The sequence below is a fragment of the Ammospiza caudacuta genome, chromosome 15 (genome assembly GCF_027887145.1).
Source record: "Ammospiza caudacuta isolate bAmmCau1 chromosome 15, bAmmCau1.pri, whole genome shotgun sequence".
Taxonomy (NCBI): domain Eukaryota; kingdom Metazoa; phylum Chordata; class Aves; order Passeriformes; family Passerellidae; genus Ammospiza; species Ammospiza caudacuta.
In genome coordinates this window covers 10,854,518-10,977,461 of record NC_080607.1, presented here as the reverse complement: position 1 = coordinate 10,977,461, position 122,944 = coordinate 10,854,518, and the positions used below count along the sequence as shown (strand labels likewise).

At 49.2% G+C, this 122,944-nt stretch overlaps 4 protein-coding genes across 4 annotated transcripts; 3 read left to right on the top strand and 1 right to left on the bottom strand.

Moving 5' to 3' along the window:
- Positions 1-19,919: 19,919 nt before the first annotated feature.
- Positions 19,920-24,726, top strand: CCN5 (cellular communication network factor 5). The gene is made up of 5 exons (XM_058814938.1): positions 19,920-19,979; positions 22,341-22,557; positions 23,175-23,429; positions 23,993-24,186; positions 24,660-24,726. The coding sequence occupies exons 1-5, from the start codon at positions 19,920-19,922 to the stop codon at positions 24,681-24,683; spliced, it is 750 nt and encodes a 249-aa protein (XP_058670921.1). The 3' UTR covers positions 24,684-24,726.
- Positions 24,727-29,712: 4,986 nt separating this feature from the next.
- Positions 29,713-31,887, top strand: LOC131564451 (P2Y purinoceptor 1-like). Its single transcript, XM_058814899.1, has one exon. The coding sequence runs from the start codon at positions 29,713-29,715 to the stop codon at positions 30,763-30,765; it is 1,053 nt and encodes a 350-aa protein (XP_058670882.1). The 3' UTR covers positions 30,766-31,887.
- An 11,420-nt stretch (positions 31,888-43,307) lies between these two features.
- KCNK15 (potassium two pore domain channel subfamily K member 15) lies at positions 43,308-48,599 on the top strand. Its single transcript, XM_058814900.1, has 2 exons — positions 43,308-43,590; positions 46,863-48,599. Exons 1-2 carry the CDS (start codon positions 43,308-43,310, stop codon positions 47,774-47,776), a joined length of 1,197 nt encoding a protein of 398 aa, XP_058670883.1. The 3' UTR covers positions 47,777-48,599.
- A 2,382-nt stretch (positions 48,600-50,981) lies between these two features.
- On the bottom strand, positions 50,982-106,612 carry RIMS4 (regulating synaptic membrane exocytosis 4). The gene is made up of 6 exons (XM_058814844.1): positions 106,472-106,612; positions 74,960-75,101; positions 61,617-61,729; positions 60,891-60,992; positions 60,500-60,639; positions 50,982-58,634 (listed from the first exon to the last, which is right to left on the bottom strand). The coding sequence occupies exons 1-6, from the start codon at positions 106,566-106,568 to the stop codon at positions 58,416-58,418; spliced, it is 813 nt and encodes a 270-aa protein (XP_058670827.1). The 5' UTR covers positions 106,569-106,612; the 3' UTR covers positions 50,982-58,415.
- Positions 106,613-122,944: the final 16,332 nt, after the last annotated feature.

Sequence of the window (122,944 nt, the reverse complement as noted above, 5' to 3'; positions counted from 1 at the left end):
GCAGCTCCTGCAAACTCACACTTAGCTTTCCACTTCTTATTTTCAGTGACCTGGCCATGTTTTATGCTGCTCCTCTGCCTCCTGCTTTCCTCTCCCGTGGGTGATGCACATGGCAGCCCACATCTTTGTGAAGACAGTGAGGCAAAAAGCCACAGAATCACAGAATGGTTGGGAGCTGTGGAGATCATTTAGTCCAGCCTCCCTGCTAATACAATTTCACCTAGAGTAGGTTACACAGGGCCGTGTCCAGGTTGACTTTAAGTATCTCCAGAAAAAGAGGCTTTCAGAGTAGCCCTGCCTGCTCCTCTCTGTGTGGATTCTCTGATTCTGGGAAGAGCAGAGTCCACTCACTCCAGACCCAGTATCCCCATCTAGCTAAAGGCAAATTTGCCAAATGGAACCTTCCCTGGATGGAGCCTTGGGGAACATCCCTGTGGCCCATGTGCAGCCCTGGGTGAGATGAGATCTAAGATTCCCAGGAGGCACTGAGCAGGCAGCTGGTATTTCCAAAATCACTGCAGAGACAAGCACCACAGTTCAGTTCTTCATGACAGGAGTTCACCTGCCCAGGTGAGGCCATGCCCAGACCACAGGCTGGGCCTGCAGGGAGCCTTGGGGACAAAAATCCCTATATTAATGAAAAATACTATTGTTATTTGCTCTGGTGCGTAAGCAGAGAAAGCACTTGGGGCTGTGGTTGTGAACACTACCACAAATGGTTGCAAAATAAAGTTTCCTCATCTCCCTCCCCAGCTGTTTTTACTCCAGATGGACACTGTTTGTGGAAGCTGGCAGCAGGGGATTAGCTGCACAGAGCTCTGCTTGTGGGGATGGGCAAGGCTGGGTGCTCCTCCAGCCCTGGGCTGCCACAGGGGGCTGCAAGCTCCTGCTGGCACTGCTCAGTGAGTGCAGGACATGCCACAAGGAAATGTCACCAGCCTCCCTTGTCACTCCTCCCCAGCTTTGCCATGAGAGCAGTGATGGAATTTCTGCCCCAAAGCCAAGTAGGCATTGAGAAAACAGTGGTTTTTCAGCTCAAATCCCAAGGTTATTTGGGTATGTGCACTGCAGTGGAGCCTGTGGGAATAGCCCAGGGCTTGGCTGATGTGGAAGGTCCATCACCATGTTCTCTTTTATTAAATACAACCTTTCAGGGATGCCCTGACTGCCTTCATGCTGCACAGACAAAGCACATTAGTCACAGCTAACAGGCAAAAATATTCTTTACAAAATAGTGACTGGCAGGGGAAAGTAATCATTGGCTGCTGCCAAGTGTGGGGCCAGCAGCACTGAGGCTCCCAGGAGGCCAAGGGGTGGAGCAGCACTGACCAGGCTTATGGAAAACAAGCAGGAATAAACAGCAGATATATATTAAATATTTTAAATATGAAATCTATTTAATAACATACATTAAATATATAAAAATATATAGAATATATTTATTATCTAATATATTAAATATTTTATTAATATTATATTAAATATTTTTAAATCATTTCAAGCTCCCAAAGCTTTTAAAGTGCTGAATTTGGAAAACACACTCCTCCCATCTCTGGATGTTTGGGGCACAAACAAAATGGTCCAGGCAGGGTACAAATTAGCCACTGGGTGTGAAACTGCCTCTGGGCAAGGAGAGCTCTGGCTCCCATGGACCATTTCACCTGGATATCATGGGGTTTTTTATCAGCCACCTGAAAAACATCTATTTTGCCTAAATAATGACTCACAGCTATTTGACGTCTGACTTCTGGTTCAAAGCAATTACAACAATAAATAAATACAATAAATGGCAATTTATTGTATTTCATGACAACGATAAATAAACAATGGTGGAAATAGACAGTGCTTTACAAGGATCTTTTGTGGGCACAGCCCTGCTCAATGTGCCATGTACATGAGGACATAGGTCAATTAGAGCATTTATTTGAGATTAGAGGAAATTACAAGGTAAAAAAAATAGCCTGTGGGTAATTTTCTGCTGGGAGGAGAGTTGATAGCAAAGGTCAGAAAAAGGCAAATGGAGCTGAACTGGCCAGGGAATAGGAATGGTGCAGTAAGGGGTTTTTGATGGGGTTTTTTCCTGCTTAGCAAATACACGTGTGCTGCAGACTCAGCTCTTTCCAGGAGTGTCAGCACAGTGCATTCATGGGACACAAGTGTGCTGCAGAGCCTTAGAAACACAGCTTGGGCTGATTTCAATTGACCTGACCCTGATCCACTTTATCCATCTTTACCTCTGGCTTAACCAGGTGGCTGCAGTAGCTGCTGGGCTGTTGGCATTAAATCTGTGTTTCCCTAGGAGAGCACCACATCTCTCTGCAACCACAATCCTCAAATCTGTCTTTTAATGGTGAATTCCCACTTTGGAAACCAGAGAGACACAAGGTTTGTCTGGACAAGCACAAGGATGCTCTGGGGCCATCCTGGAGGAAGGCAACTGCTCCTCTGCACATGTGTCTGATCCCTGAGGTTAACTGTTTATCTTTTGCATTTTTAGGGAAAATTCCAGGCAGCAAAGTAGAGTAAAACTGATCTTGGAAGTTATTCCAGTGCTTATTTCCCAGGAGCTATATTTAAACCAGTTCCCTTTCTCTTGCCCCCAGAAGTTAATACCAGCTGTGTGTCAGGGCTGCTGACACCTGCAAACTGCTTTCCAAAAATAATAAGAAGTATGTTTATGCTGGGCCTAGATCTTAAAAAAGGCACTTTTCTATTTTGGTTTGGGGTTTTTTGTTAGTTTGTTGAGGTTTTTTTTATTTTAGGTTTGTTTTCTTTTTATTTTTCTTACCAGATACCAGTATCTCACTGCAGCCCATTCTAAGGGGTAAATGGAAGAAAATGTGTTTAGATTCATTAATTCTATCAGTATAAATGCCAGTGTCATGTATAAATATGACATAATGCTGTATTAGTCAACTTTGCCAGACAAGAAGACATTCTCAGCCCAAACATCCATTGCTTCTGCAAAATTTTTGGTTTTGAAACAAAGCCTTATCTCAGCAATTCCCATCTAATTTCTGCAGCTTCCCTGCAGGGCAGGGAGAAGCTCTGCCCCAGGGTGAGCCATCGCTGGGGTCACTGGTGGGAACTCAGCTGTGTCCCCTTTGGCTCCTGCTGGGGATCATGGGACTCTGTGCTCAGTGGGAAGGGCAAAAGCCCCGCTGAGGATCCACCCTGCTGCCCAAAGGGACTTCATTTCCCCTCTGCTCTCAAAGAAGCTGCAAGCAGACACAGCAGTGGCCTCCAAAAGCAGAAGCAGATCCTGCTCTACCCCCTGGTCTCAAGCAGACTTTCTCCCATCAGCAGGGAGAGGGTGCTGGCTTTTCCTAAGGGTATTGCAACTGCAGGGCCAAGGGTGTCAGAGAAAACAGAGAGGGCCAGCAAGCAGCTCCTCAGAGGGCTGGTGACTCCTCAGAGGCACCACTGGGCAGACCCCTCTGTGGGGCTCCTGTCTGGCACTGCTCACAAGGAAACCACAACCCTCACAGCCCTAAAACAACACCAACCTGGAAACAGAACCTCCGCAGCAGAAACCCCCTGAGACACACCCCAGGGAACAGAGGGTTAAACAGGTTGCATTTTCCCATCTTGGGGCGTTTTTGAGCAGCACAGAAATTCACATCCAGCTGATGACGTGCCCAGCATGGGCACAGCCCAGGATGCAGCCACTGGCAGAGCCACGTGGGCTGAGGCAGCCTGCTGCCCTGATCCCCTAACCAGATTAGCGCTGTAACACACAGGGGCAATTTGCACCCAGCATCGTGTGTTTCAACCTATTCTGAGCATCTCCTGGACAAAAATGCTACCTGAAATGAGCTAGGAGGGAGTTGGACTTCTCCAGATCCCACTGGACAAGAATGAACCCCCCAGGGGCTGGTATATGGCACAGCTTTGAAAGGGAGAAAGCAGAGAGAAGGCAGAGAAACACAGTCAGTGCTTTGGGCTGTGGGAAAGAGCAGTGGTCTGTGTTTCAGATTTGGAAATGCCTCCAAGGCCCACCCTGGAAGCTGTGGGATGTTTAAGGATAAAGGCAGCCCCACTCACACAGCAATTTGGGTCCCAGGTGAGAGGAGCACACAGTCCCTGCAGTGCAGAGCAGCCTCTCCTCAGCAGGGGCACCACCCTGCCCTCTGCTCCACCCGCTCTGTCAGCCTTTGTCACTGCTCAAATCCAGTGCTCAGCTCCCAGAACAAGGCCATTATCATCACAAATGGAAGCAGGGTTCGCCTGGCCAGACAGCTCAGCTCCTCCTGGGCTCTGGCTGCCCTTGGATTTCTCTTGTGGGTAAAGACAAGGAGCAATCTCAACCCTGTGGGTAAAGATAAGGAGCCAACTCCACCCTGTGGGTAGAGACAAGGAGCCAACTCCACCCTAGGGCAAGATGTGGCCCCATTCCTCTTGTGCCAGTGCTGTCAAGAGGAGCTGAGAGAAAGCTGAGCCAGCCACAGCAGCTGAGACAAAAACCTCACCAGGATGTGATCTCTGCCAAGGCCAGACCAACATCCTTTTATGCCAAGACCAAGGAGATAAGGGGGTGGGTGGGTACCAGGCTGCCCTGGCCAAGTGCACCCACCACCTTCACCAAAATGGATGATGCCTCAGGTTCTGGGAAAGGCTTTGCTGCTGGGAATTGCTAAACCTGCTGCTGCTTGCAGGTTCAATGCAGCAGGTTTTGAATGTTTGGAACCACCTTATTTACAGTGGGATGGTTCCCCCTCCTGCCTGGGTCAGTGCCCAGAGATCCCACCATGCAGGACAGGGGACCCTTGTGGTGCCTGCACACCGTGGGACTCCAGCCCAGGTGCACAGCAGTCCCTCCCTGTGCTGAGCCCAGATTTCACAAAGAGCTGCCCAGAGACAAGAGTAGCACGTGAGCCAGGCATGTTCCAGCATATCCCAGTGGGTTCCCTCACCACGCTGGGCAGGTCTCAGGGCAGCTCAGTCTGATTTCCAGCCATTAGGACGTGGGGACACATTCCTCTTTTGTGTTCCTTAAAAGAATAAACACATCCTGATCACAGCTGGGTGTAGCAGAGCTGTGACTCAGCAATGCAGCCCTGTTTGCTGAGATTACTGCCCTCCTTGGAAACACCACACACCAACAGAGACAAGGTTTGCACCCAGATTCACCCCAGTCTGGCACAACAAGCTCCTCCTAAAGGTTTTTAGCACCATCTCAAAAGGTTCAGCTCACCTGCAGATCAAAACCTCCATAGGAACAGCACTGCTGTGTCCAAGCTGTGGTTGGAACATGACCCCAGTGCCCCATTGTCACATTCCTGCCCTCTTCCACAGAGCTGGAAGAGCCCTTCTGGGCCTGGCCCTGAGCACCCTGAGCCCACAGCACAGCCTGGACCTGTTGGGGAGGGGTGAGGGAGGCGTTCCCGGACACATTCCCCCCTCCACCCCTTCCTGCAGCACTTCTCTCCAGGGAATTGCACCGGGAGCAGGATGCCCTGCTCCAGCAAAGGGTCACTGAGCAGGGCAGTACAGATGCAGCTCCCAGGCTGAGCACAAGCCCAGCTGTGGCCAGGGAACACATGGCTCTATTCAAGTCCACTTTTTGAATGAGGACCAAAAGACACACACGGGCTGACACCTCTGATTTTATCTCTGCAGAGCAGGCCCAGGGGAGCCAAGGCTTTTGCACTTTTTCACGTATGCAAAGCTCCACAGCCCCAAACCCACAGTGCCCCTGAGCTCTTCCCCCCATTATCCAGAGCTGAATGAGGAGCAGGTCTCCATCCTCACAGGCAACTCACAGCTACATCCAGAGAAGGAGCTCGATCAGATGTCACACCATGTTCCATGGCCTAGAAGTCACAGAGTCACTGGGCAGTGACAGAGATCCCAAAGAAACCTCTGGCCAGGGTGCTGTCTGCACACCCAGCAGCTGTGACCAGCAGGACAAGCTGCTCTGTCCCCAGAAGAGACTCTGATTCCAGGGTTTAACAGCACATGTCACACTGTGGAGGGCTGAGCTGCTCCCCAGCCCTCAGGGTAAGCAGGTAATTAGATTATCAGCACACGGCCAGAGGCTGCCACTGGGCCACTGAAGGACAGAGAGGAGCTGAGGACAGCGTTTCTCAGGACTGTGCTGCCACAGGTCAGCACCATCCCCACTGGAATGGCACAAAGAAAAAACCAGGGAAAAGGCTTCTGCCAAATCTGACCTTCTTAGAGATGGTTCGGATGGGATGGAGCACCAGGAAACAGAAATTATCTGCATAATATTGCCCCCCTCAGACTCTTTCTAATATCACAGCCTCAGCCCAGGCTGCTGCCACAGCACAAAACCTCAAATCTCCCCAGCTAAAAGCACAGCACATCCCCTGCCCAGGGGAGTTTGGGAGCTTCCAGGTGAACCAAAGGCCACTCCTCACCTCCCCACAGGGTGCCCAGAGAACGCCTTCTGGAGCCTGGTCTGTTGGGTTGTGGATTCCCACATACCCCAGGGACCCACAGCAGCAGCTTTGTGCTTCCTCATGGATTCCTCAGCTCTCAGCCCTTCATCCCACACTCATTTTGGGTGGGACAAGGGGGAGAGGGCTGGGAGCAGGGCTGGTCAGCTGCTGCCAGGATGCAGGAGATACAGCTCACATGGGGAGGTGCTCTCTGTGGAGCCCCTCAGAGCTGGGGAAAGGAGGGCATTTCATCCACTCAAACCCCCAGCACACCAGGGACTTAATGCTGGGTAATTCCATGGATACAGGCTGTGCCCAAGCCATCCTGCTCAGGCTGGAACACAGCAGTGCCAGAGCTGAAGGGGGGCCCTGATCTTCTCAGCAGCACTCACACACTAGGGCTAAAGAGTCCATCATTGCCCCAGAGCTTCATCTCCAGATCTTCTTTTCAGGCCAGATCTTCATGGCTGTGCCCAAACCCAGATGTTGGGCCAGAAAAAGGAGCAGCAGTGAACCAGAGGTGGCAGCCAGGTCCAACCAAGAACACAGATAATGAGGCAGCATCACAGTGATGGGGCAGGTCCTAGGCCAAGCCAGAAGTCAGTCTGGCCCTCAGGGCTAAGATCAGGTCCAGGAGCACCAGCAGGTCCAGAGCAGGGTGCAGGGATGACACTGAACCAGGAAAACAGTCAGCAGGTGGAAGTCAGCACAAAAGGACCCATGGCCGGGCACCACTGGGCTGTACTGGAGCCCAGCATTGCCCCAGCACAGCCAGCAAGAGTCTGAAGCTTTCTTTAAGCTGAGCTTAAATACATCTCCTGGGTCCATGGGCATGGAGCAGGTGAGGCTACAAGGCCCATGAGTGTTTTCAGAGCTCTGACATTTGCATGTCATATCCTGCAAAGCAAAGCTGGGGGGATTGCCCTGACTCTTCTATCACCCTGACCCTGTAGAGCCCTCAAACCTGGCAGACAGCAGGGTTTGGTCCTGGCATGGATCCATCCCTGCGACTGCTGCACCCTGCCTGTAGATGGCTTTGGTACAGGAGCTGTTCTCCTGCCCAGATTTAGGATATGAAGAGCAGAAATGTAACTTAAATTGTCTTCCCTGATCCCAACTCAAAGATGCCATCCCAGGGATGTCCAGATCACTCATCCTGAAATGCTAGTGAGGGTCTGGCTGATCCCAAACTGAGCACTCGCATGAGTTGCTGACTCCTCAGACAGGACTTCTGAGCAGCACCAGAAACATCAACAGCAGGAGCTACTGCAGGTGGAGAAAGGCAGGTGAAGGGGAGAAGAAGCAGACAGAGAAAGGGAATAACCAGGTATTCCCACATTTCTGCCCGTGCTGGCTCCTGGCAGGACTGGTACTGCTGGGTGTACTGGAGCTCTGTCATCGTAAAGGTGGCTGCAAGCCCCAGGGCCAACTGGCCACAGCCTCTGCTTCAGCAAAAAATGCTTGAAGAGCATCCAGTCTTCACTGTTTTGAGCTGGAATTTTCATGAGCATGAGATGTTTTAATTAATCTAATCTAGGGCCCTGACTCAATCAATATTTTATAGATTCCCCTGGAGCTCTTGTTTTGTTCAGTTCTTGGCTTCAATGACAGGAGAATTGAAATCAGATTACTTGGAATAAAACAGCTTCAACTTTTAGGCCGCTGACTCTGGTGAGGTTGGCTTTGTTTCCAACCAGGTGTGATGCAAAAGCGCCCAGGAAGAGTTCTTCCCCCAGTGGCAGCAGAAAGGATTTGCTTAAAAGCAAGGGGTGAATAGTGAACCCAGGAGCGGTTCTGGCCCCGAATGCCCGCGGGCACGGGGAGCCCAGCACATCCCGGCGGCCACGAGAGGGAGGCAGAGCCCGTGCGCTGCGGGGATCCGGACCAAGGAATTGGTAATAAGGGATCAGGGGTAAGGAACTGGGTATAAGGGACCCAGAATAAAATGGGGCTGTGGGACCGGCAATAAGGGATTTGGCATAAGGGATAGAGGGTAAGACATTGGGGATAAAGGATCAGGGATAAGGGATCAGGGGTAAGGGATTGGGATAAGGGACCCAGAATAAGATATTGGGGATAAGGGATCGGGAATAAGGGATCGGGGGCAAAGGACTGGGACTGCAGAATCGGGGCTGAGATACCAGGGATAAGGGACTGGGGCTATGGGACCAGAGATAAGGGACTGGGGCTCAGGAACCAGGGATAAGGGATTGGGGCTGCAGGATTGGGGCAATGGAGCTGTGGGGCCACCACAGGCAGACCACAGGTTCAGAGTCTGCCCTCCGCCCTGGGAACCCTCAGTTTGTCTGCTCGGCCTGGCCAGGTGAAGAAGCCAAGCACCTGGGCACACAGGTTATGGCTAAACCCTTCCCAAGGGCTGTTTTTTCCTCCTCCTCGGATGCCAAGGCTTTGTGTCATTCCCAGCTCACACCGAAGACATGGGGGGTGAATGGGACATCTTGCAGGACCAGAGGAACACCTGGGCAATCCCTGTGGTAGAGATCCCATCTGTAAATCCAGGGCAGTCACCCCACTGTGCATTACAGAGGGACTGCTAGACAGATGCATTAAGCAGGGCAGGAGCTCATGGGGTGGGCTCTCAGTTCCCAGAGTCCACCCTGGGTCAATGGTTCTGGCTCAGCCCCAGTTAACACCATGACAGATTGCACCAGGTGGGATCAGAATCCCAGTTCTACCACAGGTTTAGTGCTCAAGTGGGCCCCAAAAGCAGTCAGGAAACACCAATGAAGCCCATCATTGTCACACCCTGTGAATGAATGGTCCCTTTGGATGCTGCTGACAAACCTGAACACTCGCTGCCAGCAGAGACTGGGCACTGACAGCTTCAGACATGCCTGGTTGGGGAGAGGCAGCTCAAAAACTGCAAAATGTGGGAACTACCAGGGCCCAGAAATATGCCAGGGCGAGGAAAGCAGCTAGTGGAGGGGAGGGAAACATGGGGAAGCTTCTGGTTGTTTTTAAAATCCAATCATGCCAGGTTCAAGCATAGATTTGACAGTGATGTACAAGAGAACTGGCTCCTTAACACTGAAGTGGCCCAGAGAGTGACCCACAATAGCCCAGTGACATTTTAAACACCTGATTTCCAGCTAACAAAAACAACCTGAGGTCAACCCTGTAAGCTGCCACGTTGTGAACAAAACATTCCTTGCAAAAGTCAGCCTTTGGAGGGGTGTTGCACAAGGGGTGGCATCTGGACACAGTGGAGCCAGTCCTCTGGCACTGTCAGCGTGCTCATGTGGCCAGGACAGCGCCAGCAGCACTCTGAGCCAGGGCTTGGCTGCCTCATGCATTTCCAAGACAGACCAAAAGTCCCAGGCTGCCCACCCTCCCCATTCACCAGCTCAAGAAAGAAACTGGGGATGGCAGAGGAATGTAAACCAGGCCAGAGGACTCATTCATCCTCCCACTCCGGCTCAGTGCATTCCAGGCAGCCTCAGCGCAGCGTTCTGTGTGCTGCAATCCAGCCCTGCACACGCCTGCCTCTCATCCTCTGCCAGCCCTGACTCTCCAGAGCCACCTCGAGCTGAGGCTGTAATAAATCAGGCAGCAGCTTCCATCCAAGACACGCATTCCCCGGGTTGCTGTGCTGAAAAATGAGTGCTGAGCTTTTCATGTGAACACCTGCAGCCACCAGGCAGCCGTGCTGACCTGGGCTGTGGTGTGGCCTCCCAAATCAAAGGCACCTTGCTGTTCAGACACTGTGAAACTACAGCCAGTTTGCTGTGCTCAGGACTGGGATTTGGCTCCCACACCTGATCCTGCAGCTTCTGGGAATCCTGGACTGGCTCAAAGCTGGGTTTGAATCCATCCACCTCTGAATTCAGTGATGACCATTGCTCTGTAATGAGCTGGTGAGAGATTGGCTGTTGTCACCTTATTGCAGGGGTTCCATACTGCTGTCTCCTTATCACAAAAGTTTCATACCTCCTTGGTGTTCCTCATGGGCAACTCCTCCAAGAACTGACTCTTTCTCCTTCACAAAGCAGCCACTGACCCCAGCTCCCTTCTCACCCAGCCACCCCACTCTTCTATAGCACTCTTCTTCTCATTGGCCTGTTAAAGTCAGCCCTGCTCCTAATCTTTGATAATTGGCCCAGCTGCAACTCCTTAGGGGTGAGATTATTTTCTACACTATCTTTATTTTCTTATCTTCTATCCCCCTACAGTTGGCAGCAAAATCCTCCCAATGGAAGGAGGCTGAGACCTGGGAATAGGTACACACTGGAGGGATGTGCCACAGGCATCTGGAGAAATATCTCCAGCAGAAGAGATGGGAGCAGGGAGATTTTGCCCAGGGCTTCTGTGGGGGCACCCTGGCAGATCCAGCCTGGGGTAGGAGCTCTGTCAGCCATGGAGGAAGAGCAGCAGTGCTGCTCAGAGCCCACTGATCCACCTGGGAAAGGCAGGAGAGTGAGCAGAGCCAGGACACAGGTGCAGCAGTGGCCACACTCCAGTGACAGTGGCCAGGTCTGGGTCAGTGCTGGTCCCACTGCAGCTGGGCAGAGCCTGCAGGGCCAGGGGCTGGAGGTGGGGAGTGCACAGCCTGAGGCTCCCCCAGCTCCACAGAGGAGCATGGCCCCAAATGGGGAAGCTGGAGCCAAGGCCAAGCTCATCTGGCTCTGCTTTGCACACTGCTGAGATCTTTCTTGGGTTTATTTTCATGCAGATTCCCAGAATGCAGAGACAGGCAGGAAAGTGAGAGCTGAAAGCAAACAGGAAAAAGGCAGGTTCTCTTCATTTCTATTTTTAGCACTGCGAGCAACATTAGTGTCATTATATTTAGGAAAAAAAAATATTCAGAGCATTTCCTGCCTCCCCTTTCAATACCTTCAGCTATTTCCTTGCAGATGTTTCCAGGGACCAGGGTTCAGAGGCAGGAGGAGCAAGGTTGGGCTCTCACTCTGCAGACAAGTCCTGGGAGATGAAATTTGGCTCAAGGCGGGTGCCTGTGGTCCTGTGGACAATCAGGAGCTGTCCACGTCCAAGCAGAAGCTGTGTGACAATGCAGGACCCTTGAGTCCAGGTCCAAGCAGAAGCTGTGTGACAATGCAGGACCCTTGAGTCCAGGTCCAAGCAGAAGCTGTGTGACAATGCAGGACCTTCGAGCTGCCTCTCTGTGGGTTGTAGGGTGGGGTTACAGGGGGAGGCTGCAGCAGCCAAGGCTGGAGGCACAGCTCTGCTTCACTGCAGGACCCTGGGCTGAGCAGAGCATCCTGACCAAGCTGCTGGAGAAGGGACTGCTCTGCAGAAGAGGCTGTACCACGGGTCTGAGGTGAACTGTGGCAGCAGCAAAGTGAGATCTCAGAGCTGGGGCTGCACACAGAGTGTGGCTGGTGTCCCCTGGAGCCAGAGCCTGTGGCTGCATCTCTCTTCACAGAGAAAAGCAAGGCACAATTTCCCAAGGAGATTTTCTGGGAATTGCAGCGAGGAACCTCAGAGAAAGAAAAAACAGTTCTTATCTCAATTGCTGCTCCTCTTGTGCACAAGTGGAATTCATTGTGGAAGATTCTTTACCTGAAGGGAATTGGTAATTGGATTCCATTTTGTTTTCTTGACCAATCTCTGCAAGCTGTGTCCTGTCAGTCAGGAGACAGTTATGAGATTTGAGTTGAGTTCTTGTGCAGTTTCAGTTTAGATGTAGTGTAATATAATATAGAATAATAGAGTATAATAAAGTCATTGATTAGCCTTCTGATATCAATGGAGTCAGATGCATAATTTCTCCCAGATTTGGGGTCACCTTGCTTTTCCAATAAGAACCCCTGCACTTGTCCCTTGTCCAGGCTGGCTTGGCCTCTCCTGCACAGCTCAGAGGATGTGCCTTTGCTGTGACGGCCCTGGGCCCATTGCCTCACACTCAAGGACTGCAGCTTGCCAAGTGGTCGTGTTTGATCCTCCCAGGGATGCTCCAGAGCAGGATTTCTGGGTGGCAGGCCAGCAGGATGCAGGGGTGGCAGACCACAGCTCAGCAGGACCATGGAATGTGAGAAAAACCGGGATTTGACTGCAGTCAGCTTCTGGCAGGGGAGCGAGAGGGCAGCCAAATGCTGGGGAAAGGGCTCTCCTAACCCCAGCCACAATGCTACGTGTGGTTTGCAGCAAAATCACAGACCAGCATTTCTCCATGTGACCTAGGGAGCTCTCTGCCCCAGGAAGAACATGGAGATAATGTTGGAAAAGTATCATAGACAGCATACACAGCAGTAAAATCACCTCAAAACATTCTCTGCAGCTGGGCCAGCAGGGAGGGCAGAGGAGCAGCCTGGCTGCCCCACACACACACTGCTCCCCACACTCCAATTGCTGCCTGCTGACAGCAGTTCCAGGCCACATTGTCCTTCCTGGAGCTTGGTTCATGAGAGGAGCTGCCTTGTAGGATGCTCCCCTGGGGCTCTGGCTGACCCCAGACTGGCTGGGAGCAGCTCCTGAGACAAGCCCAGCCATAGCCAGGCTGCCATCTCCAGCCTAGGATGACCAGGTGCAGACAGCCACAGAAAACAAACACTCCCTTTCTCTGTTTCTCTCCCCAAAACTCTGCAGCAGGTGGAAACCCACCCCAAAGGTTCTTGATTTGAAACTACAGGAGGAATGCCTTGCAATTCCCCATCCAGCCCAGCCCGTCTTCCTGGGGAACAGCAGGACAAAAATGGGATTGTAACAGCCATTCTTCCCTTTCCTGAGAAACCCCCAATCCATGGGAGACCCCCATGCCCCAGAACACCTTTTCCCCAGCCTCAGCTGCTTTCACAGGGGGATATTCCCACCACCTTCATATGGCCACAGGCATCATTCATGGACACCTGCTGCAGGGCATCTTTGAATCACAGCATGGCTTCAGATGAAAGGGATCTTAAAGACCATCCAGTTCCCAATCACCTGCCATGCCAGGGACATCTTTCACCTGACAAAGTTTCTCAAAGCCCCATCTGACCTGGCCTTGGTCTCCAGGGATGTCCCAGGTTCCTCCTCCTGATGTTCTGCTGTGGTGCAGCTCTCTCAGGCACAGCCCTGAGCAGGAAGCCCCTCTCCAGTGCAGATTGACTCATCTGGCACAGCTCAGGCTCAGGCAGGAGGTCTGAGGACACTGTGCTCTCCAGCTGTGTCCCCATGGTCCTGCAGCTCTCCTCAGTGCCCACACAGAGCCCCTGGCTGGGCTGTGCTGGGTGCCAGCCCCCCAGACCCTCTCCACACTCTGGGGGCACCATAAGCCTCTAAAAAACCAATCTGGGCTGTTGCTTTGTGGTCAGAGCACAGAAGAAGGCCAGCCAAGCAGGCTGGCTGCTTTTATTTGGGCTCAGGGCCTGGATGGGGCAGTCCCCGACCTGTTCCTTGGGAGGCATTCTCATTTGGGGGGATTCCCATTTGGGGGCCACCAGTTTGCAATCAACAGATCACTGCTCTCCCACAGCACCAGGTCACCCAGCCCAGCAGGCAGGGAGAGAGCACCCAGAGCCAAACACCTTTTACAAATCACTCTGCATAGTTCACATTCTCGGCCGGTTTATGAGCATTTTAGCTCCTCATATTGATCAGGGCTGGAGCCGAAGTAATTACATTAATCAGAAATCATTTTCCATGATTTTGAGTCATCTTTGAGCTGGTGCCCAGCTGCTCTGCTCTCCCTCCTGCTCCCTGGTACATTCTTTCCAGGCGACATCGCTGCTTCCACAGCCGTGCTGAGACCCTGAGGTTTGTTTGTCTCAGATGGATCCCACACACACCCTGAAGGTTTCAGTCGTGTCTTTGTTGATTTGGCTGGGGAAGAAGACAAGAGGAGGTGGTTTATGTGAAGTTCATGCTTGGGAAATGTCTCCAGATGTCTCTGGCATCAGGAGGGGTGTAGGGAAGGGCTGGGGGCCTGGGATTCCTTGGCACATGGAGGCATCACTTGCTTCAGCTTTTCCAGTCTTGCTCAGAAGATGGAGAGCAAGCCCAGCCATTGCTTTGTTCCCCAAGGTGGAATTTGGAAGTGGGACTCACCTGCAAACCCTTTGGCATGAGCAGGTCCCCCTGCCATCTGGCTTGGGTGCTGACAGTCATTTGGGGTTTCCAGGTGCTGACAGTCATTTGGGGTTTCCATGTGCTGGGTGTGAAGGGTGAGCTGGCAGCTCATCATTCCCCCCAGCCCAGCTTCCCAATGTGCCCAAGGGCTGTGCTGAAAGCTCCTGCAGGAGCCAGGCTCCTCCAGTCATCAGGGACACTGAGGGATGCCCTCTTCCCTGCCTTTGGGAAGGTCCCAGCCACAGCCAGGGGTTGCAGAGCATCCCCTTGAGATGTGCCAGCTGAAGAGGGCTGTCTTTGGCCCAGGTCTCTGTCCCTTCCCCAGCACAGCCCTGGCCCAGCACCCTGAGCTGCTCCTGCTGCTGGCCAGCCAAGAGCAGCCCTGGGAATGTGAAGGGCTGTGACATTTGGGGACACACACAGCCTGTGTCACCCAAAGCTCCTCCAGCACCACACACCTCAGGCACAACACCACTGCCCCATGTGTGCAGCACTTGCACCCTCAAAGCCTTCCCAGAGGCACAGAAAGCAGGGAAGGAACACAGCCATCCCCAAACCTTTTCTAAAGCAGGGCTGGGAGGGAGCACAGCCATCCCAAACCGTCCTAGAGCAGGGCTGGGAGGGAGCACAGTCATCCCCATCCTAAAGCAGGGCTGGGAGGGAGCACAGCTATCCCAAACCATCCTAGAGCAGGGCTGGCACAATTTCAAGGTGAGTTTGGAGACACCCACCAGCATCACTGCCTGCACATCAGTGGGTGCCTCCATTTGCAGCCCCTTTGGGACATGGCAGCTGTGTGAGAACATGAAGGACCCTGGAGTAAGACAGGAACTGAAGGAAAACAATGTCTATTTTAGCCCTAAACCACGAGAAAAAATAGAGATGGCCAAAAAGGATGAGCAATTTGATCAGGAAACATGAGCGAGCCATCCAGCTCCATGGAAAATACAAAGGGTCTGTCAGTAACCACACAAGGTCAGATCTGGGGATTATATCTTGTCCGAAAGATAAAACTTCTAGTGATATTTTTAAACAACATTTATGTTTGATGATGTTTGATACTCAATAAAAAAAATTAACTCCCAGAGGATCACAATATTGAATATGTGATGATTTCTGACACTGTTTTCCAGATAACAATGGAAAACCTCATCTGGCTGAAGTTTCCAAGCTTTGTTTTACAAAAGTCTTATTCTTTGAGTTATCTGAATGTTTAACTTAGTGGGACAATTATGAATTGCTCTTGTCTGGACTGCAGGAAAAAAAATCTCCCACAAGTTTTGCCCAAGGTTTGATCTTTCTCTGTTGTCCCTTCACAACAGCTGATGCAAGGCTGTGCTGTGCTAATGAGAAGACCCTCAGCCTGAAGGATGAGCTCTCACTATAATTTTGGCTAAGCCAAGCCTTTTCCTGGTTGTGACAGTCCATTTGCTCCTCATGTAATCCCTCAGCTCCTTCCTCTTGGCACTGTCAGACTCTGAGAGCAGAACCAGCCCCAAGCCCCATTTATCAGCGCTTCTTTTTACCTAAAAACCTCTGGGGAATGGTGAAGGATGCAGTGCTGCCAGCACCAGGCAGGGTTCCTGTGTCTCCTTTGGCAGGGGCCATGCCCTGCTGGCCTTGCCACCGTGGCTGGGAGCTGGGAGGGCTCAGCTGGTCCCAGATGCAGCCAAGGCTCCTGGTGCCGCTGCCTGACCATCAGAACCTGGACAGCAGCCCTGAATTCTTTTCTCACAAGTCACTTGGCCAGGCCCCAGCTGGTAAATACTTTCAGTCCCTGCATCCCAGCCCAGGGTGGGAGCAGTGACCTCAAGGTAAAAGAGTGCCTGGCCCATCCCTGGTCCCTCAGGGTGGCCAGTCCTCTCAGCCTGGCTCTGCTCAACAGCTCAGGTGTGAGAACCAGAGGGAATAAAAATGCCCAGACAGGGGTGGAAATAACCATCAGCACCTCTCTCTGCTCTTGCTGTTTGAAACTGGAGCCAGATTCATTCTTGGTAGGAAACAATTCTCCCATCTTGCCAAAAAGCAGAGATATTTCAAAATTTCCCAAAGCCATGGTGTTTTCCAGAAGTCTCATGAAAAACATGAGCAGCAGCCACGCCAAAGTGTCCAACAGCCAAAGGAGACCTGAGGCATCTCCATTTCAGCTCAGGGCTCTTGGTTTTTCCAAGCTGGATGTCTGTCCACCCTCCATGGGCAGCCCTGCTCCTCTGCAGAGGGAATTTGGGTGCCCAGGAGCAAAGGGAATGTTCTCCTCACCAAGCCATGGGGCTGGGCAGGAGCAAAGGGAATGTTCTCCTCACCAAGCCATGGGGCTGGGCTCACTCACATGTTCACATCCAGGACCCAGAACAGCCTCACAGAGAGACAGCCTGCCAGAGATGGACATCCAGACCCTGCTCTGACCTCCCCAGCTCTAGGGAGGGTGCTTAATACATGATGTAGAGTGAAGAAGAGGAGTCTCCAGCAAAGGAAAGGCATGAAGGGAGAATATGCTCAATATCCACCCCAGATGGATGCAATTTCAGCTGAGCAGGGTGTGCAAATGAAGCTTTTCTGTGTTATTCACGATGGCACGTTAGGAGAGCAAACACATGAAGAACTCAGCTCTCTAAAATGTAAATTCACTGGGGCAGTTCCTTCATTTCTATAGAAACAGCAAAGCTTGCCAGTGGCTAACTCAAAGGAGATGTATTCAGATCCCTGTATCAACTATTTTCTTGCACAAGTGACCACAAAAAAAAGAAAAAAAATTATAACCTCCCAAAAAAACCTGACAATAATACCATGGAAACTGTGGAGTGAGACATATGGACTTAATTACTAGCTCTGAAATCACACGTATGGTACAGAACACTCACAGGTTATGTGCTCCAGAGGGGAAGGGCTATAACAGCATTTATAAAATGAACTGCTAATGTGCTGTTCTGCTGCAGCTTTGCACATCAGAACAGTTGCAGGGGCTGGATTGCTGTGCCAGGCTCTGCCTGCAGTGACCTGGGTGGGGATGTGGGACCCAGAGCTGGGAGAAGGGAAGCCAAAGCCCAAGTCACCCATGGAGAATCCTCTCTGGGAAGGCAGATCATGGGAGAATTTGTGGGTACAACTCCAGCCAGCTCCACTGGGCACCTCCAAAACCCAGCCAGGTCCCAGAGAGGATTGCCACTGCCATCAGAAGTGTGGGCAGCTTGCCAGGCGTGGGATGCTGGGTTTGGCCCCATCTGACTGCTTGACTTGGGGGTGTTGGCTTGGCTCAGGCTTGACTGGGTCTCTCTGTCACTGCCTGAGCTCTCACAGCTTCCTGGTGATGTCAAACCTGTGGGGGGAAGCAAGGTCCCCTCTTGTTCAGAGCTGAGCAAAGAGTAGAGAGAGGAGCTGACCCTGTAGCCAGGACACATCAGGGGACAGGGGTCCCATGTCCAGCTGGCTCCCCTGGGCAGCCCTGAGCCTCAGCCTCCCCCAGGGGTGCCCTGCTGCCCCCTGAGACCTCACACAGGGGTCTGTCAGCTGCTCCAAGGGTGCCTCATTGTGGAAATGAGAGGTTTTTATTTCTGTTACCAGCACTGATTTCTACCTGGGAAATGAACTCATGGCCACTAATCAAGAATCCCTAATAAACCCAAGGCTGGAATAATTAAAGGTGGCAGGGCCGGATCAGTACTTTGGCTTTCCCAAGACACTCCCAGGATGTTTGGCTGAGCTGTGGGAGGGCACCAGCTGTGGGGCAGAAAGTGGAACATGAGAGGTGCCTGCAGCCCCAGGTATCAAACCCTTGGGCTGTGAGCACCTGTCAGTGGGTCTGAACCACCCCCTGCCAGTGAGTTCAGAGCAATGTGCCCTCCTCATTCCTCCCCTGCCACAGGCAGGGCTCCAGAGCAGCTCCCTGACCTCCAGGCATGGCCTGGGTGATGCACAGAGCTGGGGCTCCACCATGCAGAGCAGGGGCTCTGGCCCTTGCATAGTGACAGCAGCCTTTGGAAAGTGTCCTGGTGCTCCCACAAGCTGCCATGACCTCGTTGACAGCCTGGCTGCAGCTAATGAAGCACAGCCACAGCAGAGATTTGGGGTGGTGAGAGCTCACCCTGCCCTGCTCCTGCCGGGCTGTGCCCACCCTGCTCCATGCCCTGCCCTCCAGGCTCTAGAAAATATGGAGCTGAGGCCAGGATTGCTGCTCAGGTGACTGAGAACCTGATTCACAAAAGCAAAACAGAGGGAGAAAAGGCCAGAGGGAGAGATGGAGCATCACCCTTGGCTGTGTGGTGTTGGTGTTCTACTTGTAGCAGCCAGCAGCTCCTGTGTGTTGGCCATCACAGACCTGATATCCAGCAGCAGTTCTCATCACTCTGAGCACAGCCACCAGGATCATCCCCTGGCCAGCACAGGAGCAGCAGTCCTGGCCCCAGAACTCATCCTGCAGGAGCCAGGGAGAGCTGCAGGACATCCTGCATCCTTTGAGCTCTGGGCTCACAAGTTGTCCTCTCATATCTTGTGATAAGGTTTGGGAATGGGAATATGGGGAAGTGGCTCTGTCTAGTGTAGGTCTTGAGGTGCTAAGGTTTGTCTTTCCTAAGAGCCAGCCTCACATCCTCAGTCACAGGGGACAAGAGAAAAGCTTGCACGGGGCAGAATGAGAAAGCATTGGGAGGCAATGGTTGGACACCTGCTTTTCCTCCCCAAACTTGGATTTCTAATTCTCACAATTGATTAATATTATCATAATACTTCAGGGGCTGAATTTGCATTTAAAAGGTTTGAAATCAGCAGGGTCTGACTGCAGCATTCTCTGCATCAAGACAATGTAACACAGTGTGCATCCAACCATCCCACCCCACCCCACAGCCTCCCCAGGTGGCCACAGTCCCTCTCAGGGTGGGGATGATGTGGCAGCACCACCACATCAAATCCATTTCCAGCTCCTTTGGGCGACCCCTCTTCCACAGCCTGCCATGCATTAAATACAGGGGTGGACGTCCTGTTGTTGCCTGGTCACAGCACTGTCCCACAGCAGCAGCAGGGACAGCCCTGCCAACCCCTTCAAATCCCAGGGGGAAGGTGCCAGCTCTGCCTGGCCCGACTTTGATCAGCAGGACAGGGCATGAAGCTTCCCTGCCAGGCTAGGGGAAAGGAGCTGGATCACCCCAGCAGCCTGGTTCCCCAACCTGCTCTCCAGGGACAGCACAGCATCCCTTCCCTTCACTTCTCGTCCCTGTGGACAGCATATTCTCACCTTGAGAAGACTGGAAATGGCAGCTGGAATGTGGGCTGGAAATAAAAAATAAAAAAAAATAAAAAAAAAAAAAAAAGAAAGGAAAAAAAGAAAATCTTGAGGCCTGTCCAAACCTACTCATGTTTATATTGGAGCCTGTGAGTGACATCAGAGCAGGGAGAGTATAAACACCAGCAGGACCTACTCTGGGCTTTAAAAACCTGCGAACACTGCCTCCAAACTGCCTGGGGGGTGATGTGCTGAAGTGGCACGGGGAGAGCAGCATGAGCCTCCAGCTGGAGAAGCAGCTCCTGTTCCTCTCCCTGCTCTGCATCCTCTCCAAGGTAAGGCACTCGGGGCACCGGGGCAGCTTCAGCCGAGGAGCCCCCGGAGAGGGCTGCAGGAGGGATGGGGTGTCACCACCCCTGAGCCCGGCAGCCGGGCTGTGCTGATGCAGGGGGCAGAGCTGTGCTCGGAGAGGAGTTTGGGATGAAGCAGCGGGGTCGGAGCGTTCCTGGGCCCGAGGCTCGCCGTGAATGCCCGGAGCGCACAGGAATGCCGGCAATGCGCTGCGCGCCCCTGCCGCTCTCCGCGCTCGGTCCCCGGCAGGCAGCGAGCAGCAGCGGGGCGGCAGCGGCTCCTCCAGGCTCCTCCGGGCTCCTCCGGGCTCCTGCAGGCTCCTCCATCCCCGCCCAGGCTCCCGAGGCAGGGGCCAAGCCACGAGCACCAGCCCTGGCATTACTCAGCTCTCCCCACTTCTCGGAATGCTCACGCCAAGCCAGTGCCTCCAATGGGATTGGGGTTGTTGTAGAGGTTTTATTAATTTTATTTTTTTTTTTCTCTTGGACTCCGTGTGAAAGTATTTGCCTGTGCAGAGAACAGGAATGTTGAAAAATGTCGGGCATCTCAGCTCCAATTTCTAATTGCTGCCTGAATCCCCAGGCAGGGATGTTGTGGCCATGTCATGCCTATTTGACTCTTTTCCCAGAGTTCAGATCTCTGACAGAAGCCACATTGTCATCTAAAGACAAGTAAATTACAAGGAGCAGGGAGAAATGGATTTATGGCTTGGCTAATCTTTCTAAAACATTGATTTGTAATAACAACCTCCTGAAAGATGAAAAATGCCCTTGGCAAGCTGTAACAGAGCAGTGATTCCTGCCCCAGGTGCTCACAAGTGCCTGGAGAATCACCAAGGGCCATCGTGCTGCCAGCCCAAACCTGGCCACCACAGCCAGTCCCTCAGTCCCTGCCACATTAATAATGCTGCTCACTGGCAGAACTAGGACAAGACCCAGATTACCCCATCCCAATCCATATTTTAACTCCAGTTATTGGCACTGACACTCCTACAGGCCCAGGAAAAGCATCTGAACTGCTGCAAATGGGGAACAGATAGAGCAGCAGGAGCCACCCTGTCTGTCTGACTCATCATGTCAGACCCGGTGCCCCTGGGAGAAACTGAAAGAAAAAGAAAAGTGGTATCTAAAACCTACATGGTCTGGCTGAGCCCATTGATCTCCTGGCAGACTCAGCAGTCACAGCAGTACCTAGACCAGGGCAGGGATGAATGTTTTGGCTGCAGGTTTGCTGTGCTGGCCCTGCATCCAGCAGTATGTGCATGGTGCTGAGCAGCAGGGCTGCCAGGGGGCTCTCAGCACTGTCAGGCCAGCACTGGTGAAGAATTCACTCCCAAACTGCAGATTCACTAGCAGAGGATTCACTAGCAGAGGATTCACTCCCAAACTGCAGAGCCAGCTCTTGTGGCTTCAGGCTCTATGTGCAATAGCTCTGTCACATGTGACATGATGGGAGCCCAAGAGCTGCCTAAAAGAGCTGGTGGGGCCAGGGTGGTTGTGCAAGCAGGATGAGCCAAGGGTATAAAATCCACCTGCCCAGGTGAACTCCTGTGGGCACCTCCCTGGCAGACAATTGGCTGAGCAGGCAGAGGACTGCAGTGCACAGCCCTGCCAAAGGGATTACTCAGTCCAGGCACAAGGGAAAACAGCTCCCAGTCCTTGAAACGTGCCTATCTCTGGGCTCCTTGCCCAGTGGGCCAGGCTAGGTGAGGATACTGCAGCCAGGGACAAGCAGAGGATGCAGCTGGCCCAGTGAGGATTGCAGTGAGCTCTGCCTGGCTTCAGATCCCCACTGCTGGTGCAATGTCCTGGTTTTGGCATGAATGAGAGCTCTTGAGACTGTAAGGAATGAGGTGCTGTGCACTCCCCACGTGAATTCAGGTGCAAAGCCACCTCTCCTGGGCTGGCCACAGCCTGCTGCCTTGGGGGCAGGCATGGGGGTGGGATGCTTTACCTCCCTCCCTTCCTCTCTCCCACAGGGCTGTTTGGGGCTGCTGACCTCACTAAATAACCACCACTGCCTGGGTTGTTCACCTTGTAACTCCATTCTCCTGTGTGTTCAGAGCAGTGGCACACTAAAGACCCCATCTTTCAGAGTGCTGAGCCTCTGAGCATCCTTGATTCTCCATGGTTTTCCATAGGTGCCCTTCAAAGGGGACAGTAGCTTTGTAGCTTTCCAGGATGCTTTGAGATATTCCCATAGATTTGGGGCCTCCCTTCACCAAAAATATGTCCCCATGGCTAAGACAAACTTACCTGGCTGTCCCAGTGACAAAAGTTACCTGGCTGTCCCAGTGACAAAGCAGCTGCTAGCCAAAACCACCCGTATGGATTTTGCCCCCACAGGTTTGTGCCCAGCTGTGCCGGCGGCCCTGCTACTGTCCCTGGGTGCCACCGCGCTGTCCCCGCGGCTCCCCGCTGGTCCTGGATGGCTGTGGCTGCTGCAAGGTCTGTGCCCGGCGCCTGGGAGAGCCCTGCGACTTCCTGCACGTCTGTGACCAGAGCCAGGGCCTCGTCTGTGACTACAGCTCAGCACCTGCGGGGACAGCAGGCACCTGCAACTGTGAGCACAGGGTGTCCCCTTTCCCCGGGGGTACCCCCAGAATCCAGCCCAGCACAGACCCCCGCTCCAGCCATGGCCTCACATGGCTACAGACATCCCTCAGCACCACCAGGGGAGGGGGTGAGGCTGGGAGAGCAGCTTTCCTGAGGATGGTGCATGCAGCTTGGCCGTGGGGCTGTGCCCCATCTCCTGCCAGCTCTTGTGCTGCTTTCTGGCTGAGAATTCAGGGTGGTTTCAGTGACAATGGACAGTGGGTTCCAGGGATGCCAAGGCTGGAGCCTGGGGGTCCTGCAGAGGAATCTCAGAGAAACTTTTCCCAGCCTGGAAATTCTGTAGGCAGGGTCAGAGCCAAAGGGCAGGGGGGTTCTCACAGCTTGTGAGCTGAAGCTTTGAAAAAACAGAGAGATGAAAAGCCAGGGAAGGGGAGGGGACTGAGTGATGAACATGCTGCTGCACACCCATGTCTGCCCTGCACACCACTTGATCAATTCTTTGATCCCCCCACCTCAATCCCTTTGTCCAGCCCCACAGTTACCCCCAGCACTGCCCCTGCCATCCCCATCTCTCTGTCCCTCTGTCCCTCTGTCCCTCACGGGCTCCCCTGCTGACTCTTGCAGTTGAGGACGATGAGGAGGGCTGCGAGGTGAATGGCCGGCTCTACCGAGACGGGGAGGTTTTCCAGCCCAGCTGCAAGATCCAGTGCCACTGCCTGGACGGGGGCTTCACCTGCATCCCGCTGTGCCAGGAGGACGTGCGGCTGCCAAGCCCCGACTGCCCCTTCCCCCGGCGCGTGGAGATCCCAGGGAAATGCTGCCCCGAGTGGGTCTGCGAAGGTGCCTGGGAGCAGCCCCTGCCCCGCGATGCCAGGGCAGGTGAGATGCAGGGCAGCACCAAGGAGGGGATGTGTGACGGTGTTCACAGGGGTTTTTGGTTGAGGGAAGAGATGAGGGTCTGACTCCATGTTTCAGAAGGCTTGGTTTATTATTTTATGATATATATTACATTAAAACTATACTAAAAGAATACAAGAAAAGATTTCATCAGAAGGCTAGCTAAGAATAGAATAGCAAAGAATGATAACATTCTGTCTCGGACTCTCTGCCCGAGCCAGCTGGACTGTGATTGGCCATTAATTACAAACAACCAACATGGACCAATCACAGATGCACCTGTTGCATTCCACAGCAGCAGATAACCATTGTTTACATTTTGTTCCTGAGGCCTCTCAGCTTCTCAGGAGGAAAAATCCTAAGGAAATGATTTCTCATAAAAGATGTCTGCGACAGGGATGCCCACGCGAATCTCTGGGGATGGCTCCTTCACCCCAGGCTGTGAAATGCCAGCAGGGGACACCTCCCAGGTCTCTTTACCTGCAGCACCACAGCGTGCACATCACCTGCCTCCAACCCCCTTTCTCCCGTGTCGTGTCTTGCAGCCCCCGGGGCGGTGTCCCCGCTGCTGCGGTACCCCTGCCCGCCGTGGGGCACGGAGTGGAGCCCCTGCTCGGCCACCTGCGGGCTGGGCTTTGCCAGCCGCGTGTCCAACCAGAACCGCCTGTGCCGCCTGGAGACCCAGCGGCGCCTCTGCTCGGCCGGGCCCTGCCCGGCCCTGCCCGCAGCGCTGCCCGCGGTGAGTGGGGCTGGGGGGCTGCTCCTCCGGGGGGCACACGGGTGATGACAAAGGGAAGGCCAGCAATTCTTACCTGTGGGCCCCCATCAGCCCTCCTCAGCCACGAGCTGAGCGTGTCTCAGGACACATAAGCCATCTCCTGAGACAGCCCATGGAGGTGCTGACCAGAATGTTGGGGTCTCTGGATGTTTGAATCCAGGAGCTCTGTGGATGTCACGCGGGTGAGCTCTGCCCCTACGGCCAGAGATGGATTTGCAGCTCCTGCCTGGCTCCCTGGGCACACACGGGAGGTGCTTCTGCCACCCTTCATTAGCCTGGCACAACCCCAGTGTGGACACAGTGCTACTCTGCCTTTCTGGTGTGCAGGTGGCACTTTCTGCCCAATTCTTTCCCCCTGCACTGCCATGCTACATGCAGGGTACTCACCACCAGCCCTCCCCATGTCCCCACTGATCTCCATTCTGCCTTTCCAGAGGGCAAGAGGAGGTCGTTTGTAGCTGTGCCCACCCTGGATTCACCCTGAAGGCAACGCCTCATCCTGCAAAGAGTCAGGCGCAAACCCATGGCACTGTGATTATGGTGAAGATGGAGGGTGTTTCCACTGGGAAAACAGAGAAGAAATGATGGACTTTGGCTGCAAAGGAGGCTGGAAACAGAGAACAAGATCCCTGTGTCACCCATCACCTGCCTCCTCTGCACACCCCGCTGCCCCAGGCAGGGGTACTGGGCAGCATTCCGAGTTCCTTAGGCTGAATGAAATGGGAAATGGGGAAATCCTGTTCCAAGCATAAACCACCCAAGAAACCAGGAATTGGTCTTTTCCTGGAGCAGTGAGGCTTCTGAAGAGGTGGGCTGCTTCTCTGCCACATCACACAGCTCTGCTTTGCAGGGACTTCGGGAGAGACCATCTCCAGCACCTGGAAGCCAAAATCCCTGCAGGGAACCCTCACGCCCTGGCCCCCCAGGGAGGGAGCAGGTCATCGAGCTCCCTGTGACTCCACAAGTCACTGCCACACCAGGCTGAGCTGCTCAGCCACGCAGGAGCTCAGCCAGCCCACGGTACCCACCCTGCCTTCTCGGGCACGGGCAGGGTCCCGCTGATGGCAGCTCTAACTCACCTTCCCCTCATCCCTCCAGAATAAACACGAGCCTTCCCGCTCTGCCTGGCCTCCTCCTCTGGTGGTTTGGCAGGGCTTCGGCAAGCCAGGAGCTCAGACAGCAGCAGACAGACCCGCCTGCCATCCAAGCACATTCCCCGCGAGCCGGGGCCAAGGGAGAAGCAGGGAAAAGGGAAAACAAATCGCAAAGATGAGTCGGGGCCGTCTCCCGACGGGCTGGAGCTGCTCCAGCCATGCAGGAGTCGGCGCAGGAGAGCTGCTCGGCTGCTCTGGCTGTACTTTGTCCCAGGGAAAAGTGCTTCTGGGTGATGGAAAGTGAAACCCAAATGCCCTCTAACGCCTCGCACAGATGTGCGGAGGGAACGCGCAGCTGGAAGGAGCCGCGGTTTGGGTGAGGCGTCCAGGTGAGAGATGGACTTCTTAGATGGGTATTTCTGGAACTAAAAATAAAGATGTGCTCGTCCAGGAGTGGAGCTTGCGTGTGCAGGGCGAGCCCAGCCCTGCTGCTCAGGGCCAGCTCAGTGGGCGCAGGAAAGTCCTGGCACAGGGTGGGGCAGCTTGGAGGCACCTCAGTTCAGGCTGCTTAGAGTAAGAGAAGGAAAAAGAAAACAATGTGAATCAAAGCACTGAACACAATATTACAATTTATTACATCCTGGGTTAAATCCTTCACTCTAACCCAGCCATAAGCTCTGCTGATGGCACAGCACTGGCCATAGCAGTGCCCAGGTCTCCAGTGCTGGGATGTGCAGGAGGGCAGGGCAGGGCATGGCACTGCTGCTGTGTCTGCAGCCACAGGAACAGCCTCTTAGCTCCCAAAAATCAACGCCCAAACTCCCCTGTAGCTCATCCCTCCTACTGCCAGGCCCACACTTCCTCCATTCCTCTGGGCTGGGATTTCCCCAGCGTGGTGCAGCACCATCCCCAGCTCACTGTGCTCCTGAGCAGGGCAGGTCTGGGGCTGAAGGGACCAGAGCCTGAATGGCAGGGGGAGCTCCTCTCTCCAGCCCAAGGAAAAGCCTCCCCTGCAGCAGCAGAAATGCAGCAGGCCCAAGGCAGCTCATTCATTCCCTCAGGCTCTGCAAGAACTGAAAAGAAAATGAAAGTAAAGGATGTGGCTCAGCCACCTCATGGGGGTAAAAAAAAAAAAAAAAAAAGAGAAAGAAAAAAAGAAACCTCACTGCTCTTGCAGTAATATATTGCCTACAAAGAGAATTATTTACTGCAATCATCTGGTGCTCAGCCTGAATACAAATCATTAATTCTGTTTGATGTGGGGCACATGGTGAACCTCCACAAGGCAGCAAATTGCAGAACAAACAGCTTGGGTTGGCTTTTTCAGTTCTCTGGTGGCAATGCCAAACAAGTGGTGACCCAAAGCTCATGTAGACTTCAAACCTACCACAATCCTCGACTGACATGGAAAAACACATTGTGGGTACTGAAAATCCTGGTCCTAAGCCAGTTCTTGTTCAAGCATGTTGGGACTCGGCCACCAAGGCTGGGTGAGCTGCCGGGGCTGTCACACACTCCCAGATCCTGCCTAGCCACCTCTGGATGATGGTAAAAATCAGAAGGTCACTTTTTAGGCAGCAACCTGCAATTCTCATCTCAAACACAAATGACTCAACACACCTCTGCTATAATTATCTTTTTTTTTTTTTCCCTGCAGAATGTCTCTCTGATTCACTAAGCATCTAAATAATGAATTAATGATTCCAAATAAATCAGAGTTATTTTTCCCTATGAATACAGGGAAATCGGCTCTTGCAGTTTGATTGCTAGTCTCTCAATATTTCTCTCTAAAGCCCTGCTACCCTGGAAACGTGGTTATTTGAGGCTCTGACGCAGGGTCCTGGCTTTGCCTGCTCATGTGGGGCAACAGAGGAATATTCCACCCCATCCACAAGTGATGTGTAAGGATAAAAATCCCCAAACTGAAAGAAAATTCACTCCTATCCTCAAGGCACATCTGCACACAGCCTGGGATGCGCCAACCACACTCGTGAGCCAGTGATGAGCAGCAGAGCACAGCTCATTTCTGTGCAAGCACACGCAGCAGCTGAAGGAAAACTGTCCCGCTGGATGAGTAAACAACATGCATCAGAATTGCTGTTCCAAGCCATTCTCATTATTGATGATTTTAAATGCAGAGAATTGGGTGAGAGAGGGCTGGATGAGCCCCTTGTTATAGGTGAAACATTTTCAGAAACTGAGCACAGGAATGCGGTGCTCAACTGAAAAAAAAGAATCAAGTAGATCAAATGTTTTTTTTTATTTTTCCTGGAAACACATGATTCAGGTTTTGTGTTTGCAGGAGCTGTCTTGGCCCTGTGTTCTCATCCTGACATCAGCACTGCTGCTGCTTGCCAGAGCCAGGAGCCAGAGGGGAGCATCCTCATGCAGGATGTTTGGGCAGAGCTGGCAGTAGCACCTGGACTGTGAGTGACACCATGGGTCAAATGAACACCTAAAACACACAGGAGGCAGGCACAAGGGAAAAGCTCTGTGATTGTGCCTCCAAAGGGTCCAGGGAACAGGAGATGTGGAGGGCATGGGGCTCTCCCCATGGACAGAGATCCCCATGCCCTGCCCTGCTCCTCTCTTCCCACAGCAGGAGGCACCAACTCCAAGCTTTCATTCTTGGGACAGGGAAATTGCTCTCATTGCTGAGAGCAGCTCATAACCCTTCCCATGATCACAGAAGCCCTCCCAGCCAGCTGCTGTCTCTGCCTCAGTTTCCCTAAAGGTTGATGCTCTGGGGAAGTTCCTGTTCTTCTCGTCTTGCTGCCCTTCCACAGCTCCATAAAGTTGCTCTGCAAGTGCCACCCCGAGCCCAGGCTGCAGGAGCAGCTGAAGCACACAAAGACAAAGAGGGCAGGAGCAGGGCAGGAGCAGGGCAGGACGGGGTCACTTCCCTGAGGGGTGCAGCCCCAAGGACCCCCCTGATGCTGTCACTCCAGCGGCACACACCCACCAGAGCATCTGCAAACCGCAGCAAAGCCGTATGTTCACCACAAGGAAACAGTTCCACACTTCACCTTCTCGGCGGCACACCCATAACGGTGAGATTTTACTGCACCGGCAGGAAATAACACACGTTTCCCACCGCTTATCTGCTCCGGCAAGCGCTTTCTGAAGTCAACAAACACACTGGTACCCTCAACACTCAGCTAACCCCCATCCCTTCTGCCTCTTGGGCCTGCCCACCGTGTCCCCGAGCGTGGTCCAGAGGAGATGCTCGGCCGCTCCCGGGGAGGGATGGACGCGGGTCGGGATGGCTGGGCTGGACTCAGCCTCCCTCCTCCTCCTCCTCCTCCTCCCCACTGGCCGGTGAGATACCAGCCTCCTCCCGCCCCTGCCCGGATTCAATTCCCGGAAAGCAAGCGGACGCGGTCTCTCCAGAGCCTAGCCCTTCACCTCAAGCCGTTTCCCCAAGGTCGAAATGGCTTTTCAGGGTAAACCTCTCATTGCTTCCCCGTCAGCTTCCGCGCCTGCAGATCCGAGTGACTTCTGGCCCCGTTTATGCTGCAGCAGCGGCTCAGCAATGCGATAGGGGCTGCCCTTCCTCGGGGTCTGCTTTGGGGTCGCTGCTTTTAGTCCTTGGTCCAGTTTCGCATTATCTGGGTGTCTCCTGTGACGGGAAAGGAAGGGCACAGCCCGTCTCACGTCCTCCCTGCACAGGTCTGGACGGCTCGAAGGAGGAACGGGGAAAGAGTTCTTGTGCTTGGGGAGGAGATGGAAGTAGGCAGCAGGAGCAGCTGTAGGGAGGGGGCAGCTCCTGAGCAGGGCTCACTCTGCCTGTGCTGGGGCAGCCAGCCCGGTGCATCTCTGTCTGTGCTGGGGCAGCCAGCCCGGTGCATCTCTGCCTGCTGGCACTGCCCGCGGCACCGGCGATGGCAGCAGGAGCCCCATGGAACACTTCCAGTGCCCTCCCGCTATTTGTGAGCCTCACAGCCAGGAGACAGGCTGTCAGGAATGGCAGGCTCATGGGGTGCAAGCTTCCATCCCCCGGTGTGGATAACTGGGAGGTTTCTCCTGACCGCGAGTGGGACAGAACAGGAACAGGCTGAAAGCTTTGGCTCTCCTCCTCAGGCATCCCTGTGCCTCCTCCCTTCCTCCTGCTCCCTGCAGGCACCCCGAACCAAGCCGGGGGTGACCCCGGCTCGGAGCGGGCTGGGGGAGGCGCCGGGGGAGTGGCGGAAGCCGCTCGGCCGAGGCTGCTCTCGGCACATCCTCCCCGTGTCCCGGGGAAAGTCCAGCGCCCTGAAGCCCCGGGCCGGGCTCAGCCGGAGCGGAGAGGCGAGGGGAGCCGCAGCCTGTGCCGGAGGACACGGAGCTGCCGCGGCACCGGTGCCCCCGAGCTCTGCCACCCTCTGCCACCCAGGCACGGCTGGCGCAGCCCCCGATGGCCGCGGACGCTCTCTCCACGTGGCCCGGCAATGGCACTCGGGCTCTTTGCCCCGTGGATTCCGCCTTCGCCCAGCGCTTCCTGCCCGCCGTGTACCTGACCGTGATCCCCCTGGGGCTGCTGGGCAACGGGCTGGGGCTGTGGCACCTGTGCACGGGGCCCCGGGAGGGTGCCCGCCAGCCCCTGAGCCTGCTGGTGGGCAACCTGGGGCTGGCCGACCTGCTCTATGTCAGCACCCTGCCCTTCCTCGTCAGCTACTACCGCCAAGGCAGAGTGTGGATCTTCGGGCAGCCCTGGTGCCGCATCACCCGCAGCCTCTTCCACGTCAACCTGTACGCCAGCATCGGCTTCCTCAGCTGCATCAGCATCCACCGCTACCTGGGCATCGTGCACCCGCTGAAGGTGCGAGGCAGGTGCCGGGGTGCCGCCTCCTCCGTGTGGCTCAGCGTGGCGGTGTGGCTCTGGGTCATCGCACAGATAGCTCCCGACCTCGCCTTCAGCAAGGCGGACGGCAACAGGACGGTGTGCCACGACACGACAGGACAGGAGCACCTGCACGTTTACTTGCCCTACACCTTTGCTGTCACCGTGACGGGCTTTGTCATCCCGTTCCTCATCATCATCGGCTGCTACTGCCACGTGGTGTTCGTGCTCTGCAGGAATGACAGCGTGGACGCCAGCCTCAGGAGGAGAAGCATCGGGCTGGTGATTCTCGTCATGGTTCTCTTTTCCATCTGCTTCCTCCCCTACCACATCTTCAGAAACCTCAACTTGTTTTTTCGCTGGCGGCCACCAGGGTCCTGCACACAGGCTTCAAAGGATGTCTATGTTTCCTACCAGGTGACTCGGGGCCTGGCCAGCCTCAACAGTGCCCTCAACCCCCTGCTCTATGTGATCACCAGCAAAGACTGGAGGTCACGAATGAGAAGCATCAGCCAAAGTGCCAGACAGTGTCTGAGGCCACCCTTCCGGAGCAAAACCTCTGGCCAGGCAGCTGAGGAGAAAAGGAACGACATTCTTTGTAAGGGGGAGGCTTCTAACAAGCTCTGAGGTACCTGACACCCCCCTGCTTCTGCCACATCAGCTTGTGCTTGGCGCCTCCCTGGGGGCAGCCCCCACCTGCTTTGCAGAGATGGTGACAGCAGCATCATGGGCTCTGTGCACACAAGGGATAGGCAGGACTGCCAGCATCTGAGAGAAAACTGGGACCAGATTTCAGAAGCAAAACTACTCAACCCGACTATTTTGGCTATGGAAAGAGATGATCACATTTGCTCCAGTCCACAGCATTTCCCTCCAGCCTCTGCTGCAGCAGGCTGAGCTGGTTAACATTCCCTTGCTTTCCAGCTCCTGTGTGACTGAGGGATGGAGGGAGTGACACCTTGTCCCTCCACTGCATCCTCCCTCCTCTACTGTACATGGGTTTGAGACAGCATTCCCTCTTGCACCTAAGGAGAGGTCCTGCATTGCAGAACAGCTGAGAGGGCAAATTTTTGCAGTGGAGGAAGAGCTTTGGAAATGGAAATATTCATTTAAAAATCGGGTTTTAAGTACATTACCAAGCTGTGCCAGTTCCTGGGTGATTGAGCTGTTTCAGGATCTGTGGGATCCTCTACTGCCCACCTCCTTCGCAGAAGAAAAAGACATTTTTGGCATCACTTCCTCTCTTTTGGAAGAGCACATAGCAGAACTAACAAATGGGCATTTTAAAGTTTTTGGAGGCTATTGGTCGGGGTTTTATTTTGGAAGGTGAATGACTGCAGTAGCCTGAACTACTGCTTTCAGCAGGAAAATGCCAAGAGAGTTTGCAAATCTTCAGGTGGGTGCTTGCATCTTGCATCCAGCCTTGAGAGGGCATTAGATATGACTTGTAAAAATTAGATGTGCAAATAAAAAGAGAAGCAGCCCTGGCATGAAGGCTTGTGAAGGCAGGATGTGATGGTGAGATTTATCATCACCAGGGGTGACAGATCTCTTCTGTTAAGGTTAACAGAGGCTCCCAAGCAGTATTTTCATTTTTATCTTGGTGTTACCCACTATGACCAGCTCAAACACTTCAATTCAATAATGTGATTTGCAGCAGCAGCAGCAGCTTTTGGAGGCCAGCTGAAGGAAGTGGACTGTGAGTTAAAATGAGCCCTTTCTGGGAAAGCACTGGCCCAGGGACGGATGTTGTGCTCTTTTCCTGACATTTATCTCTGTCAGCTGCTCCTACACAGACCCACCTTAGCTGGGCACAGGAGGGAGCACAGCTGGCTTTCAGTGCAGTTAATATGTCTGCAGTGCAAATAAACACCTCATGCTTTCACTTGTGAGTTGTCTGCCTTCTTTTAAAGCTTTATGGGAGCCTGGGAGCCAGCTGGCCTGCAGGCTGGAGCAGGGGCCTGCCTGCTCAGGGAGTGGTGATGATCTTCCCAGTGCTCTGCAGACAGAAAACTGCTGGGAGGCTGCAGGCAGCCAGTGGGGAGTGATCTGTGACAGGCACACACTGAGGAGTCAGCTCAGCACCACTCAGGGTGCTGAAATGTCTAGCTCCCACCTCATCCAGAGGAAAACCAAAAATAAAGCATAAATGCACCAATGAGATCTTCTCTCTCTCTGTAGGAGGAAGATTGAGACATTAGGATCAGACCTGGTCCCTGCTCCTTGCACACATGCTTCAGATCTGGGCTTCTCCAGAGCTCTGAACTCTTCTCCTTTCCTCAAAAAACACCCACGCCTCTGAAAGCTGTCCAGCTCTTCCATCTTCACACATGGATCCTGTCTAAGATGCTACAGCTCCCCTCTCAAAACCTCCCAGGGCTCTTTATCCCTGGAACCAGAGGGTGGGATTGTGCCTGGAGCAACCAGGGCAGCACCCAGCCTGTCCCAGGTGCCACCTGTGGCATGGGAAGAACTTTTGGGACTGGGTAAACAGGCAGGGAAGGCAGAGAGCAATCATAATTGTTCTTCCCCTTTTCCCAACACTCTGCCAGACATTGGCAGGGCCACCCACAAGCATTTGCTGCTGGCAGGAAGGGGCCAGTGTCACTGGAGAAGCTGTGCCATGGTTACCTCCTGAATCATCACCCCTTTTGGGCTCCTGCCTTATGACCAGCGGAACATTCCCCTTTCCCTCCCTTGGCTATCTGTTGCCAGACTCTGAAGATGTCTAAAAGCAAGTGAGAGGAATCCCACCTGTGGTATCTCTTCTTCCCACAGCCTCTCTGCTGCAGCAGCATGGAGCAATGGTCTTGTCTGCAAAATCAAGCTGAAAGCAGATTTTTAACTCCTTTATCAAGATTAGACCCAACCAATAAATCAAACATGGTGGGAATTCTCCTCCTGACACTAATGGGATCAGGATCAAGCCTGGAAATTTGGCAGCATTTCTTGCTTCATTAAATAAACCGCTCTTGGTTGAGGATATGTTGCAAACGCAGTCAAGGTTTGTTATGTTACTGAAAACTTTTGAGCTGACAGCCCAGGGAAGCCAGTCAGGCAGAAATATCAGGCACACATACAGATGCACAGATGTACAACCACTTTTTTCCTCCAAAATGCAGAACTGGTTTGTTTTTTTGGCATGCAAAACACTCTACAAGAAGGAAATATTGCTATCAGCAACATCTAAATGCATAGAACTCAACTCTGATTAATTCTTTATTTCATTTTGCACAGATTAGATAAAATCAGGCTCTGACTCAGTTCAGGGGTGTTGATATGGCCAGTGGAGCCCTGATTGCTGAACAAGTGTGGGTTGGCTGCCCTGTGCTGAGGATGTGGGCTCGTGCCTTTGTGTCAGAGACTTCACAGCCCGGGAGAGGGGAGCTGCTGCACACAGGGCTGGGGGTGCTGGGGACATCACAGTGGCACTGGGGAGGTGCACAGGTCCCTGTTGGACAAACAGGCCATGGCCATAACATGAGAACCCTCAGCCCAGAGCATGTGTGAAGCTGGAGGAGAAGCAGCCAGAGCAGGAGGCTCCCACAGGATTTGGGTCCCCATTGCTCCAGGCACCCAGCAGTAGGACTTTGGTGGAGCATCTTTTACAGTGTGGTGGGAGGCTGCAGTGTGCACAGAAAAAGGGGATGAGTCACTCAGGTCACTGATGAAAGGTCACAACACCCTCAGACTCTGTGAGAGCCATTTATTTCTTCATTGCTGAAGTACCTTTGGCTGCAGTGACAACAGACCTGACAGGTTATCTTATTTACCAAGGGTATCGATCAGACTGGGAAGGAATAGTAGATGCAATTATCCAGGTGAGCTCGGAAAAATAGTAAATATATCTGCCACTGGGGTGCTGTTGGTGAATATTTTAATAAAAGAGAAAAAGCTGAGTCTTTGTCTACACTACACGGAGTGCTCTGGCATCCGAGGGACCAACAGCTTGTGCAGAAGAGAGCAAATCACAGAAATAGAACAACACTTAGCGTGCCTGCGTGAAGCCATCAGTCCAGTGCCCCTCCTGCGGTGCCTGCAGTTATAAATAGGTGATGATGCCGCGCTGCGCGGACCGGGGCGGCGGGAGGGCAGGAGCGCTCGGCGGCTCCGGCCCCGCTCGCATTTGTATGTGCGCTGCACAGCGACTGCGGTGCACCCTGCGGGCACCGAGCTGTCCTCGAGGACTCGCCCAGCCCACGTTTAAAAGAGTTGTGGCATTTTTTTTACGCCGTTCCTTTAAATATCCCCCGCAGCAAGAGCTCCTTGCCCCGGATCGCTGCTCGAGGCAGGCGCCAGCACAGGAGCGGGGCAGCGAGAAAGCCCCGGGAGATGCTCGGTGCACCACGACTTGCGCTGCCTCCTCAGCACCCTGGGAGGAAGCTATCATTTGAATTTTGCCCAACACCTCCGTTCTGTCATGAGCAGGAGACGCTCAGATCCGATCTGGCTCCCTGAAGAGCCCTTCGTGCCAACGCACAGCCCAGCCAGCGTGAAATTCTTCTGCTTGTTTGGGCTTATGGGCAAAAAGTTTACCCTAAGGAGCATCAGAGAGCTCCCAGGCTTTCCAAAGGCACCACAGCTCCTCCTTGGAGAGGCTGCTTCCGTGCTGTGCTCAGGACATCCAAGGACAGGAGACAGATTAACCCTGTCCTGGCTGCTTTGCTCAGATGTGGAGGTGCAGGGGTGCACATCTGTGCCCAGCAAAGGTGGGGAGAGCCACCCACCACAGCTCCCAGGCTGCTCCTACCAGCACAGCCCACCTTGCAGAACCTCTGTGTGTCCAGTGCAGGCAGTGGGGGACAGTCCCATGGCAATGGGGGGCTGCTGGCACGGAGGAGAGCTCAGGGGCAGTTCACTGGTGGGGGTGCCAAGAGCCAGGAATTCTCACTGAATGAAGTATTACTTGGTTGGGAGGCACAAACCTCTCTTTGAAAGGGTGTAGTGCTGGCCACACAGTGCCATGCTGAGAGCCCAGAGGAAATGGGGTGCAGTTCCTTTGGGATGCAGCTCCTCCATGAGCCTGGGGCAATCCAAGACCCCAGCATGAGATGCTGCAGCTTCCTCAGGGCTGTTGGAGGAAAGAATCTTTCTGTGTGCAAAGCTGAAACAACAGATCCATCCCTGGAGCCACTATCCCACTGCACTGAGCTGGGATGTGGGAAAAGCTCTGGCAGGGTGCCCCAGGGCAGACACCAGCAACACAAGGGCCACAGTGAGGGAGAGAGTCTTCATGAGCTGAAACTTTATTTTCCTTTCCAGTGGGGCTTGTAGAAGCAGAGAGTGGCTCATGGACAAAGCAGCAGATTCAGCTGGGAGAACAGGACACATCCTCTCCCAAAGGCATAGCACAGGGATGAGTGCTGGACTTGCAGCCTCTCCTGCCAATCCCAGCCTGGGGAAGGTTCTCCTTGCCTCCATAAAGGGGGCTGCTCACACGTGGTTCTCAAGCCAGAGACCCCCAAATGGCCATCCCTGAGCCTGTGTGGAGATCCCAAGGGATACCCAGAGCATCACCTCCTGTCATTGCCTCAGCTCCTGCCTCAAGAGACACACAAAGCACCTAGAAGTCAGTTAAATGTTTCAGATCACAGAAAGCTTCTGGTTTATTTCTCCATTTACCTCAGGTGGTTTGTCTGCCTCCAAAAAGCCTATTGTTAATTTAATTCCCTCTGACACATTCATGGCAAATCTGGTGTCCCAGTGCCTGGAACAGCTGTGACTCCTGTGCCATGGTTTGCTGTGTCCCAGGGACACCACACAGCCCCTGAGCATGGCTGGAAAAGGAAGGGCCAAGGCTGGAGCAGGGGACAAGCAGCTGGGCCAAGCAAACACGGTGATGTTTTTGCATTTGCAATGTAGAGAGGATCTGTCTCATCTCCCCAATTAGTCCTTCCAGAGAAAAGCCTGGAGAGAAACAGCTGGAAACTCTTTGTATATAAACAAGACTTAGTAAAATCTGCAGTTTTAAGGTGGAGGAAGAAATACATCCCTAAAACGGTGCTTACACTGCAAGAGAAAACAAGATATTTCATTTTGTTCTGTTCATTCCCCACTGGGAACCTGCTGTGCTGTCAGGTATGGGCAGCAGGAGCACTTTCACAGGGCATTTACAGCTCCCTTGGCTGGGAAATCGCTTGTGGCCCCAAACCCAGAGCTGTTCTGGCCACTGGAGTGTGGGACCAGCCACGGAGCATCGCTAGCAGGGGAAGAAAAATGAATCTGGGAGGAATCAAACCCTGCATTGAAATAAGCCGGTGCCTGGCTGGGAAGCTCAATCAGCCTCTCAGCACCGGTTCTTCAGAGAAAAACAGGAAAGGACATCTTGAGTTTTACTAATAAATGCACTTTTCTCCGGTTGAAGTCGTGGGGCAGCGGGTTATTTTTAGCATCGAAAGGAGCCATTTGCTGTAAACTGTCTGCCCGGGAAGCGGAGCCCGGGGGGCCGCAGACGGGACTGCGGCAGCGCCCTGGCCCCTCACGGCCCCGGCCCCACACGGCCCCACACGGCCCCACATGGCCCCGCACGGCCCCACATGGCCCCACATGGCCCCACACGGCCCCGCACGGCCCCGGCTCCGAACGGCCCCGCACAGCCTCGCATGGCCCCGGCCGGCCCCTGCCCCGCACGGCCCCACATGGCCCCACACGGCCCCGGCCGGCCCGGAGCGGGGCTCAGCACCCCGGTTACCCACACACTGAGGCAGAATGGAAATTTTCCAGAGTAGAAATCCATTTTGATTTAGGTGAAATGTACATCTTTAAGTCTCTAGCTTGCTGTTTAGTCTGAGTGCCTGTTCTCACCAAGGGCCTGTGCTTGGACAGGCTGCTTCAGCCAAAAGACAAGAGATAAGGGGGGTCAGACAAAGCAGAGCAACCTGATAAAGAAGAATTAGAAGCAAGTGTCACGCGAAATCAGTGAAATAAATATGTATGAACCTATTGTGAAATTGAATGCATATGTATTTGAGAGGGAGATAAAAAGGGATCTAGAGTTCCCAGAGGTACGCATGTCATTTTAAGGGAACAATTCCCACATGCGTCCAGTACTGTAATAAACATACCGGCTTTACAACTTTCACAAAAGTTGTAAAATTTTGTTTCCCTCCTCAAATCACCACCTCTGACCCTGCCTGAGGCACATCCAGGCAGGCACAGGGGCTGCCTCCTGCCCCACCAGCCCCGGTGGGGAAGGACAGTGCTATGGGGTGGGGAGGGCCCGCTGAGCACACCCAGCATGCAGGCAGAGACCCCTGCACTGAGGGCACCCAGCATGGCAGAGCCCATCTCTTGTGGAAGATGAAACAGGAAAACCTTATAAATATGATTGTCTGGCAAAAGATTTTGAGAATATAGAAACTATAAGCGAGATTGAAATGAAAGCAAGCTTTGAGATACCTGAGTTACTGAACAACGGGAAAACAACCCCTTACGCTCTTACCCTCTTACTCTCTTACCGTCTCATCCTCTCTCCCCCTCTCTTCTCTCGGGCCTGCTCTGAGCTGTGTCTGGCAGCTCCCAGCAGGGCCCTGCCCCCAGGCCCTTTGCAATAAACCCCAGGTTCCAGACCTGGCTACAGAGATCTCTTATCTCTGTCTGTCCCCACCGTGCTACCCCCCAAGCTCCTACACTCATCCCTCCCCCTGGGGTGTCCCACAGGATCCCTGCAGCTGTCCAGGACCTTTCCAATCCCTGCAGAGCCGTGCTACCATGCCTCCTAGGACAGGGGCAAAGCTGTCAGCGGGGGAACCCTCCCTCACATATTTGTAATTCCTTCCCAGAGCCTTTGTCCCCCCCAGGCCTGACCTTGCTGGCAGTGCCCCCAGGCTGTGATGCAGGGCAGTCATTTATAGCACCGTGATGCTGCTGGGAGCAGAGGCATGCCTGGGCTCCAGCCCTGCTCTCCCTGGGGCCATGCTCCTACACTGAGGCTGTGCTGGGGGCCACGGCAGCTCAGTTCCAGACTCACCTCACCCAGAAGCAGGACCCTTCTCCAGACACACTCCCAAAGCCTCTCTCCTTCATCCCAGGGATCCAGGGTCTCCTAGCAGTGACTGATCCACTCTGGCACCAGCAGCAGCACCACAGACTCTCCCAGCCCCAAAACCCAATCCTGACTGGCCAACAGCTTTGATTTAACAGGCTCTCAGCAAATATTTCCACAGATTTTTATGTAGAGGCATTATGATTTTATCTTATTATTTTATAATTAAAGCCAAGATCCTCAAACAAAATAAATGAACTGAACTAAAGCGTCCAAGATCAAGAAGTTGCTAAAGCAGAGCAGCACCTTTCCCGTTTGGTTGTGGTCCAGGCACTTTATGGCAGGTACTTTGTGCCTGGCTGATGTTCAACTGACAGCTTTCCAAGCATATAAAAAGCCTATTAGGCTGAAAATAGAGTTTGTGACCATCAACTCTCAAGAGTGCTGTCAGCATTTCCAGCCCAGGTCTGCTTTGTGTACAAGCACTGGCAGATCAGGCTGCTGGGGGGAGCAGGGTGGGAGGATGGGGCTGTGTGTCCCCTCACAGAACCCATTTTGGGTAGGAAAGGTAGTTGGGAAAGGCTTTCTAATGAGTTCTGGGCTATTAGGAGGTGGCATGATGAGCTTTAGCCTGGCTGGTACTGGGTAAAGTGGTTGAAGACAGTCACAGGTGGAACTGTGTCCAGGTGCTCTGGGGTTGGAAACCTGGAAGTCGCCTCCATGGGAGAGCACGTGGAGGCAATCTGCATTTACAACCAGTTTACATCCAATGTTTCATTGGTTCCCTTGCTGAGCTTCCACATCACAATGCAGAGCAAAGTGCCTGCAGCCATCCAAGCTCCAAAGAGCCCAGGAAGGAGGCAGCAGGAATTCTCAGAGCCCTGGGAAAGCTGTGAGCTTCCTGAGCCTGCAGTAACTCTGAGCGTGGCCAAAGGACAGCTCCAAGGCAGCTCTAGCATGCAGGAGGATGTTTTACAGGATGATTTGTGGAGCAATGGGACAGAAGCAAACTGTCCATCCAGCCTGGAGCAGTCAGGGGTGCTGTGTCTGCAGAGGAAGGCATTGCCATGGCCCTGCATGCAGACAGGAGGGATCTCTCCCTGTGCCCAGCTCATGGTGCTGCCTGGCTGGGGGCAGCCCAGCAGAGCCTGGAGTCTGCTGTGGCTTAAGGACATCACCTGGGCACCTGCAGCTGGTTGTTATCCATACCCTGACACCTAATACTTTTTGGAAATTAACTAATCTATTGCTTTAGAAATACCCTGTGGCTTTGCCGGGCTATCTATAATCGAAGTGTAAGTGGCATTAAAGCTAGAATAGCTGATGCTTTTACTAAAGCAAACAAAAACATCAATTTGGTGTTTAAAAATAACCAAAAGAAGCAGAGTACATCAGGATGCTCCCCAAGCCCTCAGAGAGCTGGAGCACCTTGCAGGTGAAACCAGGGAAGGGGCTGACACCTGGTGGGGTTTGGGATTGACTCAAGCAGACCCACATAACTGGTTCCCTGTTTAGTGCTTTTCATCTGAGACTGCTAAGCAGCTTTGTTTATTTCAATCCATTAGAACTAGAAAAGCTTTTTAATAAACACCCTGCCAGCCTGGAATTAGTAGATGTGGGCCAATTAGACACATTAATTAGGCACTGGTTTAAACACAGATGAGGTTTGACTTTGTTTACCAGCCTCAGAGGAAGCAGCTTCTCAAAGTTCACCTCCAAAGGATTGGGGAAAAGGCACATTCCCTCCCTGTCACAAGCACCTCCCCACACAAACACAGCACTTGGACTTAGGCTTTATTTTCAGAGCTCCTGCTTTTTCTTTGCCTCCCCATGCAATAAAAATGAGACATTTAATCTCATAATGCAACTTCTCACTGAAAATCAATGATAAAGTACATTATCTTGCCTGCCCTGAGCCCACGGCTCCAGCTTGACCTTCCTCAAGCAGAGTGAAGTCCAGGGAAACACAAAGGATGAACTTATGGTTTCCCAGCAGGAAAGTGTGAAACTTTCCTGTGTGTCAGGAGAACAGGACAGGATGGCTCCTCAACAGCCATCTGACACAGTTTGGTGTCACCCATCCCTGTGATCACTGCAGGCAGGAGAAAGCAGTGTGTGAGCAGTGAGAGGCAGAGCAGGCTGTATCCAGCCTGAATTTTGAAGCCTCCAGTCCCACTCCAAATACAGCCCTGGCTTGTTACTGGGGGATTCTCATTAGCAGATGGATCCTGCTACTCTTTTTCCCGTTGAGCAGCATTTATTCTACACCTCTGACCTTCAAAAGGTCAAAGCAAGCTCCAAAAGGAGAAATCAGTGACATCCCAATCTCTGTAATTCCCAGGGCAGCAGGGAAAGGCCATGCTGAGGGAAGTTCCAAGACACTGCAAGGTAAAGATTTCTTCTGGGATCAGGAGAAGACCTTGAATCTAGTCAAGGTCAGCCCACCACAAACCACAGAGAGGACAGGGCTGGCAGAAGGGAGCACTGAGAGCTGCTCATACTGTGTCAGCAGAGATGCTCCTCCTGTCCCCAGTATCCCCAGCCCCACAGAGGGGCAAATGCCACCCACAGACCCCTCCCTGTGTAGGCAGCACCTTGGGAAAGCCATGCTGTACCATCTCTGCCCAAGCACTGCTGGCTCTCATCACAAACACAGGTCTGGAAACAAACTGTGCAGGATTTAGTTGATGATCAGCTGAGATTGATGCTGCTCCTAAAGAGACTGGGCAAGCACCTTGTGCCTGTCACCCACTGGTGGAGAGCATCTCCCAGGGTTTTCCTGGCTGTAACCTACAATGGCATGTTGGCCCAACATCTGCACAGAGCAGCTGCCTTTCAATAACAGGCTACAGCATCAAATACCACCCAGGGACCCCAGAATTTCATCTGCAAGGCACTGCAGGCCCCAGAACCCGTCCTAAAATATGTGTGACAGGCACCCAGAGATGCAGTCATCATAAGATCTCCTTCCTCTGCAACAGAAGCTCAGTCAGCAGCTCTGGCTCCTGTCTCCAAGGTGGGAAGTCATTGCTGACCAGTGGAAAAAATTACCAGTACCAGGTGAAGTGCATCTTCATGAGCAGGAGGCCCACACATGCCTGGGGCTGGAGGTTTGACAGCATCCCAGGCCCTGTTAGGAGGGCTGAGAACACAAAGCAGACACATTCCTCCAGCAGAGGCTCTGCCCCATGATTTAGGAGCCTGCAAGCTCTGAGATGTTGAGCAGCACCCGACAGCTTTGCTGCTCCTGATGGATGCTGGAGTCTATTTTTTCTCCAATAACAACTTTCACTAATGGTGCTGGCACAGAGGCTCAGCAAGGAGGAGGGAAATGGCAAGTGGCCAGGGTGAAAAAGAGTTCACAATTACGGTAGGAAAGGCCACTGTGTCCCTTTGCTGGCCATGGCAATGCTGAGGACAGGGATGGACGGGGCTCTAGGAGAGCACGGAGTCACCCCCTCCTTCAGGAGAGCACCCATTGCACCCAGAGCATTTTCAGCAGACACCCAGACATCTGTTTACCTTATTTTTAAACTCCTCAAGTGACAGGGTGCCACAATCTCCCCCACCAGTCTGTTCCAGTGTTTCACTGTCTTCATGGTTAAAAGTTTTTCTTATGTCCAGTTCAAACCTTGATTGGTACAACTAAATAGCAAAGCATCTTCTCCTCTCCAGAGAGAGAAGCAAGATGGATGAAGAGGGATGTAAGCCTTGTTGTTTTTTTCACTTGTGGGTTTTATTCCCAGCCAAAAGAAGAAGAGTTTATTTTCCTGAAAGAGATACTATCGCCTGCAACTCAACACAACTCAGAAGTATCTTTCTATTTTTAAAAGTGAAGTATAGGAGTTACATAAAAGCTATGGTAACCAGGAATGAGAAACACGGTCTTCAATTTGTGGGCTCTGCCTCGTACCACAGCTAACTTCCCTGCTCCTTGGGGCTGACCTGAGCTGTCCACAGCACATCAGTGCAGAGAGGCTGAGCTCACTGCCCCCCACACAGCACGGGGTGGACAGGCCCCACATCCCCTGTGCCTGTAGCCTCTCACCAATGTGCCAAAGAAAGCAGCAGAAACACTGAATCTGTTTTTCTTCCTTTCTGCCCTCTTAATACAGCACTGGACACAGGAGGCCAGACTCTGCTCTGGTAACCAGCTGGGAAAAGGATGACACAGATAAAGCAGACAGATAACACAGACAAATAACACAGATAACACAGATAGATAACTCAGGTAACACAGATAGCTAACACAGATAACATAGATAACACAGATAGATAACATGCATAACACAGCTAACACAGTTAACACAGATAGATAACACAGATAGCACAGATAGATAATACAGATAACACAGATAGCACAGACAGATAACACAGATAGATTGCACAGGTAACACAAATGGATTACACAGGTAACACGTCAGTGTTTCTCAGCACCATGGGTGTGAAGCAGCCCAGAGCTGGGCAGAGCAGCAGGAACCAGGCCTGGCCATGCAGGGGTGATACCACAGGGATGATAGCACAGGAATGATAGCACAGGGATGACACCACAGGGTACTTGGCAACAGCCACACAGCCCCAACGCCCTTGCTTTCGGGAGGGCAAGCCGAGAGGGTGTAGGCACAAGAAACTCCTCCAGCCTGGGAGCATCTAGGGGCAGCTTCGGGGACGGGGATGTTACTGCTGTCACTGGCACGAGAATGAACCGTGGCCTCACTAGGACTCACCTGCAACCAGGCTCTGCCCGGGGCTGCCAGGCTGGGAGGGCTCGGGGCACACCAGAGCCAGCCTAGGTGTGCATGCGAACTGGAGCCCGCAGGAGCCGATGCGCGGGGCAGGCAGGAGCCAGTGCCGGGGCCGGGGAAGTCGGTGCCCGGGGCAGGCGGAGCCGGTGCCCGGGGCAGGCAGGAGCCGGGGCAGGCGGAGCCGGTGCCCGGGGCAGGCAGGAGGCGCTGCGCGGTGCCCGGGTTCGGTGCGCGGTGCGGGTCGAGCCGTGCGCGCTCGGTGCGCGGGGGGCGGTGCGCGGTGCGGGGCTGCGCGGGCAGTGCGCGGTGCCCGGGCTCGGTGCGCGCTCGGTGCGCGGGGGGCGGTGCGCGGTGCGGGGCTGCGCGGGGGGCGGGCGGGGGGCGGCAGCGGCAGTGGGGCCATGCGGAGCCCGGGCTGAGCGCGGCGGCCGCCCCTCGCCATGAAGCGGCAGAACCTGCGCACGGCCGCGCTCATCCTCTGCATCTTCTCCTACCTGCTGGTGGGCGCCGCGGTCTTCGATGCGCTGGAGTCGGAGGCGGAGAGCGGCCGCAAGCGGCTGCTGGAGCAGAAGCGCGGGGAGCTGCGGAGGAAGTACCGCTTCTCCGCCGACGATTACCGGGAGCTGGAGCGGCTGGTGCTGCAGGCCGAGCCGCACCGCGCCGGCCGCCAGTGGAAGTTCGCCGGCTCCTTCTACTTCGCCATCACGGTCATCACCACCATCGGTGAGTGCGGGCAGCCCGGCCGGCGCGCCCGGCATCCCTGCATCCCTTCATCGCTGAACCTCTGCACCCCGTGTGCCTCCATCGCTGCCTCCCGTGTCCCTCCATCCCCACGCCCCTGCATCCCATGTCCCTCCATGTCCCCGTGCCCCATCCTTCTCCAGCCCCACGCCTCAGTACCCCGGGAGCTCCAGGGCAGGCTGGGGGGTGCCCGCTCGGCAGAGGCAGGTGTCACCCTTGCAAGGCTGGGACATCTCTGACCCTGTGGGACCCCAGTGCCCAGTGGTGGGCGAGGGGACCCATGGGTAGGCTGGGGCCATCCTGTGCTGGGGGTGCTGCTGTGGCTGGGGCTGAAGACACGACATTGTCCCAGGGAGGCAGCAGCCTGGGGAGCTCCTGCAGGAACCTTTGGAGCAGGAGCTGCCAAAGTTGGCAGCGGTGTGGGAGGGCAGAGGCAGGGGCCGTGTCTGTCCCCTGTGCTGGCTCTAGCCAGTGAGCTGCGTGAAGAGTTGGGCAAGAATCGTTGGCTTCTTTGCTGGCTCAGAACTCTGGGTGTTTGGCTGTGTGAGATCTGCTTCACGGAGCCAAGAGAGCCACGAGCCAGTGCCTGCTGCTCTGCCTGCACAGAACCCTGCAGAGACATGGGTGTCAGCCTGGAGGGGAGTGATTGAATCACATTAAACTCCTCTGTAGACCCACTTATCCATACTAGAGCCCAGTGCCTTGGTTTGTCCGCTTCAATTTTGCAAGAGGATGAAATTAAATTGAATGAGGGTTGCCTTAATTGAGGTGAGATTAGTCACAAGGGAGTTGAGCATTGTTTAATGAATCCACTTTGATTAATTCATGCACCCTTGGCATCCCGTGGGGGTAGACAGGGATCCTGTGCTCGTGTCACTGCCTGTGCTGGAATTTCAGCAGATGTGTTTTGGAGGCAGGAATCTGAGGCCAAATCCTGCCCTGGCACAGCCAGCAGCCTCCTCCTGCTCTTCAGGACAGGACTTCAGCCTTCCCAAAGGGCTTGGGATGGTTGAAATACCTCTGGTAGCTGGAAGCATCATCCCTCAGGACAAGGGTTGGTGGGATGAGCTGCACTGTGTTACCAGAGGACAAGAGGTGGAAGAGGGACAGGTATCTTGCCTGTGCTCCCATGGGGTATGGTGTGGGGTTTGTGCAGCTGGGAACACACATGGTCAGCAAACCACGGTGGGCTCAGGGCATGGCTCAGGTCAGACCCCAGCAGGAGGGGAAGATGAACAGCTTCAGCAAAATTCCCCATCATCACCTGACAGGTTATAGCTTCATTTACATGATTTTCCTGTTGGCTGTGACAAACAATGGCTGTGCTTATCACACACCCCCTATGATAAATAATTTCAGCCCAGGTGCCGTATTTCTCAACCACTGACATGTTAGATCTCTTTATATTGGGCTGTGCTCCAAATCTCAGTTTTAATGTTGTTGTATCTGTGTTTACTCTTTCTAATTCTCTTTGTCATTTCAAAACCATCAGTCAAACACTCCTTCAATGGTCTCTCAGGGTATAACAATTGTTTTTCCACTTACTGCTCTTGTGGATCATTATCTTTACATCCTCATTGCTGTCATTGTATTATCTTGTAGCCTGGGACCTGGTGATTGCACTCAGTTATTAAGCTTGGATCTGACTGGGAGGTTTTGCCACTGCAGTCTCCCGCCTGCTCTCTATTTCATGAAATGTGGTATGCAGGCATTAAATCCATCATTTTTTGTTGTGTGAATTTGTGAACAGAGAGAGCAATTAGAAGCTGGTCCCTTGCTGCCTGCTGGCACTTGTGAGCACAGCATGGTGAAGGACAATGCTGTCCTCAGCCCCTCAGCCCTGTCCCATGCAGGAGTTTCCTGGAGCAGGAGGTGTGCTCAGGAGCCCAGGATAACATGGTTATCCTCCTCTGGTCCTTCCATCAGTGGGTGCAACACCTTCCCCAAGTATCCTGGAAATCCACAGGCAGCAAGGACTGAGGTGAAGCCAAGTCACCACTTAAGACAGTAACAAGAGGGTGTTTTCCCCCATGTTCCACATGCAAAAGTCACACACATTCCTGCAGAAAGTGAAAATACAAATAGCTGTTTGTGGCAGGCCTGGCAGTAGTGCAGGAAGGAGCTGGCACTGTTCTGCAGGCACTTTCAGAAGGGAAGTTTCAGACCCTGGTAGTTTCTTGTAGAAGCAACTCAAAAGAAAGGCTCAGATGCCTTTGGATGCCTTTGGATGCTGTTACTCCCCACACCACGTGACTCCCTTGCTCTGATTTTGTTACTCATTCTGAGGTCAGGGGCCACCAATTTCTGCTAAGCTGCTGTAATTGAGGTGGGCACGGAATCACTGGAGCCTGGAACATGCAGTGAATACCTCAGTGTGCCTCACAGTGTAATTGTGTGTGTCCTTGAGTCACAGCTCTGAAACTTGGGCCAAGGTGGAGAAATTAAATCTCAGAAGGCGTTCAAGGAGAACCTTTGTCCCCAGGAAAAGGGCTGACAGGGCTGTAGTGGCATAAATGCTCCCTACCCTGCATCTAAACCAGCACAGCCCCTCCTCCCCAACAGGCCAGTGGTGCTTTAGGTCTGAGTTTTAGTCACACTGGAGTAAATCTGGAATGGGTCTGCAGAAGTCCTTCCAGACTTAGCTGCTCCTGTGGGGACTGTCCCTATAGCACAGGGGGGCAGGGTTGCACACAGCAAGTGCTCATAGAGATGAGACTCAAATGTTTGTGACACTGGATGGCTTGGGAGGAGGAGGAGGAGGTGACAGGGGAGGTGGCAATGCCCCTGCAAGGGCAGCTGTGGATGGTCCTGGCTGGGTGTGTTTCTCTCCACAGGGTAATCTGGCGCTGTTGGTCTCAGCATCTTGCACAGCCTCTGTTCCCCCTTGCTGTGGGGTTCAGGTTACCCTGCACACCTGGCACAGCATCCTGGTCTCTGAATTATTCATGAGCTGCAGGAGGCTTGCAGACCCCAGTCCAGCTCTAGGCCTTCTCTTGGCCTCTGTGACACTGGGGGCTATCAGGAGGGTACCTTCTCTCTTTAGGGGTCAAATGAGGTTCTGCCTACACGAATGTGCCATCATCCCAAAGGATGGGCATCCACGGCCCCATTAGCATTGCCTACAGATCTGTTATTGAGTTCCATTCTTCCCCCAGTTCCATTTTTCTACTGCTCCTCTTGTTCACAGGGCAGCCTTGCTGGAAACCCCAGTGAGGGTCTGATGCCACCTTTCCTCTTCCCTGTGTCCTTGACAGGTTATGGACACGCTGCTCCAGGCACAGATGCTGGCAAAGTCTTCTGCATGTTCTACGCCATCCTGGGCATCCCCCTGACGCTGGTCATGTTCCAGAGCCTGGGGGAGCGCATGAACACCGTCGTGAGGCTGCTGCTCAAGAAGATCAAGAAGTGTTTGGGTATGAGGACAACCCATGTGTCCATGGAGAACATGGTCCTGGTGGGCTTTCTGTCCTGCATGGGCACCCTGTGCATCGGCGCCGCAGCCTTCTCTTATTTCGAGGGCTGGACTTTCTTCCACGCCTACTACTACTGCTTCATCACCTTGACCACTATTGGCTTTGGAGACTTTGTGGCTCTGCAGAAGAACGAGGCTTTGCAGAAGAAGCCCCCGTACGTGGCTTTCAGCTTCATGTACATCCTGGTGGGCCTGACGGTCATCGGCGCCTTCCTCAACCTGGTGGTGCTGCGCTTCCTCACCATGAACTCGGAGGACGAGCGGCGCGACGCCGAGGAGCGAGCCTCACTCAGGAGAGCCCGCAACAACATCCACCTCAAGCCCAAAGAGGACAGCCGCAGCAGCAACGCCATTTTTCTCCCCGCAGAGGACAGGACGAGCCAGATGAACCTGATCCCGCTGGTGCAGGAGGAGGCCGAGAGGCAGCGGCGGCAGTCGGCCGTGTCTGCGGCCGAGGTGCCGTCCTTCTGCACCTGCCTGTGCTACAGGCCCCAGGTGTGCGGCAGCCCGGCGCCCTCCCACCCCGAGACCCTGAGCTGCCACACCAACCCCGTGTACTACAACTCCATTTCCTACAAAATCGACGAGGTGTCCCTGAGCACGCGGGGACAGACCGGCTCTTCCCCGGGGAGCACTTTGTCCTCCAGCAGCCCCCGCTGCCGGCAGCACCCCCGGCTGCGGAGGAGATCCATCTAGGAGCGTGTGCTGAGCCACACTCAGTGCTCCAGTCTTACCATGCTGATAAATTAAGAACAGAGATGTCAGGTTCTTCTTACTCATTTCTTCTGTTCCTCTCCCTCCCCCCAGCAGGAGCCTCTAAATCCTGTTGGGAAATAATGATTCCTTTTTTGCAGGCACTGAGTGACATTGTTAGTTTTTCTTTGTTTTTTTCCTCCCAAGTAGGGAGGAAAACATTTGGGACTGGCAAGAGCCCCCCCCTCACACCCCAATGTGAATTCCCCCCCCCTCCCACCCCAGTGAGCTGCGGCTTTGCTGTCCCACCTCCCTGCTCCCCAAAGGCTGCATTGCTGCCCTCCCACCCTGCTGAGCCTTGGCTGTGCCTGCTGCCACATGACTCTTGCTCCATGGGCTGGGTTGCATTTGCTGACAGTGTCAAAAGCAAAGTGCGTGTGACCAAGCCTTGTGAGGCTGGGGAGTACCAAATTGTCCCCTGGCTCCTGGTGCAGGTAAGTCAGTGGCACAGAGTAGGATTGCAGCTGGTGGGTGGGCAGGAGGGAATGGGCTGCAGTCCTGAAGCTCAGCACATGGGGACAGCTTCATGGAGGAACTTCACCTCCTGTGAGCAGCCCTTTGGGTCTGAGCTCAGGTTTGTGGCTGGCTCAGTGCTTTTGGAAGCTGGAGGCCCATGCACTCACCCACTTGCCCACCAGCACACCTTGTCTCTTACACCTCCCCACCATGGCTAGATCCTCCTGGCTGAAATGGCTGGAGGGACAGTGTGCCCCATTCCCAGGGGAAGCGGAACTCCTCCAGTCCAGCCCAGCCCAGCCCCAGCTCCCCTCCATGCTGAGCCCAGACTGTACTGAGGGCAGCCCCAAGGAGAGCCTCCTGAACTACAGTCACCTGCTAACAGCTTGGTCCTAAGCAGATTTTTTTTTTCTTAGCTAAACTCATCCCTTCATTCCTTCCCCACCTTTCCTCCAGCTGGCAGCCCAGCAGCTGTGCTGGCTCCTCACCTCCTCCCAGTCCCTGTGAGCCCGTGGGTTTGTGCTTGCTGCTGCTGGGGTTATCTGAGGTGGGGGTGTCCCATCTCCTCGTTCATCCCCATGTGGGATGTGGTACCTGCACAGCCACACCTGGGCAGCTCTTTCCAGCTGGTGACCCCAGCGTGGCCTTTGTCCATCCTGTCTCATCTGCATGAAAGCAGGGCTCTGACAGTGGTAGGAGCTCTATTGATTTTTTTTTTTTCCTCCAATAATAGACATTTAAACTCTCAGTTCTATTTAAAATACCCTCTGAGGGGGTTTTTGTGGAGAAATAGCCCCTTTTCCTGGTGGGGAAAGCATGCAGAGTTGCCAGCATTGCAAAGGTCTCAGGGCAGGCTTTGCTCTCTCCTCCTTTTGTTCTGGGTGGCAGCTTAATAAAAGGTGAATCCATCATGTGGTGCTTGATTATTTGTCACAAGGACGAGCAAAGGGATGTGTCCAAGCCCCAAACCCCAAATCCCTGTGGGCACTCAGGCAGAGAGCAGGATGCAGGTGCTGCTGGGCTGCCACCAGGGGCTGGTCTGTGACACTTTCACCTGGGTATTCCCCAGGCCCTTTGGGTGGGTGCCATTCCAGGGGCTGCAAGGTCCAACCACTGCCTCATTTGCAGTAGTGAGCCCAGACCTGCCCCAGCTGGGGGAGCCTTGGATTAAAGGGAAAGGGGGAGGAGGGGGGAACAAAGCAGGCTGTGAGTGTGGAAAACAGGCTTAAAAATGAGGCTTTCATTGGCTTCAGTGTGTCACTTCACATTGATCCCACCAGCTCAGCCCTTTTGTTGCCACGTCCCATCTCCCCCATCCTCCCCACATATTTCAGCCCAAGGTTTTGCTGTTGCTGTGCTGCCCTTTGCCATCAGAGCTGAGCAGATGGAAATCCCTCCCTCTTTCCACGCTGAGCCTTGTACATCCTCCCAGTGGCCACCTCTCACCCTCACCCACAGCTATGGAAAGAAGCAGGTTCTTGATTCCTGCTCAAGTCACCTGTGTGGTATTGCCTTGGTGAGATCCACCTCTGGTGGAGCTGAAGCAGGAGAAAACCTGACCCCAGAGGCTGAGCCAGCCTTGCACTCTCCCTCTGGATCCAGCAGGGCACTGCCCAAGCTCAGTGGCTCTGTGGTTGTGTCCCAAAGCCCACGATGCAGCCAAGCAGAGGCAGCAGGGCTGGCGGTATGACCTCCAAAGCCTGGAGGGCAGTGCTGGTGGTGAGGTGACAGCAGCTGCCTGTAGCTGCTGCTCCCATGTGGCCTGAGCTTCCAGGCAGCACTGCTTGGCTGCTCAGTGACAGCCTGAGCCCCATCCTGCTTGGGAAGCTGGGGGTGGTCTGAGGGTGGGAGATGCTGGGCTGCCCCTTGACACTCTGGAGAAACCCTCCTCCTCCTCCTCCTCTTCCTCCTCCCCTTCCATCACTGCTCCCCCAGGGACTGTAGCTGGGGCAGGCCCCTTGGTCTCACCCTGGTGACCAGCAGAGGGATTTGGAGGCATGACAAACACCTTTTAAGAAATCCTTAGTGAACTATGGCTTTGTGATTCCTCATTCCCACAGGACAAGGACTTGCAGTAGCTGTCCAGAGAACGGTGCCTATTGTCAGCACCACCACCTCCTCCACAGACCCCTCTAGCAGCATCCCCCAGACATTTCCCACCCAAGGGCTCACAGCTCCAGGTCATCCAGGCACAGCTGCACACCCAGTAACATCTGAGGGTCCTTCCCTGGGGTCCCCAGGCTCCCCTGCACCCACCCTGGATGCTCCCAACAGCCTGGGCCAGGGGTGGCTTTTTTCTGCCAGTAGAGTCTTCACCTCCAGGGTTTCAAAATCACCCTGGAGTGGCCAGGGCTGACCATGAAGGGTCATGAAAAGAAAACAGCAGGAGCTTTAGACTGGGGTGGTGAGCAGAGCACAAATGGGAGCAAGCTTAGCTCTGTGCCTGGAGATGTCCGTGGCCAAATTACATCCAGAAGTGGCTCAGGGAAATGCAGGTTTGAAGCAGGGGCTGATTGAGGGAGCCAGGGTGACAGCTCTTCCACAGAGCACTGGACACACCAGGCTGAGCTGCTCTCATTCCCTACAGGCACAAGGAGAAGGAAGGGTCCAGCTGAAATCCCAGGTTGAAGATAACGGTGGTGACAACAGAGAGGGCAGACACACTCCAAAGAAAACCTCCAACACACCATAGGAAAAAAAAAGGTTTTATTATCACCATTATCAACGTTTTCATTAGCTTAACACTGAATTGTAAATCACTTATTCATTACATATTGTCTGAATAAAACCTACAGACAGGAAAAAAGTATAGCAGAATCCTCTCCTGACTACAGACGAGTGGCCAGTGTCCCACCTTCCACCCAAGGCAGCCCAGGCACCTCCAAGCCACCTGGGCTAGCAGGCTGCCAGCTCCATTGCCTGTGCTCCCTCTGGCTCCACAGAGATTACACCCCACCAAATGATGTTAAAAACCTCCAGAAAGTTTTGGAGAGGGTTGTAGAGGCCAAAAAGAGCAGATCTCAGCTGCCCCCACTCCTAGGGAAAAGGAAGAGGAGTGTTGCAGTGTGCCTGCAAAGTCACTGGGTTTTGTGGAGGAGTAATGAAGTAAAAAGGTTGAACCTGTGAAAGCAGATTTCCCTGCAGCGGCCAGGCCCTGGCAGTGGGGCAGGGACAGGGATGGGCAGGGGATGGCTGATCCATCCCTGAGCAGAGGCCAGCTCTGCCACACCGTGGGGGATGGATGTGTCAGTGCAGGGATGTGTGGGCAGCCTCAGCCCCCTCGGGCTGGAATAAGGCCTCGAGTCCAGAGGGCAGTGGGGACCCATGGAGGGAGCAGAGGGTGCTGGGGAAAGCAAAGGGAAGGCAGAGGAAAGCTCACTGGGAGCTCCCTTCTCCCAGCCCAGAGGCAGCTCCCTGTCCTCTCCTGGCTGTCAGGCATGGCACACCCTGCCTGCCTGGGCTGCCCAGCCCTGCAGAGGAGCCCTGGCTCCTTCCAAGGATGGGAAAGGGAGCAGTTTGAATACATTGGCAGGACATGGGCATCCCTGGTGGGTGGCAGGCCATGGCAGTGCTGCGTGAGGGGTCTCAGGGAGGCACTGCATCCCCAGAATGCCCTTTCACCAGGCAAGGAGCAGGAGGAAGACAATCCCAGTGTGGTGAGGCTAGGGGAACATGCCTTAAGATTCACCCTCCAAACCTCACTTTCCCTGGCTCCAAAGCTAAAACCAGCTCCAGGTCAAGAGGATGGAATCACCAAAGAAGAGACCAGCGTGCAAGCACTGGATCAGAAGCAACACCTCAAAGAAAAAAACTGCTGAAGGATTTGAAGCTCCAGGCAGGCATTTAGTGAGACCTGGAGTCCCCATGGGCAGATATCCTAACATTTGGTGCCCAAGCAACCACACAAACCAGCTCCTGCAGAGCTTGTGGGATGGCTTCAGCAAGGTGTGCCTCAGTCATTCTCTTGGTTGGTTCTGCTGCCACCATGGCTCAGTGAGTGGAGCTCACAGGTGCCTGGGCTCAGTGTGTGCCCACACAGCCTCTCTGCCAGACACAGCCCTTCCCTGCCCCTGCACAGGGGGCTCAGCCCGTGTAACACACCCAGAGTAAATGCCAAGGCTGTCCATGGACCTTGCCAAGCTGGACTGCTTTGGTTGCCATTTTAGCCACTGGAAAGTCACAAAGGGAAAGTCCTGGGGTCACTGCCTCTGTTTGCTGGTGCTCTGGAAAGGGCTGGTGCAAGGTCCTTCTGTTTCAGCCACTAAAGTGCAAAGAACCAAATGCTACAAAGAAACTCCCCAGTTCCTCTCCTCCACCAGGATAAAAGCAGCTACCACGGGCAAGGGAGGGCAGAGGGTGCCCGTACTGTGGGAAGAGTGGAGGTTCCCCAGGGTGAGTGTGATGCTGCTGTCCTGGGTGAGCAGCTGGGGATGGATCTGAGGCTGCCTGGTGGTGACTGGGACGTGGCCTCTGAGCAGAGGAGTCTGGCAGTGAGAGCTGAAGCCACATTCTGAGAACACCTAATCACTTGCAAACTCCCTGTGGAATCACCGTGTTCACAGACACACACCCTGGCAGGTGTGCACTGGGGTAAACACAAAAAACCTTTCACTGATCATCCTCTTTTCACTGATCATTCTCATTTCCAAATGCTTGCCTCAAATCTGGCAGCTGCAATTTCATTCTAGATGCTCCCTCCAGGTGACAATAGGCCCTGGACTCCTCCACTGATGGCACTTTGCATTCACACACATCTCTCTCTGTCTCTTTTCAAAGCATTTCACAAAAAACAGGAACTCTTCCAGCATTCCTTGGGGCTCCCAGCACCACTGGGACCTGCTGCCTGCACAGCCAGCAGCCTGGCAATCTTGAGAACAACATGGACACTTGTCCCTGGGAAATGCTGGGAGGAATCCACAGGCAACGGACTGGGATGCTGTTTTGAAGCTCTTTTATTCTATCACTGCATCAATGATGGAACTGACTTAAAATTCAGTATACTTTAAAAAAATCAGAGAGCCCAGCACTAGCAAATTTCTGAAGCAAGGCACAGAGCAGCCTGTGCCTGTTTTACACCTTGGTCCCCCCTGATCCCCTGCAAAGGTGCAACCTCTCTGCCTTGGGTGGAATTTTCTAACAAAATGGACAAATACCACCTATGAAATGGACAAAATAACCCACAGAGCCTTCAAAGAAGAGCAGCCCAACCTGCTGCTCTGAAAAAAACCCTCCCTTTAGCCTGCCCCAGGTATCTTGAGGAAAATTAGGCAGCTGTCAGGCAGAACTCAAGTGGCCCCAGAGTGCAAAGGCTTTTTTGCTTTATCAGGGCTACAATGGCAGTGGGATCCATTCTCGTCAAGTTACAAATACTAGATAGCCTAAGAAAAACAGGAGATTGAAACAGTCATGAAGTTTATACTGAAACTATTTTTTACCTCTGTAGTATGAAGTCACCTACAGCTGTTTCTTTCTTCACCTAAGAGAGATCTCATGTTGATGGGCACAGACACTCACAGAGAATCTATAGAATGAATATATCTCACAGGGCAACAGCCTGGTCTTTGTTTTTTTACAATCAAAGTTAATATGGATCTTTTTCAAAAGTGATGTTGTTCAGATTGAAGACAATTATAAACTGTATCAACAATATGTACTACAGCCTGCAAGTCACAATCTGTGCACACCCAATGGAATATATTATTGCTTGGTAGCCTATTAGACTTTGTTTATAAAAAGATTTTTATACAGAGTACAGGATTATGACAAAACTAGCTAAGTAGTTCTCATCTTGAAAATACAACATCTATTCTTTCAACAAAGTAGCTGAGAGTTAATGAACAATAACAAATATTTACTAATAATTTTATGGCCAGTTTGAACAGAATTTCTTATAGGACTCTTTTCTGGTGTTTATTTACATATGCCTCTTTTCTTTTGGAAAAAAGTTGATAAAATATAACAAGGAACATAGAAATCAAAAGAATGAGTAAACTTCATACCAAGAACATCAAACAGTTTTGAAAACACTAAATTATGTTACCTGTTAAAAAACATACATATCATTTTGTCTTTAAAGAAAAATATTTTTCCTGTTTTAAAATATTACCAACAGCATGTAATAAACTAACTTAAAATGAGTCTCATAAAAAAGTTGTCTTGCTGTCTAAACATTACTAAACATGCCTAGGTTGAGATTCTGTTAACTGCCTCAACATCTTAAAAACAGCTCCTTTACAGGAACTTGTGATATTCATACTCCAGAAGACCTGCAAATTTAGAACAGTACAATGATAAAGGATCTGGTAGCTAGGAACAATAAATATATATTTTCACTCAAAGCAGATAATTCTGCAGTGTCCTTTGAAACAATCCATGGCCAAGAAATGCTGGCCCTGACCCTGCCCACAGTGCCTGCAGTGCAAAGGGATGCTCCAGCAGCCCCAGCTGCAGGATGAGGATCCATGGATGGAATTGCAGAGTGAGGACCTTGGCCATCCCAGCTGTGTTGGGGCAAAGGGAAAGAAACACCAGGAGACTGGGAAAATATCACATTTTCTTTTCCTGAACAAACCAGGACCATGGTCATGGCTGCTTTTTGCTCAGAGCACAAAGAGGACAAAGCCACATGCAAGGCTGCTCTCCCTGTGTGCAGGGGATTCCCACTGGGGAGAGATCATTCTGCTCTCAGCATCAAGATTTCTTTGTTTTCCATAATGCAGGTAACATTCAGGGATTGGCTCTCCATGGGTTTTTTGACCAGCAATGCTCCCATTACCTTTACAATGTAGCAGTTCATGCACAAGGAACAGAGAATCACCCCTGAGTTGGGCAGGTATTTATCCCTCCTCAGTCTCATCCCTCATAATCACTCACCAACCAAAACTACTGTGACACCTTTTTGTTCTTTTATTTAAGTCTCCTGCTCTCCCTCTCTCCCTCCCTGGCTGTAACCAACAGCAAAACTCAGGCACAGGAAAGGACTCAGCCAGGGATTGCAAAGGGGACAAAAATTCAGTTTTCAGCTGCTCATCACTATGGCAAAACACTGCTTTATGCACGACCACACTGGTTATCCCAACTCTCACACCACATCACCTTAGACAGAAACTGGGCAGCCAAATTTTTTTGGGTAAAATTGGGTTAGGCTTTATAAACATAGGCTATTCCAAGCCTGAGACTTGTCTTGGATACTACACTGGGAGTCTTCAATCAATGGGCAACTTGCAGAGTTCTTTTTTAACTCCAATGCCCCATGGCCAGTGCAGGAATTGTGTATGGGTGAAGCAAGAATTTAACTGCAGGGTACCATGGAACTCCCCCAGCCTCACTGTGTGTCCTGTGGGCTCTTGCAGAAGTGCTCCTGTGAGTCTGCTTTGTGAAGGAAGCACTTGCCAGTCCATGTGACTGTGCTGTGCTTGGCAGCCAGGGATTGCAGGGTTCACTTACTGGGGAGAAACAGGACTTGGAGAGAGTCAAACAAAAGCACTGGACCACAATCAACCACGTCAAAAATGCAGAAGAAAATCGCATGGAGCAGACTGTGAAACTGCCTCCAAATGGCAGAATTGGAGATGTTAACAAAAATAACACAACTAGAACCATAACTTCTTTATTTCACCCTGACAGTGACCCTTCAGCGTGATTAAAACCAGACGGAAGATAGTCCTCGGTGTAAGGAGTCCTGTGGTAACTAAATTGATCATCACTGAGCCTGCAGAGCTTTCAGAGGGGCAGAAAACAGAGACAAGCTGCATCTGCCAGGCACACAGAACTGAGCTTTTCGACAGACAGTCGTTAAACAAAGTTTTCTGGGGAAATATTTTTGGCATTTATAGTCTCCTACTCCCCATTAAAAACTGCAAAAATGCTGCATTCGTCTTACTGGGCACAGGAAACTCAGGATTAACTTAGCTCTTACTGGTATATAATGTCCAAACTCAGTACCAATACAAAGCTTTTGGCATAACTTAAGACAGAAGTCCTGTTGCCAGGTCTGGTGTGTACCTGGAGCTCCCCACAGTCCTTTTAAAGTCATAGTTATTAAAAGATCCAGTGCTACAAACCACTAAATCTACCTAATCTATTCTAGTTCATACACATATTGTACAATATTGCCTAGTACTCACTACATACCAAGAGGAAAAGATGCTGACTTGAATTACAGTAAATGTGCTTCTTTTTTAAAAATAAAAATAAAAGAGAGAGCGCCACAACATAGTTTGACCAGCATGCAACAAACTTTCTTCAGCTAATATATAGAAATTGTCTAATACATTAGAAAAAATAATTAGTGAGAGGCCAGAGACATATTTGATCAAGGAAATTAAGAGATTTATCTGAAATGTTGAGGCTTTTGCCACTGAAGAATCAAAAAATTAGTCATTCTATGTCCCTTGTCCTCCTTCCCTCTCCTTTATATTCTATATTTTTTTACAGATTATTGTAAGGCCTATATAATTTTTGCATCTATCCTGTAATTTATCTCAAAATAATTTAAAATGCCATAGACAAGCTAGGACCAAAAGCAACTGCTTTTACCATCCACTCAACACTCATGCTTTTACTCTAAAAAAGCTGAGGTCCACATGCAGAAATAAATGCTCTATGACAGGCCAAGAATCTGCTCATTCCTACATGGGACACGGGACCTTCACTTTTAAACCACAAAGCAAAACATCTCTAAAAGTTTATTCTGGGACAGCAGTCATCAAATCCTCATTCAGGAACTAAGACAAAACCTAGCCAAAACAGAGCTATCAACAGAAAATCTTTGGAGATTCTCTGTGATTCTGGATAATTTAAGCGTCTGAAGGATCCAGAGCACTTCCTCCAGCACATGGCTCTGCTGGCAGCAGCTGCCACAGCTCAGCAAATGTGCTTTACTCATTTCATGAACAGAACACACGTGCTGTGACCACTGTGCCGTCACATTCCTCACTCTCCTCATTCCTCTCTGTACTTTGGGGATCACGTCTCCTCCTGCAGGACAATTGTCGACGCCTGTGTAGTGCCAGGACTGCCTAAAGCTCCCCTCTCTCCACAGGGAAGGTTGTGGGCTCTCCAGCACCTTTTTCTCAGATGGCAAACTGAGATTCTGTTCTTGTGCACCCCCAGCACCCCCCATTTCCTCTCCCATGGCAGAATAAAACAAACAGTCCTGTTTCAGGTCTGGGAAGGAAGGGCAGCATCTCCAGCAGATATGTACCAGTACCAAGGAGATGAAGGAAAAAGGCAGGAGATAGAAGACATCATGACTGAAAGATGCACAGCAACAAGTAAGGGAGTCAGCAAACTGCAGAATGTCTTATCTGACAATACAAAACACCTCAAGCTGCAAGTGTGATGTTCAGCTCCCACTTCTAGTGTTTTGGGGTTTTTTTCTGAGCAAAATTGTGGTTAATTAGCCTGCTAAACTTGAACTCTGTTTAAACTGTCTGCTCTAAGTGGGTGCTACTTGTTCTCCCACCAAGTATGCTTCATCAGCAGTGTTAGACACGTAATGCAGTAAAGACACTTGCTGGTAATTTGGCACAGTTTGAAAACACAGCAACGACAGTGTTACAGCTAACATGACTCAGTGACAGGGAACTGATTCTAAAGAAAGAGTTGCAGGTTTTTTTCTTCTTCTTCCTCTCAGAAAGAAAGACATTATAAAAAGACCTAACGCTTCCTCTTAAACTTTCCGTTCCTGCTCTTTTTTAGGCCAGATGATGACCTCAAAATTTTTCAGGTACTTTCTTGTGAAAGAATTCATATTAGAAATTTCTAACACGCACAGCTAAGAGAAATCAATTCCTTACTCCCCCCAAATTCTTTCGAATGCTGCAACTTTTCCAGGGTTAATATTGATCTGAAACAAGGGTCCAAGAATGACAGCGAGAGAAGTGAAACAAGAGGTGTATGTCTAATTTGACAACTAGGACTCATGCCCCATGGCACCTCCTCCTCGGATGGAGAGGGCACAGTGCCCTCCCCCTCGTCTTCTGTCTAAGGTCACTGGGTTATCCTCCTCTTCCAGCTCCACAAGAACTGATTGAACATGCATTGCGCTTGAGGTCAGAGTTCCAGCAAACAAAACCTTGACAGCATGTTTAAAAAACAAAAGCAGTTCCCCCTTCCTTACTCACTAAGACCTGTCACAGCAGGGTCCCACTGTGCTCTCCAGGGAAAGCTGGGAGGACTGGCGCAGGAGCGGGCCTGTGGTGGGATCTACCATCGAGGAGGTTGGGAAGAGCTTGTACCAGCCGATTGCTAAAGTTGACAAATCCAGTTCTTCCAGGAGAACCCTGGCCACTCCCATGAAGTGCTTGCGCTCCATGCGTCCATAGTTTCCCCAGACTATCACCTTAGGGACAAGAAGGGGGAGCACAGTTAATCCTCCAACTTTCACACTTCCTTGGGAAGCACAAGTCTGACCAATCCTTCGACTCATCCAACTTTCTGGAGTTTTGCTACAGCCTGAGATGACCAGAAATATTTACTCTACCAACAGGCAACGTAAAGCTCTGCCTGATGATACTACTTTTTTATTTTAAGCATGTTTACAAATCCTAATGTTATTGGATTTTTTTTCTCCCATGGAGCAGAGGTGAATGTGAATGTGGATAAGACACCATTCTGCTGGGCAGGGGCAGCACCTGCACGAAGTCTCCTCAGGGCTGCAGTCCAACACCTGCAGGTAAAATCTGGTCCTGCCATATAACAGGCCTTGGACACCAAAAAGTGGCCTGGAGGATAAGGGGAGGAGGAGCTCCTGATCTGGAAAAATAAACCAGCAAAAAAAAAGGTGGGCAACAACTTGGGCCAAAAGCCAACAGTTTGAGGAGAAGAGCATGTTTTAACTTCTGCACACAGAGCTTGTGCCATGGGGCAGATGGAGATGAGGCATGGCCACTCACCTGGAGAAGGGCAGGAGCTAGGGACCCGACACGACACGAGGGGCACACGTGAGTGACATGCAGGGCAAGCAGGACAGACGGCCCAGAATGGCTCACAGACACAGGGGAAGGGCAATGACAGAGCTGGCAGAGGAGCAGGGAAAGCTGAGTCACACTTACGACACGATGGAGACCAGTGGGTGGAAGAACAAATGCAGTGAGGGTCATGGGCTTAGGCATGCTGGAGGTCTGGCCAGGTGGCCCTGTCGTGACAAAGGTGACGACTGACTGCAGAGTGAGTCCATGCTCTGAGGAGGAGAGGATGAGTAGGATGGGTTATGATGACAATTAGTGATCTCTGGATAATCCTGACAGCTTCTTTCCCTAAGCTCCTTACAACCACAACACTGCAGTTTTCTGTAAAATGAGGTAGGAGAGACAATGAATGTCAATCAAAAACCAAAAGTTCACATCTCAGCAGGAGATGGAGCAAGGCACTGCACAAAGAGGGTTTGGTGACATGTCCATTAGCAAAAAAAGCCAAGCTCCTCAATTTATTCTTGGAATAAGTGCCTTTCCTGGCAGCAAGGCAGCAGGTAAGGAAACCCATGAAAGGCAAGAGCAGACCAAGCCAGGTCCCACTCCATTTCCCAGTCATAAAAGTGCAGTTTTGTTGCATCAGGGGAAAATGCTCCTAATCAAGGTAAATGAGGTAGAAGTTACTGAAGAAAAGGGTCCAGCAGGTTAGCTGGCAATTTAGACACCAGTGGAGGTAAAGAATAGAAACTCAAGGATTAATTACATTAGTATTACAAACAGATTTTAGCCAGGCTTTATTGGATGGAAATTATTTTTATAAGATTTAACAATGCAAATCACTCTTTGCTCTGGAAACATAGGTACAGAGTATATGAAAATATGAGTATGGCAGAAAACACATGGCAGTAACAAAAAAGGTATAAAAAGGTAAGATATGTAATTGGGTGATGGCAAAGCAGAGTGCCCTGAATGTGTATAAGCATAGAAGGCAACCCATGCTGCAAGATCATTTTAGCATCTTAACTGGGTGGGAAAAAAAGAATTAAAAAAATTAAAAATCAATAATTTCCTGGTAGGCAGTCATGGTACCTGGCAAGGTGTCAAATAATCATCAGCTTGAGTATGAAGAAAGAGGGATTCCTTTCCCTTTGTTAAGTTCATAATGAATGCATTTGGTTCAATGCAAACATTGGCTTTTTCTCATCTATGTTAATTAACCAGCATGACAGGACTCAGTACCTTCCATGAGAGGTGGAAGAGAGAGAGGGGCAGACCTGAGACTTGCTCATCTTACCTGTAATACTTTGCCCTGGGGACTCTCAGCAAACAGCAACACCTGATTGTACAAAGGGTCCAGTGACTTGCGAGCCACTTTTGTCTTCTTTTTCGCAATGCACACGCCATTCTCTAGCAGGTAAGCCTTGATGTAAGCAGCTGGAACAAAGAACATGGTCAAATATGAAGAAAATCTTCATGCTCACTTTAGAAAAGACAGTGTGGCATGTCTCAGGTGTTTCTAAAGAAGGCAGTTACAGAAGGGAAAAGATTTGCCCAAGCAGCCTCGTTTGCAGTACCACGCATATGCTGCTTAGTCCTGCCAAGTAAAAATTCAAATTTTCCCGGTTCACAAGCATTGTGGGAGGCTGGGGCTCAGGGAGGTGCTGTAGGAGATCAAAACATCCTACCTGGCAGTGTTTTGGAGCCGGGTTTTGGTGTCAGTCCTCGAGCCTGAATGATATCCACTTCAAGCTGTCCATTTCGCTCTTGCAAGCCAATTTCCACATCCCCTAAACCAAAATGTCAAAATACATAGAAGACTTTCAAAATAATACTCTTTGGGTTACAAAAATCTTTTAAAAACAGTCTTCATGTCCCTCCTGCACATGTATGTGCCTGATTTCCTCCTGTATTACTCTGGAGCAGCTCCACAGCGATTCCAGGCCACATTTTCTACAGCAAACTTCACTGGGAGCCCTCTAAAATGGCATTGGTGGCTCTGCCTCCTACTCTTTGTGGCAGCAAGCTTCTCATCTCTCCCAAATGGAAGAACCTAGGACTGCAAGCTGCTTTGGAAAATGCAATTATAGTGGACCATAACAAAATTCTTACAGAGCCTGATGGGCCTTAGAGAAAGAAAAACCCCACAAGTTGCATTTTCAGGATTTTAGCTGCATTTTACTCAGTCTGTGCCTTTCAGAGCTCAGGGAGAAAAGCATAAAGCTGCTGCTCTCCTCCTAATGCCACGTTTGCTGCAGTCAGCAAAACCTTTCAGCCAAGCTCACTCAATTTAACAGAGAAATGGAGCAGGACAGTGTTAGATCAGCAGATGCTGGACACATTATTAGGTGGCTTTGTAGGAGCTGTCTGCTCAAGGCTCAGTTAAAGCCACCCAACTCCTTTGTGTTCCTTACCCATCGAGGTGGTGGCCAAGGTCTGACGGCCAACAAACTGTGCAGGGCCCATGCTCCCCAGGAAGTCACTAAACTGCCCAGCAGATGCCAGATGGACTCCACTGAAATTCAAGCTGCAAGAGAAAATTATTTTGGCTAGTGGTTAATCTGCATTTTAAAGCAACTCAGTAACTAAAGAACCAGATTTATCTTCTAAATGAATGACGTCTATGGAGTCTTTTTTGAGCAAAAACTCGATGGTTTCCACACAGTTTAGTTAGATGGAATGCATTTAAAATCTCTTTCCTCATTCAAAAACCCCAATAAAGGCTGCAGTCACCAGCTGGTCAATATTTGTTTAGTTATAACTAATTGTCTCTAAGGAAAATCTCTGCTATCTCAGGCTCATATGTGGCTGTCACCTCTCCAGGTAACAGATTGCTAGAATAGCTTATAGGATGTCTCTTGGTAGCCATTCCTTCCCAATCCTCATTTCTGCAGAGGAAATAATCCATCTAGAGCAGCAGTTAAAAGTGAGATGAGCAGGGCAAGCATCAATCCCCTTGGGACTCAATTCCCCATCCATTTATCACACACACAGAGCAATACATCTCCTTTTTGATTAGACGGTCTCATTTCCTCCTGCTCAACACCAGAAGCATCCACCCTACCCACACTGTGGTCTTCATATCTGCTTCCACAACTGTAGCCACAAAGAGGATCTGAATACGGGTGGCAATAGGACAACATCCTCAAACACCAGCAGTGTCTCTGCCACAGCCACCACAGCAAAACAAAAGCTGTTGGGAGGACAGAGCCTCCAAAACTCATCTCTAGGCACTGAGGTTGGCCCATGGCAAGCTAAAGGTACTGGTCACTGCACTGGGATGTGCATGTAGCCACACAAAAGAGTCAAACTCTGTGGTACACTGATACAAATGAAGATTTACCCAGCTGTACCCTGATTTACGCAGCTGCTTTGGAGGTTGTAGAAGAACTTGCTGCAAATGGTAAGGAGGAGGCTTGAGGCCAGCATTTGACACCTACATTTGTCCCACAGGCATCTGCCAAGCCATGACACAGCTGCTCAGCCACGTCAGGAGCTGTGTGCTGGGATACCCACGCTGCCGTGCCGGGTGCTGCTCTCTGCCTGCTGCGTGCCAAAGCCAGGCACAATGACAAACCTCCTCCACTTCTCCAAACTTCCCTGAATGGGGGCAATTAGCCAGGGAGTGATGCAGCCCCCGTCCCCCAAATCCCTTTCTCACAATGAAGCTGTGAGGAGGCTGCAGGTTGGGTACAAGTGACGGCAGAGAGCAGCCCTGCCTGCGGGGTGGGCAGGCTCTCACACAGCTGAGTCAGCCACAAAGCCTTGCTGATGCCCCCCTGCTAGCCAGTTACATTTAAAAGACATTAAAAAGAAAAGGAATTCTTTTCCAACCCCATTCAAGCAGCAGTGTGTTAATTTCAGGTTGGGATTTCAGCTATTTGCAGACCTGCTCTCAGCCCAATGGGAGTATTTATTTATTCTGACAGGGAAGGAGGATGCCAGCACACACACCTCAGCAGCTCACCACTCGTGGGGACTGAAGAGGACATGTCACTAGCATGGGTTCATGGGGTGGCTTTGCTCCCTGTGACAGGGGCACTGCATTAAATGGCCCAACTTTTCCACAGAATACTGCACCTCCCCTCTACACTGACCTGGCTCTTTGAGAAACCTGGTTATTGCTGCTGGGCAGGCAGAGCTGCTGAGCCATCAGCATGGAAAAACCTGCCCTTGAGCTCTTCACGAATGTCACCTTTGTGCAAAGGGATGAGGGAGTCTCAGCATCCTGGGTGACAGGCTTGGGAGGGGCTCTGCTTGGGTGTATTTTCCTCTGTTCAGTGTTTCTTTCACTCTGCATCCACTGTTTGCACCAAACACTCCAGGTGATATTTTGAGATACAACAGAAACAGCATTTATTTGGCATTTGTTGCAGAGAAGGCTTAGCATTTTTCTCAGTTTCCTGTGACACCAACTGCCTACCAGCACAAGGTGCATCCCCAATGTCCAGGACCACACTCTGCTCCCTGTGGGCACACAATTCCTGCCCCACCACCCACCTGGCATCTGTCAGCCCCCCATGGCAGCCATCCCTGGGACCAGGGCAGAGTTGCTGATTTGTGGCTCCCCAGGATAAACTGTGCACACAGAGAGAGAGAGAGCCCCAGGGCTGGAAAATCTGCAGGGACATGGCATGGGGGAAGCAGAGAAGAGGGAGCCCAGAGCCAGACAGGCTTTATCAGGCTCGTGATTTGCCCATACAAGGAGGGAAGAAGTGAGTTCTGTGCACATGAGGACCAGCGAGACTCCGTGACCCTGCTGGCTCAGGCATTTTGGGCTGCACACAGACAGTCAAAAAAGGATGAAAACTAGTGCCTAGAGAACTCAAAATAGTGCAGGAAAAAGAAAGATCTGACAGACAAAGACGTAAGATGCAGCACAAGATGAATGGACCATCAGCCAGAAGGTAAATGTTTTCTTTATTCTCTTCAACTCATGGAAGACAAATGGGCCAAACTCGGGTCTCACTCCTGCCCTGGGGAGTGTGTGACCTGAACCAGCACGTAAATAACAATCTGGCAAGACAACTCATGGCTGTTCAGGGAAATGTTCACTGCTGTGCTCAGAACAGATGCTTGGGCTAATTAGCAAGATGCTGAGGACCAGGACAGAGGAAGGGAAGCCCAGGACTGGGTGAAGCTGAGGGCTATGAGAGTTCACAGCACACCCAGAACCAGGTCTTGGAGCAATTCCTCTCTAGAGGGAAGTCCAGCCATGTTACTGCAGAGGACACACAAAGTGGGGAGAAGACCACCCACAGAAACCCCTCTGGCCCCTGAACACTCAAAACAATTCAATAAACCATTTCCTCTTACCTGCCAGGGAGAATCACATCAAAGGCTGATGCCAAGCACTCCTCTGCACTATTCCTGTGTGAGAGGAGGCACCTGCGCTCTCACACCAGCCCATCTCTCCTCTGCTCTAGCAGGAGGTGTCCCTGCCCAAGGCAGCAGGGCTGGAACCAGATGATATTTAAGGTCCCTTCCAAGCTGTTATGTGATGCTAACTACAAATGCTGCTAGCAAAGGCTCTGCCCAGCAGCTGGGGCAGCTCAGGAAAAAGCAAAAATACCTGCTAACAGAGCAGCTGATGCTGCAGCCTGCATCAATGATATAGAGGAAAAAAGCAGCAGAGTATGAAGGACAGTGTTAAAAAGCACAAGAACAAGGACTGTTTGGGTAAAGGTGAACCAATGGCAACTGGAAGTGCTTACAGCAAAGCAAAGGCTGCTGTTACCCTCCATAAATTCAGGAGTCAGAGCTCTGGATGACCTTGCAATGATGAATGCTCTGCAGTGAATCCACAGCAAGAGGGCAGGACAGTGCTGCAGGGCCACCCAGGCTGGGCCACCAGCACAGAGCCTTGCAACGAGGGCAGTGGAGCTGCTGCTTGAATGGAGCTGCTGATCCCAAGGGAATGGCAAAGCTCACTTAAAAACACAGGCCAAGGTCAAGACTCAATCAGTCTGGATAACAGCCATAGTTAATGGGTTTACTAGCACTATAAGAAACTCAGTATTAAATTAAACAGTTAATGTTCCCCACTGTTGTTACATTTGACTGGGAAGGGAAGACATAGGAATTACTTCTATAATAGATTATGCCATTAGCTGGTGGAACTGGCTGCTATGTTGCACAGAGGCTGACCTTTTGCAGTCCTGCTTTATTAGACACTAGAAGCAGCAGCTCTAAATCTTGGCTTTGACCAATTCCTGGACATATATTTGGGTATTGCCAATAACCCTGGAATGGAAACAATTTCTCTCTGGAAAAATCATAAGCTATCTCCAAGAAAGCTACTGCTTCTCCCTTGAGGGGAGAGGGAAGGGGAAAATAAAACAGCAGAAATTTAGTATGAATGTGGATTAAACCCAGCAGGAAAGATTCAGCAGAATAGACTAAATTTCAGATGCTCAAATTCAGCTTGGTGAGCTGTCTGTCAAATGCTTAGAGAGAAGCTGGGATGGTGAGGTGAGGGGGACATGTATGGTGAGATCGCTGAGACAGGCTCTCCCTATTCCCTCAATTGTTTTTCCTGCAGTTAAAGCAGGGAGGAAAAGAGCTCTAGGGAGCACTGTGACTTCTTTTAACTCCTTAAATGCAGCCCTGATGCTCCCAAGAGTCCTTCCCTGCCACTCTGGAACATGCTGCAGGCTCAGCAGGCTTTTCCTGCCTGCCTTTTGCACATATCAAGCTGTTCTGACCTGCCCTTGATGCAGAAACTAGCTCTCCAGCTGAACCACTACACGCTGGATGTGCTGGAGACAGACTCCTGAAGGGATCTGCCGCAGGTGACAGTGGTGTCTCCACCCTGGGTGACAGCCAGCAGATGTTTCACACACACTGGAGCAATCCTGGAAAGCCCTGCCCCTCCCATTGCCCAACACGTCTGTCCCTTAAGGGGAACAATCACACAACCTGGTTATCACTGATATGAGATGTCTTTTTTTCATTGCATCTAAAGAGAAATGCTAAAAATAGCCAGAGGAATAAAGAGGGAGAGCATTGCAGCTGACTTGCAAATAGCAGCTGCCAGAGCCAGCAGGGCCCTGTGACAGGACCATCTCACGCTGCAAAGAGCTGCACACAGAGAAGATTAACAGGTGACACTTGTCAGCCTTTTGTCTAAAGGGCACAAATCCTCCACTGAGCAAGGGCAGCGCAGCCTTTGAACAGCAAAGTGAAATTAATTATCTCTTCCCTGGCCCTTTGCTTTCACTAATCATGATTTACAGGCTCTGCTCTGCCACAGCCAAATGGGGATGATTTTAACAGAGTTAAAGATGATGGGTTTGCTGTGGAATTGGTCCTAAGTTGAATGTAATGCTGTTGTTGGCCAGAAGGCAGAGGGAGAGCACAGGGAGGTCAGCAATGCCTCCTGCGTGTCAAGGACAAATGAAGGACATTTTGCTGGAGGATGCTCAGACCACGGTCTTCAGCTGTAGGCAAGGAGGCACAGCAGGGACAGCAGAAAGATAACACTGGATATTAGCAATAATAATATTACTGGATACTATTGATCCTGGGATCTCTGAGCCCACCAACACAGCAGAAACCTGCAGCAAGGTTAACCCTGGCTGCACAGGCACCAGCTCCCACCAAGGCTCAGCACAGGCTGCAAACACCAAGTCAGCATCAAATAACCATTGCTGTTCCTGAAGTGTCCCGGCACAAGAGCAGGCATGGCAGTGGGGACACACCTGGGGACAGCAGAGAGCCAAGGACAGCGGGGACACACCTGGGGACAGCAGGGAGCCGGGGACAGCAGGGACACACCTGGGGACAGCAGGGAGCCGAGGACAGCAGGGACACAGCCAGTGACAGACGGAGCCAGGGATATCAGAGACACGCCTAGCGACAGCAGGGACACACCGAGCGACAGAGGGAGCCGGGCCAGCCGCGAGAGGGAGACACCAGCCCACGGCAGCGCCGCAGTTCCCGCACTCCTGCGGGGCCGTGCAGAGCAGGCACCAACCACCGGCCCGGCTTTATGGCACAGAGGACAGAGCCATAAAGCCCTTCTGTCTTTTTGTGACATGTTTATATGCAGAATAAGACTGGCTGTATATACAGACAGGGGAACAAGAAGCTGGATAGCAGCACCGTGGAAAGGGACCTGGGGGTCCTGGTTGATGGCAAGTTGAATATGATCAGCAGTGCCCTGGCAGCCAGGAGGGTCAGTCCTATCCTGGGCATCAGACACAGCATTGCCAGCAAGGGAGAGGATTGTCCTGCCCTGCTCTGCTGCAGCCTCACCTCAAGTCCTGGGGGCAGTTTTGGCACCACAATACAAAAAAGACATTGAACTATTAGAGAACATTATTCAAAAGATGCCACAAGGATGCTGATGGGACTGGAGGGGAAACACTGGAGGTAACATGGCTTGCTCATTCTGGAGGAGACTGAGGGGAGACTTCATTGTGGTTTTCAACGTCCCCATGAGAGGAAGGAAGCAGAGGGGCAGGTACTGATCTTTTCCCTCTGTGACAGATCCTGAAGAAATGGTTTAGAGCTGAGTCAGGGCAGGGTTAGACTGGATATTGGGAAAGGATTTTCACCCTGAGGGTGGTCGGGCACTGGAACAGGCTCCCCAGGGCAGTGGTCACAGCCCTGCGCCTGTCTGAGCTCTAGAGGCGTTTGGACACCGCTCTCAGGCACAGGGTGGATTCCTGGGGTGTCCTGGGCAGGGCCAGGAGTTGGGCTTGAGGATCCTCGTGGGTCCCTTCCAACTCAGCATATTCTACATTCTATGGATCTTAGAAGCTGTGTGCTCAAACTGGGGCTGAAACTGCCCAGACCTTCTTCTTTTAAACACAACATTCCTAACCCTGATTATTTACAAAATCTGTGCAGCCTCTGAAGACTGTGCTCTCGTGCTGCATGCTGTAGGTCAGGGAGTATGAGATCTGTCCTCTATAGAGTAATTTAAGAGTGGCTTAAAGGCTCCTTGCCAGCTGCTTGCCTCTCTGCTCGTTCAGGGTAGCAGCATTTCCTGACCTGCTCCTTGCAAAGATCTGTGGGCAAATCATGCAGTCGCTCCCTTCATGGCACAGCAGCTGCTCCTTATATATGACTGGATGGAGAACCAGCTTTTCAGAGTTTGCTTGTAAACTGATCAGGATTTGAATGCTTAGATGGACAACACTGATTTCAATGCAAAATGCCATGAGGAAAATGCAGAGCAGCTGTGCTGATCCCTCTCACACAGCATATGTGGCTCTGCTCAGTCCCTTCCACACTCCTGCCTGCTGGTGGCTGCAGATTAGCATGCAGAGTGTACAGAGGCAGACACTTTTAGGGAAAATGTATCATTAATTTCTTTTTCTGTCCGTGCAGAGTTTGTCCGACCTCTTTTCTAAATCTATTTTTAAATTGCTCCTGGGACTCTGTATGCCAGGTATCCCATTATGCTGTTGGGAGCGTTTGCAGAATCAGCTTGTCAAAATCTTGTAATACTCACAGGAAATATGGTCAGAACGCATCTCCACAGGTCAGCCAGTCACACCCAGGTCCCAAGGCCAGAGCAGCCTTATTTACACCATCTAGGACAGCTGCTTTTCTAACCTGTTCTTAAAATCCTTCCCTTTGAGTTTATTCCTGTGCATTATTTTACTTTTTCCTTCCAAATCTTTTCCCAGTTTTTCCTCTTTACACATCAGTCCTAAACATCCTTTGTGAATTATCAGTTTGAAAAACAGACCACATACTCCTTTCTATTCCTCTTGATATCACACTTTTTTATAAGTCTTACATGACTTTGAGAGTGGTCTTGATTGTACTAACATGTAATGGCCACACACTCACTGCTGTGCCTGTGCAGAGGAAATACAGAGCAAGGCATTCATCTCCCTTCACAGGCTGGGTGTAACACCCTTTTGTCCAGGAGCTCTCTCAGGAGAAGAGAATTTTGTGTCCTTCCCTTGGACCAAATCCCCATTCCTGTCTCTCTGTTTCACACATTGCACACCTTGGCTCCCACAGAACTCCACTGCTTTGGGTTCAGCGAGGTGGTGAGGCCAGACAGCTTCAACACAGCCACCCCCTGGCACACCCAGACAACAGATATTTTCAGAAGATAACATTTTGCCTTGTTCTTTTCAAGGAATCGTTTACACCATCCACACAAACACCTATTTGCCATCATCTCAAGTCTCCAGAGGTGATACATTCTTAAAGAGCTGCTCCACTGTGTCTGGTATGTGCATGGGATGTGTCTGGGCCCAGGGTTCAGAAATTATTGTTCTGTTCTTGTAAATAAAAAAGCCTCTTTTTCTTTATCCTCTCATGGCACAAACTTGCCAAAATTAATAAGCAAGTTGCCTAAACACAGCCATGCATCTCAGTTGTTTGACTTGCACAGCTAACTGATACATCACACATCTACATCTAATACGGAGCTAAACTCTCCAGCTCTATCTTTAAAACAGGGGCAGCAACAGATTCCTTCAACCAGAAGAAATGGGGAGAGGGAAGTCTCCTCTGAAACTGATAACATATTTGACAGTTATTTTATTTGAGCATTAAAAAAACCCCATCAGAACTCCAATTTCAGGGAGCAGTAATGTTCTGTGTAACAATCACACTCATCCATATTGCATGTTAACGTCTTTTAAATCACATCTCCCAGGCAGGAGCCAAGCAGAATCTATCAGAAAGGAGGAAGGCAGAACTTGCCAATGTCCATTACCCCATCTTTCAAATATTTATGGTGTGCAGGAGCAATATGCATGCAGCTACACTGTCCAGGGACTGGGCACAGAGCCCCTGTCAAAGTCGATGTGAGCGCTGCAGGAGCCTTCACTTTGGCTGGGAAGGTTTTCCATGACCCAAACCCACCCTAACCCCACCAACTGCACACCCCTCCTGTGCCAGGCAAGATCTCCAACTCTGCCTCTCAACAAGCTCTGTTTCTCCCTGGGCCACTCCAGTTTCTGTAGCATTTTTAGCACTGTGACGTGCTGTCTTCTGTGCTGTAACACATTGTACTCCGCTCGCGTATCCCGCTCCTTCTGCTCTGCTCTATGAATTCTGCCACTGAAACAGTGCTATAAAGACTATGCAGTGAATTTTGCACAAAGACCTCCCCCACTCCCTTCCCCACCTTGCCAGGCTAGCTCCATTTTTAGCAATCACTAGTCATCTAGATGCACTGAATAAAAGATAGCTACCTGTCTTCAGTGAGCAATTCTGTCTGCTCCCAAGGGGTTGCTGAAGGTGGGATTCACTGTATTTCCTGCTGGAACTACAGCTCTCAAGGTCACATCCTTTCCAAGCTGTTCTGGTCAAGCTTTGCCTGCACAAAAGGATGTGCTGTTGCTGAACAGGCTAAGGAATTTCTTGATATATTACAGAAATAATCTCCACGCCTTTCCTGGTTTCCATCTCAAAAGACACAGATTTCTTGCAGCCTGAACTGATATTAACATGTTTCATTACATTTCTTTAAAGGACTTGGATAAAAAGAGGCCTGAAGATAATCTGTTATAAAAGAGTCTTGAAGTCTCCTGGCTTTGGAAATCAAACAAGAAACATTCAGGGAATAGCTGCAATGTGAATCTCCTGAATGGGGCATTCAGGAATCAAGTCTTTTGGTCATTCTTGAACATTGATGGAGAATTTCTGGTGAAGGGAAGTGAATTTTCATGTGGTCACAACCCAGGCCAGTATTTTCTCCTGCTTCCTGTTAATTATTATTCCACAGTGAAGCAGAGAAGGGCAGCAGCTCCCCCAGCCTAAGTCCCAGGGCTGGCTCACACCAGCCCAGGGGCAGAGCTGGTACCAGAGAGAGAAGGAAGCCAAGAGGTGTGAGATGCCCTTGCAGGTGGCACTTGTGCCAGGCTGTGTCCTGCTCCTGCCCAGGACACAACAGGGCAGGGCTCAGGCAGCACTGCCCTCACCAAGGAGAAGGGAGCTGAGATGGAAACCACAAGATGTTTCCTCACTGGACCTGCACACTCATCTCAGATAATATGAGAACAATCCTTCAAGTCTTTGTTAGTCACTACCTGCTGTGCTTTTCTAAGGTAAAAATCACCTGATCTCTCCAGAACTTAATCATCTCAGCAGTAGCCAGCAAGAACAAAAGCCCTATGAGTACCACTCACTAGGCACTATGGCAGCTAGCAGGCTTTTGTTCCAGGTCCATTTTTATCTTTCTGCTCCATTTTCAGGAAGAAAAGTGTTTGGCAGGAACAAGTTACATACAAGTCCAGAATCTACTGCTTTTTGAATGCTGTACATGGTCTCGTGCAGCTGCAGCAAAATCCAGCCAAAACAAGATGCAGATGGTGCAAGAGCCAGGATGGAGCTGAGATTCTGCTGAATCTCACAGGGCTGTTTGTGAGTTATTCCTATATTGGGAATTGTATCCTTGCAGCAATCCTGGTGTCCTGAGACTACCCCACAGGCACTTACTACAGTGGGCAACTGTTTCCTCAAGCGAATCTTTAAGAATAGACATAGAAGAAAATATTCACTGCTGCAGGATTTGTAACCAGTGCTAAGATTGTTCCGGATGAATTATGAATGGAAACATCTGTGTACCTGAAAGCACAACCAACCTGGCTGCAGCAGATCTGTTCTCCAATGAAAGGGGAAGAACAGACAACAAGGTTAGAGAGAACATCACTTCCATACCCTGTTTGAGGGCAGATTGTAGTCATAAAGACCCTCCAAAAAAGGGAACTAAAAGGTGGCAGTGCTGCTTGAGATCCACAGAGATGAAAAAGTGCAAGACCCTGAGGTGAAAGATCACTCCAAAATAGCAGGTAAGTCCTAGAAAGTGTAAGAAAAACACAGTCTAAGAGCCAGTCTGCTGCGAAGAACCACTCAGCAGACACAGTGAGGGCTTGACAGATGGTGTCCCCTGTCCTCCCTGCAGCACACAAGCCAGCCTGGCTCCAGCACCTGGATTCATGAGGCTTGGTGCCCCCAAGGGGTGGGGAGAGCATGAGGGAATGAAACCTGGACATGGGAATGACTGAAAACAGCTTTGTTCATGGTAAATATCTACTTCTCCTTCTACAAAGTCTCATATTGAGTTTCATTATATTCATTTCCTATACTAGTGCGCAACCAGTGTGCAATGGAAATTCTGGATAAGAAGGTTGGAGGACTTCTTGTCTGGCAAAAATTTACACCAAGCAGTGTGTTCACAATGTCAGCGTTTCCTGGCATGCTATATGAGCTTTAATTCCAGGAGATTTATCATCATTTAGCCCAGTTAAGTCTCCAGTATACTTCATTTTCAGGTAAAGGGAGTATTCAAAAGAAGGCCTAGCATACCTCAGAGGTATATCCCTACAAAATAAGCCTCTCCATGAAAAAAAAATCTGGATTTTATGCATGCTGGTGTTCACATGAAAGCAGCATTGCTCAAAATCATGCACTTCAGAACATTCTTAAACTGTCATACCTTGCACTAGCACAGAGCAGCTCCCTGCAACAAAAAGCAGTCAGTGAGCAACACATTCTAAAAGCAGTTTGTATGGCTGAGGGCAGGTATTTAGGTCTGCTGCAGCAAAGTTTCAACAAATCTTTGATCATTTCAGCATGCCACCTTTGGAAGTTGTCCTGTCAGCCCTTAAATTGATAAGGATCATAAGAATACATGGAAGTTGAGAGGTGAATCCATCTTTTTCCAGGTGTGGACACACCAAAGGGATCCATGGTGGAATGAGCTAGAATAGCACTGCCTTGCTGAAAACCAGGGGCTTGACAGTCACTGCTGAAAACTCTCTGACTTGGGAGAATGTGCACCAGTCACAAACCCAGCTTTTATTAGAAAGAAAATCAACTTGCCACAGCTAACTGAGACATATGAATCTTCATTCTGCCTCCCTGGGAAGACAGCTACAGCAAATGAGAGAGGTCAAGAGAAATCTGATTAAGGAGAACACATTTCTGTTCCTCGAGGCTATTCCCCAAACAATTCCATTCTTTGCTGCAGGAAAAGAAAGCAGAGAAACTCCCCTCCCACCATGTTTCAAGAGAATTGAGCCCTCTTAGCTCTTTGTACTCTCAGCCCTGTTTGCTTATCACTTGTGGCTCAGACATATAGCTGCAATTCCCACTGGGTTCCCAGAAGAGATTAATTATCCCACCCAGGAACAAAGCATCCAGGAACCACTTAATCACACTTTTCAGAGAAGGGAATAAACCACCCCATCCCTGGCTGAGGTGCTGGCAAAGATGGTCTGGCAGGGTTCAAGGCTGGCATACCAAACCTCAGGCTTGTTCTAATAAAGACAATTGCATTGCAAGACAGGCTTTTCCTTTTTCTGTCCAGCTGGTAGCTGCATGTCACCTGCCTTCAGGGTGAGACAGCACTTGCAGGGGTGCAGTATTTTGTTGGCAGAAATACTCCCCTTCCACGAAAGCAGCTGATGGAAGCAGTGAGAGGACACAAACCATCCAGGGAACTACACCCCTTCCCAGGAGGATAAGCTATGTAAATATGAAAAAGAAAGAATTTTGCCCTGCATGAAAGCAGATTCTTACTCCTCATTGCCCAGGGAATGAACTTAATCACTAATCCTCTGCATCTAGTAGCGGAGGCAGAACTCCAAGCCACAGGACTGTGCTGGTGTAGCAGGAAAATTTCCCTGGAGACAGCAGCTCACAGAAGAGATAAGGTACATCACAGCTTTGGAGTGACAAGATTGCTATCGCAGTCTGTGCCTCATTACTATTTTGAACCTCCAGCACAGATCTATGATGCCTTTCCAGGATTAGCCTACTTCTAAAGCTAAAGAAAGTCTCCCTTAATTTACAGCTTGTTACTTATTTAACACCAGAATTACATTAATTGAGAGTGCTTTTGGACTATCTCAGCATTTTAGCTGTACAGTGTACTTGGAATACCACACAGGACTCGAGAGAGCATACAGTGATGCCAAGTGTAGTCCTTGGCTTGAACAGGACACCTTTCAGGTATAGAAACATTGTGGCCACACACCTAGAAAGCACAAAATCAGATGGTATGTACTGCCTTCCTCTCTAAACACTGTGGGTTTTTTGCTTCCAAAGATTCCCATGAATAGTCATCTTAGTAAAATAATTAAATTTCCATATATGGCTTCAAGTAATGGAAATACAAAAACCAGAACTGGAGACAAGTCAGGTCTCAAAGTCCTGGCCTAAATATCCCCTGCTTTGCACTCTGGTAAAAAGTCTAAATGTAAGCATGTTGTAACTTCTCTTGGAGTCAAAAATCTTTTCTGAAACCCATTCTTTTAGGACACTATAATTGAGATGAAACAAAATTAAGTTTTTTACCGAAGTACACACAGGCTCCAGAATATATATCTTGATATGAGAATTTTGCTGCACTATCATGTATTTTATTACTTCCACCCTTTTCAGCACCTTGAAACTTCTGCCTGCTCCAAACCAAAGGGCTATTTTGAAACAGGGGAAATGGAAAACGATTGTGCAACATTAAAAACTACCGGCTTATAATTTACGAGCAGTAATGAGCCTCTGCTACTGACCCTGAATTACTCATCCAAAGGCAAAGTGGTTAAAAGTAATGGGTATCTGCTTCAGCTCAGAGTAATGAGGACACTAAAAGAAGTATATAAACAGTCAAGTATGTGCCAGCTATGCAGACAGAGAGATCTGCTCTTATTGCATGGGCAGTACACCTGCAGCACAGCAAGTCAGAAAAACACATCGTCCATCATGCTGCAGGAAAATTAATAGGTTCAGGGACAGTGCATCCCACGAGTGAATAGCCAGCTCCTTTTTGATGACTTACTTTCCCTCTGATCCATAGCTGTTCATGCTGTCCTCGATGGACTCGTGGCTGGCCTGGCGCACGGTCCTGCTGGGCATTTCCACGGCCAGGCCGGTCTCTGTGCTCCTCTGGATGGCTCCCTTCAGCCTCCGACCATCACCATCTGGGAACACACGGGAGAAACGGCTGTCAGCCTCTGCTCCCACAGCCTCTGCACTCACAGAGCCAAGGGGAAGCAGAGGAGGTCTTTTGGAAGACCAGTCTTTATTATATAGAAAATATATTTCTTTATTATAAAATAGAAAAATTTATAATAAATTATATATTTCTTATATTACATATATTATTAATATATAAATTATAATAAATTCCTTTATTATAGGAGATATATATCTATAAAAGGCATTTTTATATAATAAATGCCTTTATTATATAGGAAATATATTTCTGTATTCCTTTATTTTAAAATAGAAAATTTTATAATAAATTATACATTTATTATATTATATATTATTATAAATATATAAAAATATAAATATATAAAATTTATAAAATATATATTTATATTTATATATTTTATGTATAAATATAAATATATAAAATTATAATAAAGTCCTTTATTATAAAATATAAAATTCCTTTATTACAAAGGAAATAACATTTCCCTTACCCAGCCCTGCTTCATCATCAGCTCCTGAGTCACCTCTGGAACACACTCACTGCTCCACCATGTCAGGCCTAGCAGATAATTAGAGCATGCACACCCCCCCTACCTGCTCCAACCATTTACACCAATTAATTACCCATTGAGAAGGCAGCCACACCAGCTGGCTACACCCAGAGCTACCCAGTCAGGGAACACAGCAGCAGCAACCACGGGCACAGCTGATGCCTCCAAGCCTTTCCCAAATCCCATGTTGCTGCCCCAGGTTGTGTGGAACAGCACAAAGAGTGGCAGGTCCTGGTGGGTATCAAGGGGAGGAAAAGATCAGGCAGCACCAGAGGTGCTGTCAAAGCAGGAGCCCCCTCCCAGACCTGCCACAGGGGAATGGTTGGGCACAGCCAATATGTTCCCTGGTGACACCAGAAAGGAACCAGCAGTGGAAAACCCTGGAGAGGACTATTCCCCTTGACAGACGCCCTCAGCCACAGCGTAGAGGGAATTAAGTAGGTTCTGGTTCCTCCTGGGTGCAGTCTTCAGAGGCTCAGCCCTCTGAAATTAACAGCTGCTATTTTCATCCTCCATCTCAAGCAGTCTGTTTCTCAGAACAAACCATGTTATGCAATGAATATGTAATGAATACCATTACTATTAATTGCTGTAGCTGGTGTTAGGAAGCTCCAGATTTCATCCCACATAGAGCACTCATCCTGAAACACATCTGCTACAAGTTTTCTGAACAAAGTAAAAATTATCTCAATCCTCTAAAGATGCTCAGTCATTACCCTGGATTCAGGCAACAAACCTCTGACCCACAGTGCTCTCAGAAACCTTCCAACTTTTTTGAGTACCACCTCCAGAGGAGAAATGACCCAGCTATTGAGTCTGGAGAACTCAGGATTGCCAAATATTAAAGAAAGCAAATCTTTCAAAGAATCACAGGATGGGTGAGGTTGGAAGGGACCACAGTGTGTCATCTGATGCATCCTCCCTGCTGGAACAGGGTCATGCTTGAGCACACTGCACAGGATTACATCAAGACAGTTCTTGAATATCTCCAGTGAGGGAGACTCCACAACTTTCTGGGCAACCTGTTCCAGTGCACCCACACAGTAAAGAAGTTCTTCCTCATATTCAGGTGGAACTTCTGGTGAATCACTTTCTGAACTACTTTGGAAATATGAGGGTATCTGTAATAACCTGCCTAAAATACACTGTTATTTGTAGCAGGCTGCTTGACCTAAAATACTTTTCTTTAGATCTTGGTGGGAAGAGGGACTTTGGAAAAAAAATTCCGTAAGATACCAGAAATGCTTCCTATCTCACTTCTCCAATTATATGTACATGGAAATGCAAAGACAAAAATTCTCCTATCAATACAGCTGCAAAGTACCTTTTCCTCTACTATCATGAGGTTTCCAACTGGGTAAATGTGCTGGCCCCAGGGCTCTGTACCAGCTGCTGTCCCCACATATGGTGCAGCCTGTGTACACACGTCCCTGTGAGCTGAGGGGATCGAATTTGCACATTCTGGGTTAACATTAACTACAGTTTGTGCTGTTTGTGTGCCTAGAGCAATGCATGAAGCACATTGTATAAATCAGGAAGTCACACAAATGTAAAACATATTTCTCATGTGCTTTCAAAACCCAAACCTTCAGGCAAGACTATCAATATGGGCATCAACAAAAGCGAAGCTTTGTGAAATGGCCATGCTTGTTCTCCCAATCAGTGCAGAGCAACTCCCTTTGATTCGCCCTCCTTAGCCTTGTGCAGCTCACTGGAGCCTCTGATGGGGTTTGCAGGTTCCTCTGAGGGCACATCCCACAGCCATGTGGGCAGGCTTGATGGTCCATTTCACTTGTCTTGCATTCACCTCCACAAACAATCTCTGAGTCACCCACATGCACCAGTGCCCATCCTTCCTCCACGTGTGCACTCAGAGACTCATCCTCCTGCCCTTTAGGTTATTCCTCACAAGAGCTCTGCTGGCAGCCACAGTCAAAGCATCAAATGACATAAATGTAGGATACAAATTAAAAATGCCCCATTGGCCAGCCACACAACATCTGCTCAAAAATAATCTCCTATTTCCCCAATCTAACGAGATGTGCCTGGAGACACTCAGAATTAAAAGACTATTCATCCACAGCTGGCAGCAAATGAGAGGCTTGGGACAGAGCAAGGGTTTGGAGCAACACTAAGTGCTTGCCCTATTCTATCTTCTGATTGAAAGCTAGGGAAATAAAGGAGAAGGGCCCAAAGGCAAGGAAAGGCAGCACTGTGGGAGCACCAGGGCACTATACTAGAGATTTAGCTGGCACAGGGCAAGTTCAGCTGTAGAGCACCACATGCACAGCTTTCCACTGCTGGGTGGGTCATCTTCTAGTAGTCCTGATTGCTTTTGCAGATTGGGGAAAAAAGAGGAAAAAAATGGCAAAAGTTTAATTGAGAATCTCTGTAAAACAAGACAATGGAAATAAAGGAAAAAATCCTTTGTTCCTCCCTCTTCTTCCAGACAGGGATGCACAGAAACTCCTGCATCTTACAAATGATCACTCATTATTCTGGAGAGAAAGGTTGGAGAAACCTTTCTCCCCCTACAGTCTCTTTTTGCTGAAAGTTTTCTTTAAAAAGAAGGAGAATGTTTTTTTTTGTCAAAAAGGCAAGCTCCCAAACCACAGTAGCCAGAGGCATGACTGAAACAGGGTAAGAGATCACCATATGCACTAGAAATGCCATCAGAAAGGAGGCACAGGTTCCTAAACTATCCCCATCAGCTGGGAGAGTAGGACAGATCAGGGATAGCACACCTGGAAGAGAAATAAATATGGATGACACTGCACTTCTCATCTGTGAGCCAAAAATATTTCACAAGCAACGGTCACTGACCATCAACCTTCTCTGGTCAGTGTGGAGCATGGCATAGGGGCTGTGCCTCTTCCCCTTCCTGAAATCTTTGTGCTTTGACACCTTTGCCAATCAGAAGGTAAATGAAATGCATCTATGTGGGTGTTGCCTGGCAAAATCATTTGTCTTAATTTGTCAGTGGTATCTGAAACGAGTAAGAGCAGTATCGACATTTTCTGCAGCGTCACCAGATTTATTCCCTGCACCTCTTCCAATTAAGCAGCAAACAAGAGAGGTTAAGCAGTCAGTCAAGCCTGCAGTGCAACACCTCACTAAGAGAGGATTTCAGTTTGGGATGACCTTGGGGAGAAGAAATTTTTTGGTCAAATATCCAGGATGAAGATACACAGCACCTCGCTGATGCCAACAACCAGAAGGGCCCAGGAGTCGCTCTGCCAAGCTCTCAGTGCTGACAGGTGCTTTGATTTTGCTCTGCTCAGCCAAACAATTTATGTTTGGCTAAAGAATATCTTCTAAAGCACTATCCACTCTGGGTGTGAAGAATATCAAGAGATGCAGAATCTGCCATTTGCCTGCACAGTTTATTTTACTACCTGACATTTAGAGATGTGGCTTAAGTTTGCCTGGTTTCAGCTTTCACACATCAGGTTTTTTTAGTGCCCTTCTCCACCCCAAGAGCTGCTTTGTGTTCTCACTATACAGACTTTTCTGCAGTGCAGATGAGTTATCTCTCAATCTTATTTTGACAAGTTAAACAGACTGAGAAGTCTATGTCTCTCATGCTCTGGCATTTTTTTTTCTCCTGGCCTTGAATCTTTCTAACAACCTCCCCAGGTTTTAAACGCCCTTTTGAGAACAGAACTGAAGTCTGCATTTAAGTGCAGAGACGCATACAGAGGTAAAAATCAGCTTGTACTCTCATCTTCACTACTTCTGCTGGCATCTCCCGAGACCACAGCAAGCTCCTGGAGGAGACATCTCATCTGGAGGCTCTGCAGTCCCTTGCCTGTCCTGTTGGCAAGACCTTGCAGAACATTATAATAAAAAATACGTAACAAAATGAATTTTATTTGAAGAGAAAGCAAGCAAAACTCCAGACAGTTTTATAGAGCTCTCCCACCCTCAATACTATTTACTCTTTATCTGATGTCCACATCACCTGTGAATTAAGTGAGGTTTAAACTCATGCTTGCTCCAAATCAAATGAAAACACTGAGCACCACCAGGCCTTCAAGAGAGCCCTCCAGTCTTTGAGGATTTCCCTTGACAATTGCTTTTTGATACATGAAGCAAGGTTTTAATCCACTTATCACAATCACATTTTTGGGGCCATGTTGTTCTAGGACAAAACCCTAACATACCTACCACACTTACCCAGTATCTGTGTCTTCTAAAACTTGGCGAAAAAATAATTTCTCACAAGACCCATTTTCCCTACATTCTTCTTGATTGATATTAATTATATCCCATCATTTTATTCATCATGAATTAGATCTCATTATCATGTTTCCTCTCATCTTTGAGTGAAGCCAGACCAGCCAACCAGAAATTCCTTCCAGGCAGCCCAGTAACAAATGAAGAGGAGCAAGGTGACCGTGGAGATGCCCTGTGCAGAGCCTCTTCTGGAGAGCTCTCTTAACTAAACTTTCAACTGCCAACCAAGAGGCAATTCTTCTCAAGGATGGTGCCACTCCTGTGCAAGAGTTGCCACCAAGAACTGGATTTGCCTGAAATTATGGGGTGGGAAAAATAAGAACGGTGCTGCTCCCTTCTCTCCCCCAAGAAAAGAGTAACCACTCCTCGTGTCCTCTTTGACATCACTCCCACACACAACTCTTTGAAGTTGTTCCTCTCTGCTGCTGACAGGCCTCTCCATGCTCAGAGGCCAGCAAGTCTTGAAAAATCTGTGAGTCTGGCAATAACTCATCACAAGGTCATGATTATATAATTATTACTCTTACACAGAATTACTCTAAATAGGTGTTTATTGATGGCACTTCTGAGAGACAGAAGTGTCTCTCACTGTTATCCCTGCACTGTCTAATCTCTTAGCATTTCCTTTTCCTCCACCCAGGTACTTGTTACAATCCTTCTGTATTCCACTTTGTTTTCAATTTTCTCCTCCACTGCAGCTTGCCACCATCACAAAAAGAACCCAGCATGATGCATGTGCTACAGACCCTCCTGTACTTTAGAATTAATTGGTATTGATTTAGCCCTGAGATTAGGCATTGACTGACTTTCAACTCAATCAGCCTGACTCCTAAATTACCCACCCACTTCCAAGCACAGAGCACAGTGGCACCCAAAGCATAGGGACATACAGCACCAACATGGGCCACCCAAGACACCAAGTAGCTGTTATCCTTTCCCAAACTTCAGCTTGAGGAGCCAGGGGGAAAATCAGGAAGGGAAATCACTTGGATGCTTACTTTTGTTTGCTCCTGTTGCAAAGCTCTGAAAAATATAATATTTTGTATTTTCCAAGAAAGTCAGTCCAAGCTTGAGCAAAGAGACTGCATCCCCACTGCTCTTCTTATCCAGGTGCAGCAGTATGGAACAATTCCCATCCAAACATGCTGCAGGGCATCAGCCTGGGCAGACTCTGCTCCCTGGATTCACACCTGGGTTCCTCAGCACATGAATCGCCTGCTTTGCCCCAAAACACAAACCTGAGCTTATGAAGCATGAAGAACTGACAGCTCCAGCAAGGGACCACAGAAAAACCCATCTGGCAGAGTCAAGGAAGCCTTCAGAGCATGCTGTAGATCAGGCAGAGCAGAGCCAGGACAGGACCTGGCTGCCTGCAGAGGAGATTTGCCTGGAGCTATCTCATTTCAGTTCATCTGCCTGTTCCATCCTGGACTCAAACACAGGCTCACAAGCCCTTCCATTTTATACAGTCACTAACTTCACTCTTTGGTTTTGACCCCAGGAGGTTTTTCTAGCTTTCCTCCCCATGGAGATCTGCCCCTGAGAAAAAATGAAACAGTTTGGGGCTGAAAATGAAGAAAAACCATGAAGCACCCGCCTGGATAATATCACCTGCTGAGGTGAGGGAGGTCCCCAAGTCCAACAATTTGGGATGTCTGTGGGCAAAATGCAGCAGTGGGAGTCTCAGCTCAGCTCCCCATCAGACTGCTAAAGCACTGACCATTCCACCTCCTACCTATTTTCAGCTACTCTGAGAAAAGAGTCAGCACATTAACTTCTCCACTTGAAACTTTGTCACTGCATTGTTGCTCCTTTAGTGTTTAAAAAAATTTTTCCTGTTTAGTCAGACGCTGACTCCCTGTGACACGTACTAAGACTTGTGTGCCATGAATCAGTTCTGAGATGAATAAAAATTCCATTGTTCAGCTTCAGAGGAGAGAAGGAGAAGCCTTCCCACTGCCTTGCATGAATACCCAACACCTGTGACAGCCTGGCACACACTGAGCTGCTGGCTGCCAGGGTGGGCAGCACAGGCCCCTCTGCAGGGCTGCTCTGTTCAGAGCAAGCCCTGGTGCTCTCCTAAGAGGCTGCTTCTGCTGAGGGAAAAAAAAAAAAAAAATATATATATATATATATATATATACTGGATTGTCACTTCAGAATGCAGTTTAACGAGATGAACTCAATCTCATCATGCCTGGCAAGCCCTGACATCCTGCCAAGCATTCCCTACATCAACATCCTAATGGAGTGTGAATTATGAGCACCTAAAGAGAGGCAGTTTGTACTGTGCTCCAGAACATGCCAGGCTATCATCACAGCCTGAGTAATCCACCAGAATGACAGAAAATGGCTGGGGATAAGCAGGGGCACTAATCAGGCTGCATGCTTCGTTCCCCTTGTCCTAGTTTCAGACACCAACAAAATCACACTCTTTCTTTCCAAATTAAGCACAGAATCTTTGTGAGATAGAAAAAAAAAATCAGCATGTTAATTCTAATCTGTGGAGGTTAGGTACATTCACAGGATTAGGAAAGTTCAATCAACTCTTCTTGTGAGAGCCAGAAAAATAGTAAAATTAGCAACTATTTGCATTGCTGTTAGAGCTACCAACTCCAGCTGAATGCAGAGCAGGGCCAGGACACCCTGCCTGCCTGGGAAACCTCTGGAGATGCCAATGAGACACCTCCAAATTCCCATTGCAGCACAGCTCCAACTCCACTGCTCCTGATCCACAAGGATATTTCAGATATTTCAGCACAGAAAAGCTTTTTCTCATCCTAGCGCTCACACTGGCCTGTCCTCACTCAGATGTGGGGATGTCAAACCAACTCCCCCTGAACCCAGAGGTTTCTGTTCTTCCCCCATTAGAAGATGACCAAAAATCATTCCCAAAGGTGTTCCACACAGCCTTGGAAGGCTTGCTTTGCTGAAACCCAGAATAAATATGATCAAGGACCATAATCACCATTAGAAGACAACTGAAAATCATTCACAGGGTTATTTTCAAGACCAGCCTCTGAGGCTGCCTTCCCCAGGTCCCCCACAACCCAGCCCAAACCCCAGCTCCTCAGACACCTCAAAAGGCATTTTCTTCCTCCATGCTGGTCTGACCTTCAGTTTGGTTTAAATCCAGCTGTGCCTGTAGTTAAGCAAGTCTCCACCCCAGTAGATGATATTATCTCTTACAGCTTGTCTGGGGCATGGGTAGAGTATCAATTTCTCCTCCTTTCTTCAAAAGCTCCATTTTCTTATTTTAAACATATTTTTTTCTCCTCCTTTTGAGGTTAAAACCAAACAGTTCCCATGATGCTATTTTTAATTGTGACCTTTTTGATAATTCATCTATATAAAAAATTTAACGGCCAAAATTTTCATTTAGAAGTGTCTAAAGAAAAAGTTCTGCAGCAAACACGCAGCCAGGAAAATCCTTTGGAGATTTTTTTCCTTTCCTGTCAAAAGAGAGAAAGCCAACAGCCAAAAAGGTAAACACATATGTTCACTGTCAATGACTTTCAAATAGAGTTTGTGACTACCATAAAAATTGTTTCACTTTTCACTACAAAAAAGCTGCAGTACCCTAACACTAACAAAAATGTTTGGTTCTTTCAGAGTACTTCATGGGAACCACTTTGCAGCTAGATCCAGCTCTTCAGAATTCTTTCCATGTCTCTATTTTGTTTGCAGCAGCAGGATCCAAATAGCTTTATCTGATGGACGCTTTTGCATTTTTATTTTTATAAGAAAATGGAACACACTGCCCCCTTCTCTTCCCCCCATCTGCCAGGCTTTGCAGTAGAGTCTGATTAAATGAAACGTCCATAGCCACCCAGAAAATTCACTGCTCTAATATTTCTGCAGCAATGAAACCTGAACATTGCTCTGTCTGTAGCCCAGGTCTCCAGGGAAAGACAAGCACAGAACTGCTGATGTTGTCTGGGACACATCTGGGACAGACATCCCACATCCCAGACCCTTCTTCATCTGCTGCTTTTGTGCTTGGGCAAGGGGTGATGGCTTCAAAATGTAATCTTACCATGATACTTGGAGTGCAATAAACCACAGATACGCACACACTCTCCCACTGCATGGCAGTTGGGGGATTCAATCTTTCCACTTCTTGCATTTTGGGTTTTAAGCCTCACCAAGAGTTAAACTCCCCTCTGACATCAGCCCATCTGGGAACCCCAGAGGGTCTTCAGCCCAAGTCCAGGAAAATTTACCCAATGGGCTCAGAGAATAAGTACATTTGGCACAGGTAATTAACTTAACTGATTTACTTAAACTACAACACTGTAATATTTACTCCCTAGAAAGCTGAGGGAAGTGCCGTACATACAAACATCAACCAGCGGTGCTCTCCATGTTCTCAGTTCCAAACTCTTGGAACTTTGCCAGCTGTCAAGATGTGGGTATCAGGAAAACATCAAAGTAGAAAGACAAGTGGCTGGTTAGTGTGCCAACACCATCTCAGGGCTTTCTTCTTGTTTTAATTCACAAGGAGAATTAGAGGTTGAGCCAATTTATGTCCCCAAGGCTGGAAGTCCTCCAGCTAACCGACATAAGTTGTGAAGGCCAGGTGAGGTTCTCTGCTTAATTACAAGAGAGTTGAACCAGAGCACCCTGATGTGCTAATTCTGCCATCCATCTCACACTATTAATAACTGAGGATGTTGCCTAAGTCCAGGTTCTGAAATATGAATGAGCCTGAGCTGCAGAAAACCTCTTGATTTAGAAAAGGATCACAAAAATGAGGTGAATTCACAAAAATAAAGCTACTAGAAAGAGCCATTGAAGAGAAAGATGGCATGAGATGAAAGAGCTGCTCTGCCTACACTTCACTGAGCCAGGAAATTTTGCATGAGGCTGCTGTGCCATTCCTGAGCCTGCTGGACCTGCCTGCTCACCAAGTGCCCCTCCTGGCAGAGCCCAGCATCTGGCTCTTCAATTTTGGGAAGCAAACAGGGGCAAAGTAACTTCAGCAGCCTGTTTGCAAGCTGTGCTTCCCTGCTGCAGAAGAGAACTCGGGTCATGAGCCTCCTGAAGCCACTAAAACCTGCCAGAGGTGCTGACACACCTTTCTGTCCCACTGGATGCTCAGCACCAGCAGTCTGCTTCCATCCACAAGGTGAATTTTAAACTGAGATTAGGTATCAGGCCTTTTCTCCCAGAGGCACTAGCTTATATCTCTCTCTCTCTACCCAGAGCCATCTTTTCCAGCATTTCTAAAGTCTGCATATCTTGGATGTCTCCCCCAAATTTAGCTGAAACTAGAAAGTGTCTGCTACATAGTAATGATGGGAAGAAAGTCGAGACAGCAGCTTAAGCATTGAAGAAATACTTGCCTCCCTCAAAATCACAGCTACTACACAGCAGGTAAAGTTTAGTTTTGACAGACAAAATTCAGAGGAAGCGGTTGACAAGGCCATATTTATTAATGAGATTTCTTGCCTTTTCTTCTGTCCTACTGATGCTCTTTTAGGAGTGAGCAGCTTTGTCAAGACCACGTGTGTGTGAGTGCAGAGAGCAACAGTCTTGGCACAATGCATGAGTCATGCAACCTTTTGTTCACTCGTTATAAATACAATTAAAAACACAGCCCCATTTCCTTAACAGGCACAAAGCCACACAGAACCCTGGAGTCATTCATAAACTAGAATCCTCGTGCAGAATTGCATTTAGAACAGCATTTGATTTGTGTTTAGCTTGGGTAATAATTACTCCATCATATTTTCCTTAAGGAAATGAATGCTGAAATTCACAAGGAGTGAAACTTTAATTATACACACTGCTTAATAACTTGTGTCCGTTTGGAAGCAATTATTTGATGCACTATGGAAGCAGAGAGGGGGGAGCCAATGGTCTGGTTTCCAAAGAAGTTAACTTCAGGCATTGAGTTCCTAACTGCAGACAATCTCACCAGATACTACAACTGCTTGTGTTGGGCTTCACCAAAGGTGCTTTCATGGAATACCTGTAGCAAATGCTACAGGAGCATGCTCTTCCCCTTTAACTCTACATATTGTTTTGACTCCCACAGGGACATCCCATGACAGGTCCAAGGCTATGGAGTGCCTGTTGTGCCAGGCAAGCACCACAGCACACCACAAGGGCACTAAAGGGAACCCTTTTCTTCCCAAATGGTACCAAGAACTGTACAAATCCTCTGTTTATAGCACACCTGTGGTGCTGAAGGGAGAGCTCAGAGAGTGACTGCATTTCGCAAAAGCCTGCAAATGGATCCAGTGCACTCACAGTGTTTCTCTCACACAGATCCCTTTCAGGATCAAGGTTCTGGATCAAGTGCCAGGTTCTGCTGGGGTGGAGTGAAAGGAGAGCACCCAGCCCTTCATGACTGCAGTAATTTCATTGCAGATATCTCATGACAGCTGGAAGGGAAGGTCAGGCTTCAATACCCAGAAGCAGGACAGGAGCCATGGTTCTTTACGCTGCTAAGTCATTCAGGGTGACTAAGAAATCAAAGTGAGTTTGTATCACTGCAAACAGCCCTGCCAATCATCCATCACAGATATCTCCAACTGGGGACAAGTCAGGCCGTCACACATGGAAAACACCATCCAATACCAAAAACAGAGGCGCTGGAATTTAACTAGCAGACACCTAAGAAAAAACATTCAAAAATTTCACAGCCCAAACCCTGAAGAGACACATGCAAGCTCTCACAGGAGTGACACACTCTCCCACAGATGAACATGGCAGACACATAGCTGCCTCCTACATCTGCCTGCTGCATGCACAAAAGCAGCACTCAGAGAGAAAAACATCCCAGATTATTTGAAGTCCTTTGGGAAATTCATTCACTGTTTGTCTATGCAGTGTATTGAGCTTTCAATAGAGGAGAAAAAGCCTTTTGGCCAGAGCTGGAAAATAAACATGATGTGTTCATCTCTGCTGAAAGATGCTGCAGAATGTGGGAAACCAACCAAAATATCATGTCTCGATGTAGATTACTGAGGATGGAAGCAAAAAATCATCAGATTAATATAGATTAATTAATACACTTTAGGAACAATACCAAAATCTCGTTTTCTCAATTATCAGTAACTAAGATGTAGTAAGAATCAGTCCCTTGTGAAGAAGAGGCACATCAGTGTTCAATATCTTATTGAACTGAATTTGCATTAATCACACACAGTGAACAACAGCCACAGACCAGCACAGCATCCTGAGAAACAATGCCTGTTTGCAGCTACTCCATGACATGTACCTGGCAGAAAGTTCACCAAAATCCCATGATCTGTCCCAAATATTTCTGAACAAATTTTGTAGAAGGAGCAAGGACAAACAAAATGCTTTAGAGTGCCCTGCTTATCTCTCTCTACTACAAGAGCAGAAAAGAGAGCAGATGAAGAAGTGAAGAAGCAATTGTGATACAGACAGCATCAGCCTCGCAGGCAACACTGACAGTTCAGTGAGATCAAATACGCATTAAAGGGCAGTGCGTGAGTGAAAAAACAGTTTTAATGTAACCACAAAAAAAAAAAAAAAAAAAGTTTAACGACAATCTCTTTATAAAATGTGCCGGCAACGACTTCTCCACAGTAATGGAAGAAGGTCAGGAGAGGACACCGTGCTTACGAAGCGCCTGCATCACTGTCACTTCCTCCCTTCTGATACCTGCAGGTAACTTTCATGTTTCTGTTCTGGGCAGACATAAGGAAGCCTTGGGATTTCTCAAGATGTTACTGGCAAGGTCAGAGAAGTACAATCCCTTCCATCACCACCTGGGCTCCCAGCACTCAGTTTCACTCAGCTGTACAGCAACTGTGCCAGCGACCTGTGCCAGCCACCCACCCCACCAGGCCCCACCCTTCACACTCATTCCAACAGGGAAACACACAGAAGGAGGTAGGACACACAGTTTTGAAAATGAGCTTGAAGGTGAGACCCTCAGTCCCAACCCATTCACAGCCTCTGATCACAAGTCACAATTACAAATCGAGCTCAGGAGTGAAATAATCCTTTCCTCCTCCTCCTGCAGAGACAGGAGTTCAAGGCTCTGTTTCCCTGGCAACAAAAAAGAGCATCATAACAGCCTCCTTGCTAGCAAATGACATATGAAAACGTGTCACTTTTTTTTTCTCTCCAGTGTCTTTCATCACCAGGGAATAAGCCTGAATTCAGAACTTTCCACTCAGCAAGAATGGAAATAGATATCCATTACTGCTATTTAAAATGCAGTATCTTTGGAGCCTTTAAGCTTGTCCAGAGGTAGGTAGTAAGTAAGGGATTTTCATTTATTAAGTAAAGAAAGGAAAAAAAACCCTAACCTTGCTGAAGTTCACCTTTTAAGACAAATTATAGAACTTGAAGAGTTTGGGGAAAAAAATGCAGCTCATAAATTTATGAGCTGCATTTTAGATTCTGTTAATATTCACTTTTGAAAAGCATTAGAAATGAAGATTACAAATTTAATAATGCAACACATGGGAGGAATTATCCTCCTCCCCATATAAAAAGGCACTTTGCTCTTGCCTATAAATTGACTTTCTATTACTGTCATTAAACCAGCATAATGTGCTATAATTAGGGTCTGCCCTGCCACGGCTCTGTGGCAACCCACAGCCAAGAACTCATCATGCCAACTTTATCAGACATCCTTATGAGGCAACAGGGGCAGTGGCACTGCTGGGTATCTCCTCACTGCAGGACTTTGGGGTGCTCATGGACATTTATGAGGGGTCAAAAAGAAAGTGGATTAAATCAATGAGGAAAAAATTCAAGAGTAGAGAAAGTCCCTAAGCCATAAATCAGTGGAAGGCGGGCCAGCATCCTGAAGAAGCATCCTAAGAAATTTTGCCTGACTTTCTCCTTGACAGACACAAAGATCTCTTACTCCTTCCCTTTTGCCACAGCAGAGAAATGAGATCAGTCCTCAGACTGCAGTAGTTCCCCAACCATTTCCTAAGCTGCTTTCAGGTTCTCCTCCTCTCTAGTTTGTGCAAACTGAGTGCCCTCTATGGTCTGTGCAAGCCCCATCACACCTGCAGAGAATCTGCCACTCCTCTCCCATGCTCATGTGTAACTCCACCTGTGCCTGGACCATCAGGGATGATTTTGCAATACCCACAAGAGAACCTACCAAACAGCAAAAACATTAAAATTGAAATGCAGTGATTTCCTCAAACAGGCAACTACATTTAAACAGCTCAACTGAAAGAGCATTAAAATTGTGCTGGCAGGTATTTACTGTCCCATTTCCCATGGCTCTTTCTCCATCTTTCAGTTACTGATGGGTTGTGACATATTGAAATAATAAAAATCTCAATAACAGAAACCTCTTTGCCACTTCTCAGCACTAGCACCATTCTTCCCTTTCACCAGCCATGTACCTAAACAGATGTTAATTCTGTCATCTGCCTTTTTTTTTAAAAACCATTTTGACTCGTTCTTTATGCAGCAGGCAGCTGGAAGACTTGCTCACATCTCAGTTACTTCTGGAACAAACCTGAGCAACTAGCACTGAGGGAGTGAGTTGACAGCATCTGCTGGTGGTTCTTGCTCTTCCTTTGCTCATGAATTGTCCTGAATTTTAAAAGAAAAGCAGCTGGTACCTGTTCAAGATTACCAAAGTGTGACTGGTCAGTGCAGCCCCAGCAGGTGCTCTGTGCCTGAGGAAGCAGACTGGCAGGCCAGGCCAGCACTGGACCTTCAAGCACCACTGGTCTGCTTTGACAAGTCCTGCCCTTTGCTCCATGACAAGTCAGTTCTTAAGATTGCTGGATGACAGTCCGTCCACTTAAAAACTTCTCATTCACCAAATATTCATTCAAAGAAGCTTAGTGTCTCAGAATGAACATGAAGGGGACTTGTGATAATCAAAGTGAACCCATTTGCAAGTCTGACACATGCACAGAAAGCACTTTGCAGTCTCCACCAAAGCCTGGTTTAGTCTCCCTGCTGAAGCAATTTTTAGGTCAGAACACATGCAGATGTTTGGAGGTCTGTGCTTTGTCCTTGGCCTGTTTTGGAGAAGGATGTAACATCTTGCTTCTGCATATTTTCATCAGAGAAACCACAAGGCCACACTTGATTTGAAGTCACTCCTGAATTCTATTCCTCTGGATCCATGACTGACTAATGCATCCTCCTTCTATCACATAAGCCATATTCCTGATTTAATTGTCCTCCTGTTGTATCCATTCTCCTTAGAAACTTCCCTTTATGAAGCATGACTTGGCCCTTCTGAACATTACACAATATTTGTCTTTCCCATGTATTTTCTGCTACAGATCTGTGACTTTTCCCCGTATTTTACTGTCATATGGAACAGCTTTCCCTTTCAACAGTCACAGCTGCTTAATGAATTCAAAGTGTGACATTTTGTTTTCCACGGTGAGGTGTGTGAGAAGTGTAAACCATGGCTGAGAGATGAACTAGAAAACACAGAGGGCACTGAGCCCTTCCCACCAGCCAGACACAGCACTCTCAGCAGCACCCACTGCACCTTGCAAGGCTCAGCTTTACTCAGTTAATTGACAGACTTCACTAAAGAAATCAAAATGTCAGCTTCAGGAAGTTTTTACAAGCTTCTATACACAATAGAGTTTCACAAGCCCCAAAGAGATCCTCTTGGGCTTGGTTCTCAATGGGCTATCCCACCTGGACACTTGGAAGCTTTGCTCAAATAACACTTCCAGGATCCAAGGGGATTCAGAGCCTCGAAAGACTTCCCAGAGCACTGCACAAATTCCTCTGATGCCACCCACACGGGAGGCTACAAATTGGCACCAGTAGTTGTCAATATTTTGTTTTGATCTTCTGGCAAACAAATCCACCCTCTGAAATGTTTGCAGGATGCCGAGATAAAAAGCAGCAATGAATAAAACCCAAAGAAGTTTGAAGAGTTTATTTTTACCAAGTAATCAATACCTTCTGGCAGTCTTCCTCCAGCTCTAATAATACCAGCGAGGACAGTGACCCTTGGCAGGTTTTGTACACTGTTCTACAAACATTATCCAATTAACCATCACAATCCACTCCTAGAAAAAAGAAAGCATGATCTGAAGTTCTTCTACAACAAGAGAGAGAGAGAATGAGTGCTGGGAAGGGCTACTGATAACAAGGTTGTAGTTTGGGAGTTACAGCACTTGCACATCAGTCTAACCATGCTGCCCCTCAGGGGCCAGCTGAAATGGTGTGTTTTTCACACAATCTGTGCTTAGCACAACCCTTGGTTTCACTCAGCTGTGAGAAAGCACTAGGACAGTGTCCGAGTCAACTCATTAATAAATCAAGTGACAATAAAACAGTTGGATGGAGATGAATTATTGAAATCAAAGCAACTTAGTGCTCAGAGACAAAACTAAACTCTGTAAACTGGGAGCTACTGAGCACAGAGCCTGATGTTCCTCAGAACAGCTTTACTGAAACACTGCAAACTGCCTGTCCAGTCTACCTATAACACAGTTCAGAAGGGGATTCAGCATTTCAGTGGGGTGGTGAGATATTGATCCTGATCATCAATATTGAAGATGGAAGAGGAATCTCAGGTCATCAAGTCAACCATGAAAGGCATCTCAGGGGATGCTCACCTAAACCAAGTCTAAGAAACAGGTCTAAATCCAGAGTCAGTATATGTGTCAATATAAATCCAGGTCTGGATTCTTCTGAACAGAGTATTCTTCTATAACTTTGGGGCAGCCATTACAGAGTCACAATATTTAGTCAACCTTTTACTTCTACAGTCATTAATCATGCACCATTTAACTACTGGTTTGTCATTAACATTCTTAATCCTTTTCAAATCCTTCTGCTTATTTTCACATCTTTTTTCAATCCCATTCTATGTGTCTTGCTAATTACACTCCTTAACTGTCATAGGCTGTTTCAACAGACATGTTGAGCCAGACGTGGTTTGATCACTTGCTGTTTTATGTGCCCAATGAATCCCTTGCTATTGAGATATTTAAAATATAAACAATGCTATTGGAAGATGATCAACTGTACTTAATTATCTGAACAACTTCCTGTAACTCTAGAGAGGAAGGGCAAATGACCATTTAACAATGTACTCAAAACCAAGATTTCCAATCTTGTAAAAAAGAACAATGAAAAAGGAAAAAAAGGACTTAGGGTTTCCATCTTCTCCAAATACAGAGCTTTGCATGCTTGGCAGACAGTACTGGTTTCAAAGTACTGTTATTTGCAATTTTGCTGCGTCCTGAGCCAAACTTTGCCACCAATCTCAGAAGACTCCATCTCCAGAAGTCAGCACACCACAGCCTAAGAGTCACAGGCCACCAAAAGTAAGGTCACATCCAAATGAGAGAATCCAAAACCTGATGACAAATGAATGAGACACAGCAGATATCACCTGAAAACTTAAAGAAAAGGCAATTATTCATGGCCAAAAGGAAGAGAAGTACTGTGATATATGGGAAAGAAGGAACTAAGCGAAGTAGGTGGCCAATCGTGATGGAGCAACTCTCAGAAACACCCAGAGAAATGGAAATGTCAGCCCAGCTTTACACGTCCACACATTCACTCCCAGTGACAAGCTTGACTACACAACTTGACACAGAGCAAATGTCACCCTGAGCACTTCCTCTCCTGCATCTCAGTCTTCATTTCACTTCTACAACCGTGTCCCGACCTGTCATGCAGGGGATGCAAAGCTTAAAACCACATGTGTGTAATGAAGAGATGAGTTCATGAAGAGCCTGGAAGAGCAGCCAGCTCATTCAGCCCAGAGGAGAGCCAACAGAGGCTAGAGAGGGCCATTATGTGCCACCATTGTTAGCTACTAATTCAGTATCTCCAAGGATAGGAAGAACTGAACATTTCCTTCTCTTCCACAGCCATTTCCTTCTCTTCCATCCCCTCAGACATGGCTCTCAGCTCAGAGGGGAGCAGAAGACCCTGCACTTGGTATCCCTTGGAGAGTTCTGTCCAGGCATGGTTTGCCACACCCATTGAAGCCAAAATGTGCAGCTAAAACAGATGAAGGAACAAGATATCAGCAGCACTATGCAGGAAGGTTGTGCAGCTCCCACATGCCAAGAAAAATGCCACGGACACCATAATCCCCAAATGCACTCACATCATGCAACCCCATTAGATCAGCAGCTCCTAATTAATTTAGCATGTGGATCAGTTCTCAAACACCTTTTGCTATCACTAAGACCTCCTGAAAGTGATGAAGAGGAATCATTATGCATAACACCCTCAAGAACTTGCTGTAAACACATTTGGCAGCACAGGGAGGTTCCTTTATGGCATAATCCATTTTTACATACACCTAATATTTTCAGGTTTTCAACTGATTGTCAAGAGTGTTTGTAGAGGCTGTTAATGAATCTCAGTGCTAAAAGCAGTTACAATTCTGTAGCTATTAATACAACGTGACATCAGTTATATCAGCTTCCGAGTGAATCACAGTTTGCAATCTTGTAGGTGTTCGATAGCTGTTGTCACATCAAAATAGAACATTGTTAAATATACCCCAAGTCTGTCCTAGTTCTGCAGCTCTTTTCCCCCTTCCTGCACTGCAGCCTTGGTGGACTAAGCACAGGAATGTCAAGAGGAAAAAGCAGGTTGACTCTTCAGATCAGCAGGTTATAAAATGTTCACTTTTGACCGCAATTTCCTCTCAAATTTGAAGACTATAAGGAGTTAAAAGAACAGGTCACCAAACCTTTTATGATGTCTAAACCCTCCAAGATGTATTTATATCAAAATGTTAAGCTTTTTCCCCCTCCCCCTTTGTAAACTGAAATAACAGGCTGATAATCTTTCCTGACATAGTAGTTTAGCATTAAAGCAGGCAAAATCCAGTTTTCAAACCATTAACTGAGTATTAGATGCCAAATGCTGCTTTAATCTGCATAACTGATATTCACAGAACACTCCTGTCTTGGTCAGCTTGTATATAAAAGCACATTCTTAACAAAACTGGCACAAGCCTGTGAAGTTATTAATATTTTGCTCAGTGAAGCATTTTCAGACCATCATTTTGTCCCTGCTTCAGGATTCAACCTCTCACCAACATTCTTCACGCAGGTATGCATACCCTGTATGGGTAATCTTTGGAAACCCAGCCTTAGAGCTCCAGAGCAAAGATGTTTTAGAAAATATACAGCTTTCTAGATTTCAGGAAATTAAACAAAATTATGTCCTGAAATAAGACTTCCTGATTTTTACAGTCACTCTGTCCAACAAGCTTGCTGCCATTCTGCAGCAGACAGCTGCAGTGAACAGGCTGTGAAAACAGTCAAATTCACCAAATAAAATGGACTGTGGATAATTTGCCTGGTATTATTCCTAGAGCAACAAGCCAGATTTTGCCTCAACCGACCATGCAATATTTCATAGTGTGTTTTAGTAGGTAAGCCAGGCAGTACTGAGACAGAAATAGAAAAATATTGAAATAGGGCCCACACGATGCCAGGTTTAGAGGCTCTTGGCTTGGATTGGGTCTTGGGAAAAACTGAGTTTAGGACATAGCAGTGTCTCCTGTGCAGGAGCAAAGTGTTTCTGCAGAGACTAGGCAGCCAGGTCACAAGAACAGACCTACTCCTGTTACTAGGCAGATGCCAGGAATTCAGTGGAAACAGATGAAAAACAAGTTTACAGAATGATTAACTTGGGACTCTGGCACGACTCAAAGCAGAGCACTGGGCAAGTCGGGAGAGCTGAGAATTATTGTTGTGAAACAGTTCAGAAGTGGTCTGGACAAACAAAAATTATTGAAAAATCAAGTCCTGCTCCTTCCCCTAGCCTCAACAGGTACTTTCTCACACCTCACATTTACCCTCTCAGACCCTTTAGACCAGATGTGAAGATCACAAGCTCTGGGTTCCATCAGAGGTGATCCCTTTATGCTGTAGCACCACTGTGTGAAAAACAGCTTTGTTGTGTACCCACATTCCTTGAATTGCACATCCACAGCCTGTACACATTGGACAGGCAAATCCTTATTTAAATATCTCTTTGTCCTTGCCATTTGCAGAATCTTCACATGCACAATAACTAACCCCAGATCTCTCTCTTGTTCTAATAAAATACCAAGTAGAAGTGAGGAACGTGCACTGGTGGAAGGTCTACAGGCTGCCATACAGGAAACATCTCCACCTTTGTTATTTCTTGCCAAAGCTCTAGCTTATATTGAGAACAGCTTTCCCTATGTCAAGGGAAAAGAGCCAATAAACATGTGTGGAAAAAAACCATGATGCTAATTTTGGAATACCTGGCAGAAATACAGAAATATAGGAAGACAAGGAGAAAATAAACCTTGGGGAATACTGAAAATCCTGGCGGGACACAGAGGTAGCAGCAAAAACTGAAATATTTTTTAGGGGAGTTCAAAACATTGATCAAGATATGATGAAACCTCCAGGTAGCCATGGAGGAAACTCCACCAAAAGGTGTGAGGCAGGTGTCCAAAACCAGCCCAGGGCAGCTGATGGCTCCTGCTAAGCAAGGGGAGGAGGGAGCAGACCAGCAGGCTGCAGATAGACATCAGCAACAGGCTTTCTCTGGGCTGAAAGGACATCCCAAAGCAAGACCAAAGGACTGTCCCAAAGAGTGTCTGTCCAAACTGAGTGATCTCAGAGCTGCCTGACAGGAGTGTGGTGCTCTGATGCCAGGTAGGACACGGCTACAGCAGCTGTGCCCATCTGATGGAGGGAAAGCCGCTTCCTCAGCGCAGCAGAAAGCAGATCCAGGTGCTTTTGAGCCCAACCATGATCATGAGAGCATTGCTATGCTAAAAGAAGGAATCATTGCCTTACTTAAGACACCCAAAAGCCCAGAGAGAGCCTCTCTTCCACCCTCAGCCCCACAACTGAAGAAATCCACATGATCCCGTACCACAGCCCTCCTCAAGGCCCCAGATGGAGGAGGAAAGTACATCGACACAGCCTGCGCTGACACCACAGCAGGAGAAGGGGTGTCATGGGATGCTAAGGTTGCCATGGCAATGTCCTCATAGCACGTAACATTTTGACACTGTCTGTTTGGCGAGCAGCAGCGGCGATGTGGCAGCCTGCAAAGGCAGGAGGAAGCGGCTGTGCGAGTTTGCCACGCTTGTTCCCGCAGCCGGCAGCCAATTCAAACTGTCTGGGCATTGGAGTTTGACCAATCTGGCAGCTCTGCTTCCTAAAGTGCACGAGGAAGCTTTTAACAGCCACTGCTCCATAAATCACCCTGATTTAACAGGCTCCGTCTGCCAGGCTGAGCGCTGGCCTGCACGCCCACTTTCAGCGCTGCCTGCCCTGCTTTCCACACCAGTGTTCTCAATGCTCCCCTATTGTATCTGCTGGGAATGTCCCCACCAAGGCAGGAAGGAATGATGAATCTGACCCCATGTTCTCAGAAGGACAATTTATTACTTTATGATACTCTATTATATTAAAGAATACTGTACTATACTAAAGAATACAGAAAGGATACTTACTTAAATGCTAAAAAGCTAATAATGAAAACTTGTGACTCTTTCCAGAGTCTTGACACAGCTTGGCCCCAATTGGCCAGAGAGTCAAAACAATTCACACCAGAATCCAATGAAACAATCACCAGCAGGTAAACAACCTACAAACACATTCCACATGTGAGCACAACACAGGAGAAGCAAATGAGATAAGAATTGTTTTCCTTTTCTCTGAGGCTTCTCAGCTTCCCAGGAGAAAAGTCCTGGGTGAAGGGATTTTTTTCAGAGAATGTGAATGCTACACTCCCCCATCCAAGTTCAACTTCTTGAACTGCAGGGTCCAGGGAGGGTCTGCTCCTCTGCTCCAGCTGGCTTTGCACAGCCAGGGCAGCAGCCTCAGCCCCACACTTGCAGAGCAATGGGGTGATCTTCTGAACTGCCAAAAGCAGACACAGCCCCAAATCCCACTCACTTTCAACAAATACCAGAGACCAAAACTCATAGGCATTTTTGAAAAAGCCCAACTTTGCACATTTAATATTTAAAACAAGCATGACTCTAGTAGAAACTGCCCATGGCAGAATGCTTGGTTTTATCTCAAGGTACACTAGATAACGCGATCTAAGCCTTTCCTCTTTACTTACATTACAACAAAAATCCTGTATCTGGAAGGGATGTACTGTAGACTACATGATCTGCAAAGGCAGATGTGTGGGGTCCAACCCAGACAAAAATGCCTGCATTTTTGGCAAACATACCAAATTCACCATTGAAATGCAACAGTGGGTTGTGACAGCAATTCCTGCAATTCCTTCTGCTTTGGAGGGATCTGGGGAAAAGCAGAATACTGACAAGCTTCAAAAGTTAGTCTGGAGCACTGTCTACCCTTACTGTGAATTTAATTCAAACTGCTATAAAGGTGGAAGGGTTCTGCAGAGCAGTTGCTCTAATCCCACAGGCTACTGGAGAGGTCTCAGGGCAGGAGGCAGCAGAGCTTCAGCAGAGGGACAGCAGCACATCCTAAACCTAAGGGACAGGGAAAGTTTACTGGGTCTGAGTTGTCATGATACTTTCAGGAATTAATCAACTACAGCAGCTGGAAATCCAACAGGCATTAGAAAGGAAAAGCCTTCTCTTTTTTTCTTCTGACAATCTGATTAAAACACAAATATGGATATAAAGCAGCCACCTTACAATCTTGAGTGAAGGTTTACTAACTTTCCACTGGAGCTGTGATAACATGCATGAAATACAAGAAAAGAAAGGTGAATAGTAACAATAAAAGAAAAAAAGAAAAACCCACCCACACAATCCTCCCAGGATGCTGAAAAGTGCTAAACAAGGAGCTGGATTTACAACAGGGGAAAAAAAAATCTTAATCTTCTTAGACATCTTGGCTGCAACACAATTAACATGTTTTCCATCCACGTGGCAGGATACATTCCCTGCTAACTGTAAATATGCATACTGCTGGTGGGCAGCTGGCAAAAGTCCCACACCACTGGGAAACTGTCACCACTGGGAAATGTCAGCCTCATCCACACTGCCCAGGGAGCTGAGCGAGAGGCAGCCTGTCCCCACACTCCTGTCCCTTGGCAACACTGCTGCTGGATCATTCTGCAAGTCTGAGCCCACCAAGAGCTGAGCTGCTGCTCCTCAGAGGATGGGCAGCTCCAGAGAGGGACACAACCACGTGTTCCTTGGGCACAGAGACTGTAGCCTCTTCAATCAGATGTCACCAATGTGAAGCACAGTAAGAACCATGATTATCCCCACTACAGCTGCTAACTGGGAATGACAGCTTGGCAGTCCCTTGACCTGAGCATCACAGAGTGAAGTGATGAGAAGGTGCCTGACAAAACAGCCCACTCTGAATGCAAAGGTCTTCAAGGATGCTGCATTTCACCTCAGTTACAGAGCATCTCCTCCAGCGCCCAAATTCATCCACAAACATTGCTGCCTTCCTGGAGCCCAGAGGATAAAGCATCTCATTACAGACATTTACCCCACCTCCCAATCCCACAAATATCCCATAAGCACGGGTCTCTCTAAACAACAGATTTTGAATTCAGACCAATACCCATGGGATGAAATAGCTCAGCCCTCCAAATCAACACAAAGAAAATCACTAAAGGCACATGTAAAAACCAGTCATTTCAGAGCACTGAAAAAATTAACATACAAATGCCAGAAAGGGAATGAGTAGCCAACAGCACTCATGCTGGGGATGATCTGGAAAATAGCACGGATCATACCCTGAGTGTTAGCCAGGAGCAAGAGTGTGTATTTACAGGAATAGTGCATACAAAGTGTGGGAAACAGATACTCCTCGCTGCAAGGGGCCAGACAGCACAGCAACCAGGGCACTGACCACACTGCTCCTCCTGCACAATCCCAAGCCCAGCAAGAAGGCCAACATTTGGAAAACTGCTTTATTCAAAAAAAAAAAAAAAAAAAAAAAAAAAAACAACACCCCACAACAAAAGAAGACCAACAAAAAACCAAAACACCTGATGAAAACAAAACCATCCATCAGGTTTCTTTGGTCCAAACAGCAAAAGGAGGGAGAGGGATGCCAGGCAGCACTAGCTGTCATTACAGCCATTTCTTGGCTTGGAATTACTGGCACAAGAAGGAACAGCTTTGTGAAGAGTTGCTTTGAAGAGCAGTGATCAATTGCTTGCCATGTTGCTGGGAGCAATGCAATAGCAATCCACTATTTTTATTCAAATTTAAGCTAAATTTTAGGATAAACTATTCTTCTGATTAGGAGTAGATTAGTTACTTAGGGAACAGATATAAGTGACCCCTCTACCTCTACATTTGCAAGAATAAGGACACAGACAATAGCTTAAATATCTCTTAGTCACAAAACAGTTTTGAGAAAAATGTGTCATTTACCTCTGTACACAGTGTCCTCTCCAAATTGTTGAGCACTCAGACATTTTAGACTGGTTTCTGCAAGGCTGTATGAGTGCTCTGTGTTTTGGACAAAGCTAATACAACACCCTGATGACATGAAGGTGGAACATTATCCATATCAGCGATTTAACTGTGGCTGGATCTGAATAGAAGGTCAGGCTACAGAGCTTGCTGTACCCCGTGTGGGGAGGCTGTATCAGGGCTACTCAGCCTTTACAAGTTGTGCTGTTTTGCAAAAGCCAAGCCAAGGACAAAACTTAAATGCAGATTTCAAGGCATGGTTTGACAGACAGCAGAGAGTGCCTAATTTGTGTGTCATCAGCAGATGACTTAAGCAATGGCACAACTGATGGATCATTGTGTTGCAGAACCCCAGTCGTGACACGTGTTGCCATACAGTATAGCAACCTCCCAGAAAATAAAACCAAACCCCAAGGAACATCATCTGGATAGATGGGATATTCAAAATGTGTTGAACACTTCCGCAGAGGAGCAGAAATCCTTATTCAAATATGCTAATGGTGCTTCTCAACAGATGTCTGTGGGAGAGAGGAGGAGACGGCAGGGCTGAGAGCCTTGAGTGAGTCAGGTCTCACTGCCCCACTAAAACCATCAATGACTTACAGACCATTTCCTAAATTAAATTGTTCACATTTCTAATCTAACTGAAGGCATTCAAATATAAGCAAATAGTGCTTCAGAAAACAATTGCACAGATAAATTATTTCTCGAGACAACTACTCCAATCAAACTTAATTCTTCCCTACACAAAGCAGATCCACACATTCTGTCAGACAGGAATGTTGAAGCAAAGTAGCTACAGCGTTTCACAACTTGTCCTGATGCAAGAATCTGACAGAGCAAAGATAATTTTTTTTTTTTTTTGCCTGGAGAACAGAGTGCTTTTGAATTAATAAATGTTGCATTAGAATTAACTGCACATGAAATAGAAGCAGTAAAAAAACAGTGTCTCATAGATAGAAAGCTTTCTAGGGACAGATTCTTCTACTTGGAAACCAGCTGACAGCAGAACAAGAGAAAGAGACATCCTTTTCCTGTGGCTGGCAGGGGTCACATCTAACCCACCCTCAACAACTCCTGCACACACAGCTGAACTCAGCATCATCCTCTGAATATCTAGAAGTACATCAGGCCACCTTCCAGGGAAGGAGACACAACGCTGTGCTCCCCATGGCTGCACGTGTGTGCTGCAAAAGCCCAGGGGACAGCAGAGCCACCATCACGGCCCATGACCCATGCACATCCCGCTCCCCTGTAAACCCACACCCAGCTGACCACCAAGGAAACTTCTAGGCAGCACCTTGTGGCACAGTGCTTGAGCTCCCTGGGTTAGCAGCTGCTGCTCTTCCTCCACCTTACATCAGCATTTCTAACAATTCCCAACACGGCACAGGCGGATGCTGCTGGTCGGGGGGTGCTCTGCAGGATGCCCCATGGGGGACAGCAGTGGGGAGCAGCTGGTGGGCCAGGAAGGCAGCCTGGCACGCTGAGCCCTGGCCGATGCCACGTCACCCTTCCCCGCGCTCGCCCATCTGTCCCACCGTCCCCATCTGCCGGGTTCTGCCACGGACCGCGAGCGCCCTGCGACTGACGCTGACATCCTGCTTTGCCTTTCCACAGGCACAGCAAGAACCTGGCCCAGCACCACGGCTCTCACGTGCAGCCACAGCACCGAGAGCAACACAAACAAGGACAAGGTTTCCAATCGCTTGCTCCTCGTGCTGACTCATTCTCAGCCTCCCATGGCCACTGAAGACAAAACCTGTTGTCTGTACCTGCGCTCCCCTGAGCACACGTGCAGCAGCAGCAGGGCCTGAGAGCAGAAAGCTGCTCCAGTGCTCAGGGCAGGGAAGGGACAGCAAAGATTGCTCAGCTCTGCCTGACCAGGTAAAGAATCAGTCGCTGTATTTAGGATCGGGACTAACTCATAACCAGATCTGGATCACCAGCCTCTGCAGGTCATACCCACAGCCTCCTCTTGCAGGCTGCTGGTCCCTTTCATACAATTTCCTCTGATGGAAGACTGATTTGACAGCAGCTCTTCCAGAACTGCTCTCATTTTTTTTTATTTCAACTTAATCCATTTATGAAATAAACATGTTTACCTAGAGCTAGAATGTGCCCAGCAGGGAGAGAGGCATTTCTTACAATCACCAGGATAAGCTACAGCCAAGGATACACTCCTTACTGTGCAAGAACAGGGAAAAGCCCTGGATTTTACTGCTTCCCGCACCAACCAAGAGAGCTAGCAATGCACGCCCAGGTGAGCTCTAGGGGCTATCTTTGCAGGTCTGAACTATCCAATTATTTATAAAACATTGATTAAAAAATAGCTAACATTCCAGATGGATGTATAATTTCCCCTGTTCCCTACGTGTCTGCCACATGAGCCCGGCTACCTATCTTACAAACAACTAACAAAACTGGTTAGAGGCTTCCAGAGCTCCAAAAATTAACTCTGGATGAAGCAAACCCAAAATAAGCACAAAAAGGACTTAACACACTTGGGCTATATTAAAAAATAAAAAAAAAAAAAGTAAAAATGGACTAGTTAAGTCTTGAATCATAATTTTCTTTTAAACCATATGTACCCCAATACAGTGCTGCAACTGAGATATATCCATGGCAACATGAAAACACACATAGGGGCTCTCTCTATTTAATAGCTTTGTAACGCTTAATGTTTGAAATTATAGAGCAGGTCAATGTTTAAAATTATGAGGAAGTTCAATGCATAAAACCCAAACAAAAGAATATCCTAAACCAATCTAAATATCCACAGCCCCTTCTTACACCCCAATAGTTTAAATGTTTTTTATCAATCCATTAAATTTGTATTTCACATAGTTTCTCTTCAAAGCAATTGATCGTAACACAGTGCCTCTGCCAGTACTTTATAATGTGTGAAAGCAGCAGCCTGGGCTGAATTTTATCTCTAATTCAACTCTTTTCTGAATGAGCAGCTGACACAAGGAAGGCTTACTGTCAGTATCTAGGAGACATTTTGACTTTGGAAACCATTTTCTCTCTGCCAGACACTTGGTTCCAGCTGGCTGAGACATGATTTGATTCTCCTGTCTTGCAGCAAGGACAGGGGTCTGCCAAGCTGGACAGTCCCTGTGCTGAGGTCCTGACCAGGGAAGGGACACTTGCCAGTCCCTCAGAGCTGCTCTGTGCCTTCCCCTGCTGCCTGACAGAGCAGCCCTGCTCCTCACACTTGTGTGTGCAAGGAACCTGGTGTAGATGCTCAAGCTGGATCTGGATTCCAGGGGAGCTGCATGGGCAGTGTGACCCATGGCTACAATTCCAGACATCCAAATCTCCATCCTTGTCAGGGCATGCTACAAATGCCTTCTGTCAGTGCAAGCAGGTGTCCTTCCATAGAAAACCAGGGTGTAAGATGAAAGGAGCTGGTGCACTGCAGGGTCTCACCCACCTGGGCCACAGCACAGCTGGACCACACACCCAGACCTGAACAGCGCTGCTGGATCCTGCACAAGAAAGGAAACCCATCCCTTCCAGTGTTTTTTTGCATTTACCTACCTGTCTTTCTTTAGGTGTAGTTCCTGTCCTCTGTAGTACACAGGGTCCTGATCTGGAAGCTGTCATCCCTCCAGAGCTGAGCACTGCTTCTGATTTCCCAACTCCCAGCGGGTTCAGCACTGCCACATCAACTGTCCCAGCTACTCAAACCACCTCCTCTCCCCTGCTCAAAGCCTGCCTGATCTGCATGTGCAGCTCTTAGTCGGTTATTGGTACTCTCTTCAAAATCCTTACTTTCTGTTCTGCTTCAGCTACATTTCCAAACCTCATGCCCCACAAAAATGGTTCTCCTCCACACCATTAGCCTTACGGATGACCTTCATCCTGAACTGGGGAGGGCTGTGCTAAGGCCACCATCAGTCAAAGAGGGATTTCATACACCCCATTCCCTCAGCTTTCATTATGAGCTGCACCCAGGTGCACCATAAGCTGCCTACAAGGCAGGTGCCCACAGCCATCATGGATCCTGTTATTAACCTACACGCCCTTGCCACTTGGCAGTTCAGTTCTCAGCAGTTTGGCTCCTTCTGACATGTTCCCACAGGGATATCAGCATTCCAAACAGCTGATTCCAGCCAAGACCAAACGTATGGCAGATCGTCAGAACAGATCAGATTTGTGTTCACAAGATTTGTGTCAGAAACAGGCATTCTAGAAATGTGCCCACAAAGAGTGCATGACTGACTTTTACCTCCTCTTACTCTACTGCTCCATAACTGAAATGTAGGATAGACATTTGCATAAGTTAAACCAACAATTATTCTGCTAATAACTGGAGTCTAAAAATCCTTAAACTTCACTGACATTGCTGGGGACCTCAGTGGAGCGAAGACAGTGGCACTCAGCCAGCAGGAAAGCCAGCAACATTACCATGCTGAGATCAAAAGAGTTATTAACCCCGAGTCCTTGATCTGCTGAGTGCATTTTGGCTATTTCAAAGCCCCACTGCAACTTCCTGGCAAAAAAAGCTCCGCATTTGCTCAGAGCATCTTCTTTTGTAGATGCAGCTGAGGAATGAAAAGGGTATTGGAACCCTGAAGTCTACATCCACCTCTTTGGAGAGACATGTGGACATGAAATATCTGAAACTTCATCACCCTCATGCTCTGAAACCACTCAAATATCTGTCTGGTGCTCTGTTGCTTTCCTGCCTCCACTGGCTGCCTGTTTCTACACATGAAGAGATCATCTGCACCCAGATTCACTGCTCAGAACCCCGTCCAGACACACTGCAGGTCTACCAGGCAAAGGAATTGTGGAAGATGAGGAGAGTCTTCTCACCCTATGTCCACAAGGTAGACAGCAAAGAAGAGCCATGACAGGAACGAAATAGTGTATAAGTAAAAGTATATTCTGTATTTTTCAAAAGCAGTGTCATTTTTCCAGACTAAAAGGGTGAAACACTGGAAGCCAGAGGTGTTGTTACCACGGCCCAAATACCGCCACGGCTCTCAGCACATCTGTAAATTTCCTTTTAGGCTCCTTTGATATTACCCACTCATAATAACTTAAATGAAATACCTCAAGAATTTTTCTTGTTTGTAGATTTAAACGATCATTAGGCTGTTTTCCCCTTCCAGAGGAAAACATCACGTTTCCCTTAAGCGTGGTCATTTATCAGCTCTTCTCCTTTTTCTGTAGGACAGCTGTTCTCTTAAAGATGTGGTTCTCAGCTTCAGACAAAATGGATGATGTGTCTGTTTGAAATAGGATTGTTTACTTTGTCAATGCCCCTGGGATCAATTTCATTTTTTTTCTGCCTCCTCCTATAGAGAACATCTTGCCAAGTGCAGTATTCATCTCCCTGAATGAGCTATCGAGATCCATTTTTTTGACAGAAATCATGCTGCAACCCAAACTGATCAGAATCTCTCACTATTTCAGAAGCATGCATGGGTATGAATAATACAGAATCTTATCTGGCACAATTTCAGCATTTCTCTTATAATTTCTCTTCCATGTAATCTACTTGCTTGAGAAAATTACACACTTGTAGTTTTAAGACCAAAAATAAAAAGCAGCACACGTTCCACCTGGCTGGTAGCTCATACATGTCTGAGCATACACTCACAGGCACGAAATACAGGAGCAGCACTGCAACATCCCCATCGCACTGAATCCACCCTCAGCAGCTTCACTGACCAGACAACTCACACAGGCAGGATCTGCTCATAAGCTGCTGGAGAATGAGGTTTTAATTGGAGATTTATTTAATTCAGAGATAAGTACTTGTGTTGTATTAAGAGCAGCTTATTAACATTCAATCATGAACATTCACTAAGCGTGAATAAATAAAATTGAGCGCAAAAATGGTTTTTTAAGCAGTGGAAGAGGAAGCATTCAGCTAAACTATCACCTTGCTCAGGGCAGGAGGGGCTGGACACCAGGGAATGAAATGCTGTCCCAGGCATTGTGCTGGGTTCTCATACTTGAGCATGTCTCACTATCAATCATTCCTGAAGCAACAGCGCTGAGACTTCCCAAAGCTCCCGTTATTGTCTTGTATGCTCCTCGGCATTCCAGCCAAATCTGAAGTGCAAATAAATCATCAGCAAAATTTTTAGATAAAAATTTTTTAAACTACATCTGTTGGAGGAGACAATCCTCTGCCTGCCACCCCTGCATGATGCTGATGACAAGTCTAGGTTAATCACACAGATGATGAATTGATTCTTACGTCAACTCCTTTAAAAACAACATCGTTACAGGTGTAGCAGCTGGCGGGCTGATGTATTCCTGCTGGCATCTGCACATCTTGGGATGAGCCACTAGACAAAGGAGCATGCCGGCATTTTGAGGGATGCAACCATGACAGTCAGCGTTAAAATACGCCTTAGTTACCAACTTTTTATTATTTGCCACTCACAAGACTCACAGGTTCAGTCCCTAGTACAGTGTGCTCTGGGAAAAACATCCCTCAATTAGCAGGGATGCACCAGGAATGGACAGAGGGCTCTCAGACCGACCGCTCTCCATCCACTCCCGCGCACGCCCTCCCTCCCTCTCTCCTACCCACGCAGCGGCTGTGCTGCCCTCTACTCCCCGCACCTTCCCCAGCTCCCACCACCCTTCTTCGCCCCTTCAACCCAATGCCTTTCCTACTTTTTCCTACCAGTGCCCCTCTTTTTTAAGCTTGGTCGCATTTTATGACCACCGCCAACTGTCTGAGGCCAGAAAGGTCTTTCTGATGCCGGCAAAAAAAAAATCACTGCATCCATTCTGAAAGGCTTATTGTTTTGGGATTTACTCTGCCCTCATTTAAACGGAATCCCATTATTCTCTCTCCAAAAGCAGCACGGTGTACGGCGCTAACAACCCCTGGGAACAATCAGCCCGAGAGTTGATGGTGTATAAATCAGAGCGGACACACCACCCGGCAGGATGGACGCCTCCTCCCTGAGCTCTGCCCTTCATTCTCACAGGAGGATGGAGCGGGAGCCGCTCCATTTGCAAATAACCCGTGTTTCCTATCGATCGGCAGCCGGAGCGTGTTCCACCGCTGGAGCACATTCCCAGTTCTAACCTCCACAGGCACCCGCATCCAGCGGTCCCCAGCATCCCTCGCACACCCGCACGGATGAACCCCCGCCGGGGTCGGGGATGGCGCTGACACGGAGCACACCCACCCTAGCCTGCCCAGACACACAGCCCCGGGAACCACCGCCCCGCGGTGCTCCCCGGCCCCCCGTACCCGCGTCCTCCTCGTCGAAGCTGTTCATGCAGGGGAAGTAGATGGCCAGGGCCTCGAAGGAGGCGGAGAGGCTGAGGCGGCTCTGCGACCGCTCCATGAAGAGCCCAGCTCCGGGGGCGCCGCCGGGGGTCTCGCCCGCGGCCGCGGGCGGCTTGGCGAGCTTGGCCGCCCCATTCTTCACTCGAAGCACGGCCCGCGGCGTCTTGGCGGCGGCGGGGCCGCGCTGAGGCGGCGGGGAGAGGAGAGGAGAGGCAGGCGAGGCGAGGCAGGCAGGAGCGCGGAGCGGCGCGGAGCGGAGCGCAGCCACCTGCTGCCGCCCGGCCGGCCCTGCGCGCCGCCCGCCCCCGCCCCGCCGCAGCGCCGCCAATCGCGAACCGGGGGCGGGACGGGCCCGGCGCGGCCGCGCTGCCCCCGCCCTGAGCGGCCCCGGCTCCGCGATCCCTCAGCCCCGGGCGGCCCCGGCTCCGCGCTGCCCCCGCCCTGAGCGGCCCCGGCTCCGCGATCCCTCAGCCCCGGGCGGCCCCGGCTCCGCGCTGCCCCCGCCTTGAGCGGCCCCGGCTCCCTCAGCCCCGAGCGGCCCCGGCTCCGCGATCCCGCAGGCCCGGGCGGCCCCGGCTCCGTGCTGCGCCTGCCCCGAGCCCGGCCCGGGGCAGCCCCGGTTGTGTTCTCGCCTTCCCCGGGCCGGGAAGGTGCTTCGCATTGGGATAACGCAGGTGTAGATTTGCTTGTGAATTGATCTGGGAAAGTGAAATTGACAGAAATTGATTTATTTCTGAAATTGACAGAAATTTATTTATTTATTTATTTATGAAATAGACATAAATTTATTTATTTATTTATTTATTAAATAGAAATTTATTTATATTTTTGAAATAGAATTTTGTTTATTTTTTTATTTCTGAAATAGACAGAAATGTATTTATTTCTCAGTTATTCACCGAGAAAGTGTAATTGACAGAGGGGGAGATGCAGGAGGAAGAGCGTGGTCCTGGCTTTAATCTCACTGAGTGCAACGGCAGAAAACAACTTTGAAGATTTCAGGTGCAGAACCTTGAAGGTTTCTTCCGAAAGAGAGGGGATATAAGTGACCCCGGTGTGAATGGAGGAGCAGCCTGGCTCCCAGCCTTCTCCCACGTACCTCTCTTTAGACACACAAAAAACCCCTTCCCAAAATATAAAAGCCGCTATTTGGTTGTATACAAGCTCCCAGGCAGAAAGCACACAAACCGGGAGGTTTTCCTTGGTGTGTTACATTAAATAGGAAGGCTGGTGCCTGTTATGGCTCAGCATTGAGCCCATTCTGCAGCACCCTGTGGGATAGAAGCTGCTGTGCTCTGTGAAATGAGCGAATTTTAGATCCTTCCCCAAGTCTCATTTTTTTCCAGCAAGCTTTATGGAGAATTAGTGGCTCAAGGCTGCCAGCTGTCCACAGGTGCTGCCTATGGCAGAGGCATCACAGCATCTCCCAGTCCTGCCTTGGGGAAGGAAAGCAGTGTAGCCTTATTTATTCAGTGCAACAAAACCCTGGGATGGTATTAGACAGAATGTTTTAGTTGTCTGCACAAAAAGGTTGCTGTTCCCTCAGGGAACAAAGGAAGATGTTCCTCATGCTTGGTCTGTCCCCCCATCCTGATAACTAAATGTCATCCCACTGAGATGACAGGCCTGCTTGTCCTACTCCAAAAATGCATATTGAGAGTCCAATATCTCCCTTAGGAAAAGTGTGGCTAAACAGCCTGTATTCTCCATTCTCAAACAGTTAATTCATCAATCCATTAAAAGTTTTCTGTCTACTGAAAGTCCTATCAGAACTAAATTGTGTTTGTGGCTGCTGGTGCCCAGAAGCAGCAGGAGCAGGGCTGCTCCCAGGGAAGGGGTGCCGGGGACAAACCTATGGCCAGGCAGCGTCCCCTGCCATGGGAGGCAGAGCAGGAGGGGATGGCAGTGCCTCCTGTCAACACACCAGCTCCAAAGTCATCCATGGAAAGCCAAACATCAGTTCAGGATCAGGTCTGAGACAGTCTCACCTACAGCCTAGGCAAGAGCTAGAAGCCCCCCAGGCTTGGAGATTAAATGGAGCTCCTGACAGAGAGGGTAAATGTGAGGCCCAAACGAAGGTTTTTGGGGTAATTACAGCCAACTGTACTCAGCCCTGACATCCAGGTTCTTCATTACTGGTGATACATCCAGAATGGCAGAGGTCGTATGAATATCAGATGCCAAGATGAGTTTGCAGGACTTCCCAAAAGAAAACATGCTATTTAATTCAAAAACTAATCAAAACTTGCTCTGGAGTTAGTGAGTTATATGAATTACTTCATCAAAGCTAGGCTAGGCAGGCAGTAAAGCAGAAGGAACAGAATGAACTTATTACAGACAATGATATCTCCAGGTCTGAGTTTTGAAAGGCAAAGGAATCAGTGAGGAATGTATTACCATATGTTTAAGAAGAGATTTCAATAGCACCAATCAAGGCATTAAGAGCAGCTACAGGCACAAATTTAGGTGCATTAAAACTGTTAAGACAGCTCCTGTCTACCAGTCCTGCCAGCACATTTGATCAGAGGAGCAAGAGGCATCTGTGAATCAAAATTTGCTTCCAGGTTGCCAGGCACAGAAGTTACCTAAAAGTGCTGACAGCTGGTTTTTTTTTTGGTTTTTTTTTTCATTTAAGACTGCAATAAAAAATTTAAATGGGGAATAGAAGTTTAATCTCAGCTTTATGCTGTGTCTATCTAAATTGCTTGCTTCACTACATCCTGGAAGCACAGAGATGGCAGACACAGGCATGGAGAGTTAATCTCTGTCTCCAACACTCTGTTTCCTTCACCAGCATACTAGGACTGAACACCCTTCTGCTTTTAGTGCTTTGAGACCTCCTTTTGAGGTGCTAATGGGGACCATCATCATCCCCCCCCACCTCTGTGCACCTTTCTCCATGCTCATCCATCTGCCAGAGACACAGTCTGAACCCCTTGCACCTGCACAACTCAGCACCACTGGGTCACACTCTCTAAATGCTACTTTAGTGCATTTTTCCAGGCTGTCTTCCACTTCCCTCTTTTCTATATCTGTGGGACCAGCCATGCTCAAGTCCTTCCCTGCTCCTGTCTGCCTCAGAGTGGCTTAGGCTGAGTGCTCTAAACATCATCCTTTAGCTTTGGTGTCATCTGCTTCTCATTTCACTGCTACATTTTGCTCCTCAGAGCCAGGGCAAATATGTGTCCTGCAGGGCTCTTTGATTATTGGCTGGGCCAAAGCTTCCTAAACCAAAACCATCTGCCTTAAAGTGAGCCAAAATGCACTGACAGCTGGAAATGGGATGGACAGTTAAAGGAGTAATGCCCTCCGGATGCCTGGAGGAAACTGTTTGTTTTGGCTGCCTGTTTAAGGGGAATGGGGATTTACAATGAAGCTGGAAATTGTTAATCTCTAAGAGTTCTTCTTCATTGATCGACATGGACTGCAAGATCCTTGGGAGGGACTTGCAGAAGTGAGGATAAACAGGGGGGAAGATTCCTGTGATGCTGTAAATAAGCTGAGAGTGCAGGCGGGAACAAATGAACTCCAAGATTTACTGCCTCCGGAGCAGCACGTCTGTGGCTGCCCCAGTGGAAGTGCTTAATTGATTGTTTCCCCAGTGAAGCAGGCTCTGACTGATTGAACCATGGAAAGCTCTGATAGATTTTTCCTGCTGGCTCTTTCTCTTCCCACTAGTCACGTAGCTTATATTTTTGCCTTTACTCTTAGGTGTCTAGGTCAGCCTAGGAAGTTCATTTTTATACTGAAGCAAGAGGATATGCTGCCCTCTCCCTCTTGTACTCCCTATGGTTTTGTGTATGCCTGTTTGGAAATAAAACCAAACTCTCTGATTTGTGTATGTTTGCTCTTTCTGCTCTCTCTGCCCACTGCTTGCTCAAAAAATAGTCCACATGCTGGGAGCTCAAATGCAGCACAGAAACAAGCCCTGCTAGTGAAAACACATGCATAAATCTGCTCAGAGTAAATACAGCATTCCTCAGGGTGAGGAGGGTTGGGCTCCTCCTTGTCTCGTGCTACCCCTTCCCTGCTCTGAGCAAAGCTGATGCTGGAGCCAGGCAGCTCATGGTTGGCAGCACACCATGTTCTCCAGCACCCAAAGACAAACACAGACTTGACCATCCCTGCTCTTCAGGGCTCTAATTGATTCCACTTAGGAGTTCCTCTTGGCCCTTCTGGGCAGGCTGGGGGGCAGGAGGTGAGATGCGCTGAGCATGGATACCCAGAACCAGGGACTGAACACCAGAGAAGGGCCTGGGGTGCCATGGCATGGCAGCAGTGCAGGGGGATGCCCTGAGCTACTGGCTCATGTGCCACAGCTTCACTGGGCTTGGTTGTTGTACACTTACATAACAATACATATTTTAACTTATTTATTCTTTCTTGCTATGTGTGTAGAGGGAATACTGCAGGCTGATGGCTCAAATAACCAGGCATAGTATAAATACAGAGTGAAAGCCTTTATAAATACAGAGTGAAAGCCTTGCTCTTCCCCAAGTGCTCACTGTCCAAGAAGCCAAGACAAAGAACAGAAGGAAATATAATTTTTTTTAAATTCAAGTTCAGGGTACAAAGCATGTGGGTTTTGGTTGGCTTGCCCAACACTGTATAAGGAAAATCTCTGTTGGAGCTAGGAACTGACTGTAGATTTCCTGCCATAATCTCAAAACTACCTCCTGCTTTTCACTAATAGAAGCAATGTTCTAACCTTAGCAAAATTAAATTATAAGCCAGACAGGTTTTTACAACATCCTTTGTTGGCTGGGATCCAGGCAAGCCAGGAGTGCTCTGGTTTGTCACAGCTGAACCACATAATGCCCTAAAGAGCAGCCAGGCTGCTACCTGTGTGGAGCCTTTCACAATGCTGACAGCCCATCTAAGAGCACAGATCCTGTTGTTTTAGTCACATCTCTCTCACGCCCTCTCTAGCTATCAAAAACAAGCCCACAAAGGCGCTAAGTGACTGGTGAGGCAGAGCCCAGAGGATGAGTAATGAGAGGCTGAGCCGTCAGCCTCGGGTCCCTTGCTAGCCCTGCTGCTTCTCACGTTTGTCTAGCCAGGGTTTTCCTGAGGCAAGAGAGCTCAAGGCTGCACAGCACGTGCTCTGCTCTGTTCTTACTGTTGGTATCTACTAAAACTGAATGGGTTCAGCTCATTCAGTGACTTCCAAGCCCTGGCAGCAGGAGTTTGGATGGGCTGGACACTCCCATGGGGTATAACCCAGCAGACCATCTTCTGCTTCGCTGCGTTCTTCTCAATGCTGGGGTGTAGGTCAGGCTTTTATTTGGTTCAGCCAGCCAGGATGAGTAAAAGGCTGTTAAATCAGGCTGATTCTCTTCTGATGACTAAAATGCGCATCCAGCCTGATGAAGTGCAGGGTAGTGGTGATGTGCAGACACATTGTCTGTTGCAATATTCACTCACATGTGAAAGGGAAGAGGAAGCACCTGCATGTAGAAAGTGCTGTTAAGAGCAAGTACTTGCTTATCCACTTCCCTGATTTATAATAAACAAACCATCTCCCCCGGGGGCTGTGCTATTCCCCAGCTCTCCAGGCTGGGAAATGGCTAGGCACAGTGAGGAAAAGCTTGAGATCTGGGAAAAAGAGAATGGAAGATCAAAAGCAAGAAGGAGGCCAAAAATGCAGAAGTGTGGGAGGCACAAGAGGAGAAGGAGAGGACTGGGGAGTTTAGCCAGTCCAGAAAAGTTTTGCAGCCAGAGGCAAGTTCAAGAGATCTGAAGAAATGGACTTGGGCACATCCCATGGCTGGGAGAAAAAGAGACACTGAGCAGGAGCTCATGTACACAAACAGCCCGTGTAACTCCTCCAAAAAGAGAGAAGCCCATCTGGAAACTCCATGAATAGTCAGTGTTTTAGAGCACCTGGCGGACTGACCACACATGAGAGGGGTGCAGCTCAGGCAGGTGGGTGCCTGTCCTGTGTGGCTGTAAATCCACAGAGGCTGCTGTGGAAACCTGAACCACAGGGGTTTCATTCTATGAAGCATCTGACAGAGCAGACATTTTGTGGCAAATTTCCCAGGGGTTTGGGAGAGGAGTTTGGCAGATTGTGGCAGAATGAAAGGATGGAAATGTGCAGACAAACCATTTCCTTCGGTCCTTTCATTCATATCGGCTCGTAGTGTTGGCATTGTCACAACAGAGGCAATGCTGGGAATGACAGGTGGAATTTAGTGCATTTGGATTTTAATCAGCAATTATTGTAAAACACAATGATGCTTCAACTGGTGGGTAATTTAGCTCCAATTCCAAAAATATAGACTCATCCACTCTAAATGTCCAATCTCTTCCCTCCAAGCAAACTAGCACATAGAAATGTATGAATGATAACCAAGCAAAGTAATGATGGCTGGAGAATTAAGATGGCTCAGAACTACCCAGCCAAATTACATATTAATAGAATGGCAGCCATCCCAGGCCAGGCTTAGAAAGACTCAGGCTGGCCTCTCTCACTGGCACTTCAGGGGCTGTGTCTCTATCTGATTCCCCTGTGCACTCACACAGGCACAGAGGAAAGGAGAGGAAATATTTAAATACTGTTGTAGCAACAACATTCAGAGCCAAGACTGGGAAGTTCTGCTACCTGTGCAGCTACAGCATTTCTTGGAAGGAATACAGAAAACAGAATCGTAACATCACAGACATTTCATCTTTCTGGTGTTCTGAGTTTGTGAATTTAGCTTTTTAGCTAAGAATGTATTTTTGAGCTACTGCCACACCTGGCATTCAGAAACTCTCAGAGCTGAACAGCTCCCAGCCACTCTGGAAAGCATTCCATAGCAGGATCTGCCCATGCCCTGGACAGCACTACACCAGCTCAGACATCATTGGAGAAACACAGCAAATGAGCTCTGTGTCCAGTGTGCTCCTGGAGCTGGTTTTGTTTGGGTTTTATGAAATTACAGAATATTTGGGTTGGGAGGCAGCCTGAAGATCATCTTGTTCCATCCCCCTGCTGTGGGCAGGGACACCTTCCACTTGACCAAGTTGGGCCCCATCCAACCTGGCCTTGGACATTTCCAGAGGTGGGGCAGCCACAGCTTCTCTGGGGAACCTGTGCCAGGTAAGACTATTCATTGGTAAGGCTTTCTTCCTAATATCTAGTCTAATCCTGCCCTCTGGCTGTTTGAAGCCATCTCTCCTTGTCCTGTCAATCCATGCAAATCCTTGTCCCAAGCCCCTCTCCAGCTCCCTGTAGCCCCTTCAGGCACTGGAAGGGCCTTGAGGGCTCCCCAGAGCCTTCTCTCCTCCAGGCTGAATAGCCCCAGCTCTCCCAGCCTGTCTCCAGAGCAAAGGGGCTCCAGCCCTTGGAGCATCTTTGGGACCTTCTCAGGTGTCACTCCAGCAGCTCCATGTCCTTGTGTTGTGTTCCCCAGAGCTGGATGCTCTGGCAGCAGCTCTCTGGCCACAGAGAGAAACACAACTTTCCCAGGCATTGTGCTGGGTAAGGCTGCGAGAAGATCAGAGAAAAGAATGAGAAACAATTCTTGTATTAACTCACACCACCTGGTATTGTGAACATGGGGACTGTGTTACTGAGATTTGTTCACCAAAGGGTGGTTTCTTAATTAGCCCATGGTGATGGTGTTTGGATTGGAGGACCAATTAGGTCAACCTGTATGATAACTGTCTATAAAGGAAAAAATGGGTTTCTTAATAAAGATTATTATTGATCAGCCTTCTGTGAATCATGGAGTCTCTGCTAATTATTGCTCATTTGGGGATGCCTTGACACTATAGGATGCAGTCCTGCAGGTGTGGTCTCACCAGAGCAGAGCAGAGGTAGAGAACCACCCCCAGCCTCCTGATTTTGCTGCAATCCCTGCCATAACCATCCCTTAGAGCAGAGGCCTCTCAGCAGCCCAATGAATGGTAATTTAATTTAGTTTTAATGTGAGGATTTGGGCCCTTCAGTTGCCAGAACATATAACCATGTGGAGGTCCTCACTGCCACCTGCCTCATCCCAGCATTTCTGCTCCCTTGCAGGAGGGGCCCACCAGGGCCATGGATGCTGCTGAAGTTGGTGGCTTTTGGACTGCAGCCCCTTTGCACACAGTTCCCAGCCTGGGAGGCAACCAGTCTGTGAAATATCTCTTTTAAATGGGTCTGCTGTTTCTAGTAAGAGGACAGAAATAATCCTCTGTGAGGCTTCCTACAGATGGATTTTAGTACCTGTAAATGTTGTAACAAATGGATTTGCTCCGGGATTGGATGGACACTGGCAGATTTATGAAATGAGGTGATGCAGGAGCAGCACAACTGGAATTTGTGGGGACAAATCCCTGCAAGCACTTGAGGGTATTTCAGATGTGTTCCCATCCTGTGCCTGCACCTGGACTGAAGGTGGTGTCAGCCTAAAGGGTTTTTGTGCCCCACAGTGCTGGGCAAGGCACTAGGAGCCAATGGAGAAGGGAGAAAATTCCTTTTCTTCACCTCAGGTGCTAACAACAACTTGGTGAAACGTGTTTCCATGTTTATAGCTCTGCCACAGAAGCTGCTTTAACCCTTTCTCTTGTTTCCTTGCCTTTTCCCTCCTCCTTCCTCCAGGCTGTGATAACTGTGTCCCCAAAGGAAAGGAAGATTCACTTGTCTGCAGTTAGCAGAGGGGCTAAATTTGTTATACATTATGCACATTCTTCACGATGCAGCATTTCTTGCTTGAACTTGAGAGGAATAATGTTACATAAGAAGCCCCTAACAGATTGTCTATAGAACACTACACGAGACAAATAGTTCAAAGCTGTGACTCAAACTGTGGAACTACAAACTGAAAGCAAGGCCAGTGCTGATCAACCAAGTGACAACACATGTTTGATCATAATACCCTAAAACATTGCATCTGCTTGAAAATAAACAGAGATCTTAATGACCTGTTGTAGTTATCACCAGCAAGCTCACATTTAGCTTCACAACTCAATTCTGTCTTCTGACAGTCCCAAAAAAAATTTTAAAAAAGTGACAAAAGTGCTCTACCTTTCAAAATGCCTTATCTATATATGCCATCAACAGACTGCTCCTTCAAGTGTTGTAACTCCTCTCTTAAATCTCTAAGTATAGAAAACTATAGAAGGAAATATAGAAGGAAATGTAGGGGATTCTGTATTGGGCAGAATGTGTATCTTCTGAAAGCTTAAAATTAAAGCAGCACACTATGAAATTCACTACAAGCATGTCTTGGAAATATATTTTTACATTGATTGTTTTAGTACTTTCAGAGTTATTATATTTCTTATCATCTGCCTATAAAGATACACTGGTAGCACCAGTGAAAATCCAGATAATGTTTTCATGTTTTTACAGACACTATATTTCACCCCAAGTACTGGAATATATCACTCCATTTCTTATCTCACCCGTCTTGTTTTTATTCCCCTCTTCACATTTAATTTCAACTCTTTTTTACATTTGCAGTCTCATCAAATCATTCACCCTTTTTTTCAGTCTGTTTCAGGGCATGGTTGCCAGCATTCCTAATGCAATTCAGGCTGCGTTTCACACTTTTCACAAGGAAAAATTTTCAAGTTCATTCAGATTGCTTCCAATCTTCAAAATATTAGTCCTACTCATTCAAATACTTAGTAAAAGTACTGTAAAACAGTTTACCATATTTTGCTTTTGCTGCCAAAAATACTCCCTCACTTTAGAGTTCAGCTATTGAAGTGTTTATCATCATTGCCTGAAAATCTGCCCTTTTTTAACTTCAATTCTTATCATTAATGGTTTGATGTCCCCCATTTCACAAAGATATTGTGCTGAGTTGCCTTGACTCTAGTGGAAAACGTCTTCAGTTTGCCTCTGACAAAATGGAGTTGCAGCAGTGATTCAGGGCTGCTGAAAAGCTGCTTCAATAAAACAGGACACTTGTCATATGAAAGCAAATATGGTTTGAATGCATCCTAGAGGTCAATAAATCTGCTGCTGGCTGGCTGTAGAGATAACTACCTTGTTTTACAAGGTCTGAAATTGCTTTTGGTTTATATCAGTAAAACTGTGGGGGATGTAGAAATATGGGCAGGGGGGATTCACTGCTCCTGATGCATCAGCACAGATTGTTCCAGCTCCTGGCTGGATCCCTGATGGACTGAGGGGACAGCACAATCCATTCCCTGGAGATCTAGGTTTAGTTTTGGTTTGTTTGGGTTTTTTTAATTTTGTAAACACCTTGTCTGTTTCTTTCTCTCCTGTGTCTCTAAAATTCACAGCACCACAGGAGATGAGGATTTTGTTTATCCAGCAGCACCTGCCCAAGGTCTTAATGGGCAGATGACGCACTCCTCAGCATCTGTGGCAGCTCACTGTGGGGTTCAGGGGCTCGAATCCACTTTCATTTTCCTTGAACAAAGGGCGAAATTCAAGCTGTATGTGTCAGTTCCTGCAGAGCTGTGCCTGGGTGAGTAACCCCAGGAGATGTCGGGTTTCCCAGGCCCATTGGGACCGCGCTCTGCTCCTGTGCAGCTCCACTGCCTGCTCCACTTTTACCTTGAGCACAGATGTGCTCCTGCTCCAGCAGATGCATTGCTGCCCTGGGCAAATCACTCATTGGAGCAGATGCTGAGTTTTGTTTTCCAAGGCAAAATGCACGCAATGTGGAGCCCTGGGCAGCCAGCAGGAGCTGCTCCCCTCACGCACACCTTCCCCACCTCCAGCTGATGGCTCTGCAGGCATCTGCCCATCTTCCCTGTGCCAGGGGTTCTGCTTCCCAACAAAGCTGCTTTCCATAGTGCCAGTGAGTGTTAGAGGGGCCTACATCAAAATATGTGAAGGAAATGTGAAATGGACATAGGAAGAGATGAGATGTTTGGGTAATGGGTAACCAGGGTTGAGCCAGAGCCCTGAATTCCATGTAAATTCTCCCATAATGGATTTTGCAGCAGCAGCCTGTGAGCTGTACCCCAGCTCTGAAGGGTCTCCTCCCATCACCTGGGATGCAGGATGCTGCAGCACCAGCTCTGCTGTCCCCATCTTGCTGGCACAGGACTCACAGGGTGGGAACACTCCTGTCCCCACCTCTATTCTGTGAGTGTTTTGGGCATTGGTGCAATGGAAAATCCACTCAGTTCCTCCTCAAGCAGAGGCAGGAGCTGTCTGAACACCTCTAGGACATCTGATCTTGTCACATCTTGAGTCCTCTGTATCTCTCATCAATGCACAGCTTTATTCTGGAGGTTTGTCCTTGATGAGAGGAGGACAAGCTCCTCACTAATAGTAGGGTTTCCCTGATTTTGCCTGGTTTTCCCAGGTTTTAGCCCTGGGTCACATCCCTGCTCTTCCCTGTGCCCTCCATGAACACCCAGGGAGCCAGAGGAGAGCAGGGCTGTACCAGCACCTTGGGATGCCCAAGGGGCACTGCTCCTCTTGGCTGCCAGTTAGGGAAAAATCTGGAAATTGGATCCATCTCCAAGAGACTTCGATTTTTTAATTTGCTTTCTGCTTGATTTAGCTCTTTTCTGAAACAATCTCAGCAGTGAAAAGCCTTTTCAGAATAGAACAGGAAGGTTTTCTTTCTTCTGAAAACACTGAAACAAGATGTTTTGATTCTGCCAGATTTTTTGTTTGTTTGTTTTGTTTCAAAACAAAAATTCCAGTGAAAAGCAGTAAATTTTGTGTAGTACTTTGATTTTGATGGCTCTGTGTGTGTTGGCTTCAGTGTTTTTCTGGCTATCCCCACTTGGGAGAAGCAGGAGGGAAGGCAGAGCAGATGTCACACTGTGCATTGCAGAGCTGGAGATCTGGCACCCATCTGGCAAACAGCCTCAGGAAGAGTGGGAACATGGTGTGGGTGCAGCTGGGCCACAGGAAGGGACAGCACAGGAAGGGGGAGAGCCATGGAAACCTGTCTGATAACAGAGCAGTAACCACTGATGGCCCAGCTCTGGCAGCAGAGCTGATTCCCTTGAACAAATGTCTGAGCCCCTGAGACCTGTGAGGAGGCAAAAACCTCTTGTAGCACTGTGCCTACCAAAGATTGAGGCTTTTTAGAGCTGTGGCACCTTTTAATTGAATCACAGAATCACTCAAGAGACCCATAAAATCATTGAGCTCAGTTTAACCCAGCACTGCCCACACCATCACTAATCCATGTTCCAAGACAAACCATGGAATGATGTTCACAGGGGTCCCAGGATGAGGGAAGAGATGAGAATCTTGACTCCATGTTTCAGAAAGCTGATTTATTATTTTATTTTATATATATTATATTAAAAGAAAATGATATATTAAAACTTTACTAAAAGAATAGAAGAAAAGATTTCATCAGAAGGCTAGCAAAGCAAAGAATGGAATAATAATAAAATCTTGTGACTGCTCACAGCCTCGACACAGGTGGCTGTCATTGGTCATCAAGTAAAAACAATTTCACATGCTGGGTAAACAATTCTCCAAATCACATTCCAAAGCAGCAAAATCACATTCCAAAGCAGCTTCTCAGGAGAAAAGATCCTAACAAAAGGATTTTTCATAAAATAGGTCTGTGACAACACCACATCTACATGTCTTTCAAATCCCCTCAGAGCTGGTCACTCAACAAAGCTTTTGTGTTGTTATTTTGAACACAGCCCTCATCTAGACTGGACAGGCAAAGCAAGCAAGAGCAGTAATTGCTTGGACCTGGGAGTTTTTGTTAAGACAGGCAGTGTCAGAAGAATTTAAATGCAGATCCCAGCATCCTGCCGACACAAAAAGAAATCCAGGCTTTGCAAAGTCAAAGAGAAGCAGTTTTGTCCTCCTGGGAGCTACAAAATAGGTTGGGATGCCAAAAATAACCTGTTACTAGTTATAGATGCTCCAGCTCTTTTACCAAGACATGAAAACTTGAGCTGGGTTTAATACAAGACACTTGTTTAGTGTCACTGTGACCTTCTGCAGATTTGCCACCCCAGCTTTAACCAAATTAAAGACTAATCCATCCTGTCCCTTCATCACTTTATTCTTGCAAAAAGCTTCCTCAGTGAGATTCAATCCTTTCTGTAATGGCTCCGTTTCCTCTCTGAATTTATTTGCATGAAAACCTGGTTCCTGAGTCAGGAATATAGAGAGGGATTCAGGCTGCAGTTCTCAGGAGCACACAAATGAAGTGGGGGCTCCCAGAGGTGGTTTTGGGACTTGGGGTTGCTGCTCCCTTCAGTTTAAGGTCAGAGACCCAGCTGGCTTTGGATGTTTAACAGTTTCACACCTGCACTGACAGAGCAGCAGGCCATGCCAGATTCCAGAGAGAAAACACTTGGGCCTTGTCAGAACTCAGCACATCCCTCCGGGTGCCCAGAGCTGCTGAGGACCCCGCCAGGGGGCTCAGAGACCCTGGCACACAGCCCAGAGCACCTGGGGATTTGATTGTGACCCCTGGAGCAAGTTGCCAACTTTGTATGAGGACATGAAAGTCACAGGTTTGAATGGTGTAATAACAAAATGATCACAGGGTGAAAATGTAGATTTTAGGATTTTTGGTATGGGGGTTATGGGGACAAGATGGAGGAATCTGGGCGTGTCCAGCCTTTCTCCTTCTTCTTCTTGGTCTCCATTCTCTGCAGTGATGTTGGCACTTTGGGATTGGTTTAGAGTAGAAGTGCACTGTCTAACACAGGTGATGGGTATTGGGAATTAAGTGTAAATATGTTATACGTAGTTTGTAGTATAAAAGGACAACACTGCCTCAGGGGCGGTCAGAGTGCCTGTGGCTGCCCTGCTGAGCAGATCTCGGCTGGGCAGGAAGAAAATTTTGTAGATAAGAATTAATAAACAACCTCCAGACCGAAAACTGAAGAGTCCAGACTCGTTCTTCAGCTGCATGGGCCGAAGTAGAGACATCCTGCACATCTTGGGGCAGCAAATATCAACAGCAACCAGGGAGGCCCTTCTGAGAGAGTTATGGCCCAAGGATGTTTCTAAGGGAATTAATCTCAAATGTAAATCAAGCTGGCAAATTCCTGCTCTAGAGACCATTCTGTGGCACAGGGAAAGCAGGAAATCCTCTGAGCTGGGCCACAGAGGTGCCCTTAGTGCTGGCACTGAGGTGCTGGAGTGACACAGGCTGTGCCCACACAGGGCCCTTCTCCTCCCCACCCTTCTCCTCCCAGCTATTCCATATTTCAGGCACTCCTTTCCAGTCTCTGTGTGTTCTGGAGAAATCATGAACTGGACAAGAGGCAGAATTGTGTCTGGAAATGGAGATGGCTCAGAGGAAAGATCAGCAGCCTGGGAATGCTCACATCTCCTGCTCCTCTGCCCTGGCTGCTGCAATGCCCAGGCAGAGGGGAGAGGAGAGGCAGAAAAGGGGGTCACTGGAACAGAGATAAACAAAGGATAATCTTTCAGGCAACAATTCATCACTTAAAGCTGAAGCAGAGAAACAATTTTGCAGCCAGCACAGCATTAAACAGATGGGCTGAACCACTTCAGCAGCAAGCAGGTGTCTCAGGGCTCTGAAAACCCACCCAGCCACGGCCACAGGGTGATTATTCTGAGTGACCCAGGTGTTTCCAAGACAAGAAGGCCAAATCCCTTCCTGCAGCCACTGCTTTTATTGATTTATTTATCTGCACAGTGTGCCAGGGGGGTCTCTGGAGGATGCCTGCAATGGTACAGCCCCTGCCTGAGGAACAGATGCTCCTGGAGAATCATTTCCATTTGCAAGACCTCACATCAAGAGAGCAAACATGAGCCATCCGTGCTGCCTTCGCCCCAGCCTCCCCCTCCATCCCAGCTCTGCCCTGCTCTTGCCATGACCACAGATACTGTAATTTTTTCAGTGCCAAAGCATGCAGAAACAGGTTTGGTCTCCATCTGGTTTGCCTGGTTTGTTCAGGTAGAGCCCTGGTTTTGTTCAGGTCGTGTGGGAGGTGGCACAGAACCAGGCAAGGAGAGTGGGAAGGCCCTGGGTTAGTGTTACACTCTGGCACTTGGCACATTCAGGAATTTTCTGATGCCACAGAAGGGGCTGTGGAGCACTTGGGTGGGCAAAACCCTGGGTGAGGTTTGGAGGAGTGGGAGGGCTGTGGGAAGTGCAAGGCAGGCCCTGTTCTGGCTCGGTGCTGTGTGAGATCCCAGCTCCCCTTCCCTCTCCCTTTCCAGGTGCAGGCTGAGCCCAGCCTGTCCCAGCCCGTGGGGATCAGGGCTCAGGGATAAGGAGCTGGCACTGGGCATTGCCCTGCCTGTGCCAGGATGTCACCCTCTCAAACATCCATGGCCACAGAGCCATGCAGCATCCAGGGAGCATCTCCCCTTCCCTCCTCCACCTGGGAGCTCCTCAGGCAGCAGGTACACATCAGTGCTGGGGCAGCCTGCTTGTCTGCTCCAAAACCGAGCCCAGGAGGAGGAGGAGGAGGAAGAGGAGGAGGGCTCAGAGCTACCCAGAAGAGCTGATGCTGCTGTTGCCGTTGGCAATGGTGCCCTCGGCTCCCTCGGCACCTCGCTGTGCTGCTCTGACGTCAGGGGCCTCTGACAACTTTGCTGTCAGTCAAAAGCCTTTCCACAAACACACACTGACAGTTTGCAGTGCAACCACCAAGCCTGGCTGGCTCCTTTCCTTTCTGTTCTTTTTTTAAGCACACGGATTGAAATTTTAAAGTGCTGGTCCATTGGTAGCCTCTTGAGCAAATGAACCTTTCTGTGATCCTTCGAGCTGTGTCCTCTGCTCTGCCTGCTCCCCACCCACTGCCACAGCCCTCAGACCAGCCCTGTCCGTGGGAGCCTCCTTGCAGCAAGCAAGAGCCTCAAGCCTTGGATTTACCAACACCATGAAGGCCTCAGGGTGATGGTGACTGGAACAAAACCCTGTATCTCCTGGGCTGGTCATGTTTAGCAGGTGGTTGAGACCCTGCAAAGGCTAATTCCCCCCCTTCTCCTTCCATTTATCTTTTCTTTTCTCCTTTTCCTCCTTGCAAAAAGAGCCAGGGCTGGCCCTGCTTTGGAGATCCTGGGTCCTCCAGCCTGAGGCTCTGAGGGAAGGCAGAGATCACTGGGGTTCAGGTGCTTGTGCAGGGAGGCAGCCAGCCAGTCCCTTTTTGTGCTTTATCCTGAGCTGTGCTGGATCCCAGGAAGTGTAATATTTGCTCAAACATCTCACTAAATCCCCCCTGTGCTACAGGAGGTCACCTTCTCTAATCTGTGATGTCCAATTGCGTAACTGAGGTACTGAACAAATAGCTTAAATTTAATCTGTGTTTGCTTCCACCTCAGGCGTGACAAACCAATTCCTGGGCAAGCACAGGGCTGGGAACACACACTGGTCATGGAAACCTTGAAAAAAGCAGAAAAAATTAGGGAAATAAACCAAGGAAGGTTTCTCTGCCTGCTGCAGCACCTTTGCCTGTCAAACATCACTCCAAGGCTGGTATTTCAATACTTTCAGCAGAAATCAAGACTTCCCAGGACAGGTGAGGTCCTGGGACAAAGGCAGGAGACATTGCTGTGGATCT

Bases quoted from the DNA above. Each gene is read 5' to 3' on its own strand.
- CCN5 (XM_058814938.1), top strand. From the start codon at position 19,920: ATGAGCCTCCAGCTGGAGAAGCAGCTCCTGTTCCTCTCCCTGCTCTGC. The intron at 22,558-23,174 runs GTGAGCACAGGG...TGACTCTTGCAG, and splicing joins GACAGCAGGCACCTGCAACT to TTGAGGACGATGAGGAGGGC. The intron at 24,187-24,659 runs GTGAGTGGGGCT...CTGCCTTTCCAG, and splicing joins TGCCCGCAGCGCTGCCCGCG to AGGGCAAGAGGAGGTCGTTT.
- LOC131564451 (XM_058814899.1), top strand. From the start codon at position 29,713: ATGGCCGCGGACGCTCTCTCCACGTGGCCCGGCAATGGCACTCGGGCT.
- KCNK15 (XM_058814900.1), top strand. From the start codon at position 43,308: ATGAAGCGGCAGAACCTGCGCACGGCCGCGCTCATCCTCTGCATCTTC. The intron at 43,591-46,862 runs GTGAGTGCGGGC...TGTCCTTGACAG, and splicing joins CACGGTCATCACCACCATCG to GTTATGGACACGCTGCTCCA.
- RIMS4 (XM_058814844.1), bottom strand. From the start codon at position 106,568: ATGGAGCGGTCGCAGAGCCGCCTCAGCCTCTCCGCCTCCTTCGAGGCC. The intron at 61,730-74,959 runs GTAAGTCATCAA...TTTCTCTTGCAG, and splicing joins AGCTATGGATCAGAGGGAAA to CTTGAATTTCAGTGGAGTCC. The intron at 60,993-61,616 runs GTAAGGAACACA...ATTTTGGTTTAG, and splicing joins CTTGGCCACCACCTCGATGG to GGGATGTGGAAATTGGCTTG.